This window comes from Oryzias latipes, chromosome 11, assembly GCF_002234675.1.
Source record: "Oryzias latipes chromosome 11, ASM223467v1".
NCBI classification, from domain to species: Eukaryota; Metazoa; Chordata; class Actinopteri; order Beloniformes; family Adrianichthyidae; genus Oryzias; species Oryzias latipes.
This window is the reverse complement of record NC_019869.2, coordinates 14,632,118-14,770,223: the sequence shown is the minus strand read 5'-3', so window position 1 is coordinate 14,770,223 and position 138,106 is coordinate 14,632,118. Positions and strand designations below refer to the sequence as shown.

Below are 138,106 nucleotides of genomic sequence, written 5' to 3'. Positions count from 1 at the left end.
ATTGTGGGCGAGCTGCAAGCTCCCTACTCGGCTCTGCATCCGCTTATCAGTGACTAGAACCATTTAAGTCTTTGCTTTCCATTTCTGAGCTGGAATTTGGCTCAAACCTATATGGCTGAATAGCTTTGACATTGCTCACTACTTTTGTTAAACTGGTAATGTTATGTTGGGGGTGGGAGGGACAGTAAGCTACCAGAACAGATGGCTCAAGTATGGGTGACGGGAAGGGGGAGCGGGGTTGCTTACAGCTGAATGTCTTTTAAACTACTGCTGCTTTGGAGAAACTATGTCCTAGAAAACTATCCAGTTTTTTTATTATTTTTGTTAAAAACGGAAAAATCATATTTAAAAGACCACTGAGAACACTTTGAAAATCAAAAGATGGTCTAAGTAGGACTTTAACTGTAACTGAAGAGGCATGGGCAGTTGCCGGATGCTGAAGCACATGGGCTTTGATATCTTTTAAAATAGATTTTTGAAGAATGTGTTTAAATCAAGCCCCCACATTGTGTCCAAAGTCAACCAGGAGGTAAATCTTGCAGTTCTTCAAAATGACCACTGGAGGCTGGTTTCAAATGGAAACAATATTTCAAAACATTATACAGTAAATGCTTTTAAGCCAAAACTAAACTTTTGCAGTTGCTGGTTTCAGGTATAAGAACTATTTCCAACCAATTATACTGCATTTATTAGAACTACAATGTCAGCATTGTTAGGGGTATGTTTTTCTGATTGATAGATGAGCGGACCTACATGGACTACGGTGGCCCAAAGGTGCAAGACACATTTACATTTAAGATACAACAACAACAAATCCCAGTACAGATAAACAAATCCAGAAACACAAAAGCAAATCATGAAGCACAAAAGGAAATCCGGGTGCAAATGACCAGATACCGAATCACAAAAACAATCTCTGTACAAATCAATAAATCCAGAAACACAACAACGAAAGCAGAGAAACGGCTTCTAACAGAAAGGGAACGTCCTGAATCCCTGAAGTGACGTCATACAAAAAATACAGCAGAAGATGGAGAAAAACTTAATGAAAGTGAGCAGCTGCTAACGGAAAGGGAAAAACTTCATACTAGAAGAGACACAAAAACTTTCCATTGCTAAACATTGTTGTAATTTGTATTGCAGTAATGCAATTTAAAAGATTGTTTTTGGACTGTTTCATGTATTTAAAATGTCCACATAAAGAAAACAGTAATGAATAAATTTTGAAAAATCAAACACAATTGGTTTTATATTACGTCCTTTTCTGTTAGAAGCTGTATCTCCGCTTTTGTTGCAGTGTTTCTGGATTTGGTGATTTGTAACAGGATTGCTTTTTGTGATGCGGTATTTGGTAATTTGCACCTGGATTTGCTTTTGGGTTTCAGTATTTGTTCATTTGTACTGGGATTTGTGGTTGTTGTATCCTAAATGTAAACGTGTCTTTTGCACCTCACGGCCACAGTAATGGACCAATGATAAAGCAAACTCACTTGATTACTTTTCATACATTTTTATGGGTATAAACAGTTTTTAAAGTGTTAGTGTACTGACTTTTTATATTCAGACAACAATATAACCAGCCCTAAAGATTTGTGAATTTCTTCACGAGTAAAGGAGATGAACTGCAGCACTCTAAAATTATATTACTGGAAATGGCCAAAACATTTGTACTAATGACTATTTTAAATGAATGAGCCACAATGAAAGAGCCAACCAATTTAAAAGAAAGAGAAGAAAAGTTCTATTTGTCAAGTTGTTTTTTTTTGTGGCTTTTATCTCAATGACTTGCCATGATAGAATTAACATGACCTCATTTAAAACCAGAGTTTGCTCTGTTTCTTTAGGATGATTTGACATGTTTTTTTAAAGATGTTGACAACCCCTAACTTCATTAAATATTGGAGAGTTATAAACCAAGTAGGCCACAGGGAACTGTGCTGCAGCACTTAGCAAAAGTGGGACTTTCCAGTCACCCTGTGAAATTCATGAGTGTGTCTGCTGTGGTTTTCTGAAGCAATAACATCACAACTTCTTGAAATTAGCGAAGAAGCTCAAGAAGTGGGTTTTAGCTTAGTCATTTTTAGTAACCAAAAAGTATTCATAAGCAGCAGTGGATGCAGTTTATTAATTATTTGGTTTTGAGCTGCTTACTAAAGGACAGCGTCATGAATACAATTTTAAACGAAGCAGGATTTGCCACAAAACTTTCTGAATTCAGGAAGTGTTCAAACAAATCAGGAGTCTCCTCAGTCTGGAGCAGGAGTTTGCAACCTTTAGCACTACAAGAGACATTAGGACCAGTTTCTTCCTGATTAAAAAACCCAGCGAGAGCCGCAAAGCCCCACCTCACAGTTTAGAAAACTACACTTCATTTATCTTTTTATGGCCATTAAGCCATTCATTTGTAAAATTTAGCTATTAAATATCTGCAATAATTAAATTATAACAGTGTTATATTTCTATTCCATTATTTTTGGCAGCAGCACAAATGAGTTTCTTTCAAAATAAAAGGCTTCCAGTGTCAAATAAGATCCTCCTGTTGATCTAGATTTACTTGCAAACTTATTAATAAACCAATCTGACAATAGATTTAATCTATAATTGGGGTTAGCTATGTTAGTCGGACATGTGTGCATTTTGGAGGAATGGTAAAACGGTCGATTCCCTTTTTTGATTTAGTGTAATGTCAGCAGTGGTCAAAACAAAACAATAAAAAATAAAAATAAAAATAGAGACATTTTTACTAAGATCCCCTCCATTTGAAAATCTAAGAACATTTGACAAAATATTTCTAAAAAACTATCATCTATTCAAATTTTAGAATTTTTCTCAAAGCCAAATAGCCACAAAGGAGGGAAAAAGGAGCTGCATGTGACTCGGGAGACTTAGATGGCAAAACCCATAGAGTCTGGGACCTGTGTTCAACATTGTAAGCAAAGATTTTTACCATATTTTTGGACCATCAGGCAAACTTGAAATCCTATAATTATACTTTTAGAAATGGACAGTGCACCTTGTGATCCAGTGTGTCTTATGATTTCTAGGTGTTCTCACTGATCTGGAACATATTTACTCAAAGATCTGTCCCATTGTTTTAGAACAACTTTGGTAAACTACAAGGTCACACCAGGGCCTCATTGTAAATGAGAATTTTTTTCTTAACTGATTGTCCTAGTAAAATAAAGGTTAAATAAAAAAATTAAAAAAACACTGCTTGATGAATTGTTGGAGCGTAAAAAGGTCAAAGGTCTTATGGTGTAGATACATATTGTGCTTCACAATGATGAACTGAAAAGTCAGAGTAGTGTTTTGTATTTTATGTGTTACAACAGAACAATGTTAGGAGTGATTGTCAATCAAGTTTGACTTATCTGTCATGTTGCTCTCTCTGCTAAGGATGATTATTGCAGATAAAAGAGGTGCAACTAAAGAACAACCCATCAAGCCCTCTGATCAATCACCTTCCTCTTGGCTCCTCTAGGCATCCTGGGAAGTGTAGGCATACCACACTATCGGGACGCTTTTTTTCAGTTAACACGCCCTATAATCTGGTGTGCCTTCGGTGTGAATAAAGTCAGTTCATTATCCATGTATTTATATTTATATATATATTATATTTGAATTTATGGTCCAAAAATACAGTACTTTAGTTTAGCGCTGGATGTGATCGTGAGTCGCAGTAACAAGCCATGAATATCTCTCATCATGGTCAATGAATGTGGGTACATGTGGGTACATAATAAATGGAATCTGCCCAGTTTTCAAAATGAAACACCATATGCATGTCAGGTTTGGCGCTTCTGGAACATAATAAATGGGAAAGCAGATGAAGTAAAAGTAATTCATGTATCCTCCTGATTATCAACAATGCAAATTTGCCTTCTATAGAGGATATTTCTAAACCTGAATGTCTCCCAACCACTTCATACTATCGAATTAGCACTTTTTGGTTCTTATAAAAGTACGTTTGGAGTTTTCCAATTATGCTAAATAGGAGGGCGTGGGGCTCTGAGAATTGAAGTTTTTGGTCCTGTTTTGACTGGACAACATTTTTTTACTGGTAGTCAGGAGGATATGCAGCTTAGCACGGTGTGTCTGGATCTTTAATAGGGATAAGATCAGAATCTTAATTTGCATTTAAAGTTAATTATCTTGCGTCTGAATGTATGTTGGAGATGTTGAGTTTACTTCAATGCTGCTAAAATCAAATGAATGAAAATGAGTTGGTATTTATTGTTAAAAATAAAATGTGAAACAGTTACCAGACTAATAAAGGTGTGTGAACTCTCTTCAGTGAATAAATAGGAGTTTAAAATAAGTTTAGGAGGGGGTTTGCCCACACCCCCCACCCCTGCTTGAAGCTGCTTAATGGCAGCTTGATGAATTGGAAGTGGGAGGGGGTGCAGAAGAGCCAGGCAATAATGCGGTGTCATCAGTTACCTTGACGACTGCAGTCTCTGCATCCAACATGTTAATTATGACTTTTTTTCAATGCAGGGAAATTAGCAGAGCCTTATTGGCTGTTTTGAGTCCAGCTTCTGCAGCTCTGGCCTTTCTGCCACCATCGCTCACTGCTGACTTCAACAACAAGAGCACAGATCTGATATGCAAATCTCTACAACACTGCCTCCAGCTCTGCTTATATTCCTTCACAATGAAACAGTCATCCTGATGCAAAAGCTACAGGCAGCGGGAAAGAGCAGCGCTGGCTAAAATAGCTAAGGACAAGACTAAAAAAATAAAAAAACTGAGGAGATCTTTTGTGAAAATGAGCTGATTTTTTGAATGCCATCAGCAGATTTAATACTATTTTTTGTGAGTTAAATCTCACTCACTAGATCATGAAAATCATGTAAATATGTGAGGTTTTAAGCACAGTGTTTGTTGCCCTTGCATATTTCTGTTGATTGCTGTTGTAAAGTGAATTCATCTAAATGAAATTGTTTCTGCTGTTGCCATTGTACTTTGACTGAATAAAGATTTGCTGGTATGAATATGAAAAGATTCATAGCAACAACGGGAGCAGACATTTTTTTTGGGTCTGCTCATTTACTCATAATTATTCAGTGGCCATTTCTGCCATGAGGGACAAGCTGAGAACAAAGGAGTGGAAGTAAAAAATGGCAGGCATGACAGTATTCTGAGTGGAAAAAAAGCCCAATTTGAGAAAAAGTGGAAAAGTTTATCTTTGTTTTTTACAAAAAAAATGCATTCTTACTTACAGCACCACATCCAAACCAGGCTTTCTCTGTCATGCTTTTTCAATGCCTGAATTGTCCGTGTTTGGAGAAAAAAAACAGAAGGAGATTTGTTATAATGACCTGGTATCACCAAGCAGAAGTGAAAGTAACACAACCAGAAAAAGTGAGATGTTTTTCTGCAGTCAAAACTAAGGTGAACAGTTTACTAGACTTGCATAATCAAAAATAATCCAAACTTATGAAGAGTTGGCTTCCTTCCACTCAAACAATTTACTGAACCCCTTTTGACGATCTTAGTCACGAAGAGCAAATATGTTTAATTACATTTAAGAGTTATAATTGAAATATTTGCAATCTGAACTTGTGTTTATTTTGCAATACTTTTTTTATGATTAATTAATTCTATGTTTGATAAATATATGTATAGATTCAAATTTCTGTTGTTTGTCTTGTATTTATGTTATATCTGCTGGTTGAAATAAACTATTTCTAATCTAATCTAATCTAATCTTTTGAGTCAGGAAAAGATTCTGCGAATGATCCTGTTTTTTCATCCTAAACGTTTTGACAAGCTGGATGGTTTTAAAATTAAGCTTCAACTTTAAATCCTTATTAAACAAATGCCACTTACTATTTGTGTTCACTTTGTTTTGCTGCTGGTTTCATCACTTGCTGACAAAACTCCAATTTCTTTTGTATGTGTTACGTTTTTTATCAACATCTCTAATGTAGTTATTCAATATTTAAATTATGACATTAGCTTCTAAAAATGCTAATCTGTAAAATGGGTGACCTCATTTTCCACACAGGAAGTCGTTCTTCACTTAAACAAGAAAAACTTCCAAACCTCCGATCTGCTGCCTCGTCCTCGGTTAGACTCCCGACAGCTGCCTTTGCGCACATCTTTCATTTCAGGCCGATAAATATTTCATCAGAGTCTGTAAATTTGAGTGGAGAGAACGTCTCTGACCTGAGTTCAGCAGAGAGAAGGGAAGGGCAGATGGAGAAGCTAAATGTTGGTCTCTGCAGAAATAGCCAGAGGAGTTGGCAGAGATCAGACCAACAGTTTGCCAGCTGTTCTCTGATCAAAAACAACTCTGGTGATCTTCTAAAACATCCCAAATACACATTACAGCTCACAAAAAATGAAGATGAATATGTCAAAAGACTGAGAGAACTTCTTTACTGCCTCTAGTACTATGGAAAATACATGAAATGGATCAAGAAACAGAATCTTTTACTTTTAAAACGTTTTTAAAACATCACTTAATGAACACTTTTTCTTAAATTGACTTGTTAAAAAAAATTAAAATTATAAATTTGGCTTTTGTATGAAAATTCTGATTGATGGATGGTATAAACTGTGGGCATAGCCGTTGTCAGAAATGAGGCGATGGATATTCTTGAAATTAGCCCCAATGTTTCTTTGGGGCTTATTTTCTGTGTAACATTGGACTTACTATATCGTTGAAATCACTTGAGAATTGCTCCCTTTTGAAACCATGCCTCTGGTGGTTATTTGAGGAACTGCAACATTTGGTGCTTCTGTGTTTTTTTTTAAATTCACGAACAAAATGTCTGCGACCACTTAAGATGGGCAGTAAACCAGCTTTGAATGGCGATGTAGTTTATTGTTCTCCCAATGCTTTATCATACTTGTTTTGAGCTGCTTTGAATCATTTTCCACCCACACAATAACAGGATCTTTTCTAGTAATTAAACTTATTACATTATTGTCTGTCTAGGGTCATAACTGTGCACAGAAACACAGGCAGGCTGGGGGAGATTCCTAATCAGGAAACACTTTAACTGAATTGTCCTTTAGTTTTTGGTGAAACTATTTCAATGCAACTTTGTTTACAAAATACAGTTTTTTAAATGTTTTATCTTCTTCAAGCTACACTGTTACAAACACAGATGTGACATGCAATGAATCCCTGTTATTTACATCCGATTCCTGACTTGTTCAAACACTCACCAATTTAAGAATCAGCTTTGTGGAAAATTCAGCTTCATGCTGACTTTTGTTTTAAAGCTGTCATACACCAAGAAGTAAATATACAAAAGCTCTGCAAAAAATAAACTCCATCCCTTGCTGCCTGGTACAAATGCCTCAGGGGTTCTCTTTAACATGCCAACAAATAAATACAGTGTTTTATTGCAAAGTCATTATCTCAGAGATGACAAATTTAGATAAAGATTATTGATCATTTGTAAAGTTTATTTTATTATTTTTATTATTATTTTATTATTATTATCTAAAGGAAAACACAATTTCATTTTCAAAGGTTTCCTTTAAATAATAAAAAAAAGGTCAAAGTAATCTAATGGGGTATAATAATGTTTATAATTTTTAATTTTAATGCAGACTGTATTTTGGTTTCAACCACAATCTAAAACACTGAAGCAGACAAGGAGGCACCAAAACCACCAGTTCTTTCAGTGACCACTGCAGGCTTTAGTTGGTGGAGTCAGTCTAAACAAATTGGCTTCAAAGCTAAAAACATGCCTTTGTGTCAGTTCTTTATACATAAAAATAAATATCATTTTAAATTAGAATTTATAATATTGTTTTCATCATCTGAGAAAAAAAAGAGCTATTTTTTTTCCTTTTGAAGCAAATAATCAACAAACAAAAATGTCCAAATTTAAACTCATCTGAGTTTGAAAAAAACAAAAAAAGCCTTTAACTCCTCATGTCTGCACAGGTGAGATGTGGATGAAAAATAGAAGCAAAAAAAGAGAAACACTCAACAGAGAATTTTTTTTTTCAAGAGCAAAATTAGAGCATGTGGAGGAGGATGATTTCACAAAGCAGGTTATGATTCAGAGGGGGCAGCACGATGTGAGGTACTTCTTGGAGAGATGAAGCTTAAACGGCCTCCCCGAGGATTCAGTTCAGCTGACAAAAGCACATGAGGAGCGATTCCGCCGGTCAAATTTAACGAGGGAGGTCAAGCTCTCGGGTCTGAAGCAGCCAGCAGCATGGCATCAGTAGCTGTGCGATTTGTTTTCTCTGGCTTCTCTAAACCTCAGCTGCCACCCCCACTGTGTGCTCTGGACAGGAAGTCCGTAACGCTCCTTGGAGTGCTTCTGTTCACGGCTGCTGTCGAGGAGTGTGGGAGAAAGAGCGCTGTCATCAGAGAGACACTTTTAGACATAAATGATTGTTATCTGGCTCCAACGCAAATGAGATATGTTAGAACTTTTGCTGAAATATTTATAAAAATCCATTTGATATTATTAACTGATATTAAAGTGTCTTTTTTAAACCCTGATAACTGTGTTAGGGGGACCTCACGAGTGTTGCTGGTTCTCAAAATTATTTTCATTTCTCAATTGATTTTTTCTTTATTATTTATGTTTTTTTGTGATTTTTCACTTTTCCTTTGTACAAATTGCTTCAAAGATGGCCTCCAAAACTCCCAAAGCCATAAAAACCACCATGGTAGCCGTCATAGAGCTACTGAGTGACCATGAGGTGCTTCCAGCTGAGTTTAGAAATGTCTAACTTGCTGGAAATGAAGTTTGATCAACTTTTCAATGGTCAACGCCTTAGATAAACCAATACATAAAAAGGGTTTTAGTTAGCATTCAGAATGCGATACATTAGTTGTGATACTACAGGAACAAGGAAGTACTTCAACTGCCAGTCTGGTGTGCTCCACTCATAGCGGGGTTTTCAGAAGAACATCATCTTAAATGTCATTTTTTTAAATGGAAATTGTGTCAAGCAGTGGTTGGGAGATCTTTAGATGTAGAAATGTCCTCTACAGAGGGCAGATTTACATTGCTGGTAGCGGGAGGTTAAGGCAAACACTGCAAAAGCAGTGGACAGTAAGCATTGATCCTTCATCCTTGAACCATTGAGTACAAAGCCACTCTGCACTTTCCCCCATTGCCTTGGGTGACTGGAGCCTGGTCGGTTTTGGTTTTATCACTCCGTTCTTCTGTCAGGGGACATTTGTCTTTGACTTCTGCCTTAGCCTCGCTCTGTTGGTCCCAACCTAATGAAAATGACGTTTATCGTCAATTACAAAATAGTTTCCAAAATGTCAATCTTGAGTCTGCAGGGAGTAAATGATGACAGAATCTGTGGAAGATTGAAAACTCTCTGCTTCTGGCTCTTTGCTCAGCTGCTAGAACAAAGACAGAGTGTCCTTACTGGATGAATTTGAACAAAAACCACAATTGTGAGTCGTGCATTCATGCATCTCCCATCATTTACTCATTTTTAAATACCGTATTTTCGCAACCATAGGGCGCACTGGAATATAGAGCGTAGTTACAGTTATGGGGGCTTTTTCTGTATTTAACACATTCAGAAGGCGCACCGGGTTTTCATGCGCGGGCACGTTGAAACATACAGGTAAAACATGCATGTTAGCGTGTGTTTTAAAAAGGCAGCGGGAGCAAAACTGAGTTGGTTGAGATTTTTTATTATTTTTTCCATCATCAATCAGCATCCAAAAATCCATCAAAGTCCTCATCTTCTGTATCTGAAATGAACAGCTGGGCTACATTTCTTTCGTCATTGTCAGAGTCCGTCCCGTTGCGGTGCAGCTCCTCATGAACGACGCCGGCTTTTGCGAAAGCTCCAAGAAAAGTGCAAGCAGACATGTTAGCCCAAACATCTACAATCCATTCACAAACTGTGGCGTAACTCGCCCAGCGCTGCCTGTCAGTCGTAGTAAAACTGTGTCCGCCATTCGACAGTGTGACTCACCGGGATGTCAAAATTGAGCAGCACCTAGTCCTCGTTGGAGATGTGGCTGGGCTGGATGTGTTTGTCTGCAATCTTTTCACTGCAGTAGAGGTGGAAGATGGACAGCTTTTCACTGCTGGAGGTTGCTGCGCCACCGTAATCGTTGCCCGGATGGAAAGATGACGACGTTTCATAAAAGGAAAGCACCATGACAAACCTCCTTGAAAATGTTCAATTTTCATTTCCTCTGCAAGCATTACTGCCTTCAGTTGGATGGTGACCGCAGAAACTCTTCTCCCAGCTGTTCTTTGATCAATAATCTATCGCTAAAGTCGGTCTTCCAACTAAGTCAACCTTGCCTTGTTTCCGTGGAAACTCAGCTGCATCTCTTAACTGTCAGAGTTTGTTTTCCAGCTTAGTTCCTCCACTTGCAAACCATGGATTCATTCATCTTGAATTCTTTCGCAGCTGCTCGATTCCCATGTTCCTCCGCGTAGCTAATAACTTGCATTTGAAACTGAGCTTCATAAGCGGGTCTCTTTGCAGAATTCTCAGTGTTTCCAAAATGGTGTTGTTCTGCATCATGCTCATACCTGCACCTTTGTACATTTGTACTATTCGGGGGTGTCTTCTTTCACGTCCTCACTTCCCTCCTCACCGTTCTCATGCTGTCCTCTCCTACGTCCTCTTTACAGAAGTCAAACAACAACCCATTAGGGCCGCACCATAGGGCGCACCGTACATTTTGGAGAAAATGTAGGACTTGTAAGTGCGCCTTTTGGTCGTGAAAATATGGTAGGTAGCTAGGGTCAAGAAGGCAACAGCCACAAGCCTAAAGGACATGCCACACAGACACAATGTACATTTTGCACTTATTGCACAGAATATCCGTGGATAAAGTGAGACAAGTTGTGGTTCTTCAAGTGAAAAAATCCCGGTGGAAGTACGAACAAACCATGCAAAGAACACGTAAATCAACGTAGAACGCAAACCATGCATGATTATTGCGCTGTTTACATGTAATTCATTAGTTATTCTTGCGTCACTCACGTAATTTTAACGTGAAATCTTCGCCATGTACGTGATATAAAAGTTATACATGGAACATGCATTAAAAATTATCTTCGACAGTCACGGAAAGCCTCAAATTTGCGGATTTTGCACAAGATTTGCAAAATAATTGCCTAAAAACAACATAAAATATGCAAGAACTGCATAATTCCCAACCAACCAAAACTTTTGATCAGCTCTCAACCAAATTCCCATAAAGACCCGTGGGCCAAAACCCTCGACTGACACCTGCACACAACGACAAATGACAACTGCAAGAAACACTTGGGAAGTACGTATATCAGGCGTGTAACACGTAAGACCAAAATTCCAAAATCCAACCTGTAGTGATGTCTGAACACCTTTCATTTAACTCTTTTTACAGTCATTGCAGAAAACCTCAGGGTCATGTGACGGATGCCTGGTTCAGCATTTTCACAAAAACAGATATTTGGTTTTCAGTGTTCGCCATAGCACCTCTACATTTGTTCTGCTTCATCCTTCAGCGTGGCCTCTGATGTTGTCATGAAGGTCTGGTGGCGGTGGGACAGCTCGCTGCATTCTTCCCAGCTCCGTTGTGTGATTGAGTCACAGTTTGGTTTCGCCCTGAGGGCAGTTTTCATGTCACACTCCAGTCACGGGCGGCGGGGTGACAGAATGCAGTATGGGGGGCAGACTGTCTCCTGACCCGTCCCATACGTCCCTTCTCTCTGAACTCGGCTGATGCAAACACAGGTCAGGCCACTGAATCCCTCTTGGATAATGCAGAGATTTTGTTCTGAAGCTGCGGTCGCTGAGGCAAGCATCTGCTTCAGAGCTTCCGGGGCTGCAGAGTTGGGTCGTGCCGTTTGGATCCTTTCCTGTGGCGTTTTCCCATGTCTGCTTCAGCACCTCCAACGTGCTCCTCAGAAGCAGCACATGTGAACGGATACGACAGTTGAATGTAGGTCAGGGAAAAGATGGCGTCCTGGAAGTTATACGTGCAAAGGAACCTGGGAATGCGAGTTGTGAAGGGTGGGGTGAGACTTTGACCTGTTCGGACGTCGAGGTTAAACACATCAGAAATCTGTTTCAATGCAAAGCTTTAGGTTTGAATGCTTCCATCCTCCAGCAGGATACAAGAATGCAGATCTCTCTTGTTTTTCCCCTCATTTTCATCAGCCTTCACATCACCTCCTCCAGGGCAGGAGGGAGGAAGGAGGAGGGAGGGGTGTTTGTTTGACGCTGCAGTCGTCGCAGCGCTGCTCTCAGTGGTGGACCTGCCAGACCTCAGTACAGTCAACAGACAGGGATGAGTCAAAGTGTCCTCTGGCCAGCAGAAGGGTGCGTCACTCGCACACATGGACAAACACAAAATCACTGACACGCATGCTCACACCGACACACAAAAAGTCAGATGCAAAAGTACTAAATTTATCCCAAATGTCAGATTGTCGGAAACCTAAAATGGTTTTCTGGTGAGGTCTGCACCCAATCGTAACCATTTTTTAGCATTAGAGTCAATTATGGTTGAGGGTCTTTCTACTTCATTCAAATCGTTTTCTTACATTAGAAACTACGCTACAAGCTGTTGGATGTTTTAAAATATTCCTGCTGAGCGGCTCTGTGAGCCAAAGCTTTCTGTCACTTGAGCTTTAAAGTACATTTGCTGCTGTAGCCGCATTCCCCAACTCTGTCCTGCACAGTCTTGATCTACGCCGATTTATAGCATTTAAATTGTGTGTCGTAGTTTTGTAGAACGCTCCAGGGCTGTGGAATGCTGTGGTTCCAACTGCTGCTGCGACTAAAGAGTCCAGGCCTCTGATTGGACAGAATGACATCACAAATGTATGTTAATGAACCAAAACTCTAGGTACTCTCCCAAAAATCAAAAAGTGGAATGGAACCACCCATATTTTTCATTGGCTCTGAGTAGGGGGGCTTGTGGCCCACCCACTGTGTTTTCTGCATCAAAAACATGCTCTTTTTCAAACAGCATGATTTCATCTGCTCCTAATTCACGATTGAAATGAATAAATGCTTTAACGCTTACTTTTCATTGGAGTGGGTTTTAAAGATCCTGTTTAAAATGGGCTGCACGGTGGCGCAGTGGTTAGCGCTCTTGCCTCACAGCAAGAAGGCCCCTGGTTCAAGTCCCGGCTGGGTGACATGAAAAATACATCAATGGGGGACCTTTCTGTGTGGAGTTTGCATGTTCTCCCCGTGTATGCGTGGGTTTTCTCCGGGATCTCCGGCTTCCTCCCACTGTCCAAAAACATGCTTCATAGGTTAATTGGCAACTCTAAATTGTCCGTGAGAGTGCATGGGTGCGTGATTGTGGATGTTCTACCCTGCGACAGACTGGCGACCTGTCCAGGGCATACCCTGCCTACACCCAAGTAGCCGGGATAGGCTCCGGCAACCCCGTGACCCCGAAAGGGACAAAGCGGTACAGAAAATGAATGAATGAATGTTTAAAATGCTGACATCTCGTAGTTCAAGGTCTGAACTGCAACAGAGCAGTATAAATGTTAGTGTTTGTGGCAGAAAAACGGGAATATGAGCAACTTCAAGCACTAAAATTAAATCGTAATAGTTCTCTTGTTATCTCAGTACTTGTGTATTTTTATTTTTGTGTTCAAAACGCAAAAAGATGTGCAGGGATGTTGTGTAGTTGACAATATTTCTGTCGGGCCACAGCTTTGAAAACCCAAATCCAATCATTTGCTTCAAACGTGCGTGGGACTCAACAGTTTGTGATCGACTAAATACGTAAAATAAGCCCCACATCTGCAGGCACTGACCCGGGTTAAGTCATGTTATGATGCGCCGTGCATGCAGCAAGTCATCCAAGAAACAGAGAGGCAGAGCAGTTTCACTGGCAAGCAGCAAAACACAGCCATATGGCGGCAGATCTCCATATGTCTCGCTGCAGTTTACACGAGGCAAAACTGGACGAGGAGTCAACGTGGAACATGCACATGAAAGCAGCACAAGTGTAAATAAGTGGGGCGTCGGTAGCCCAGAGGTGAAGGAGAAGATGAGGCCGCATCCTGCGTGGAAGATGCACTTCAGCAGCAGAGGCTGGGATGCTTCAGTGAGGGAGCCGCTCAGCGGGCGACGGAGGAGCTGCTGCTGTGGACGGATGGGAGAGGCGTCCATGCATCACTTCAGGACGCCCAAATAAAGGATGGAAAAGACTCTGTGTTGTGTTTTGTCTTGATATTCCAATCTGGTCCACTTTATGACCCACATTTAAATAAATAAAACTGTTTCCTATAGGAAATAAAAGAAGTTTATTGAAATGTGTCTGAATGACCGCTCTTATTTTGAAATTATCTAGATATTTTCTCAAAGTAAATTTGGCTAGTGGAAGTTTCAAGAGACTGGTAGCTTTGGGAATCTACCAAAAACGTAAACATGAAGCCATGTTGACAACCACTGAACACAATGTTCACTTTTCAGTTGCCAAAAACCCGTAGCAATGATGACGCCACTTGGATAAGTGGGTGAAGCGTTTCAAGAAATAAGATTTCAAGTCCAGAGGCCATGACTCAACTACAAGACAATATCAACCTGGAGATATGAGAACCTTTATTGACAAAAAACAGAGGAACATTTTGTTTTCTGGGTTCATTATTCAGAAAACATTTGTGAGCTTTTTTTTTCTTTTTAAATATATCTCTTTTTCATCTTAAAAAGGGCTTTAGAGTGAAAGAAGTGGGCAAAAGATTCTTTAAAAAATGTTTACAATTGATGCATTTGAATAAAAAAAAATGAAGTAAAACTTCCCAACATCCTCTTTGTTGCCCTTTCAAATGCATTACTGAAAGAACTGGTGCATAAAGGAATCAAGAAGCAGAAACAATGTTTTAGCGTTTGAAAACAAACATCTGCTGGAGAACTCTGGAGCTGTGGACTCATTTCACCCTCCACCTCTCACAATAAAAGCTTCATAAAAGCTTTATTCTTCCATGCAGCAGCTCATAATGCAGTCAGACTCATAAATGGTACATTATGATGCCCCCTCACCCCCTCTCTGCGTCACGCTGCGTGGTCGGACGTTCCGGTGCTGCCAGCTGAAGCGACAGGTGCAGCTGTGAGAGCAGTTCCAGCTCAGCCTGCTGGGTCCCAGGCGGTGCAGCTGCGGGAGCGTCGCTCCATCCTGGACGCTGAAATTCATTTCCGCCGCGTTTTCCACAGGGCTCCTCACATGCCAGCTGTCCCGCACATCTGCACCGGTGCTAAACCGGGAAAAGTTCTGCTCACGAGGTGCTTCTGATCTTCACATCACCTTTGCCGTCTTTAAATCCAAAAACAGCGATTAGGATGTTTAACTGAAAGGAAAATCTCTTCATCGCTGTGAAAAAACGGTTCCCCAATCCTCTGCTGCAGAACCCGAGGAGAAAATTCTCCATGCAGATTATCTGGCAGACGGATTTCAAGGTTGCAAACTGCCAAGCAGCCCCATACCATCACACTACTACTACACGTGTGACTACTGATCTTTCTTAGTTTGACTCCAGAAGCACTCTAACTTTCCAAAAAGTTCCTCTTTTGTCTCATCATACAGAACGTTTCTTAAAAACTCCTGGAGCGGATCCAAATGTCTTCGTGCTCATCAGTCTTTCTGGTTGAACCCTCCCATAGATCCCTTGTTGGATCCAACAGCCAGAAAGTCATGAACTTTGATGGAGTCTGGCAGGTAATGCTTATGACTTCCTGAATGAATCAATGAATGATTGGAGTCTTTTCACATATGTAGAGACAAACTCACTGTGGTTCTCTGGAAGTAGCAGAAATTTCTCGTCAACCTTTCAGACGTCAGTGATTTTGTTCTTCATCTGTGAAGCTACCTTCACATCGCCCTCGGCAACGCGCGTTCAAGCGCCCACTTCCAACGAAAAGTCTATGTAAATGCGCGTTTTGGGCTTCCGCCTTCAATACTGTTGCATTCACGCCTAGTTACACACATTTTCATGACTATTTTGGGGTTCTATGTACAAAATTGCTTTGTCAGGTCGAACTTCAGGGACTTGGATTTGGCAGTGAATGGTTGGCGTCCCTTATAATTCACGGAAGTGCCAACCATTTGAAATCATGACGGAGAAATGAATTATTGCGGTTTTCAGTTGCAGGTCCTAAACTCTGGAATGCTCTCCCCTATTCTGTGAGGTCTGCCAGAACTGTCAGTAATTTTAAGACTCTTTTAAAAACACATCTTTTAACATCAGTGAGCGTATCTAGTGGGACTTGTTCATTTTATTAATTTTATTCTTTTATTGCTTTTATTGTTCAATTGATTATATTGTTATTGTTTCTTTATTGCATCATATTGTTTGTGATTTTATTGGATTTTATGTCAAGCACTTTGGTTGCCTTGGCTTTTATAAGTGCTATACAAATAATAAATTGATTGAAATTGATTGATTTGTGTCCGGCTGGAATTCAATGACGTCAAGCCTTTCATATGTCGGAATAGAGCTGTGAAAGAAAAAGCCGGGAGCAAGATTCACCAGATTTTCACCGCTTTGACATTTCACAGCCAGACTCACCTGTTGGTGATTCATTTAAAAAGATCTTTCAACCTTTAGTAAACGCTTTCTGGAAAAGTGATTTTTATTATTCGGACATTCCGTGACAAAAAAACATAACTAATCCCAAATTTATGAATTCAATTCAATTGCCTTTCACAATAATTTCAGGTTTGTTTAGTTTTTTTAAAATAAATAATATCACAGCATTCAATAACCTTTGCTTTCTTCGCATCATGTTGAAATAGTTTGAAATAGTTTTTTTCCACAGCATTTGAACTCGATCAAAGACATAACTCAAAGATTTTTCTGAAAAGTAATTATTTTATTAATATTTTACAATCCTTTATTCACGTTATGTCTTTTTTTTTCAGCCTCACTCTTCTGTGCTGTCTGGCGACAACAAACAGGGGGGAAAAAATAAAGGAAACAAACAGGAGAGGTTTGAAGAATGACGTGTGTTCCAACACTTTTGACAAAGAGTCAGAGGTTCACTCTTTTTGGGAGTCGCTGGACGCTCTTGTCCCGGCCTCTAGTCAAAAATCTGTAAACAAACAGCTTAGAGGCAGGACTGTCAGTCAAGTGAATACAGTGTCGAGTTGTGAGTCCGTCCTGCAGTTTGGCTTTAAAAACACTCCGGATGAGATTTCACTGATCTTTAAAAAAAAAAAAAAATTGAGTTCTCTGGATCTTAAAATCATTTTCTGGAAAAAAAAAAAACAATCTAACATGACAAATACAAAATATAAAGATGGTCTCATCCAGGAGCTGCTCCAAACATTGGAGGATATTTGTAGTAATTTTTTTATTTGTCTAAAAAAAACAAAAAAATCTGTGAAATTTAAACAGCCGCTGTGGCGGAAAGAGACAAAACCTAAAACTGCTGGAAAGAAAAACAGTTAAAAACTGCTGAATCATGGTTTGGTTGTTGTGCCGCGGGACGCATTACCTCAAAAAAGACGGTCTTTGAATACTTCCTGAGAAAAAAAGGAAACATCTACCTGGCGTGAGAAGACGGGGGGGTTTCAGCTGTTTGTGTCTCACTGTGGGTTGCTGCAGAAGCAAGGAGGAGGAGGAGGAGGAGGAGGAGGGCTGGGCGGCAGTGCTGGTGTTTGTGCACAAAGGAGGAGGAGGAGGATGGATGAAGAGCACGAGTTGATAGGGTGCAGGAGCTTGTGTGGAAGTACTTCTGTGTTTGGGAGCAAAGCCAGCAGGTGTCCTTGAAGCGACTTGGAAAGTAAAAACAGCCAAGCGTCACTTCTTCTTTTCTGTTGGGCTGGAGGCTGCCTTCACACAGGACTTCACCCAGCTTCTAGAAGTTTCCACGCTGGATTCAAACTTTTTGCAGACAATGGAATTAGGAAGAAACTCTTGGCTTTGAGGAGTCTTTAGTTCTGACAGCGGTTAGCATTTAGGTGTCCTGAGAGAGCTGTGGCCGAGCTCGGTGCTCTTCGTCGGTGTGAACGCAGACGAGACGCTTCTGTTGATTCTTTGGTCCTCAAGAAGCAAAGGAAACGACGGGGTTTGAAGCAAACGATGATGATGACGAAGGAAGGGTGATACGGCAGGGTCAGAGGAAGTGGAAGGGGGGGTTCAATTGTGCCACTGTAAACCATCATCCTCCCCCCTCGCGCCCTCTAAAAAGTCCAGGAATGTCGGGAGGCGGAGTCGGCTTTCCTCGTGTCTGAACGTCCCGCTTGTGACTGCGGCTCACTGGAGGTCTCGGTCTTCCAGGTACCTGTACTCGAACGTGAATCCCTCCTTCTTCCGCTGGCCCCACTTCTCATAGTCGAAATAAATGTAGGTTCCCTGGAAAACATTAGACGTCAAGGAAGGTAAGAGACCCCCAAAGTGCTCCATTGCAGCTTCATTTTGAAGGAATCCAACCTGTTCAAACTCGTCGGTGATGGTCTTGGGCTCCTCGTGCCGCTGAAACCACATCATGTACTTGGTGTGGAACCTCCATGACTGCTTCTTCAGAGCTTTGGCTGCCAGATACTGGGCCTTGGTGCCCTGCAAACAGCTGGGGGTTAAATAAGTCTCTTAAAGAAAACGAGTTTTTAAAGCGTTTTGGGATTTTACCTCCAGGTAGTAAAAGATGAAGAAGAGTGTTTCTGTCGAGAGCCTCTGGTAAAACTCTAGAGTGTCAGAGTGTGGGGGTGGAACCTGGTGGTGGAAAGGCAGAGTGGGGCAGGGGTTCCTCATCAGGTACTGCCTGTAAACCAAACACACGGTGACATGAGGAACATTACTAACACTTCAGATCCACCATGCAATGATCCAAAACATTTGATCAGCAGGTAAAACCTTTTAGAGGCGACAGAATTTCTGTGATTCTGGAAATGGAGCGTTTTTGCTCTTCGTTTTACAATTTCTTATAAAAATTATGCATCTATTTAAGAACTAGCAGAACTCCATGTGTGATTTCAAGTGATTTAAATTAAATTAAATTAAATACTATCTTTGAGGAAAAAACCCTGCCTTGTGTTTTTGTACGTTTACAGTATGTGTCAAAGTTCAGGCCCACATCCAGCATCCGAATGCAGGGCAGTCCTATTTTGAATTAGTGTCATATTTTTATGGAGAGAAAAATCTTTTGGTATTTCTAAAATTTAGTTTTATTCTTTATATAAAATGATATAACAGTAAAGTCTTTTTTTTCTTTAAATTTTTTCTTTATCTCTAACTTGTATCATTTTGTTATTTAAGTTTTAGGTTCATTTATTCCAGAATAATATTTTTATTCTATTTTTATTCATATAGTTGTTTTAAAAAGTTAAGTTGTACTAGTTTAGTTTTAGTGTACAGTGATCCCTCGCTATAACACGGTTTACTTTTCACGGTTTCGCTACTTCACGGATTTGCATCGTGCATTGTGTTCTGCATTCTGATTGGCTAAAAAGTCACTCCGCTTTTTCTCTACCTGTGCGTCAATAACGTTCCAGTTTAATATGTACACGTACGTAAATCAGCTTGCCAAATTTACATTACGTACTAGCAAATCCTCTTGCAATTTCGAGTTTCTCCCAAACCCATAGAAAAGAGCGACAACAGCTGTCAATCACTATCTTCTTCTCCCGAACCTGACAGCCTGCACCACGGGCTTCAAAAGAAGAAAACACTGCAGAGCGGAGTCAGGATGCAGCGGCTCAGGATGACGAGCAGTGAAATACACCTGAGTCACTATTTGTCCCACTGTACTTCGTATTTTTTTCATAATCATTTTAAATTTTCTCCCGTTTAATCCAATTCTTCGGGTCGCGGTGGGCGGGGCTAATCTCCGCAATTTGAAGCCTTCTGTTCACATTAATGATTAAAATTAGTATTTGACAGTACAGTACAGAAGTTACTTGTTGAGAGAACGTTTCTAAAGTACTTTCATTTGTGAAACAAATGCTTGAGCCTGTAAAATGGTTTGTTCTCTCTTTTCAATGTATAAAAGAGTGTTTAATTGTATAATAATTGTTAAAAAAATAGAGGTTTCTACTTCACGGATTTTGCCTATCACGGGTTCTTTTTGGAACGTAACCCCCGCAAAAAACAAGGGTTTACTGTATTTAACAAAGGTTTATCCTGTTTGGACCTGGACCTTCAGTGTGTTTTGGATTTTGACCCCTGAGCGATAAAGTTTGGTCTAAATGGTAACAGCACAGAGTCACAAAGTAAGTGGTCACCGCAATGTTGGAGCACTGCTTGATTCTTAAAAAGTTTTTGAATTTAAGTCCAGACTCGCCTCAATGTGTCCGAATTCCACGGTGGGGCAAAACTACCGTGATCTCATGTACAGTATGTCATACAAAACAAACTGCAGGAAACTTGATGGCTGTTCAGGACAAAGGTAAGAGGGAGACCAGAGACAGGTGCAGGCAGCGGCAGAAAGCAGGCCAGAAAAGTCCAGAAAAACTCTGCAAGTAATGCAGCAGTAACAATAAAATAAAAAGACTAAGAGTTTCAAGACAAGTTAAGCAAAAGTTGCAGTTCTTCCCAAGATCACTGGAAGTTGTCGGCAGACTTGACCTTAGTGGGTGTGGCTTCTCCTAAAACAAGATTTGACTGTTGAACATAACCTTGAATATTTAAAGGATTAATTCAATTTCTCTAAACACTTTTAGGTCTTTTTCAGTAAATATTTGATGAACTTCGTTCTGTAACCAATGACGAATATTTGTTAGGTTACTTCAAATGGTTAAACATTAATTTTATCACCGCCTTTTAAAATATTTACATGTTTTTATTCATATTGAGTGCACTTTCATCCCTGTAATTTTTACTATTTTGTATTGTGTTCTTTGCAAGCCTTTATAGTGTGTTCGTGCTGTTTCAAAGTAAAACCCAGCAGGTTGTGAGGCACTGAAAGGTTTGGAGTGGATTTAAATGTCACTTGTAGCCGTGTGGGCCGACAACAAACCACTATAATCCACTCTGTGACTGCTGGAAGTCTGTGTGTGGGTAAGCCGCATTAATGCACATCAGTGATTTAAAAAAAAAATCCTAAATACATATTTCATGGAGCTGCAGCAGCAGCAGCAGCAGTGGGGTCTCATTTCTCTGTGACATTTTTTCATTACAGATGAAAAAAACCGTGAAAACTCACAAACACAGACATGTTCAGCTTAGTCATGTGAGATATTTGGATCATTTACAGTAAACAAGCAGAGTGTTGTGAATGCCATCAAACCTGTTAGAAGAGAAAATGATCTTTTTTTAAAACTGAAATCATTCTTAGCCGTATTTAAACTCTCTGAGACGCCTCCAGCAAACATCAAAGTTGGGTGAACCTGATTCTTTCGGAGTCGGATGGGTGGGGCATGTGCGTCCACGCCGCCTCCTGCATGGGCTGTTGGTAGAGCTGGTCTTTGGACAGGGGGGCTGGTCCCAGTGGGCACACCCCCAAGGATGGGGGGATGCTGACCTCTGACAGGGAGGACTGAGGTGCTGACGGGGCGCCGGGGGGCGCTGTAGTGCTGCTGGAGAAGATGTCTGGAAAGAGTCAGAGGAAGTGTGGATGAAATCAGGTTGGATAAGTTAGCTTTAGCATTTGAGGAGGGACAATCCTGTTCCAGATTTTTTTCATCTTCCATAAAGGTGTGGGTGCAAATCTCACCTGGAGTAAGGTGCAGGGAGGCCATGTCTCCCTCGATCCCTGAACTGTGGGCCGCTCGCTCAGCCATGGACTTCAGGCTGCTCAGAGACTCCTGGGGCTGAGGGTGAGGAGGACACCAACACTCATGAGGAGGGAATTCTCCCTTGGATGTTAGAACTCATCTTGTTCCACCTAATCTGCTCTAGAAGCATCTGGAGCTGGCCCCCAACTTAAGCTCTGCGCTGCCAAACTGTGCTCCTGCAGCGCAAAAAGCCAGCACAGAGCGAAAAGATTTCCCCTGCAAACTCCTACTACGTTTAGATTTGTAGTGTTAAGACTTCTTTTAGCAGGAATACTTTCTGCTGGAGTCAGGAGCATCATGTCAGATCGACATCAATTATTTCTGATCAAATTTCTGCACACAAGAAAAAAAAAATTGCTGCAAATTTCAGCTAAACAGTCATCTCAATGGATTTATGCTGAGCTCACAGCCTCTCATGACCTTCTTCGTGTCGGATCTCACAGCCTCACCTTGATGCTGTCAGACGACTGCGAGTACGACAGCGGTCCGTTCAGCAGGCTGCTGCTGCTGCTGCTCGATGATTTTGCCTCGTAAGACGCCGGCGACGGAGAGGTGGACGACAAACTCATCGAGCCCAGTAAACTGGGCCCAGTGTCTTTCCTGGGAGAGGGGTCAGCAATTAAAATGTGTATTCATTCAAAAAAAAAGAGAAAATCCAAAGCAAACGTTTTTATTTAGTAAATAATTTCACAAATCTTAAAACCATCATATTATTCTCTGAAAACTAGCAAGGAACAAAATTCCTGATCGACTTTTTAGCTAAAGTCAATCATCATCTCACCTACTGCTCACACAATCCTACAAAACAAGTCTACTTATGAATGAAAGTTTGGTGAAAAATGTTTTTGCTTTCAGAAAAAAAAAATCCATTCTGAGATGCAGAATCCTCCCAAATAAAAAAACATGCTGGTAAATACATAGACTTAGTGTTGTCCCGGTAGGGGGTCACCACCTGTGCCAGCTTTCACTGGATAGGCAGCAGCACGACAGCTCTAGACTAAGGACCCACACTGGATTTCTTTAAGCTCATTGGACACCCTGCAACTCAAAATCTGATGCTAATTTAGTTCGAAAAAACCTGAACGTTGCTGAAACTGTGAAATGAAGTGGAAAAGCGTCAACATGTTTTGTTATCCCTACATTAGCAAAGGAACACGTACATTTGTTGCATAATGCTATACGATATAAAAATCAGTAAAATGAAGTATAAGGCAGCAATAAAAACAAACCCAATTTGCTAAGAAACATGCTAAAAATGCTAAAATATCTGCTACATACTAGAACAACAATGTTAAATTACAATGCAAAATGCTCATTAAACCAAGAAAAGTTTTAAAAAATATGTTAGCTGATACTAGTTTAGCCTAAGGAAGGAATAATTGAGATCCAAGAAGCTTTTAATCGAAGCTAATTTATAGCTAGCATCAACAAGTGTGAGCAGATGCCAAAAAGCTAAAAGTATAGAAGCATGCTAACAATGCTAAATCAAACATTGAAAAAAGTGAGAGCTGAAAATTAACTATGTGATTCAAGAACATTTAAATTAGCTAAGAAAATTTAAACAAAAAACTAAAGACTTCATAGATTAGTATTTCTCTATGTGACAGTTAAAGACATGAATAAGTTGAATATTTTTTTTTAAAAAGTTGGTTATGGTTGCCTTTCTTTAAAGCATAAAAATTTAGTAAAAAAAAAAAAAAAAAAAAAAAAAAAAATAAGACAGATGTGAAACTAAGAATTGAGCTGAGTCATACAAAAACAGTGTAATCTGTGGGGAAATTGTAAAGGTTCCTGCTGTGGCTGTTTCTAAGACTACCACCTGCTGTTTCATACTTACGGCTGCGTCGTCGTGGAGGTCAGAGATGAGGGCTGGCTGCTTTGTGATTGGCTGGCACTGTTGAGGGCGGAGTCTGTTGTGCTGTCTGCCACCACAGCACTGTAACCTGTTGCGTAGACGACACATTGATTTATTTTAGTTGGTTTTAGTCCAAGTCTGCTCTGATCAGATCTAGTTGGGTTGTTTCTGGCTCTTTGTGTTGTTTTGTTTACAGATGACAAACACTCACTGGTGCTACCGTTCTGCTTCTGCTGGCTTGGTGGTCGGACAGCAAGCGGCGAACTTCCCCCCACGCTTCCTGTCGATCCCGAGCCGCTGTTGCTCCCGATGACTCCCACGCCACTTCCAGGAACTAGACCACCCATGGAGTTTGGTGACATCAAAGAAGAGCCCTGCGTTCCCGACTGAGCAGAACCCAAACCCAGAATCCCGGAGCCGATGCTGCCCGGTCCTGGCGATGTGCCTAGTAGCCCCCCCGAGGAGGATGTCGGCCCGCCGACTGCAATGCTCCCACTGCCAACTGCACCGACCCCGCTTTGGGTTAAGGAGGCGCTGACACCCCCCAGAGATCCCGGTAAAGAGCTGCCGGTGCCTGAGGCTGCCGCCTGAGCGTACGGGGCAGGGGTGGAGCTGGACAGGAGACCCCCAATGCTGCCAAGGGATGCCGGCATCCCTGTCAGGCCGAGGCCCCCAGCCGCCGAACCAGAGGTGACCGAGCTGCCTTTCCCCAACGAGAGCCCCAGACTGAGGCCCAGGGTGTTGGAGGTCAGCGTGGGCCCAGGTGGAGTCTGGGAGTTTGACGCGAGGGACCCCAGTGTGCACGTGCTGGGGGGGGAGGAGGCTGACGGGGCACAGTGGCTGTTGCTGGAGGTGCTGGAGTTGGAGGTGGGAGCGGAGTTTTTGGCCTGCTGCTGTGTTGACGGGTGGGGGGGCTGCTGGGTGGCGTTGCTGTAGCTGCCTGACGAAGAGTTGGAGAGGAGACCCCCTGAGCTGCTGTGGTGACCGCTGCTCCCACCTCCTCCTCCTACTCCTCCAGCGACGGACACCAATGAGGATGAAGTCGGCCCCGAGGCCGAAGAAGAGGAGGACGAAGAGGACGAGGAGGAGGAGGAAGATAACGAAGAGGAGGGGTTTCCGTTCTTTACAGGCGACTGAAAGGGAGATAAAAACAAATCCTTCAGACTGATGTGTTTGGAGCTCCTCTGCAGCCCAGATCACCCAGCAGATCACAGCAACCATTTTCACGTCTGATGCTGAGGAACATCTCTGCTGTTTTTCATGCTTCTACCTCAAAGTACCATTTCAGATTTCCCTTATCAACCTGCTTATGTCACACTCAAGCTTTTAGAGTAGGACGCTACTGAGAGGAAAGTCAAAGGCTACCACCCGATGAACACTAGCGCCTTTCTATGTATTTTCTAGGCATCCTTATTGCAGCAGATTTGAAAGCAGCAGAGGAGGATTTAGTACTTAACTTCTAGCCCCCCCCCCCACCTGTTTTCCTGAGACCGTTAATCTACGAACCAACACGCAAAACTTTTACAGACGACCTCCTAAAGGGCCACTGTTTGTAAAGTAAATTTACTTGTGACACTGTCAATGAATTGCTTAATTTTTTTATTCTATCACAAATACGTTGTTTCAATTTTCTTTAGTACAGAAGCACAACATGGTGCTGGAAAAAAGCCCCCCCTGTGCCCCCCATGAGGAGAGTTGTGTCAGTCACCTGCAGTCTGAACCAGCCGAAAATGCTGAAAGTTCCCTCCTTTCTTACATTTTTTACAGAAATAAATAAAAGTAGTTCATAAATGGTATGAACATGTTTTTAGTGTCCACAAATTTATTCTGAAAAAATCAAGGACAGATTTACTAGAGGTCTGCAGATAGACAGAAAACTCTAATTGGTGGTCCATTTTTATATGAAATCATAATGAAAAAACAGATTCAAACATAATAATGTTTTAGATTCTGGTCTTTACATCATTGATGGTAAAGATGCAGGCATCTGTAGTGGCTGTCGGACACAACCTCATGGCTTTCTTTTTTCAGCACAACAACAAATTTATTTGGCCGAATATTGTGAAGAAAGGCAGATTCAGCCGTCGGTGGGAGTGAGTTACAGTGAGACGGAACAGCGGTGCGTGGCGCAATCAACGAGCATCGACGATCACGCGCCTTCTTTAAAATGTTGGCAGGGAGGAGGTCATTTCAAGTGATTAAGAGTGACAAAACAACAGCAGTTAGCAGTCTACCTACAGTTTACATTCTTGGTCTATTAGTCCATCTACTGTTGGAATTGATTGGTGGTTTGAGGGCCTTGCCTATAAAAAAAAACACAGGCATACTGGAATAATAAGAGGATATTAAAAAATAATTATTTTACTTAAAAAACATGCCTCAAATTTATTTAAGGCTATTAATGCAATATTTTAAAATATATATTTGTATCAACGCTACAACAACATTTGATATTTGGTACCTATTTGGCATTTGGCCAAACGTTTTAATTTATATTCGACTTCGACGTGATTCACGGCGTTATTATGATGGCGCCGGTGATATCTGCAATGTTTAAGGGTTGCAAAAACCAAACACTGCCAGCATTTTGGTTCACATGAAGAAGTTATTGATCCATGACACACAGGAAAGAAAAAACGATGACCAGAAAACAAACTGACCTGACTAACTTCACTGTCTGTTGACCGTCCTCTCTTCTTGTCGTCTTCTGAGTTTTCCTGAAAAACAGACAAAAAAAAATCTAAAAAAAAAAACACTTCTACAAAGATTCCTAAAGATGTTAGTTTGTATAAAAAAAAAAAGTAAATGTATAAATACAAAGTTGATCCACTGACCACCAAAAAAAAACAACTTTAATTTAGAGGGAAACTTTTCTTCTTCTTCTTTTTTTTTTGTATTGTGAGACCGACTTTAAATTGTCTTCAAATCCAAAACAAAATTTCCTCTGAGCTCCGAACACAACCCTTCCAGCATATGAATGTGGGAGGAGAGGATGAACACACCGTCTCAGTGCGGTTCAACAGAACAAAGAGAGCAGATGGTAAAGCACCATCACAACAGTGATCAGCTGACACTTCTGTGCCGGATATGGATCCTAACGGCTCCACTCCTGTGCAAATGATTATCATTAAGGCTATGAGAGGTTCTGATGGGCACATAAAGCGCTAACCTCAGGGCGCAGGAGGAGTTTCTCTCATTTATTCTCAAACTCTTTTACTTGCAATGTCTTTGACAGACATCAGGGGAAGGGATTTTCTTCATTTTCAAAATAACATCGAAAAAAGTTTTGTTTCTTTGCTTCTTATTATTTTTGTGAACACCTAAAGTACTACCTTATAACACAAAGAAATCAAACTAAATGCAAGTTTTTGGATAAATTGATAAAAAAAAAAAAAAAGAAAATATTGCAGCAGCTTCCAACTCAATTTGAGAACTTAAGTGAAGAAAGTGAAATTGATCGAACAAAGTTTTTTTTGTTTTTTTTTACCTAAACAGGAAATGCGTTCATTTCTCGCTCCATGACAGCAGCCAAAATCAATGTAAAGAATCAGGAAGTCACAGCAACAGCATAAATAGTTCTTTTCATGCCCAAGTGTCCCTTTATGAGCAGAATATTTAAAACAGGACGTTTCTCACTGTAGTGAAAGCGGCGGGTGACGGAGGAATGGGTGAGGACGAGGTGGTGGAGGTGGGGGTGCTGCTGGAGTTCTGGAAGATCTCGTCTTCTAAGTGCGAGTGGCCCGGTGGGGATGTGGCGACCAAAGACTGAGCTGTGGAGAGCAAGCAGAAGGAGACGGGTCAGCGACATCACTGAGAGCAGGATTCAAAGAAGGGGGGGAAAAAAAGGGAGATGTTCTTCATTTTGGATGCAAATTTGAAAAAAATCCTGCAAACAGTCCCCACATAAAAATGACTGTTTTACGACGATTTACAGTGAGGACGTGTCCTCTATCATTTTTTTCCACCTTCAGGTTTTTTCTGCTTTCTCTTGTCTGTTCAATTTGCAGTTCTTGGTCACATAAACTTGGCAGATTTTATTTCATTTAACATTTTTATTTTGATGACTATTTCATTTCTTTAACCATGTTTGTATTTTTAGCTGTCATGATAATTCTGAAAATTAAGCATTTCCTATTTCTTTATAGTTGTGGCCTTTGACCTTTAATTGAGCTTTTCTTTGTGAGTATGTTGTATTATTTAAATTCTATTAACTTACTTAATAGTGTCGGCTATCTAAAGATGTACATGATTTCACAATATTGGTATTACTTTTATCATTTGTCATTTATACTTCATATTGTCTGACACGCCAATGCAGCTAATTCAGCTTTTTTTAACAAGTAATTAGGCATTTTCTGTTTTAGCATTTGTAATTTCTTTAAATTTAGCTTATTTTTCATGTTTAACAATAATTAGCATCTGAGACTACGTGTTTCAGGACGTAGTTTAAAATTGATGTAAATACTTTCTATTATTGTTTTACTACTTTAGCAGCTTCTTTAGCATTTCATTTTGTATTTTTAGAATTAAAAACTTTTTCAAAATTAATGTTTTTTAGCTAGTAGAGCATTTTATTTTAGCATCAGCTGTTTAAGAATGTTCTTCTGGTTTGTTATTTGGTGCATGTATGATTTACTTTAACATGTTTTTTTTCCCTGCACTGGGGTGCAGATGGTGCTGCAAAGGGTTTCCGGTTGACAGGTTGCAGGTTTGATCCCAACACATAAACATAATCAGATTGGGTCAGAAGGACACATAGCAGTCAAATATAAACAAGCATCCTTTGGCTTCCTTCGGTGCAGAGAATTAAGACAAAAAGTTTCAACGATACTTCTGGTACTGAATTTCTTCACTTACTAATGTCATCCAGATCCAGGTCGTCATACAGGAACTCATTCTCCTCAAAGTCTGGATCCTGCGATGAGTCTATGTAGTACTCAACATCATCCTTTTGGAGCACACAAGGAAAAATAAAAAGCTTTTTTTGCCGTACAATTGAGGAAATGTTTGAGTGTGTTTGCGAAACTGATTTTTTCCCTTCCAAACTCAGAAAAACTCAGACAAGCGAACCAACCTTGATCTTCCGGATGGCATCCACCTGGACCGAGTCGTTGTCCAGCATCCTCAGTATCGTCTCCAGCATACGGATGTGGTACCGATGCTTCTCGATGAACTTCTTCAGCTCTTCGATCCGGTCCTGCTTCTGTGCATCAATCAGGCAGCAAAGAGGAAGGAAGTTTCCCCCGTTAGTCAGAGCCAGACTCAAACATGGGATCTCTTTTGGATCGTATTTCCCTGCAGCATCGGCGTGCTCCCGGATCAGCGACGCACGCCAATGCAAATCCTCGTGAATAATTTAGCCCCAACAACCAGGAACAAAACAGTGTTTAGACTAAAAAAGTGTTTACAAAATGAGCAAAAAGGGGGTGTTTAAAGTTTTAAGCGTACAGTATGCATAAGTGAGGAGGCGCATGAGTGACACGAGGCCACAGGAGCATTAGCTGCTGTTGAGTGTGCACTTGATGGCTTAATGCATCCTATAGTGCAGGAAAAGCCACTTTTGATGTCAATATTTAATACTTCCAAGGCCTCATCGTTAGTCCACACAAATCTGAAGCTCACAGGAGCTTAAGTTAATTTAGATATTTAGCTTTAGGAAAAAATAGATTTATCCTCTCTTTATTTATAATCATAGACTCCAAAACACCCAAATAATGAGATCTATATAGGACTGACTTTTGACATCACATTCTCCATGATTTTCCTTTGAAGCTGTTTTTAGTTGTTTGTTCAAAGGAAAAAGTTTATTTTACATTTGTTTAGTGTAAGAATTTAAAAGTTATTAATCAAATTTCAAACTTAGTTTAGTTTAAACCAATACAATCATTTTTCAAAGTCAGAAAAAATAAGTTTTAGAATTAAACTTTAAAAAACAATTTGATTTTCTAGTTGAATTTAAATGAATCATTTCAATGTTAACTTGTACCTTGAAGTAGTATTTTAGCAGTAATACTTAATAATAATAATAATAATAATAATAATAATAATAATAATAATGGATTGGATTTATCTGCGCTTTTCAAGTCACTCAAAGCGCTTACAGTGTGTCCATTATTCATTCATTCCTCATTCATACTTGGTGACGGTAAGCTACTGTTGTAGCCACAGCTGCCCTGACAACCCTAGTTAGGTTTGTAGCGATGCAGGAGGTCCAAACTAAAATAATCTAAACATCAACTGTATCTGTTTGTTGGAGATCTGGAGATATCTCGTGCTTGAATGTGGGTAACAGTGGAGTCAGGAGAGAAACGGAGACAAAAAAAAACATCCAGTTAGGTGGTGCTGTAGCTTCCTGTTCATGACATACAAGGACAGAAAAACCGCAGATCTCCAAACAGTAAGACAAACGGAAAAAGTACAGGTTTTCCTGTAAATGAGCTATCCTGACAGACTTCTGGTAGAAAGTTAAAGACAAGAGAAAAGAGGCCACCATCTGACCCCTCCCATGCAGAGCAGCGAGGGCGATAAAGAGACGGAGGCAGACCGACCTCCTTGTCTCCTTTCTTTTTCCTTGTCTGGACCGACAGCGACTCCACTTCGCTTTCAAACATGTCCACTTGCATGTTCAGCGTGTCTATCGTGTTCTGAGGACAGACAGGAAAAGAAGGTTAGCATCTAAAAAAAAAATGGCAAGACTTGCTGCTGCTAGTGAACATGACCTTACATGACCTTAAGGATCTCAAGGTGCTAATTACCAAATTTTCAGGGCTACAGAGCGCACCTGAGTATAAGCCGCACCCCCCTAATTTATAAAGGATAAGCCATTTTAGACATACACAAGCCGCACCTGTCTACAAGCCGCATGTTGTAACGACTCAATAAGTAAGTCACTGATTATTCTGCCCCAAGCACTGTGCGACTACCAACAGCCTCAGAGAGGGTGAAGTACACAGCATTTTAGCCTACTTATTTGAACACACTCACTAACAGCATAGATTTCACTTCTGCTCACAGCCCCCTCAGTCATGGTGAAGAACTTTACACCCACCATTCCCCACTTCCCATCAGTCTTAGGCGTTTAAGGCGGGGCTAACCCCCAGGTCGTCACACTGTGTTGTAGATTGAGGATGTACTGTACATGTGCTTAAACCGCGCGCGTGTCTAAGAAGGAGCAGGGAGCTGCAGCGGAAGCAGGGGAGAGCTCGAGTGCAGTGCAAGAGGGAGTGAGAGCAAGAGTGTTGGGGGTGTGTGTTTATGTTTGATATACAAAGTGAAAGAGAACTCTAATAAAAGAAGGTTGCCCCCAGAAGAAGATGAATGATTCTTTATTAACCCACTCTGGGGGTCTGAACGGGGAAATGAACAACCGAAGGAAGATCCGCCTTTGGCGAAGAGGAAAGAAAGAAAAAAGTAATTGCAGGACAGGTTCAACACATGACATATTTACAAAGAAAGACGGTACACAGAAAGAGTTTTCAAAGTTGTAATAATATACTTGAGCTTTTCTTTTCAAGCAGTGCCTGTAACACGGCAGCAATATGGTAGAAACAGTACTAACAGGGCTGGTTAAAAAAACATACTGGTTAAAGTCACTGAGAGCAGCAGTGACTATAAGTGCCTCTGCGGCAGAAGTTTCCTTCCACTACAGTGACACCTTAACACATCGCTAACAGGGCTGGTTTAAAAAACATGAATGTAAAAGTCACTGAGAGCTTTCTTCATCTTCCTCCTGTGCACTGAAACCATGGAAGTCTTCCTCCTCAGTGTGGATTGGAATAGCGTCAGATATTCTTTGCCACACACTCTCTTAGTGTCTCTTTCGTTGTAGCTGTCAGTGTCACTCTGAGGTAAATTCTCTCCTGAGCTTGCGCTGTCCTCTCCGTCACGCACCAGACCGGCTTTTCCAAACCCGTTGATGGTGGATTTTATTCACTTTTAACTTGAAAGCTGCGTCATATTGTAGTGGCGGTCACGTGCACGTTGGGTCTAATGGCACCAAAGGATTGTGGGATGCAGCCAAAGTAGGGCTGAGCATGGATGTTTCTAAGAGCAGAAGTGACCTGCATGTTGTTCGGCTGCTTGTGGGTGTGTCAAATAAATTGACTCGTTGCCGGAATAGGGATTATACATTCAGTTACTTCTCTGAGACTGTTTGAGACAGCAACACGTAGATCATATTCCCCATGTCCCACACTTACCTTATCTACTGGAGCGCCCCTAGCGGCCGTCAAAAAAATGCACAAATTAGTCCCATCATTGAATAAAGCCGCAGGGTCGAAAGCTTGCGACAAAAGTAGCGCCTTATAGTCCAGGAAATACGGTATAGGTAATCGGACTGAATTTTTACATAAACATCATAAACAAAGTTTCTACTTGTTTTTGTTGTTTTAACATGTTCTTGTAGAATCTTTCTGATGATTGAGGACACCTTAAGAAGAACAACCTCAAGCTACATGTCCATGTGATTTTTTTTTCAATCAAATTGCTGTGAATCCGGAGCAAATGAGAAAATGCTGTTTAAAAAAAAAGCTTTTTTTGGAGCCAAAACCTCTCAACTCTGAGCTCTTAGCAATGGAGAGGGGAGGGGGGGGGGGGGGGGGGGGGCTTTTACAATAGATTAAAAGATCTTTGGAGAAGAAAGGACTAAATAAAACGTTATGTTCGTTTTTTTTCATTTTATTAGAATCATGAAAAAAACTTATCATTCAAGAATAAAAACCTTTAGATTTCTTTTTTAAAACTGTCCTTTTACTTTTAAATCGAATTGTATAAAAAAATGTTTTGACATGTTGAGTCAAATGAAACATAACGAACTCCCTGCAGGAATCTTTTGGTTCCATCTTCATCTTGTTTGGAAATAAAAAGCTGCTGCTGCTGCCGTTTAGGAAAGAGCCCGTTTGTTTGTCTTCGAGGCAGCAAGGTATTCAGTAATATTTATGCCACCACGTAGCACGCACAACGTTCTAAGTTTCAAATGAAAATATTAAATATTTGCTTTAATTTATTTTTTCAAAAACATTTTTTTTCTTTTTTTTTTCTTCCATTTTATATTTTTGCTTTCAAAATGTTTGTGTTTTTTCCCTTTTTTTTTCTTTAAAACTTTTTTATTTGCGTTCAAAAAATATTTTTGCGTTTGCAAAACAAACGTTTTCTCATGCGTTGTGTCTCATCTCGCTTTTTTCCCCATTTTTGTTTTTGCTCACATAGGTTTCAGTGTAGCGTGTCTTATCAGGTGAAACTGATTTTGATAGTATCTTGTCTGGGCTTGTTCCTCTGTTCTATCAGATGTTTCAGTGTTTTCGGTTTCTGTCTGACTGCTGCCTTAACAGAGCCTGGATCGGCTGAAGATGCAGCTCCAACAGTTCAGCGACAAGTACAATGTGTGGCTTTAAAAATAAGGTTGATTTTAGTGGGAACAAAAAAAAAACATTGACACGCACCGTCAGCCACGTGCCGACCTCCTCCTTCTCCTTCTGGGCTGGATCAACCTTCTGGGCGAGGCCGAGCCCTTCTTTCGAGTACGCCTTCGTCTTCGTTTCTCGTTCTACGATTTTGAACCGCTCCATTTGCTGCAAGACAAATACAAACAAGACCGGGACCTTAAGAAACGAATGATTTATGTCAGCAATCAATAACTTTTTATGAGCTTAACCCACATGAAAGGAGTCACTGTAAGCTACAGTGTTTGAAAAGTGAGGCAGTGTCTTGAACTTACTAAAACTCCCGACCACACGCTCATGTGATGCTTGGCAGAGCTTTCTTTTTTAAATCCTGTTTGATCTGTGTTTTGTTTGTGTTCACAGGTCACTCACATGTAACCCCACCTCTGCCAAAGGCATGTGTGAGGCATCAACAAGCCTTAACACCTCTATTTGCGATTATAAGCATCTCCTGGGCGCAGCTTTTTAATTTCAGTCAGTAATTATGGATGCATGAAGTGGAGCGGGGGTGCACTTCTGCAGAAGCACAGTGAGATGTGTCAGCTCAGCATGAACACATACCAGTAATGACTTTTTTGGCCACTAGGGGGCTCCTCAGACCCCAGAAAATCCTGTGAAGTTGAGCATTAAAGTCAAGTAGTTTTTGTACTAAATGATGAAACACTTGGAAAGTATTGTGTCAAATTCACCATAATCTACTGAAATCAGAGAATAAACTGTAAAAAGCTGCAACTTTTAAGAAAAGGGAGGCAGAAACTTCTCTTTTGATGCCCTCTTTAAGTATAATGATTTTGCAAAAGTTATGTAAACTGGAAACCTGGTTTCCATTTGCAGTGAGAGGATATTTATATTTACTTTCAGATACTTTACTTGTTTCTGTCAAAGACAAGTTTGTCATAAAAATGTGGTCAAAGCAAATTTTCCAGACAAAAATGTTCTCAGAAAAATCTGGTTTCCTCCAGGAGAAAAGACTTTTCCTTCCTCTTTGTGTCTGGTCTGAAATCATGGGTAACTGGAGCCGGATCCGTCCTCCAGTTAACCCCTGAGGGGCTTGTTAGACAAGCAGGAAGGTAATTGAATGTAAAACAGCTCAGATTTACAAAGAAATGGACGGAAAGTATTTATGAACTTTTTTTCTTTATTTTATATTCAAGATCAAATGACAATCAAACATACAGGGGCAGCGGCCTTTTGATTGACACACAACTGTTGAATCATGAGCTCTAAATTGAGCATCTTAAAACAAACCCTGGAGTATTATTACTTCCAAATTTTCCTTTTTTTTATTTTTGGAAGCATGAGATCAGTGATGTATGTGGTCAAGACAGGAACGAGCAGAGAACTGAACTGACCAGGAACCGGATGGAACATGTGATCACAGAGTAAATGATAAATGGTGTATACTTATATAGCACTTTTCTACCTACAAGACCCAAAGCGCTTTACAGTCACACACGCATTCACACACTGGTGGCGGCTCCGCTGCCCAACACTGGCGCCAACCTTCCACCAGTGGCAAGATGGGGTTCAGTGTCTTGCCCAAGGACGCTTCGACACATGAACCTGTAATCTTACGATCATGGGTCGACCGCCCTACCGCTGCACCTCGGCCTCCAAACGGCTGCTCATCCATCTCTTGGTTTCTCTAAAACTCTAGTCTGATTATAGAAACCAGGTTTTTATGAACATTAAATTTAAGATTTTTGCTAAATTTTGTAATTTACCATTTTAAAAATATTAATATTCAACATCTATCATTTCAAAGAATGTAATTTATTTTGTAAAAACTTAGAACTGATCGGAAACACTGAATAAAATAAAAATCTTTATTTTTTATTGACACATTTATACCAGCCTGATTTAGCATAAAATACAATTTTTTACACCGATTACCAATTCAAATAACACGGAAAAAAGAAATTATTTTTATTAGTAACTAATAAAGTTAAAATAAATATTTTTGTAAAAATACAGAACTATAAAGAGGAAATTTCAGAATACGCCGTGATCTGGAGGAACTGGTCCGTGGCTCTACTTACCGTCTCGATGAGTTTGCGGTTCTCTACTAGCTGCCTTTTGTCTTTGATCTCGTTGGATGCCACCCACGTCTTGATCTGGTCTCGAAGACGCTGAGGGACCATCAGAAGAAGAGAGGATTTAGGTAGGAGGAGGGGGACACACAGACACATGAATGAGTCAGCAAAGCGCTCCACAGAAGCCGTTGTGAATGATGAGCGTGGCGTTTGAACGCGGCAGCAATGGCGTACAGAAGAAAATCACACAGAAACATCTTTTTTGGTTGTTGAACAGGATGACATTTTACACCTAAAAACACCTCAGCAAACATCCAAGCTCAGGTCCAGACCTGCAGTTTGGGTCTCATAACATCGTATTGACAGAAGGGTCACATTGGCCAAAAAAGAAAGAGAAAAACTGGTTGGAAAGGTGTTCCACGTCTTTATGCAAGCCACAGCTGATCTCTAGGAGAAAAGGGCTAATTTACAAGAGTAGTTTCAAAACAAAAAGGTTACCATGACAACAGAGTAAAACATAATTTGGCCTGAGGAGTGCACTGAGGTCAACACATTTCTATAAAGGTTCATAAATGAGAACAGCAATTTTTACTTTAACTGAACTACATTAATGTGTATGAATGAATGAATGACATTAATGTGTACATCAAAGCCGTTTTAGATTGACTGTATTAGTGACAGAGCTTTTGCACTTTAGCAAAATACTGACAGATGTGAAAAGGTCTATGTGACATGTCTGTTTTGTATTAGGGAAGTTTTTTGTATTTAAAAAATGTAGAAAAATAAAAAGAAACATGTTTTTCGTTTCACTTTTTTTGCGTTATTTTCCTATTTTTTGTTTTTTTAGGCTATTTTTTTTAATACTTACAAAAACAAAGAACGACAAACTAACCTCATCTGCTCATAAAAACTATAACATGCAATTAAAAGTTGAAAAGCCACAATGTGCCCGTGTCTGTTTTGTTCTTCCTAATGACTTTATTCACAAACATTACAGAGCAAAATGCTGAGAAAGTATTAAATAATGACCAAAAAAACTGGTTATAAGCTAAATTGAATAAAAAAAAATTAAATTAGCAGAAAAAAATTAACACAAAAAAATGAATTTAGCAACACTTTTTTTTAATAAATACAATACACTACCATACTTTATTGACAGAGTTACCCCAATAATTAAAGCCTCAGACTCCTAACTCACTGAATGAACTGTGAGAGTTTTTACAGAGCTGTGAGTTGATACCAAGCTAAACTTGTTTTTTTTTCCCCCATTTTATTATTTTTTAAAGCATCTCAAACCAGACTAAAGAGCCATGCAGCAAACATGAGCAGACAAAACTCTGGTGTTGGTTTTATAAACCAACATTTTAAAGAAAAGTCAAATAACCTTCCTGGAACGATGGAGTTTTAGGGCCACCAAAAAAACAAAAAAAGTACAATTATGAGATTTAAAGTCATACATTTACAATTTTATTCTCGTAAATTTACTACTTTAAATCTCGTAAATTTAGAAGAAAAACAAATGTTTGTAAAATGGCCCTAAAATGGTCGTATCCTGGCTTCATAACTCATAAAAAAGCTTTACTGACTCTTTAGACTGCTGTCTTCAAAGAGTTATAAAAGTTGTATTTTTCATTAGTGAGAGTTTGAAAAACAACTACATTCATACAATTCTGATCTGTTGAATGCGATTTTCTCACCTGTAGCTTTTTAATCTCTTTTTTGAGGTCAGCTTCATATTTTTCTTTCTGGTTGGCATTAGCAGCATTGTGAAGCTGAAAGAGAAGAATAGTCAGGAAACATCCGGATCAGCACCAGAACGCTTTGTGCTACTAAAAGAACGCACAACAAAGCAACAGCCACAATAAGAATAGTAAATTTGATTTAAAAGCGTCTTTCAAGGCTGTCAAGGTCACTTCACAATAAAAACAAATAAAACAAAAAAACTAAAAACAAAGAAATGTTATGGCTACAAATGCATTTGCCTCTTCATCATTTCTCAACATTTTTTGAAGTCCTTTCAAAAAAAAACTTGGAATTGGAATCTGTATACTACAAAATAAAAAATATCTTGTTCCCACAAATTAATATCTTGTTCCTACAAACTAATCTATCGTTCCCACGTAATAATTCATTTGTGCGAACAAAATAATTCTTCACGTCATAAGTCGTTCATAAACACGGATATGCTCTCCGTCCGGCCGCAAAAGCCGCTTTCAGCGGTAACTTCCGTGTTTCTGTGACCCACATTCTTTCAAGAAAGGGAAAGCAAAAACAATAATGATCAATTTATTATTGTCTTAATGAATATAAGAAAAATATTATAAGATTTAGGATGCCCAAGCTTGCTGCTTCGCCACACCGCAGCCATTCCCTGGACAAAGCACAGAGCTGTGTTGCTTCTCATTCCGGCATTCGGGCAGCTGGCTGGCCGGTAGACATTATGGGATATTGTAGATTAGGGTCGAATAAGAATAATAATATTCAGGACTTGTCTTTTATTAACATAATCGTTAGCAGTCGCTTTACATCCCTAGGTTAGTAGCTACATGCTATCTAGCCCATCATTAACCTGTTGTATTTGAATGCATCCCCGTTACAATTATTCACATCATAAGTCATTAATAAACATATTTAATAATATTTGGATTTACAGCAGATACTTTCACATTTCTGTCTGTGTGTGTCTCATTACATTGCATGGAAGACACGGATGATGTTTAGAGATCAGATTTATTTCTTTTAAAAAGCACAAAAGCATCGGTAATCACGTTTTCATGTCTGGGTTCATTCGCATCCTGGTACGCTCTCCGTCCATCCGGCTGCAAAAGCCGCTTTCCACCGCTACTTCCGTGTCTCTGTGAGCCACATTCGTTCAAGAGGGGAAAAATAAAAACAAGAATGATCAATTTATTATTGTCTGGATGGAAATAATAAGCATATATCATAGGATTTAGGAAGCCCAAGCTTACTGCTTCGCCTGCCGGACACATAACTCCTACGAGCTCCGGCCCGCCGTGGAGCTCTTTTGCTTGTCATGCCGGCATTCGGGCAGCTGGCTGGCCGGTAGACAGACAGCCAGCTGATATTGTAGTTTAGGGTCGAATAGGAATAATAATATTAAGATTTGTCTTTTATTAAAATACTCTTTAGCAGTTGCTTTACATCCGAAGGCTAGTAGGCTACATGCTACCTAGCCCATCATTTGTCCTGTTGAATTTGAAAGCATCACAGTTAAAAGGCCACAGTGATTGGTCGAGATGCATCATCCTTCTTCTTTTTATTTTTCCCCTCTTGAGCGAATATGGGTCACACAGATACGGAGTTAGCCGCAGAAAGCAGCTTTTCCGGCCGGATGGACGGAGACCGTGCCGGGATTTGAATGAACGCAGACATGGAGACATGATTACCGAAGCTTTTGTACTTTTTAAAATAAATAAATCTGATCTCTAAACATCATCCGTGTCTTCCATGCAATGTAATGAGACACACACAGACAGAAATGTGAAAGTATCTGCTGTTAATCCAAGTATCGCTAACATCTGTGTTTATGAATGACTAATCACGTGAATAATTATTTCGAGGGAACGAAAATTTTATTTTGTGGGAACCCAATATTATTTCGTGGTAACTAGATATTTTAATTTTTATCCATGTCAGGACACGGACTCCATAGTATACATTATGTTTGGACATAAAAACAATTCTGAAAATATGACAAATATCTTTTCTTCAGTCCAGGAAAGCTTTAAAGTGTTCAGAAAGGGCATTATCTAGAGTTTAAATATTTCTCTGCATTAAAATCTTCAGCATCATCTCTATTATTTTTAGCCTTCTTTCAATTTCTCTAGCTATTTGCACCAAGATCGCATCTATTTTGTAATGTTTTTATTTTTGAGGGAACAGCACCCTGTCTTAGTGTGCAGGAAGAGTGCAATTTAAATAAAGGTAGATTTGATTTGATCTATATTTCTATCAGACTGCTGATATTTTCCAGCATGTTTTTATTCAGATAATATTTTAATAGGAGCCATTTTTAGGATACTTTAAGCAAGAAGACTAGAGGACGGACAAAGTCACGACTTCAAGGAGAACTTGTGCAAAATTACAACATTTTATATGTTTGAGTCATTTTTTGACACATTTTTCTCCCTAATAAGTTTTAATTTTAAGTGTTTTTAAAATAAGAAATGGAAAAGTATGTTTTACCTTTTTTCATGCTTTTACAGAGATGTTTAATTTATCCTTAGCACATTTATTTTTTTATCTTTTTAAATGCAGTTACCTTCTGCCAGATGTCTTCAAACTGCTCCACTCCTTCAGCTACTTTTTTTAGACATCGATCTATTTCACCTGAAAGTAAAGAAGAAGAAGAAGAAAAGAATAGAAAGTTAAAAAAAAATTTCAGAAGGAAATCTTCAAGAAAAAGAAAAAAAGAAAAATCATTTTTGATGCAACTTTAAGGGACATTAACGGACTTTACTGATCATTTCTCTGAAAGCTGCTTCACTTTTGAGCATAGATGTCGTTTTGACACATCCAGGTGACAGAGAGAAACACACACGTGTGGTGAATTACTGAAACATGAAAACCATTTAAAAAGACAATAAAACAAAAAAAAATTGGAAGCATAGCGCCGTGAAGAGCAGCCACTCAGAGAGGCGGCAGGCGCACCGACAAAATCATGGCTCACTTCCCAGAGAATATGGATTACATAAAAGGACGTTAGGCCTGTGAGCAAGCATACACACACACACACACGCACACACACACTTACACAACAACAATAACAACAAACACATGAACACATACAAACTAGACCACAAACCTCAAACTGCACTCACATAGATGATGTTCAAAGGCTGACAGAGGAGGTTAAACGGATTATGAAGTGACAAAAGAGTTTGTCATAGATAACATAAAATATATTCCCCTTCATGATGTGATAACTATTTATTTGCCCTAAATGGAAAAAAGAAACGTGCAGAGTAGGTCCGTTTATGTAACTTCTTACATGGATGACTTCATGAATGGAACAAATGACATTCATTTTTATCCTGTTAGCGTCTGTTCGGACCTTTTTCATGCCTTCAAGTGATCTGGCTACGTTCACACTGCAGAGCTTAATGCTCAATTCCCATTTTTTGAACAAATTCGATTTTTTTGCAAGGCCGTTCACATTTCCAATTAAATGCGAATTTTTGTGATCTCCTGTGATACCATGAAATGACCCAGAAGTGACCCGCATGCGCAGAAGAGTACTCAACGGTGAACGACGTCACTGTTGTTTGCGGAAGTAGCTAACGTTAGCAATGGATGTCAACAACAGTGTTGTCAACAGTGGAGCTCTTTTTGCAGTACTAAATTCATTTTCACGAATGAGCCAGGACAAATTCAAACTTTTCCTTTTAAGAAGGCATTGGAGCCGGGATCGTCTGTAAACACTGTTGTGGAATGGGGATGTGAATGTGCTGGGGCCGCGCGTGTGTAAGAGAGAGGAGAGAGCGCTGCAGTGTTGTGTGTTACAGAGGAAGGAGAACGGTAATATAAGAAGGCTTCCCCCAGAATAAATGCTATGGACTCTTTATTAACCTGCTCTGGAGAATCTAAGGGTCCAAACGGGAAAGTGAACCCCGGAGGAGGATCCGCCTTCTGACCACGCTGGAATTTTTTTCAAAAACCGCCGGGTTGCGATAAGAGCCCTGGAGTTTGATCAAATTGGTGACCTCGCATCCCTTCCACTGACTGGTCTCAGCAGCATTGTCCGCCATGGTTGATGTTTATGTTCTCGTTCCCGCCTACTTCAACGCAGAATGATGACTTTTGTAGCGTATCCACGACGTACGGGTCGGATTCATGTGGCCTGGCCGGTCAGACGGCGGTCGCATTTCAAAAGATCTGATACGTTTCGGATTCAGGACCACATACCCAAGTGGCCTGGGTCGCATTTGAAAAGATCGGATCTGTGTCGTTCAGACTGTCATGACAAGATCAGATACAGGTCGCATAGGGGCATAGCGTGTCATTACTGTTCAGCAATATGCTGGTTCTGGTCACCGGTCCTCCAGTATCATCAGTTAATTTTGCATGTACCTTTCCGCGCTTTTATAATCCAGACATTATTTTATTTTGTGTTTTAAAGTGTATTTTTCTTTTTATTCTGTTTGGTCAAAACGTAAAAATGAAAACTTAAAAAAATTGTATTGTAAATTTTAGGGAAAATGAAGCAAAGTATTATATAAATATGCACCTGATCCACATCTGTCCAAAACAGGAGTCTCTGCTGGCCAAAACACAGTTCAGCTGTTTTCTTTTTGTTTCTTTTTACAATTTATAAGAACAATCATTTTCTCTTTATCAAATTTTGGGGTGCACTGATTTGAGGATAAAAATGGAACCCAGAAAGCAGTGAGTGCAGTCAATAAAAGAAGCTAAACTAAACCTAATGAAGAATATTTTTACAGAATGGTTTAACGAATTCAACTTCTTTCACTGAATTCTGCTCTCAGGGTGGAGGACAGATATTTGCCACGTGTGGAATTTGGAGAAGATCCATGAGGATGTTTAGCTCTTCCTCCTGGTGTTTACACAGCAGAGGAGCAGAAAGCAAACAAATCATTGGGAAGGAGTGGAGTCTTTTGCCTACAGGTTAATAACAGCAGCCGCCACATCTTCTTTCTGGATCTTCTGAAGAACATGACCGACCCTCATCATCAGTGTGATGAAGCTAAGAAGCCTCCTGGTCATTTTGTCAATACACAAAAAATGACCAACATTTTAGCAGAGTGGTTGCCATAACAACAACATCCATTCATGATGGTTTACTGCAGGGTAGGGTAATTATTTTGGCTCGCGGGCCACATAGGGTTCTAAAAATGGATAGAAGGGCCAGACCAGGAGCAGATCCCTGGAGTGAGACAGAAATAACAATCTGGATCAAAACACTTGGATTAAAATTATATTTTTAAAACAGAGCATTTTAGAGTTTTTAGGTTAAAACTCATTTTAGAGCCAATTTCAACAACGGATTGATGTACCTCATGTAAAACTTAGAGAAATGCTGCATTCATGAGGTGTTTGAATGATTGTAAGAATGAAAAGCAACAAATCTTCAAACACCACACGGATGCTAGAGCGGAGTCCCCAAACTTTTTCTGGTGAGGGCCACGACAAGCCTTTTTCTCTCAAATTTAAACTTCTTTTATCTTTCTTTTCTTGTAAAGCCCTATAATACAGTTTTATTAATTCATGATCTTTTAATAAAATAAATAACACTATAGCTGAAATAAAAAATGACCAAATAACTCTCTCTGTGTTTTTTAAAGACAAAAAGTCTGGAACAAATATAGTGATATATTAAAAAACAATAAATAGTGGATCCTCTCCCGTCTTCGTCTCGCTGACACTCTGAGCGCTGCAGCTCGTCACATGTCTCACAGTGTGCACTAAAACTGAGCAGCTGCGCTGTGTCCTTCACGACTGTTTCTCATTCAGTAATAATGACGAAAAAAAAGCTAATTTCTATGTCTTCTGCTGCAGCTACGCATATATCTGCGTTACCTTTTCACCAGTACAGAGTTCCCTTGTTTATTGCAGAAGTTGCGTCCTAAAAATAACCATGATCGGTGAAATCCACGGAGTTTGATTACAGACCTTTATGGCAGTAAAACTCCTCACTGCCTAAATACACTTTTCTCACACAAACGTGAACATTTTCACCCTTTTCTCTTGTTTAAAGTCTCAACCTTCCATAGAAATTAGGTCCAGGATCTTAAAATGAAAACAAAGATCTGATCGATCAAAGATTTCTGTAGATCTGAAAAGGAGGATATTGATTGACAGGGTCTCCAGCCAGTCAGGAAACAGAACACGGTACGCGGTTTAAAAAAAAAGCAGCATAATCGCTCTTAAATAATGAGCTAAACTGCAAAAGATGAACTGCGACGTAGAAAGGGAAGACTGTCTTCTGTTCTATTTGACAGAGATTTTTAGAGGGTTTCAGGTTGGAGCACAGACTGGAGAAGGGTGGAATAAAATGTCACGTTCTATGCGTGTCTTGATCATGTGGCCAGATAAAAAACCAAAAACATGGGTCTATGATATTGTTCAGTGGGCCAGACCAAACATGGAGGCGGGCCGGATCCAGCCCGCGGGCCTTAGTTCGCCCACCCCTGGTTTACTGCAAGGTTTACCAAAAGGTTTGAAATAAGAAGGAAAAATAACAAAGATATATGCAAAAATGTGTGAAATGTATACTTTTTTAGAATTTATTTCCTCTATTTTATTTTTTCATTTTTGTATTTGTTTTTGTGTGTTGTACTTTATTTCTTTGTAATTACAGGCATGAATGTCTGTTACTTCAACAAAACCTTATCCTAATGATGTGATGGGGATTCTGGGTTAAATAGGTCAAAGATTTCTACTTTTCTAAAGTTAAAGAATCCTGAACTGAAAACAAAACCGCAGAGTGAAAGGAGAGCTCCCAGCTCATTTAATTCAAACAGAAAAGGGACTAAAAACGGCAGAGCAATTTCCCTGCTTCAGAGCTGAAGGCGTTCGAGTGATTAGTGTAAGAACAGCCGTGACAGTCCAACAAACACATGTGGATGCGAGCGCGCTGTGAAAGGTCACAAGCAGCTGGAACACGGACGCTCTGACAGGAACGGACGCCAGAACAAACTCCATCCTGACCTCCTAAAGCCTCTACGTTACCCCACTTCGGCGAGACGCTTATTATTTTTAGATCAAAGTCTGCCTCCTCTGCAATAATACATTAAAATTTGACGGTGGCGGCGTGTGCTCCGGTCGTCTTCGCAGAGATAAATGAGGGTTTTTTGTTTTTCGTACTACCAACGACAGAAGCCGCGGGAACGCCGCTGTCGGTTGGCAGCCTCTGGTAACAATCGTTAGCCGGAGACGCCATCAAAGCACCGAAGTGTGGCACTGAAAGGAGCTCCAGATCCACGCGGAGCAGCACCGCAGGATCCCATCTGATTTCCACATCAACAACGTCCACACATTTAGAAAGGAAATATAAATGAGGGATTCCTTTATAATCACAGAGAATTCATGGTCTAAGCAGATAAACTTTGAAGTAAATGACTTCCTGGCTTCATCTGTTTGTTATATTTATGCTAAAAGTGGAAAACACAAAGCTTTGCTCCATAAAAAAGCGATCCTTCCAGCAAATCCATCAAGCAGCAGGAACAGCTCCCAGTCTGTTGAGTAAACCTGTTTTTGGTTGGAACTGCTGGGTTACGAAATTCCAGGCCAACAATATGACAGTTTAGGTGTTGTGTGGTCAACTCCACTTCTGAGGAAAAGAGCGGTCTGCGTGTGGATTTCAAAACTGTCGGGGGTTAAAAAGAGCAGATCCCAAATCAAAACATCGCTGAACGCCATTCGGCAGACGTTACAAACTCCTGCTGGTGGTACGCCACTAAAACACGATCATTTGGAACAAACATGACGCAACAACGAGCCGGCGTTGCTTCATGACTCTGTCAGACATGCCTGCAGCAACAGCAGAACAAAAGGACCAGGAACTGCATCATTTATGTCATGAGAGCCAGAAAGCTGCTAAAACCAAAAGATAAGGTCAAAAAACTCCTGTCTGTCCAACTAATTTGTTGAAAATGTTAAGCTCCCTATTTATTTTATTTTTTCATTATTTGAATGACAAAAATACTTACATTTTTAAACAAACTTTCATCCAAATTCTAACAGCTAACTTCATTTTCTGTTTTTCTTTTCAGAAACTCCCTGAAATGAGCAAACTTCTTTAGCCTGGCCTTCCACATAAGTCACATATAAAAGCTTCAAAAACGTAGAGAAAACATAAACAAGATGCAATTTAAGCATTGTAGAGAGCACCATCAGAGTTCTACCTCCACCCTCCTGATGAAAGCTCACAATGTGCCCACAGGGGTGGATTATTCCTGCCCTTAATGTGCTTTTCAGAGAGACCCACCACAATAGCTTGGAACCACAAAGGTTTCCGAACCAGAGACCCCAAAGAAATCAAATGCTAAACTGCCTACAGGAGCCTCAGCATCTACATAAACCCAATTTGGACCAGAACAACTGGTCATTTCCTTAGTCTGCTTGTCAGAGGGCTTCATGGCTGCAGTCACACTGTTTGAATTTTATAAACCAAAATATTGAGACCAGAACATCAGTCAAATCCTAAACGCTCACTGACTGTATATGAGAACTGGACTGAGTGGCCCCGCCCCCCTCTTATTCCAAACAGGAAGTAGTAGTTCAAGAAGCCAAAATCCCATAGACTTCTATAGAGAAATACACAGCTGTTACTCAGTCATTCTATTGGACAGAGTCAACAATCTTGTTCTGCTACCTTTCTTTATCATGTTCCTGCTAATTCTGTTTTTATGGCATTTTTTTTATTTCTTTCAAGTTATTCAAATTATAAAACTGACCAATCAGATGCCTTAATAAAAGTATGTGGTCTTATGTCGAATGTTCGAAATGTTAAATAGACAGATCTCGTGTGGCTCGCTTTTCAGTGGTAGGGGTGTGGACTTCCGAAAAGCTCACACTTGGTTGGTGAGCGTGGTTGCCATAGAAATGCTGACTGCGAGTACCTGAAACGTCCATAATCGCGAAAAAAATGAGGACTGAATTGACTTCATTTGGTTGGAGCCAGAAGTAAGCCAATTTCTTTGAGTGACGTCACACTCACTCTCTCCAGTTGTAATATAGAGTCAATGGTAAAGCTAAAAGTTGGAACAGTCTCCCTGAGGTTGTGAGACAGGCCTCTACTGTGTTAACGTTCAAATCTAGACTCAAAACATTCCTGTTTAGCTGTGTATATAACTGAAGGGTCCTTATCTCCGCATCCAATCATGTTCTTTTCTCTTTACTGTCTTTTAAAGTACGGTAAATTTTATTACGATTATGTATGTTTTTAATCTTTGTACTGTTATGTATTGTGATTTGAATGCATTTTCCTGTTTTTTGAAGCACTTTGAATTACTTTGTGTACGAAGTGTGCTATACAAATAAACTTGCCTTGCCTTTGCCAATGGTGGACACCAGTCAGACTTAGGAGGAAGTTTTTACACAAACCTGAGTGCGCGAGGAGGCAGCAGCAACAAAATGCAAGGAATAAAACAAACTTTTCCTAATTTCAGGTTATTTTTTACAATCCTCACCTTGAAGTTTCCTTTTATCGGCCATGACTGATGACTAAGATGATGCCTTCATGCCTTCTTTCACTGCAAAGACAAAGAAAAAGGTGTTAAACACAGGACTGTTGTAGTTTTGTGTGCTCCATATTTCTGACACTAAGTGGAGCACATGTTTTAAGGAAAATATCTTTTAAAAGATCAGAAACTTTTCTGTTGGACAAACACAACATATTTGTCCAGATGTTTGAACAGAGTTTAGACCAATTTAGCAGCAAATCATTTGCATGTGTCTTTGGATTCTTCTCCCACTTCAGCTGCAGCTTCCTCCCAAAGCTGCAGATCAGCCAGAATGCTGGAGGAGTGAAAAACCTCACCGTGTTACAGGATGACACTCTGCAGCAAAGCCTCTGGGTTTTTGTCGTTCGTGTAGCTGTTAAACTGGAACACAAGATGCAACCAACACGAGCTGGGAACGACACACAAAGTGCACAGGTGCCGATCTGCGCACAACCACAGGTGCTGAAGTGGTTGAGTCAAACATTCACAGCAGGAGTGAGTGTCAGTCAGGTGTTTCTGCAGCATCATTTTACCCAGACCGCTGGTTTTGGTACAATGCTTGTTCATTAAATATGACTTTTCCTCTCACTCAGATCTTCATTTCATCTAATCCATAGATCAACTCTGCTTAGGCCGTGTCACACAGCCCCAAAGGACATTTAGCGTATAGTCCACGTTCGGCCCTTTGTGATACACGCATGATACATGTAATTCATAAGTGTTTCTTGCATTTGCATTTGGCATTCATCGATGTGTGCAGATGTCCGTTGAGGGTTTCGGCTGACGGGTCTTTCCATGAATTTGGTGTGGAACTGTTCAAAGTTTTTGGTACGTTGAGAATAATGCAGTTTATTTGTATTTTACATAGTTTGATACGAATATCACGTCGTAAATCTTACGCAATTGTGTGAGATGCAGATGCAAATTTGTGGCTTTCCACGACCGTTCCACGTATTTCTAAGAGGTTTTCACAGATGCACAACAGATGTATAACTTTTATATTGCGTATACGGCACACATATCAGGTCAAAATGATGTCATTGACGTATGAATCACTAATGAATTGTTATAATCATGCACGGTTCATGTTCTACGTTGATTTATGACCAATTTTCACCCATGCAAAATACACAAAAAGTACATGGTGGCTGTGTGACAAGGCCTTAAACCAGATATAAATATTTTTTTTGTTTTAGTTTGATACCTGAAATCCTAATATGGGACTCAATTGCTTTCTGACACCAGCCTCTAGTGTTATTTTGTGGAACTGCGACATTTTGTACATTTGAGTCTGTGTCAAATTTCAGAACTGAATATGATTGCAATACGATCTGTCTGTGGCCAAACAGATTCAGGTACAGTATGGTTTCTATTGAACTATTAATAGTCAAAGGATTTCAGCTAAAGACCCCTGCTAGGTAGTGAATAACATCTAACTGAAGATGTTTGGACGGCGACGTCCATGTCACGAAAAAACAAGGACTGAAAACTGAAAAAACAATTTCTATGAGTGACGTCACACTCACTCTCTCCAGTTGTAATATACAGTCAATAGTGGACACCAGTCGGCCTTAGGAGGAACATTTTTACATAAACCTAAGTTTGTGTGTGTGAACAATAAACACCAGGCCACCAAACCCAACCAAAACATCAGGAGAAAACACGCAGGAACCAAATGCAGCTGACAGAATTCCTGTGAAAAGGAGCCCAGAGGCTGCACCACATACAACAGCAAAGACTGAAGATGCTTGGACGTTTCAGTAAGACTCTGGAGTTGTCTTTTTTGGACACGGAAGCTTGCACTTCCATCAGTTGCTCTTTGGGGGCGGAGTTTCCCAACACAAACGGGGGGGTCTGCAGAACAGAAAATGCAGCAGAATCCCCTTCACCTAACATGTATATATGTATACAGCAACATTACAGACTGAAGCCCACTGAGACGACTGTTGTTGTGAATTTGGGCTCTATAAGTAAAATTGAATTGAACTTCTGTGTGTTTTATGATATGTTTTCATCCAAATATGCATTGATAACACCTGTGCTGACATTATTTGGCCTTAATTAATAACCATCTTCTTTTTGAAATGTGCATTGCTGCTATGGCAACATTTAAAGCTGAGTTGTTGGATGAGAGTGAAAAATTGAAGACAAACAACTGCTGACATAGTAAAATTGTTTTTACAATAATATGAAAATATATTTGTTTAAAGCATATAATATTATACAATATATTATAATATAATGTAGGAAAACTAAACCCATGGTTATAAAATGTAAAAAACTCATGAGTTATCTTAATTTTGATACAGGTTATTCAGTATTCCTGTTCACAGACTCATATATTTGATTGGATCTGCAAGTGACAGTATTCTGAGGTTTCTTCCAGCGGAAAATTGCAGGAATAGATGAGGTCCAGCAAAGTTCCAGTCAGCTGTTCTGATGGAGCATGAAGAGGAGCGTTCGGCATGTTCCTGCAGCTGCAGACAGCTGAGCCCGCTGGAGATCGTATGAAAGATTTAACAGCAGATCTGTCAGGAGATCAGGGTTTACGGTTTTTTGGAAAGCAAAAATAAAACGGGTTTTTTTTCTGTTTTCTGGAGAACTTGTATGTGTTGTGAGCTTTAAAAAAAAGCGCTTTAATACCCTTAAACTGGTGTGTAGACAAATAAGCATTAGGAATTACATGCAGTTGGAGCTTTTTTTTTTGTACAAGCTCTATTGTGTGTTGCTCATCAATGTTAGATTCTGTAACAAACTGCAACCAGTTTGATTTTGAACACTGCTAAAGTTTTATTATAAAATTTTACAGAAATTGATTTTACACACAATTATGGCTCCTGGAATGATTAGTTTTGGATATGATTGGTGGTTTGTCAAGAGGAAAACAAAATATTGAAGCTATTTTGAACCAGAAAATATATTTAAAAACATGACAGCGTCATACCTGATGGTAAGCCAGACAGTGCTTTATTGTTACGCGTCACATTTCCAGATCAATGACCTCCATAGCTGCACTCTTTTCCATCTATTAATGCACTTTTGTTGGGTTGGAGTTTTGCTGTAAAGTTACAAGGGTTTTCAGGTGGAGTCTAAGCAGCATCTCTTTAGCGTCAAACTACAGACCTCTGAGTAGAACCAGATCAGTTCAGGACAAAACCAGCAAGCACCACTTTCTAAAAGTCTGTTCCATTTTCATTTCATTCGTAACTTAGAGTTACTAAGAAGTGAAGTTAATTAACTTTAAGTAACAGGTGACAGTAAAATCCGGGGTTTGTTTCAGCATCAACAGATACTTTCTGCAAACTGCGACAACATTGAAACCTTTACTGACCGATAGTCACAGAAAATCACTTTGTACGTTGCATCATGGGAATTATTTTTCCTATTTTGTTTTAAATGCATTCAATTTTGACTAAAAGTGTAAAACCTCCCATTCAGAAATGTAAGGAAGGTTCAACGTAAAGTTGCTCCACAGTTTTCCTACAGTACTTAGTTTGATCACTCTTTTTTAGTTTTTAATGAACAATGAAATGCCATGCTGTTGCCACTATGAAATCATAATTCCTGTGTTTTTAAATGGATATTTTAGAGGATTCTATCCAACATAAAGCATTAAACTTTCTCCTCTTTGACAGTTTTCATCAAAGCTACAACTGAGACACCAACAGGTCAGTTCATGTAGCAGAAAGTCTAGTTTTAGGATAAATCTGCCTGCTCATTTCACCTTAATTGGAAAATATAAAAGTAGTTTATCTGTTTGGCCTTCATGTTTGACTTCTTTTAATACTGCTGCATAGGGATCCACAATATGAGGAAAAGTTGCGATGAGGGATATAAATATTGCGATGACGATCTGTCTTGCAATGCATGACCACATAAAACAAAAAACCAACTCATCATTTCCATTTCACTGCAACAGATGTATTTAAATAAAAGTCAGCATACCTTAAATTATACTCCAAATGACCCAAGTCTACATTGGTGGCAGGCATCTAACTTAAAAGAACTTAATTGGTCAATGACGTGGAGGGATCCATCCAATTGGTCGAAAGAATAAAAGGATTTCTTTGATTCGTTAAATATTTCAAGCTGCCGGGAGGATGTTTTAGCATGAGCACAAACATTTACAGTAAACTTAAATCAAAGTTTACGCAGTCTTTTGTGATACCCATACTGCAAAGGCTGATATCGCATCGTCAATTCATTTTTTTATTTTTTTGTGCAGCCCTAATTGCTGATTTATTTCTAAAAAAGAGAAAAATATAGTCAATTTCTATCAGCTTTTGTGCTTGGTCACATGTAAACATGTGCGATTAGCATCTGTCTTCTAAGGATCTTTGTTTTTGTAAACCACACAGTGTCTGCGCTACAACTAACTTAGCACAAAAGTAAGAAAGTTTGACTTTCTTCGATTGCCTCTACCATATTTTGGTGGAGGTGGTGTGATGGTGAGGGCTGGTATCACCCTCACCAACAAGGAAAACACAAAAAATACACGTGTTCAATTTTAATCCAGAAACATGTGGTGAGATTTTGTTGTAAGAAGCAATCTCACGCCCCCACAGTCTGGGACTGACCTTTAACCTTGAAGATGTCAATGTTAACCCCAAAGAGGAGGAGATTACCTCCACAACTTGGTAGTAGAGGATGGGGGGTCTTGTTAACTGTTCTTACAACTACTCTGTTGCACATCCCACATAAAAACAAACGTAGCAGCAAAAAATGCTATTAAAAATCTTTGCATGGAGTCAGATTTATTTCAGGAACCATTCTTCCAAAAAGAAATGATCTGCCAAATTTTTATGTCACTTTGTTCTTTAAGGAAGTGAAATAGAGTAGTGACAAACTCACGGCGGCTTTCTAACAACTGTGTGGTTCGAGCCCTACTTTTCCAAACAGGTGTTCACATCTGTCCGCCTGCCTCATCGGTCTCTGACACGGACTGGTCAGCTAAGTTTGGACCAACCGAGTTTCCATACAACTCTCCTGCATCTAAAAGTCGGAACTTTTCCACCCCGCGAGCTTCGTTTGGGAACTCGAATGCTAGCTTTAAACCCTCCGCGCGAAAAATAAAAAAAATGCGTGCTACATAGATTGTTTACAAACAGAGCAGCAGAAATAACATCCGAGCAGCAAACGGACTTCCAAAGAAACTCCGCTCCCAAGTTTAACCGCAGTCCCGCAGAGCTAGTGCAACCTTTTTTATCTAACGTGCAAAAACGCGGACTTGTACAAGTTGTCAGAGACGACAGCTGCAGCTTCCAACCGGCAGTGCTGTTTGATGCGGGAGACACAGTTTAAGGGGACAGACCAGAGACAGAGGGGGAGCAACACAAATACATCACCTCTCACACTGCAGCTCGTTTACCTGGATTTTTCTCGGTTAAGAATGATTTCCTCAGTCCAAACGCTCCGATGAACCTCTGATAATCTGATGTGAAGACTAGTTTTTCTGAATTAAAAAAAACTCAATTCTTCTCCTTAAACAATCAGTCCGCACATCCAAGATGGCTACCAGGAACACCTCCTCCTCCGATGCTGGTTGAACAGTAGCCCCGCCCATTTTGCCTGTGATTGGTCCGTGGGGGTAAATTACGACGTTCTATTGGTCAACAAAGATGTTTGTCAAAAAATACATTTTTTCTACTTCCTTTGCAAATGCCGCTGTGATTGGACTACTTGGAAAGGTTAAAGTGTAAGCCAGTTCCGTGTCTGTCAAGCTTGATGGGAAACGGAGTTTCTTATAATTAATTACATTGAAAAAAAATCGAACATTGAATTTTTTGTTTTGTTTGGCCTCAAACTGTGTAGATTATATTGCCACAACATTAAATTAACTAACTAATAAAAAAAAAATGTTTGCATATTATCTTTGATTACTTTCCTTGGAGATCTCAAATGTAACATCTATACCCTGGTGTATTATTTTTCCTTTTTGTTGTTATAAACTGCAATTAAAAATAACATTTCATAAAATGTAAAAAAACAAACAACAATTGTGTGCTTAACAAGCTTTCAGTAAAATACTTCTGGAAAAATTTATGATCTAAAACGTTTAGCAATTTCTGATTGTGTAATATGACAGAAATTATTACAAAAAATATCAAACACACATTTAGTGGTAAATTAGAATTACCCTCAAAATGTATGCAGAGCAAAAAGTTGTTTTTTTCCTACAGAAGCCTACAAATAGAATATACATACACATTCATAATAGTATATATATATATATATATATATATATATATATATATATATATATATATATATATATATATATATATACACATATAAAATACCATTATATACATTTCTAAATGTAAAAATACAAATGTGGAAAGAAATCAGAAAATACTTTTTTTAACAAAGAGAATTGAATTGATAATTCATAATATAAAAAATATAAAACTAAAAAAGGTAAAAAGAAAGATATAGAGGTTGATTAAAACTGATTTAGGGAATGGTTTTGACTGTTTCTAGTACTAGACAGGAACTGTTTTATTGCAGTATCACCTTCATCCTCTGGAGTGCACTGCAGACTGTCAGCTGTAATAACATATTCCAGACTGTGAAATTGCACTTTAATGTTTTTTTATTCCTTCTGGAGGCAAAAACAAACAAAATGATCAGCAGTTTTTTTTTTTTTTACATAACGTACAATTATTTATGTCGTCATCATTATATCAGCAACACTTTGACTTTAGGACTCCAAACCTTTAAACACTGTTGGCATCTTTCTGCTCTTTAAAGCAATAAAAATCCACCAGGAAAATGTTTTATATTTGAAAATATATATATATTTGAAAATGCAAGAAAAATAGGCTACAAGTCTAACAAATCACTCTTATACACTGGATTTCAGTGTAAAATAAATAAATACAAAGAAAGTAAAGTATATCAACATCATCATCTGGGAGTGTTCGCTCTCTCAAAACATTGGCAAAAAATCTGATTATTCCTGAGTGAAAAAAAGATCAACTTCAAATTAAAAAAAAAACAAGAGGGATTTGCATTCATGGGAAAAAAATAAAGAACCACAAAAAAGCTATTAGCAGTGTTTTAAATTATTCAACCACTTTTTAATAAGGAGAGCCACTTAAAGAGGAAAAAACAAAGTTGTACTTCATGTGTGGAAAGGCAAAACCTCAAAAGTGGAGTTTTCTCCAGGTTCAGTTTCTGAACCTGTAAGAGATGGGGAGCAGCTTGTGGGTCTTCTTCATGCTCTGGACCTTGGCGTGCGTCTCTTCGTCCATGGTCTTGTAACATCTCCGGGCGTAATCCAAAAGCTTTTCCTTTGACGCCTCAAACTCCCCAACCTCAGACACCTGCAGAACAGGAGAGCTGCTGATGAATCCTTCCTCCAGCTGTGGAGGCAGAAGAGCCTGGAGACACTCGAGAACAATGTTTTGTTCACTGAACTCACAAGGATGTCCCTACATTCAAAAGCAGGTTAAACTACGTACACACCGGGCATGTGTGGCCTGCTGAGCGTGGGGTTTAACCACACGGTAACGGATTGTGAATAAAAGGCTAACAGTGCTGCATGTTAGACAAATATTACAATATTCATCTGCATGAACCTTTTCTGGAGCCACCAGCAGCAGCTCTGCTATCGGGGAGGTGGAGGCCATGGTGTTCCGGTCGACTCCGTGGATCTGAAAGGCCCGAGACATGCTCCTCACTCGCTGGTAGGTGGTCAGGATCTTCTTATAACGAATCAAAACTCCGTCTGGGTCTTTAACTGGGAGGATAAAGAAAATGGAGACATCTGTTCAGTCAACCACAGGACAAAAGCAGAGTTTATGGGATTTTTTTCATAAGATCAGAAGGTTCATGGAGATTCCATAGGTTCAGTTTAGTTTATTTCGAACACAAAACAAATGAAAAAGTCAACACACAGTGGTTTAAAAGACATAAAACAGTGTGCTTGAAAAGGAGTGGGTTGAAGAGAAATCTTGTCTGCTCCCACGCCTTTTTACAAAACCTGATGATGTACGCGTTTAAACACGCGTATTGCTATTTACAGATGGGTACAAAACATTCACGGTACAATTCTGCATTGCAACTGTGCTAAAGTGACATTTTTTTGTTTAATTAATCGTTTCTGGCCTTGTACAGTACTATTAGTGACTTCTTGTAGGTTTTTTGAATGCATGTAAACTTTTGCTTTGTTTTATATCCTTCATCCAATCCATTCCATAAATCCACACCACAATTGGATAAAGACATTTTCTTTTTTGTTGTTCGAATGCACCGCTTTTTGAAATTCAGTTTTTTTCTTAGATTGTAACTCCCGTCACTGTCTTTGAACATTTGCTGTAAGTTTATTGGAAGTAAGTCGTATCTGGCTTTGTACATGACAAGAGCTGTTTTCAGTTTCACTAGATCCCATAGTTTTAATAAACCCGACTTTAAAAACAGAGCGTTTGTGTGTGACCCATAGTCACTCCATGAACAATTCGAACATCTTTTTTTTGTAAGATATATAAACACTGTAGGTTTGTTTTATAAGTATTTCCCCAAACGTTTACACTGTACTGTAAATATGGTAGTATTATGGATGAATAAGTAAATAAATAAGTGAATAAGTAAACGTGCTTTGTGAGTGAGAGTATGGTGCGTTTTTCCCAACACTGCTAGGCTTTTAGCAATTTCAGCTAAAAGTAATAGTAATGGGGTTGAACATTCACTTCAACCACAACTAAATATAAATAACACAACTAAATAAAGAAATCTATCAAATCAAAATAATGCCTGAAATGGGAGAATGTTTTCTATGTCATAGAAAACAACACAGGTTTTATGAATTTGACTAAAAAGGCATAATCATAATTAAAGGACCACTGGGAACACTTTAAAAATAATTATTAGTTAGGAGTCGGATTTTAAGAAAACATTTCTGGAGGAAGTTGATGGTAAAAGACCATTTACGATCTCAGCCTCCTGAACCAAACCCTCACACCGTCATCTGAGCGACGTTCAGTTGTGCAGCAAGCTTCTTCTGGAGCACAGAAGCTTTGTGGCAGAGAAACCATCTGAACCCACATTAGCAGAGCCTGTTCTCACTCATGGAGGAGACTATTTGCTGGGGGGGTTGAAGGATACTTCCAAGAATGATTAGTGTCACATGACGCCTTCACCTCTTTGTCTCTCCCGGCCGTGTGTGATCCTAAAGATCCTCCTCATCTTCATCCTGGGCTCTCCTGCGTTCCGTGCTCGGCCCTTCTTCTTTGAGCCCTTCTCCACTGATGAGTCCTCCTCCTCCTCCTCTGCTTCCTCCTCCTCCTCTTCCTCCACATACTCATCTTCAGTGTAATATTTGTCTTCTTTGATGTGAAACTCTTGTTTGACTAAAGCAGAAAGAGAGCAGGTGAAGCCCTCCTCAGATGTGAACATGTTCATCCATGCGGATTCTTCCTCACCAGGAACGGAGATGTTGCGGCGGGTTCGAGGTCCTGAGTCCTGCAGGCGTTTCAGGGTCATTCCAGACCGGGTGGTCATGGGGGAGGGAGGGCTTGGCGAGCAGTTGGGCTGGACCTTCACAGCACGCTGAGCGTCACCACACCACTCAGTGGCTGCAAGCAGACAGACCATCGCATTGGATCAAACTTTAACAGCAGAACTAGAAACTCACAACTGCCAGTGTAGATCAAGAAATTCGGTCAAAATCAGGGAGGACTAGGAGTGAAAAACATGACATTTCCTCCATCTATCCTTAAAACGTCGGAATTTTTATCTTCACAATGTCTTTGTAAATGTATTTTATATCAAGGCAGCAGCTCATAATGGAGGAGAATTCAGGAGCAGAGCAGCACCAACCTTCTGGACTCATGCTGACGATGAAGCGGTTCAGCTGACAGCGCAGGAAGTTTCGCTCCTCCTCCAGCTCCTCAATGCGCTTCTGCAGCCAAGAGTTCTTCTCCAGGGAGACGTACAGGTGAGCCCGCAAGTTGGAGACCAGGATGAAGGGGCTGTACTGAGGGTGAGGAAGCTCCTGCACTCCAGGCTCTGCAGGAGGACAAAAAGGAGCAACGTTGAGAATCAAACAGGACGGTGGAGAATCTGGAAAGCTGTACATCGTGCACTGACGCACCGTCCATCATCTGCTGGCCGTGATTCAGGTGGTAGGTGGGGGGCCGTTCGGCATTATCCTCCAGGGGAAAAGACACTTCATAGGCATTCAGATACATACCCCCACCTTCTCCTCCTCCTCCTGCAGCAGCTGAGGATGTCGACAACTGTGGCTCATAATGCTCTGAGACAAAAACATAAAAAAAATAACCTCAACGTGAAATCATTCAATGAATAATACATGTTCTAATGATTATCAATAAGACCAAATAGATTTTCTTTACAGGCAGGAAGAATTTAGTGAAGTAGAGGTTTTAAAAGTACACCGGAATTGATAAATGCAACAGAAAAGGATTAAATACAAAAATATATTTAACGTAATATGATCAATTTAAAGGCAATTTAATGAAAAAAGACAAGTTGTAAAACATGTATTAATCAAATTTAGCTTTTTTTCATTAACCAATAGAAATATGTCCATTTACAATCAAAGAGGAGATCAACGAAAAGAATTTGATAAAAATGGGTTTTTAAAAAAAGAGCTCTAAATGTGCTTCCATCTGCAGTTCTCTTGTCTCTAATATTATTACCTCACAAAATGGGGACATATTTTGTAAAAAAAAAAAAAATAAAAGTAATTGTGTAAAAACGCAAATCAAAAGGAGGTAAATGTGTTCAAAATGTTTGCATATACTACATTAATGGGTCGTATTGTATAGCGATCCAAAACTTAAATATCTGACGACACAAAAAGCCAAAATCTCTTCAAATGAAAGCAGAGATGACGATGGGGGATGTGGGCGTGGTTTCAGTTTATATCTAATTTTTCCTAAACTAAACGTACATTTTAGTAGTTGCAAATGACAAAAGAGATCTTTGCGTGTTTATCATTTAAACATTCACACTTTGCTATTGCTTTAATCCACATTTCTTAAAATTTAGAGTCAAATTACTGTGTAAATTGACAAAAACACAGAGACCACCAGACAGATTAGGAATGAAAAAAATGGGTCTTTATTAATCACGTGACAATTAAAATAATATCTTACAAATGCAAGATATTGCATATTAATTACGGTTTATCATATATATATGGAATACTGTGAACAGTCACAGTGAAACACAATATAATTACACACTATAAATAAAACATTTAGCATGATGTTGACATATAGACTAACGCAGAAATGAAAAATCAGTTTTCTCTTTTGTTTCAGACTAAATCGTCTTTTGTGTCAAAAGTTTCTCAGCAAACAAAGTGAGCTCAGGTGTGGGATGCGTTACATTCCAAAGCTGCTGTTACCTGGCGGGGTTGCCTCGTGCCTGCAGTTTGGAGGGTTCATGGCTGTTCCGCAGGTGTACTGATGGGTAATAAACCCGCGAGGCGCCGTCACGGGTGCCCGGCCGTCCAGAAAGCGGCTATACTTCTGTAATACAGGCTGAAGCACAACGCTGCCCGCACCAACCTTCAGGCGCTCGCTGCAGCAATTACCTGATTATAAGTGGCCCCAACAGGTGTACCGCGGGCAGATTTGTCTGCATCACACATGCGCAGAATCACCCCCTTCAGCAACTTAGATTACCTCTTTACAACATTCTACAGAAAAAGGCAAAAAGTGTCAGTTCTTTTTCAAACCTAATGTATTTTTTGAAAGAAAAAATCTGAAGATGAGTGAAAATGGTCGGAATCCTACGAATAAATATATTCGTAATATATTTTTTTCTTTAGATTTATATAAATTTATATATTTATATTTTTTCTTTATAAAATATTTCGAGCTTATGAGTAAATTGAAATGCCTCCTGAAGTGAGAGAGAAAAAAAGAAAGAAAAAAGGACGAAGAAAAACTACCGGAAATGTGTCACCTGAGGGGGCGGGGCTAAGTAGGGTGGCTGCGATAAGCAGGTAAAAACGGAGAAAAGGGAAAAAAAGCACCGGGAGCTAAAATCCGTTTATCGCCAAGAAACACAAAAAACAGGTAAGGAAACCGTAAAGCTTCAAAAACTCGACAGGCTTTAACGATTTAGGGTAAAGATTTTACCAAAGTCTACCTGAATGTTGATCTCATCTGGGCTGGGATCCATTATTTTCTTTAAAAAACTAATGATCTACACTTTTTTTTGTAACCCTCAGGTCTGATTGTAAACCACAGTTGTGTGTTTTCTTACTGTAAATCGTGATTTTTTAAAAGCATCACACTATTGATCTATTTTACTACTGCTGCAAAGTTAATCAGAGTCTCATTTCTTCTTTGATTTACCTATTTTTGAGGTCTGAAACCACAGCTCCACGGCAACAACACCAAGCTGCTTTTAGCTATGATCTGTTTTTTTTAAATAACAATATTCATATTTTTATTTATTCCATGTGTACTCGCAGAAAATGTATGTATTTGAACCGTTTTCTTACTAGATGCTTTTGTCAGTTGTAAGAAGTTTGAAAGAAAATCCCACATTTTTATTATAAACTTTATTAAAAATTTAAGATTGATACATGTTACAGTTTTGAAATCCAGAACCCATACAAAGTAATGTCTCATCTACTTCTAACAATTTTATCCATTATTAATTACTTTATTGTTGAAACACAAAAACTTAGCACATATATTAATCAGCTCCAGACCTGACGAGGGTGAAATTTAAATCATGAAAATCATCACATTTATGTGTTGTGTGTGTTGTATGTATAGGTGCAAATATGGGTTATAATTATGAGGAATCGTAATATCAAGATAGCATATTTACAATAATGTATTTTCTGATCAGTTTATGAATAATATCCTAAATAGATTTGGATATGAGTTTTAATGACTTTTAATTTGTTTTTATTGCTTGAAATAACCCAATTTAATAAAAATGAGCAATTCTATGGATTACTTTCTGTTATCCTACCAACATTTTTATATAAATATAATATTGTGGCAGTTTGGGTGTAAATTCCCTGATAGAAAAGGGGGAGAAAAATGCTCTGACTTAGAGGAAAATAGACACAAATGCTGGTTTATCAAATGCAAAAGCAGCTAAACAATGGTGTGGAAATAATTCTGTATAATATTATAATTCTTGCTTTGGAAAAAACCCCTTATTGAAACTGCACTTGTTCGCCACTAAAGATCCACTCTGATGAAAATCGTGTCTTTAATTTGTTCTGTTTGCATTTTTTGATGATGGAGGGCATATATAATGAGAATTAAGCTTGAAATAACATTTTAGAGTCTTTTTAAATTCAAAATATTGTGAATCAGGAAGAGACAAAAGTTTGAAAAAGAGCATTTTTGTGAAATGGAAAACATATGAAGGACGGGTCACAAGCTCCCGGCATAATCATAATGAAAAGTCCACTGGGGACGCTTTGAAAATAGACCAAAAGATGATGGAAGCGGGACTTTAGATATATGAGGTCATGCACAGCTTCAGACTGATTGTTTTTGGTTCCTCATTAGCTCCTCCCTCTCAGCTGCAGCATGACGCCCAATGAGGGGCTGTCCCACTGCAAACTGGCGCTGGCCTTTGCTGTCATCATGGACCTGCTGGGGGGGGCCGCTCTGCTGGTGGGAGTCTTTGCCCGCCTGCAGATTAAAGGACAGGATTACGGAGATTTGCTGGTCTACAGTGGTACGTTTTGAAAAACTTGCAGAACTTAAAGGCAGGTTTTCTTTTTCCTGCCTCTAACATGGATGTGACGGCGTGCCCACAGGTGCTCTGCTCGTCGTGGTCTCCCTTGCCGGCTGGGTGCTGTGGTACAGTGGGAACATTGAGGGCCTGACCACAAAGAAGGAGCTCGGACATATCGGCAGCGCGGTGGACAGGCTCGCCCGCACCCTCAGCCGGAAGATGCGCACGCGCAGAGAACGCCACTGAGCGCATCTGCTCCACTGCAACCACCGTGGCTGACAGTGTTTTGTCTAAAAACTGACGCCATGAGCATTCCAACGGTTTTGTTACAAAAGTGTTTTCTTTTTTACAAGTGTCAGATGTCAAATAAACTTTTGGATAAAATCACATTTGATTTATGTTTTTCTTCCACTTTGATCATAAAGAAATGAACACAAAATTTAAAAGATCAAACATAAAACATGTTTGATTTTGGTGACTATATTTTTAGAAAGACATAAGCTTTGGACACAATACTAGAAACATCACTGGAAATCCATCCGTCCATTTTCTTAACTCACCATATCCCTTTCGGGGTCAGGGGGCTTCCTAACTATCCGAATGTCGGACCTCACAACTGGAACAATGATTGGATGAGTCTTTGAAAATTAGTTGCCGAGCTTGTTTAATCAGGACTCCATAAACCATCCACAGCAGGGCCCCTGGTCCTCAAGATGTACCAGCAAAAGGTGCAAGCACAGCTGGAGAACAAGCAGAGTGGGAGATCTTAAGGACCAGGATGATCTCTGATTTTTGTGGAGGGCGCCATCTTTAAACAAGATGGATTTTTACAAACATCCTGAAGGATACATCTCTACACTTGTGCTCTTCTAAAAAAACAGCAAATATGAAACTTAAATATTAGTTGAAAACATTTCCAACAACGTGATGGTCCACACCTGTCTAAGAAGCTTAAAAAGCACAGAAGTTCCTCAATAAGGTGACATTTTGTGCTATATTTTAAAGGGAAACCTAAACAAGCTATACATGCAAAGAGTTGTGCTAAACTCTTCAAGACCTTTTATGAAACTGTCGTTGCATCAGCAGCTTTCTATGCAGTGGTCTGCTGGTGTGGAGGAATTACTGGCAGCGACAAAAAGAAAATGGACAAGCTGGTCAAGAGAGTTGTTTTGGGCTGTCCCCTGGACTCAGTGGACTCTGTAGGTGAGAGGAGGATGCTGACCAAGCTATCCAGCATCCCGAACCACCCCTCTCACCCCCCACAGCAGTCAGACTATACAATAACACGCTCTAGGATTGCAGAGACTTCTGCTGTATCTACCTTGTTATTTATGATGTGTACTTTTACTTCCATTTTTTATTATTACAATTTTTACTCTTCCTCACGCTACTTTGTTTTTCTAACTGCCATATATTTATTGTTTGGCTGCTGTGACAAATGAATTTCCCTCCGGGATCAATAAAGTCCTCTCTTATCTTAACTATATATTGAATAGAAATGTTGCTTTTTTTCAATATAAACCAAAGTTGCAAAAGTTTTTTAGATTTATGATGAATGACAATTTAGCTAAAGGAAGTTAAAAAAAAACATTGACAGATTTCGAAAAAATATTAAAAAGAAACGGAGTCTGCATGAATACAAAAGTTAAAGAGTTAGAGAATGATTAAATGAAACATTAAAAAAAGAAAATGTTGCATTTGCTTTGAGAGTTTTGGGTTGATTGACGTTTTTTGTAAGACCTGGAAAAATAGCCAACGACCTGAAACTTTGCCTGTTTTTTTGTAAGAATTAGAAATGTTTTGAACGCTTTGTAGTTTTTGAAGTCCGTTTGCCAATCACAAAAGCCGTTTTTATACAATGACGTCGGAATGACACATTCAAAATGTAACATGAAGGTTTCAAAAAGGTTTTTAGCTTTGAATGGTTGATTTAAAACAGTCATAGTCATAGTCATACAGTTTATGCCCTTTGGAGTAAATACTTGAAGTGTTGTAGTTGAGTGGAGCTTGGCCAGGGTCATGTAGTTTGACTTTTTTCTGCACTTTGTTTTGGGATTTATATATTTTAAAGTTTGTCTCTACATGTTTTATATTTGTTGTAAACCATAAAACTGTTTGATCTAATTTTTTTTACGAGTTTACAATAAACAAAAGAAAGACAAAAAGTACCACTGAAATTTGTGCTTTTGTACATTTTCAGGTTTACTGTGGAAATATTGTTTAATATAAGGAATTATAGCTGTTAAAACAAAGCTGGGGTTAAAAAAGCAGAGCTCTTTATAAATCATCACCTGATAGGAATTCTAATAATTCCATAAACAAAAAAGTATCAGAGACAAATAATAAACCTGCTGTTTGGCAGTGAAGAAAATAACTTTTATCCAATACCAAAAATTCTACTTTACACCACAAATAGGGGAAACTTTGTGTTGTAGCTTCAATAAAGAAAAACAAACGCTTGAAATTGGACATTAGTTCTGAATTTTAGACACCTGCGTAAATTCCCGAAACACTCTTCATATTCTTCATAAAATCAATGTAATCCTAAAAATAATCTTAAAATAAGAGGATTTTCGTTTGTTCATTTTATTTAAAGATTCATTTTATTATCTGGAAATATATACAAATTGCATATTACTTTTTATTTTTTGCTAGTATGAAACAATACTTTTAAGACTATAAAGCTAAGATGAAGAAACATTTATTTATAAACTGTGTAATTTTTTTACACAGAGCTTTATTATTTTTGCTTAAATACATATTTTTATTATTACTTTTTACTTTTACTTTAGTAATAAGATGCTTTTTTAAATGCCATTGCTGCTTAATTTAAATGTGATTTATGTTCTGAAATTATGGTATTTGGGGGAATAGGGTCCTGCTGCCCTCTGCTGGTCAAGTATGGGTGTTACATGACTATGGTATGGGTGTTACATGACTTAAAATTGAACATCTCAGGATAAGAAGAGGAAAAGAACAAAAACCTAAATACATTGAGTTGCAATGAAAAAAAATGACAGAAAAAAACAACCACAGAAACCACAAAAAATAAAATCTAGTTTGGATCTGATCAGACAAAAATGTTCTGCTCTAAATAGGAGATTATAACAATCACCATTGATTGAAATCTGCTTAAAAGTCTGCTTTACTTTACCTGAAGCTGAGGGATTTATGGAGCAGAGAACCAACGTTATTTATTTAGAAACCAATTGCACAAGTCTGGTCAAAGACCTGGGAAAGGACTTCTCAGCTCTGTTATGGACCTTGCCAGTTTTCCATGACTCTTTCTGTTTTGTGTGGCGGCCAAATCCTCCTTACGCGGCCCAACATCACCTCTTTTACCTCCCCGTCTCCCTTCTGCTCCTCCATTTTAATCCCCGTGCTCCTTATAGTCTAAGGATTCCCTTCCCCAAAGCTCACTCTAAACCAAGGTTCTGGGTTAAAGGTGAGGTTGTGGATTGTGAGAGAAGACTTGTTTACAGGGCCAAGCAATGCAAGACTGTTAATCCACCAAAGCCAGATATCTTATCGTCTGAAGGGAAAGTCTTTTTATCTAAAAGAGGAAAGGTAATGTAGTTAAACTGAGGGTCACTCAGATCACTGAGATCGTGGATTGAACTGCTTTTATCAGCAGAGCTAACTCTGCCCAATGACTGTTTTTTTTATCAGACATTAAGGTGCTCCAGGACTTGATATTAGTTTTTACCCTAAATTAATACTTTTACATTTGTTTTTTTTTTGTTTTTTAATTCCATTGCCCTAAAGGAAACAGAATGCTCAAAATCCCCCATAAAACTCCACTACTGAAAAGTTTTTATTCAGAGTTTATTACATTTGTAGTAACTCTTAGCAGATATTGTTATAAATCTATGACTTCCCTGCTTTCATTTTGCACAAAGTACTACTTTATATTTTATTACATTGCTCAGTAAAACCGAGGATCACGATTATCAACCAGTCTGAAACCAAAAAACTTTAAAGACAACATTTCACGCTTTTTTTTGACAATTTCGGAAGATAATTTAGTAAAAAGTGTTAAACCTAAATAAATCTCAATGTATATTGTGCTTATTTGTCATTTAGTGTTTTGGCAAATAAATGTTAACTGTGGATTTGAGCAATGATTCTCCTAACAAAAGTTTTAATGTCTTTTGATCAAATTTTCCATTTTGTTTGGACATTTTTACCATTCATTTTCCCCTGATATTCCATCATTATTCAGCTCATTTGTCCAAATTACAGACTTTTTCATTTAGTTTAGCTCAAAATATAACCTGTTTTGGTTCAAAGTAATTGCATTGCCTTCTACTATTTAATTTGGTTCAATAAATTGTTTTTACAAATTTGTTTAGCTTTTTCATTGTTCTACTCTTTCTTCAGCTCATGTCAAACAACCGTTTCAGCATTTTTTTGGAACGTTAAATTAGAGCAGTCTTAAATTCAAATTTTGTTAGATTTTATGCCCCCATCCCTTTTTTTAAAAAGATAATTAATCAATAGAAGCTGCATTGTTTTGGTGTGAAGGATTCATATTTTTCCATTAAACATTTCCCTGAGCTGATTTAATGTTTTCTACATTTTTCAAAAACCTTTTTGTGTAATAAATTTGAGCTGACTTACATGTGATGTCATTTTTTGTTGCTCTAACAATGCTTCTTCTGAGCTGCCTTACACTTTCTCAGCTAACTTTGAACTAAATGCAGTTAAAATCTTGCTGATTTTGGCTGGATTTTTGTTGCTGTTCTGTCCTTTGTCATCCCAATTAATGCTATTTTTGCAGTTATTTCTATTTTTCTAACTCTTTATCTTTTAAAGTATCCGTCTTTTTGAAAACCATTGAGGGTTTTACACTTTTGTTTTCCATTAATCTGCTTTTCTTTTCTTTTCCTTGAGCAAACTTGAAAAAAATTTCATCATGAAATTAATTTATTGAAAAATAAAAAAGGAATTTAGAGTCAATAACAAAACGGAATGAAAATCATAAATGGAATCTCTTCTCTCAGATGGTTGTCTGACATGGTAAAGCAGAAACAATTATATATTGCATTTTGTTGGAAGAAACCACTTTAAAACTTTTTAATTAGGGGATTTTTTGCATGCAATCTAAAAGATAATGTTGTCACGATAATGCTAAACTTTCTGAGTTTTATTTTATTTTAGTACAAAAGCAAGACAGTTCCAATGAATAGTAAAGTAGAGCATGTGTCAGAATCATCTGTTTTTCCTGAAGTTTTCTGATGAACAGATGTCCTGAAATGTTGACTCAAAGCTCAGCGACGATGTGTTTGGGCTTCAGCACAGTCCTGTTTCCCACAGCTCTGGACCATTTTTAATGAGTAAATACTGCCGACTGTAGCGAGGCATTACACCCAGTTGGTCAAGACGTGTAAAAATGGGTTGATCCCTGAGGTCAGCAGAGTTCAGACAGCTGGTTTCCCACCTACTCAAAGGAAGGTGCTGCAGTCCCTGTGTACAGATGCAGAGTGACAGAGAAGCAGATGGTGAGGTCAGCAGTCAACACTCCATTAAGTACGTTCAAATCCTGTACTGACTGAAGTACCGACACCCTCCACCCACCAAGCTCTAGATTTAACCGTTAAGTCTCAAGGACCAAAGTAGTCCAGGAAATCTTTTACTTTGTCGCGTCATCTGATCAGGTTTGGAGCAGATAGGCAACGCTGTGTCGACGCAGTAGTTGGCATGTCCATTTCCAGTGCTCATCTAACTTTTTTCTGAAGATTTCAGCTACATTCTCCCCCTTTTTCATTTGTTGTTTCACCCAAAGTGGCAGAAACTTTCAACAAAATATGACTTTTCAACTGTCATATTCTGTTGGACAAATGAAGCGCATGGCACTTAAAATAGGTTAAATTTACCAAAACATACCTGGTATACATTATGTTTTTTAAACCCCTTTAGCTCATTAAACTAGCATTCTTGTGTCTTTTTCCATTTTTTCCCTTTGAGCTTACATTTGGGTAATTTAATATCTTTCATAAAGTTCTCCGTGTAACGTCAGCAGCTACTGTTTTTCTGCTTCGTTCCAATTTTTAACTGTAACACACACTAGTCAGCTAAATTATTAGGATTTCTTGTAACATTATAAGCATTGCTTTCAATCATCCGGCCTCTTTTCAGCTGTCGTTACAGCCAAATTTGCTTTTCAGTACTAAGTTCAACAAAGGCATGCATTGTTTTTCTTTTTGAGAGACACATTTTCAGCAATTTTAGCATCTTACTTAACATTTATAACTAAAGTTTGAATTTTATTCATTTGATTAAGTTGACGCCAACCTAGAATTACCATATGTTGCAGTTCCTCCAAAGACCACTGGAGGCAGGTGGAAAAGAGCAATTCTCTATTGAATTACAAGTCAAAAACCTCACATGAAACAAAGCAAAACATTCTGTGCATTCTGATCTCAGAAGCATTACCAATTTTTATTTCTCAATTTGTTAGTCTTGACAATTCTGAAGGAGTTTAAATAAAGAATGCCCCTAAATCAAAATTGCATATATCTAAGGGGCGTGCTTTTTGATAGGCAGTTGGGTGTTTAATGGATGAATCCAACAGAGCTTCAAGTCTTATTTTGTCTAGCAGCTGAGTAAACTTTGGTCAATATGCTCCTCCCACTTTTGGTTTCATTTGCCTTATAGAAGTTTATTAAGTGAAATTTGCAGATGTAGTCAAAGGCAATTAAGTCATTTGATCAAAGTGTTAAGAAAATGTTGAGACTAGCATGTACATGACACAGGAACATCTTTTGGGGGAGGCAGTGTGGTCATGAGGGACGACATTTCCTTCACTAAAAAAACAAAACAAACAAGGCTTGACATACTTTTAAGCAATTAGAAGGAGAGAAACTTTAAGATTTTGGAAATAGGGATGATTCCAAATCACCACAGTCTGGAACCAAATCTAGTGTCCGTGGCAACACCGTCTCCCCAAAGAAGGTTCTGGAGAGTTTCCCTCAGAATTGAGGGGCGGATACTAAATCAAATCAAATCAAACTTTATTTATGTAAACACTCCATGATAAAAAGAGTGATAAAATGATGCGATGTAGAAACCTGGTGGGGAAACGATCTTTTGGGGACATGTCCACATCAGTGACCCCCCACTCAAGATCACGGAGTATAGTACCACAGGACTACCCAGAACCGAGTTTAAGAGCCAGAACCAGGAGATCCCACTGCAATGACCCGTCCACTGAGAAGGGTCTGTCACTGATGTGGAGGATCCCTATGAGGAAAACACGGGAGTTACAACTAAAAGGTAAAAGGAATACAATGAAAATGAAAATTAAAATATGTTTAAAAAAACAACAAATAAGTACATAAATAAACCTTAATAGACATATAAAATGGTAAGTGTGAATAAAAAAATTAAAAAAGAAAAAAAAAGTAAACAAATAAGTAAAAAATAAATAAATGTATATACATACACATAAATCAAATTGATAAAAAGAGAACATAAATAATTAAAATATCAAATAAATTCCTAAATTTCAACTTAAAGCTAGATTAAATGGGTCTTAAGCCTTCCTTTAAAAACAAACAACAGTCTCTGCGGCCCTGAGGTTCTTTGGGAGGCTTTTCCACAAGATTCCTAAATGGTAAAATCCCAGCATCCCTCTTTTTGATGGTTTGAGGGAGCCGTTTTGTGTAGTGATCAACACATCTACACAGTCTGACTTCAGACAAAAGTAATATTATTATTATTGTGTTTAGTTGTTTCAAACACTACAGAGTTTCCTGCTTCTTACATCAGTAAATAGGCAAATTTCCAAATGGTCTGACTTCTTTAAACTTCATCAAACATCAGACAACAGTTTCATGCATTTGCTGAGAAGATCTATTCAGTTTTCATGGGTGCAACCCAGGCACTCTTCAGCAGAAGATTCTTGTTACAATCCTTTAGGTTTTCCATCTTGTCAAGATGTTTTATCACAAGAAATTATCAGCTAAATCCAAAGTCTCCTACTTTTTGTGCCATTTATATGATTATTAGGATTATTGTTTGAAATTCAAAGGTTTCAAATAATATCCTGTAGGAACTGTAGCATTATTATTATGATTCTTTACATCTGTATATCTTGTTTCTTTTGATTTTAGACTAAAATTAAAACAAATATGTCAAATAATCTATATTACTAGGTTTGAATTTACAAACATAATTTATGAATGAGAGCTAGAACTTACCACGATCAATCAGTCAACATGTGTATATGTGATTGGCTAAAGGTGTGATTTCCGCACAAACCTCAGCTTGGTTTCCTAAAATATATTGAAACGTGTATTTCTATGCTATAAATTCACGTTCTCTGGAAATAAAAAAATATTTGATATTGTACACACAAAGTTATTCCAATTTTCAACAGACTGTGATGACTTATAAAAAACAAGTCAGAATTAATTCTGTTTTAACTTCCACTCACGTCCAAAAACTTGTATTTTCATGACGGACTCGTTAAAATAAGTTCTGTGTTCATCTTTAGATCGCTAATGTCGCACTTCTGCACAACAATAATCTTTTCAATCAAGCTAACACAAGGAAATATGTGCCATGTGACTAATTTATCAGGTTCATGTAGCTGCTGCTGAGGCTCCACCTCTGACAGACACATATGTGGTTGGTGGCAGCAGGTGGCGGCTGATTTCTGTTGCTGCTGCTGCTGTCAGACACAGCATCTCTGCTCCTAGCCTTCTGCTGATCGCACAGGTAAGACCCACACCACGGTGCAAGTTGAGTTTAGGCCGTCTGTTTATGTCACACTTCAAGATGAAGCAGCTGGAGATTTTGATTTAAAATGAATCTGATGGACAAATCCTGGTCATAATTCTGTTTTTTTTTATTGAATAATTGAAAATTTTAAGTAATAATTGGCATGCAAGAGTTTTTTTCCTGAGGATTTGTATGTTTCTCGACTCACCTGATACCTGCGATTACCAACTCTTTATTTGCAAAAAGTGTGAAAATGTGTTTTTTAAGTGTAATACTGAACCACCCAACTCTGAAAACATGCAAGACAGCTGAGATATCTCTAATAAATAAGAAAAAACTATAGCAGTTGGTCTAAATTTCCCATCCTTACTAATAGAATGGAGCATTTCATGAACAATGTGCAACAAAATAGATTTTTTATTTAATTTATGGCTATATCCTGTAACAATTCCCCACCAAAAAGCAGGTCTGAAGGTTGTTTATTTTATATTTCCATTATGTCCAGATTTAGTTCCTGTTTGGCTAATTTCCTTACAGAGACGAGCCCTTTCGTATCATGTAACAGTATTTCCTCTCCTTTAACTTTCATAAGCTGCCTTGAATCTAAAATAGCAAGGGGGAGATGCCAGAACTTTCTGACGCACAACATGTTACTCAAAGATAAACAACCCTTAAGATCTGAACTAAGTTGCCAGTGTTACTCCTGCTTGATTGGCTTAATAAGCTTTTAAAGCGGCTTCTGTTCTTTTCACAGCATTTGTGTCTCAGAGCTTGAAGTGCAGGCAGAGACAAGGATCAACCACGGACTGTCATCTGTTTACTACGACCACAAAATAAAACTCATTAAGTTGGAATTGTCTCACGATAACCCTAGAAAATCTGCCCGAATTCACAACTGTAGTGTGTAAAAGCTAGTCGCAGCAATGGGGAACAGCAAGAGCGGTGCCGTGTCCAAAGAGATCCTGGAGGACCTGAAGCTCAGTACCAAGTTCTCAGAGACTGAGATCGTCCACTGGTACGAAAACTTCAAGAAGCAGTGTCCGTCGGGGCGCATTACCAAAGAGGAGTTTCAGAACATCTACAGCAAGTTCTTCCCGGAAAGCGACGCCAACACGTACGCCCAGCATGTCTTTCGCTCCTTTGACACCAACGATGATGGCACTTTGGATTTCAAGGAGTACATCATTGCCCTCCACATGACGTCAACAGGGAAGACCACAAGAAAACTGGAGTGGGCCTTTTCGCTGTTTGACGTAGACAAAAATGGATACATCACCAAGTCTGAGGTCAAAGAAATCTGTGCGGTGAGTTTGAGGCACTCCTGCTGAGTCATTCTACTCAAAGAAACTGCAAATTCTTTACAGAGCTATAGAAAATCATGTCATCGGCATAGAGCTTAATAACTGATTTAAGCAAACGACAATTCAAATCCTTTGGAATGAGCATAAAGTTACAGTAAACAAAAATTGGTTGAAATTTGCAATGCTAGTTATTTAAAACCTGGAACACTGGATTGGAGTAATAAATATTTAATTTGCAGATGTTTATAAAAAGTTTCAGCTGCTGGTTTTATGAATTTTGATTTTTACTATCTGGTTTTGAGGAAACAAAGACTGTTGTTTTCACTTTCTAGACCTTTACTAACAAGGTCTTATTCACTTGGTGGCACACTCACTAAACCATGACACTCACATAAGTTAAGCAATTTGAGAGAAATTGAATTCAGATTTTCAAAGACATTTAATTTAAGGCACTAAGAAAGCAAATAAGAAGTAATTCAAGTAATCAAATTGAATAATTTTGGTCGATAGAGCCAGAGAGATTTTTGCTTTTAAATGTAGACTCACCAATTGAAAATGTGTTCATCACACCACAATATAGTACTAATGAGGGCTTCTATAGTTGCAAGACGCAATTCATCTGACCTGTAACTTTCGCAAACTTATTCTTGAGGATTACACTTGCGGATTGATCATTTAGGCAGATTAATCCCAGGACAGCGCTTGACGGTAACACCCAGGTAACCCACATGCCTTAGTAAAATCCTGTCTTTAGTCAATGTTAACAAAGTGACATTTAGTTTCAATATATCACCAAAAAAATTAAAATAGCAGAATCTACTGTAAGGTAGAGCCATGAAATGTTATGAACAGACTCATCAGTCTCAGACATAATAAGGTATAGCGTTGCTATTGACATGTTGTCTTTGTCAAGGGCCATGTTTTGAATCCGTGCTGTGACTTTCTTGTGCTGCTAAGAATGTTAAGATGTAGGTAAAAGGTTTAAGACATATATTAAAAAAGGAATGTAAATGTAAATAATATAAATATGTAAATAATGTAATGCAGAGAGGTTGTTCATTGATTTGTAAAAAAAGTTGCTTTATACCAATGATATTTGTACACAGAATGACACCAAACTGAAATGATTCCACTCTTTTCTCTTCACATTCATTCAAAACAGACTTTTATGCAGAAAAAAGATTTCAATTTGATAGATTAAAGCTCATCTCATCACAGAACAAAGTCAGAGTCAGAGAGGGAAGTGGGTTAATCCCACATGTTGCTGGTTTTGTCAAGAGACTGCTGGTCAGTTTGTGACTTGGACAAAATCCTTGAAAATAAAAGATGAATCGGTTCAGTAGTTCCAGTAATTACGTAGATTAAGTAGATCTAAAGGAAGCGACAGTGAAATCTGACTAAAGTGTCCTTACTTTGTTTAACAGTCTATTTTCAAGCTGATTCCCAAAGATGAGGTGGATGACCTGCCCGACGACGAAAACACTCCTGAAAAGAGGGCGGAGAAGCTCTGGAAAACCTTCAACAAAGAAGATAACGGTGAGAGGAGAGGGTTTAGATTGAGACACACAGAACAAGTTAGCAACAAAAGTCCAGAATGACGAAAAATGCAAACATTAACATTCAAATTTCATAAAATAAACACTAAAAGGAGTTAAATAGGAGTTACAACTATTCGATATACTTTTAAATTTTATTAGAAAATAACACAGATAGAAAAAATGGCATAAATATTCACTTGGGGACTACTTGTTGCAAAATGAAGCTGCCAAATAAAGAAGTGACAAAAAACACCTTTGGAAACTGATTTCACAATCCTAAACAGAGCCAAATTTAGTCAAAGTTTGATATGATCAACATTTATTGCTCGTGTATGTCTTAGAATAAAATAAATTAAAAAGCTGACTTAGTTACATTCAAATTAGTTACACTCATCTTTTTCAAACTAAAAAAAAAGTATGTTTGACCTTATTGGATCATATCATGGAAAACCCCTTTGTATTTGGTGGGGATGCTACTTTAAGTTAAAATACCCATTTTCTGACAAGTTTTAGAACTTTATCCTATAGGGTACAGTTCTTCTTGGGTTTTCTTAATCCAAAATACGTTCTACAATAAAAGTTCCCATCTGCATTTCTACCTGTGACCTCCTTGCCAAGAACAGCATTGTTGTGTTTTATATGTTTAACCACCGTAAAACTAGAAAGCTTAACTACTTCACATTAGTTTGAAATATTCATTCAATTCATATACAGTATATAATATTTTCATAATAGTCATTTATTTTCCTTATCTGGCTGGAACAGTTGTGCGTATTTGAAAAAAGTTAATGTTACTTTGTCCTTTTTGCTCCATTTCAGACCGAATCGCAGAGGGAGAGTTTGTCCACGGACTGTTGAACAACGAGGAAGCCCTTTCTCTGATTCAGTATGAACCACTGAAATAAAAGTCCGATGAAGAGGACTCACCTCCCATCCGCTCCAGCCACTTTCAGCACCATCCTTCATTCTGTTAATGCAGTGACGCCTGAACGCACCCTTACACACAGGAGGCGCGCCTATAATGCGCCATTGCCCCACATCAATCAGCCGTGCATAATCTCCAGCTTGGTTTTGTAACGTTTGTTTGTATCAGTGTCCTCTTTAAAGATGTGCTGCAGATGAAACATGAAGCTAAAAAATTGTCATTGTGGTGACAGAAGCAAAAGTTTTTACTGCTCTAAAGCAAACCCTCATAGCTACACTTTTTTTTTTGCTGAAGCTCACTTATGAATGGAGACTACAATGTGTAAGGGTAAGGTTATTTCTTTTAGAAGAATATGTGTTGATTTTAGAATGCAAACAGACTAATTATAACCATGTGTTTCCTGCATTTCCTGAGCATTAGTTTCATTATTTTAACCTTTCTAAAAACTCCCATATATGTTTTATGATTTTCAATTTTGTCTTTTTTGGTCTTTCATGTATATTTACCAGTGTTGTCTGATGGTTGTTCGCTAGAAAAGTTGGAGAGTAGTCTCAGTTGAAGATTTTCCTTTGTAATAACAACAAGTGAAGATTGTAATAAAAATGAAAATTTTACAAACTGTTTTTTCCTCTTCTGATTTTGTCAACCAAAATGCTTTTTATGGGACAAATTCACAGAAATGTAGAGTGGGTTTAAATTAAGAAGATTTTGACTTAAAAAAACAATTCTTTAATTTAGTTGCTACAACTGTAATCTGAACTGAGTCTATAGTACGATCTTCATCTTTTGATCTATTTTCAAAGCGTTCCCAGTGGTTTTTTAATTATGATTTTGGCATTTTAAGGCAAAATGATATAATGTCAAGAAACCAAACTGAAAAAAATTGCAGTCTTCTGTAGTTGTCGTCTCTCAAGATGTGTGGACCAATATTTAGTTTTTTTTAAGTATCACCAGTAATGGTTAAGATTTTGTAAATAATTTTTTTTAATTAGCGTAAATTTTGTGAAATTTTACTGTGGATTTGATATTTATAGTTTGGAGTTTTTTACGTCTTGTTAAATTTCTACTCTTAGATTTTTCAAGTTATAGTCTGCAGGGACTTAGCATGTGGAAAACTTTACAGCATCAAGACATGAGACAGAAAAAAGAAGATAGATAAAAAAAAGATCAACACCTTTGAGTTATTTCACTTTGTTTTGTTTTTACCAAATCAAATAATAATAGAAATAATTGAATAATTGAATAAAATGAGAAAGGCTTTAATTGAAATTAAAGCCTTTCTCATTTTATTTTTATTTATCATTACATTGTACACCTTACTGACCAAATAAAATGCACGAGAGTGCCATTTAGTAAATGATGAAGAAAGCAAAGTTTACCATGAACTCTCTGACTTCATCAGAAACTTGTGTGTTACAGGGATTGGGTCCTCTTCCATATGGTGTCTGTTGCATAACTGCCGCTCTCCAACTATGTAAATGACATTTTTTTAATTACTATTTCTGACATTACAGTTCTCCTGCAGTGTCTCTGCTTGACTGCAAGCATTCTCACAGCATTCCTCGCTTTCTCATTCTGATGACTGGGGAGATTACTGACATAATCTTCTGTCCAGCATCTGAAAACATCTGTGTAACATCCAAATCTGTCTGTCGCTGTAATTTCTGCTCCTCACGCATTTATTTTATTCTGCTATCAGATTCCTAAGCTGCAGTTCAAACCAGGTAAAGCCAGACTACAGCTGCTGATACTTAGAGACATAAATCCAGGTTTCAAGAAATAATGAAAAACAGATTTGTAAGAAGATGATTTATCAAAAACGGTCCAAATTAAAGTTGTCTTTGCCTTCAATCTGTTTCACAATTTGTCACAATAGTTTAACAAATTTTACCCAAAGTTTCTAAAGTTTCACTGACAAGTGGTTGAATAAAGACGGGAGCATTGCAGGTAACTTTTTTTTTTACTTTCATTAAAATTGTTAAACTCCTGCTTTCATAACATACCAAACAGGAATGGCTTGAATTGTAATTACTGTTTTGATTCTGTGTTTTGGGGGGGAAAAAGAAATAAAGTGTTGCAGCTTTTGATTAAAAGGTCAACAAATCAAGTCTAATAAAATGCAAAAATTCCCTGAGGAAAGAAATATGACACCAAACATCAGACCTCTTTGATTAGTTAGAATCCCAAGGCCTTGGTTAATATACATGAGGACTGCAGATACATTTTACATCCTTGGTTTGCTTTAATTTGCCTATTTTTACATCAAGTTCTTAGGAGAGAACCAAAGACTAAAGTGCACTAAACCACCAGGAATACTAAATTCTAAAACCTGCTTATTTAGGGGGTTTACTCCCCAAAACAAGCTCTGACTTAGATGGGATATGGTCATGTGGAAGAAAATGGTAAGTACTGTTCTGACCATCACATATTTACATGCGCTGCTCCTTACCATCGATATATCCACAAGACACTATACTGTACAAAATTTATACATTTCTTTTGGATTTTAACAAGGGTCCAATTCCAGTCCGCTCTTGTTCACATTCATGTTGTCTCTGGAGTGGAATTTTAAGGGATTAGTTATCAATTTTTTGCTGATGACAATCAAATTCCTCTTAAAGGATCTAAAATTTAAAATTTTCCCCTGAAAAGAAATCGTCTTTTTTGAAGCCTGAGCTGTTATCAGTCCACTGAGTTCTCTAAAGCCTTGTTTCCTCTGAGTGGACAGTATGAAATGGTCCAGTTCAGTTCGGTTTAGCATGATCCAGGCAATTCAGGTGAGCATTTCCATTCAAAGTTGAAAGGTGTAGACTGAGCTGTTGCAGCCCCATGCTCCAGGCACTTTGGACAGGTTGGGAAAGTTGTTTTAAAAATCTGCTAAATATATAAAATTGACATTTATGACCACAATGAACACTGCTTACATCATTTCTGCATTCAAACTGAAGCAAACTATACCAGGTTTTCTGGAAATTGAACACTTGACCATTCTACTGCTTTTGAACTCTCAATGGGACTTAGGTTTTCTTGTATGATCCATATCTGAGTTCAGTTGAGGTTTCACATGGGCCCATTGGGGATGACTAGTTCAGGATGTTCTACAGAAACTACACTCCTTTGGTTCGGATGCGGTCATTGTTTTCCTGCTTAGTTCAGTTTGAGTTCTAATCACACTTTTTGCATATGGACTAAAATTTAATCAAATGTGTTACAACCTTTGAGTCCATTGGTCAGAAATCATGAGAGGAAGGCAGCACTTTTTTTCAAAGACGGCTATGGAGGTTTTAACATTCTACACTCAAGTTTTGTTTTTTAACTTTGATGCAGCACTTTTCAGGAGATCACTGGAAATTCAATGCAATGCTGCTGTCTTGTGTTTTCACTGATGTCTGCCTGCATGAACAAACCTCCTCGCTCCAGGTTGGGCCACATCTTAGGGCGTGACTATGGTAACTCCTTAGTTCCAATAAAGTAGATGACGTTTTAAATTGGGGGGGTATCCGGGCAGGTTTGTATTCACACTGTAAGCCAACCGTACCATAGTCCATTTCAAAGCAGTCCAAGCCCCTCTTCTGACAGGTTTTGGTTTGCTTGTTTGATGTGGACCAAGGTTTGCATGAGTGTATTCACACCTTGGATGGCACTAACATAAGAAACCAATTCTTCAGTTTTAACCAAACCAAACAAGACAGGTGTGAAAACAACTTGAAAAAACAAACTTAATTTATGGAAGTGCTCAAATATACACTTTCCAAAGCTATGGGTGGCCCAAAAATTCTTTAAGCCTTCAAAATGTTATAATTTGACTTACAACATTACAACAATGCATATATTTCACCATCAATGCTGAGACATCACCATTCTGAAATGTTGTTGTAAGACTACACTATCTCAATTCAGTTCATGTATTTTAGAAAATAAATCACTTAAACACAATTTTATTTCAGCAAAAGTTATTTGTAGAGACATTAAATGTAATTAGATTTCCCTAACACTCAATAAAGACGAGTAGAGTATTTTACCAAAACATTTTTACTTAATGAAACTAGATGTGATCTTCCAAAACTTTGGGATCGTCAACAGAGCTGAGTCCTATGATTACTTTTTGTCTTTGTGAATGTGAGACTAAATGGGAAAACTGACTTTGACAAAATGGAAAACATTTAAATAGCTTCACTTGAATTGGATATAAATGTGTTTACAAAAACAAGCACAGTTTCAAAGGGTTTGTTCAAGTTTTTAAAAATAGATTTTGCTTTCCGAAGTCTCAGCAGAGTGAGTCTCGTCTCCCATCTTGTCGAGCGTAATCGATCACATCCATCTCCCGTTCACACTCCTCACATCCTTCAGCGCCACATCCCTCTACAACCACCATTCCATGAGGCTCTATCAGTCGTCCTCTACCACCTCCTGGTTCTCCAACTCCTCCCAATCCCATCATGACGCTGTTTCCTTCAACGCTCATTCCTCCAACTCCTGGCATAGCTGTCATTCCTCCCATTCCAGGTCCTCCTTTTCCCATTCCAACATTACCAACTCCAATTCCTCCCCCTCCAACCAGAAAAGCTCCCCCAGCACCGCACGCCACAGGTCCAGCAGCTGATCCCACTCCTTTTGCCCAAAGTGGATCCATTAGTCCTCCTTGTTGGCCGAGCTGAATAAGATGGCTGACAGAGTAGATACTTCCTCCTCCGGCTCGAACAACTTCCTCATAGGAGGGAGCGATGGAGGCGGCTCGGGCCTCTTCCAGCCTTATCCTGGCGCGATGCTTCATCTCAATGATTGTCTTGGTGTATGAGTTGAGTGTTGCCACGGCAGCTGCCATGCAACAGCTGAATGAAAGCCATGCCAAGCTAGGAAGGGCAACATGAAAAAAAAAAAAACATTTAGGTATTTTAGTTCCACATTCAAGCATCCACTGTTATTGCTGTCAGTAACACATAATGTTATCATTCCATCTACCTGAAGCATGGTTTGGTATGTGTAGGTGGAAAAAAAATGGTCAGGGTTATGGGCCAAAAGGTGTCAGTCAACACCCCTGGAGCTTTAATTTTGATTCAAACTGTCAAAATGATTTTGTTTTTTATATTCATATCTGTGAGACTGAGGGCATTATTTTAGGCCAGTAAACACTAACTTACGCAAAAGACCATCCATAATCCCAGGATTGCGGCCTCCAGTCTTTGGGGCCGATACTGACAGTCATTTGAAACACTGTAGTGTACATCATATGAGCAACCATCCCCATTAACCCTGCCAAAGAACGGCAAAGCAGGAAAAAACAGACAAAGAGGTCAGAATTAGTCCAAAATTTAAAAAATAAAACGTTCTTTTTTACCAGTATATTGATGTTCATACATTTGATGTGTTATATTAGCTTGATGCAGAACCATCAGCCAAACCATAAACTGGCATTTCATATTGCTAGTCCATGGAGGTTACAGTTTGAAAGTCAACGGGACTTCTTGCAGAGATGAAATGTTTTGTTTCTTACCCATTTTCTGTTTAAAATTTATGGAGACAAGTTTAGTTCTGCTCAGACTGCTGCCTCCACGACCTGGTTCCGGATGTGTAATGTGTCCAACAACTGCGTGACATGGTCTCACTTAACTAGGGAGGAACAGGCTTCATCACACTGAGTGGAATAGATCTTCAATCATCTTGTGTTTGGGAATTTTAACATTAAGGTGGACTTGGTTTGTGGATATCCACTGGTTTAAAGTTGTGTTTTTTTTTTTTTTTGTCAGCAGATCTTCCCTCTGTTTGGTTTCCGTGGGAGTTAGATGTTTTCTGCCTGGTGGTGTGGTGTCCTCATGACTCCCACTTTGGGTTGTGGGGGATGGGGCTTAAAGAGCATATCCTGGTTTGTGTGTTGGTTTTTTGCTTATTTCAAATCCTTGGTCGTCAATTATTCCCAGATGCATCATATGAAATGCCACCTTATCAACTTTAATTCAAGTGTTTCAACTCAACAAGAAGTCCAGTGATATTGCTGAGATTTTGCCGGAACAGTTTGCATTTTTGGACATAGACATTTGGAAAGAGACTATACCAAACACATTTTACACCCCCACCTGAGAGAACAGTGCACATGGCAGCAAAGGCGTTGATCTTGAGGGAGCTCATCTCTCTTTTGGCACATAGGCACAGGGCTTCAACACACATCAGCAGGAATCCCATTGCCAAAAGACCGATGTACATGAACTCACTGACAACCGACAGCCAGAGGACACCTTCAAGCAACAAGAGAAAAGTTTAAGGATTAAAGAACATGAGACGAAGAACGAATTGACTTGCACTGCACCAACCTTGTGTCTCTCCTGGTGTCAGTTCAATGAAACTACGACACTTCTCTTCCTGATCATCACCTGAGAAAAGATTGTGTCCAAGAAAACATCTCAGTTGGATCCTCAGACTGAAAATTGCCTTAAAGATGCTAGTAACAAGAATGTCTCTTGTGCGAACAAGATCCGCTTTCAAACAATTGATTAACTCTTTACATATTGAACTGTTCAGCTCTTTTAGGAGCTCTTTTACTTTGAATTAATGGTAAAATAAATGTAAATTGTTTTTAATCCCTTGTTAATTAGTATGTAGTTCTTTAAGCAGCCGTCTTAATTGATGGCATGGTTTTCTAGCATTTTTTATTCAAGTTTTTTTTACAGTAATAACAAACATTGTTCTCTGCTCATTACAACAGTACTTCATGTTGTAATTGTACTTCTATTACAACAGTAATAGGTATTTGTTTTTTTTTATTGCTGCTTATAGAAATTAAGTTCCGTAAAAGTTTCTTTTGTTAATTTTTAAGGTTAGTATTATTTTTAGCTATTTTTCCTGGGTTTTACAGATGCTTTTGCGTTTCCAGATATTTCTTTGAGTTGCCTTTTCGAACATTAAGCGGTGTATAAATAACAATTCCCTGCCTGTGTTTCTGCGTGTACTTTTACCATCGCGTAATAGATTGGAACGTTTTTGAATTTATTTTAAGCTTTTTATTTGGCTGTATACTTTTTTTTTTTAAGTGTACAAAATAAATGTATTGCATGTTTGGGAAATGGTGTTTCTGTGCATTTGTTAGTTTATATAATATGTACAGCACCTTGAGCTGCTTTCCTAACATGGAAGAGGCTTTAGAAATACAAATGATTAGAATTAATTGAATGAAAGTGCATCGTCAGGTCTTCCTGTCAGAACTGATGCGTATTTTTCACGGTGTATGACACTAGACATATCCTTGCTGGGTGGAAAATATATGTTGTTAAACAATACTTACTGGTTTTTCTTTTACTATTAAATGTCATTTTTTCCACTTAAAATGTCCTTGAATGAAAAATGCATTTGTAATTTATGTTTCAGGTTTTGGCTCTTCTTTTCATTGATGCAAGAACTTTACACATACTTCTGCTTCTAAACGTTAATTTGTGTCCTGTCACACACTTTTTTAATCAGCATCCAGCTCCATAGTTGACTAAGTCTATCAATATTGCTAGAATTAAATCTAAATATTAGTAGCCTTTTGAGAGGAGGGGATCACCTTCATTGTGTTTCTCACAGGAGAGCCAGAAGCCAGTGTGGAAGTATCTGAGCATGAACTTGTCTTCTCCCGTCTCCCAAATGTACTGGACAGCGTTAGCTAGTTCCTTTTTCCTTATCAGGGCCAGTTCCTCCTTCTGTCGGGGGGACAGCGTCACGTTGGACATGGGGTTCTTGGGATCTGGGGTGGGGGCCACTGGACAAATGAAATAAAATAAAACAAACTAAAACAAAAATAGGTAATTCAAAAGTGTGGTTGAACTAAATAGAGAAGTTGTGAAGAAAATAGGTTTGCAAAATTCCCAAAAAGTCGGATTTTTGGCACAATAATAATAATTTTGAAAGAAGAAAAAATCTGAATTGAGTCTCCAACAGACTGAATGCTCCTCAATAGGTTTTCTGCTTAAGTCCACTGTGATCTTTTGACTACATGGAAAATAATAACAACTGCATCCACACTGCAGGTTGAAAAGTCCAAATGAAATGCAACTGCAGCCGCACACAGCTGAGATTAAAACAAAGCTGGGATTATATAAATCTCACAAGAAAAATGTATGGAAATCAAAGCTTTGTGCGCGATGATTGCAGGGTAGATGTCCTGACGCTCACACTCTTATCAGATTAAGAGTCTGCCCACATAAAGCAGGACTGATTATTCTTCATGTGATAGAGCTGATAAATGAAATGATTTCTGTATTGAAGCACTGATTTTAGATGGTGTCAGCAGACAGGGGAAGCAGGGACCTTTCATGCCGTGACGGTTCAGTCATGATGCTCATGAACCTCGTCTGAGGTTTGGAACATCGAGACTACATTCAATCTAAAGTTTGGTGCAACTATAACACCTGCACAGTGTAATATAGGTACACATGTGTTTTCCATCCTAAAACAGTTTTAAAAAATAAGAAAACATTGTAAATAAAATGATAATTCTGTTCCGTAATTACACTTAAGGAACAGTTCAATTGGTTCTTTTTGTAATAGTAACTTTTTTACATTTTTTGCTGTTTATTATTGAACATAAAAACTTTTAAAATCTTTAAAAAAAAAAAAAACTAACTTCACCCGTTTTACCTAAATATGATTCAATCTTTAAAAGATTTTCAATAATTTTTGTTTTAAATGTTTGATTTAAGTGTTTTATTTTTAATTGCTAGAAAACATGTAACTAATTTCTTTAATGAGAGACATTCTGAGGCAGCCTCACCTGTGGTGTATGGTTGGCTGTTGTTCCTCCCACAGTTTTTCATCTTCACAGGCGACAGGCAGACCGGCTTCACCACCTTGTGCGTCCCTTCACACCAGTAGGAGGTGCAGAAAGCCGACACGGACAGCGTGAGGGCCAAGGACGTGAGGCCCAGGGACAGGAGGGAACGGTTGCGTCTGGACATTTTCTCCAGCATTGCTGCGCTCTGACTGAAAAATATTTTAGTTTTCCTGTGATGAATTGTCCAACAGTTCTCAGCTGTGTTTAGGCTGCAGAATGACAGGACCTGTTGGTTTTTTCTTTTGCTCAACAGTAACTGGGTTTGCTCCAGCAACTCGTGACCCAAAATGGATTTAGTAGGATATGAAAATGGATGGATAGATGGCTGTTAGATGTGTAGCTCAGGTTTAGAAACACAGGTATAGAGCAACCTGTAAAAACATGTGAGCGGACAATGGATTTGAGGTTTTCATCCTAAAGTTCATTGACTTTTTGTCCGCCTCTCAACTCCACAGGATGATGTTTGTGACGACTTTCTTTACTCACATGACATTAAATAAAAAAAGAAATCCATGTGAAGGGGTACCAATTGGTTGGAAAGAATCAGTTATCGCCTCGGAAAAATAAAATTGGCACCTGACTGGTTCCAACTGAGAGAAATGAAGAGTTTTTAGTGACACTACAGGGGAAATGGGGCAAGTTGCTCAGCAGTTGCTGGGCAATTGAGATTGATTTATGGAGGAATGTGAAAATGAGAGAAAAACTGAAGAGATTAAGGATGTTGGACAAGTGGAACAAAGGTCAGAGGTGAAGATGACGAGTGGGGAGATTGTAGGAGGGCGGAGAATCTGCAGTGAGTTGAAAAAGATGAAGTGCTGGGATTTAATCACTGTTAGCGGGGGAGAAAGTGGAGACAGATGTGCGGGCCAAAGGCTGCGCAAAGAACCTCGCCTGAGCTGCGCTGTAGTGTCAGTCACAGAAAACCGGGATTACACAGACGAGTCAGGCAGGTCAGCAGATTTGGATGCAAAACCTTTGTTTCTTCTTGTGGTACGACACAATCCAGTCGAGACGTGATCCCCGCGCCACGCTACCGCCTCCTCTCACTTTTCATAGATTTTCACTGACGGCTCCTGCCTCCCCCTGGGAGGATGATGACGATGATGAAGGCTTAATTCTTATCCTGCGGATTTCGCCACTAATCAGTCCCAACCTCACGGTGAATCCTGTTCTTCAACCTGTCCCCTCTCATCCTGGGGAGGGATTGAGTTTACGAAGAAACAATAAATCCAAAATCTCAGGTCTCTCTCAGGATTTGGTAATGTGGTTTAATCTGGGTGATTAATTTGTCCAGAGATTGTTTCATTATGCCTTTGTCAGAACCATTACCTGTAAAAAAAAAGAAAGCAAACATCTGGATGTGGTCATCGTAAAAGGTTAAAACATTAATGAGAAGTCACTGTAATTCTTAGATTTTAGCCAGAACGGGATTTAATCTGTGATTCCTAAAGACTCATGTTTTATCCTAGAAGCTTCTTCAGTAGTTCTTCAGTTTATTTTTTATCTTTTTATGCTTCATTAAAAAGAAGAAATTTTCAAGATGTGGATTTAAAACATAGATTTAATTACTATTAAGGCAATAGAAAAATCTAAATATGCCAGTCCCACACCATTACACTACCACCCCCATGTTGACTCTTGCTTCTTATGTATTTTTCTCCTATTAGCCTGACTTCAGTCAGAAAAAAACAGAAAGTCCCTCTTTTGTCCCATCAATCCACTAAATATTTATTCTGAAATCTTGGACTTAATCTAGATGTTTCCATCAAACTTGAGATGAGTCTTTAAGATTTATTTTTTTGCTTGTTTGATGTGGACCAACGTCTTAATGAGTGTATTCACACCTTGGATGGCACTAACATAAGAAACCAGCCTTTCTATTTTAACCAAACCAAACAAGGCAGGTTTAAATAAATCCTCTAAAAAAGGGCTCCAATTTACAATTGCCAAAGCTTTGGGCAGACCAAAAATTCTTTAACCATTCAAAATGTTGTAAATGTATTTAAAAATGTGCATATTTCAATACATTTTAAAGAAGCATAGTTGGTTTGCCCATCAGTGCTGAAATATCACCATTCTGAATTGTCAACTTGTGTTCAGTTAAAAAACAGCCTCTTTGGAGAAGGACTACCCTATCTTAATACTGCCTTCCTTTAAGGCCCCCATGGATTCATTATTTTGTTCAAAAGTCTCTTTCTTCTTGTTTAATCCTGAACTCTCATTTTAACGGAGTCACTGGGTTCTGCTGTTTTCTTTCTAATTGCTGAGCTTCTTTTATCAACTTTTATGTGTCCTTGTTGTGTTCTTGGAGTTGTTTTGGTTGATTGGTTTCCTGAAGGTTCTCTAGTCAGGATCTTGGCAGGATAAATTAATGCTTGGGTAGCAAATACTTTTTCAAACAGGGTCTGATGGTTTGTTCAATTTTTTACTCTTAATGTTTAAAATTATAACAGAAAACAGCCTTATATTATATTAAAAAAAGTTATGCCTTCCTTTCGTGACTTTTTTTTGTATCAAGGTGCCAAATCTGTCAGTATTCAGTTCTTTCACTGAACACTCGCTGTAGAAAACTTAAGGGTCATGCATTTCATGCTCTTGCTTTAGCAATTTAGCTTGTTTTTAGCACAAAACCTCAAACTTACATAGAAACAAAATTTGTAAATGACAAATCCAAACTTTTTATTACAATTTTTATAGTAGACTGTATTCGATGGATTTTGTCCTCTATTTCCAATCATTTTTGACCTTCCATTATCTTTTATTGACATGATAAAGCTAGGTGAATGGAAATTTGAGCGTCTAATGACACGTAATGACACTCCTCAAAAATGAATTTGGATTACTTGCCTTTTGCAGGAAACTTCAGGCATCTAGCTTTGTTTGATCAACAGAGCGACGGTGGTTTATTGTCGTGGATAAACCCACATAAAAAAACTGATTTGACATGATTCTTAGTTAGAAAGTAAAAGTTGTGTTAAAATAAAAATCATCAGTGCAATCTATTGGTCACTTATACAGGCTGTTATTGAAATATGGATTAAATAATCCAGTTTAATTGGCCCAATCTAAAGTGTAATAATATCAATATTTCTTCCAGTTTGATGTTTTTGTTGACTTTTGATCTTTAGGTGTTACTTTGGTTGTTGATTTGAGCCTAAAAATATTTTGAACTGAATTGAATTACATCTCTAAGTGTAAAAGCCATTTTTCTTTAAATTCAGCCTTCACACTATCTAAGGTTTTGGTTTTAAAACAAACAAAACAAAACTCTTAATCCAGACCTTCTTACTTTTGTTGTTTACAAAATTGTCATTTATTCCAGAGATTTATTGATCAAAAAGGAGACGCTGAGGACAAAGTCTTATTCACATTTTGTCCAGATTTTAGATTTTTAAAATGTTTGTAAAATAAGTGTATGATAGAAAGAAATGACAGGAAACCAGAAGTAAACACGCAGCTTTTCTATGAAAAAATGACAGCCACAGCTGTTTTTTTGGCACAACTTCCAGCTAATCTTGTCTGCTAGATAGCTGACAAAAACAAAAACAAGTAAAAGGTTAACCTACCGCCAGTGAGGCTCTGTCAGTCTCGTGTAGTGTGAATATTCTGCCCTTCATCTTCTCTGCTGTCTCTCATCACCCTTCCTTTAGTCTTGGTTGGGTTTTCCATCAGAAACTCGCCCAGATTTTCCTCTAATCCTCCAAAGTCCATCTGTTACTTTCGCTCTCATTCGCTTTTCAAAGTGTGGCTGTTCCTTCAGTCTGGCAGCTTTCTGGCCCTCTCCCTTGTCTTCATTTGTCTTTTCTTTAACCCACAAAGTCTTCCTGACCTCCACTGACACCAGCTTGGGTTCAGATGCACAATCCACTCGTGCTGAACGCTTGTGGCCTGACGTTTACACACATTTGTCATGGAGATAAAAGTCAAGGCAGTGTTAAGCTTTCCATGATCTCTTTTAACTAGTTTTTAACTGGGGCAGAGCGATTGTGCAACATTTATTTACTAAACAAGCAGGCTTGGAGTGAAGTTTTGTCAAATCTTGTAAATCACAATTCCTCTTCTGGTGACAAGCATCTTTTACTCTTAAAAGCCAACAGAACTGGTCAAAATCCTCTTCTACAAAGGTTTCAAAAAGTTTATTACTTAGTCCATGCATCAGCTGCATTCTTCAGGTCGGTGACGTCTATTTAAGAAGCATTAAAGCTTTCAATTGAAACCTTAGGATTCACTTTAAAGACCTGGAGAGACTTTAAAGCGCAAAATGTAAAGAAAATGAAAGAAAAGCCACAATTTAAGTGTCATTTACCAGAATGTGGAGATACAACTTTAGCATTTCAATATTTGTGTCACCACTTCTATTTCATTCTAAAGGAAATCTTTATGGTTTGTCTTAGATGAACCAAAAATTGAGTACAAAGAAGAAAAATGCCAATAAAATATTTTTACACCTTTAGAAATGCTTGTTGCAAAACTAACAGCTACAGAGAGCTGGATTTACGAAGGCTTGCAAGAGCAAGATTCTAATCAAAAACTGAGTTGTTTCCAATTGTACACGCACTAGTGTACGTTCTAGGAACAAAAATGATTGAAACGTTGATGATTTGCCATAAGCTAAAATCAGAGCTGCAGAAAATGACCTTTCTTCAGCTGTGTGGCTTGTGCTTCAGGATGTGGGAGGGGTTAAGTTACTGGCTGCAGCCCACACTAATGCTAAATAATATCGTTTGCCCTACCTTCCTGGCTTCTGAGCTTTCTTTTTGTGAACAAGTGGCCATATTCTATATTTGACTTCTTCAGTACTTTGGTTGCTCCTCCTTTTTTATAAGTGTTATATGTAAATTAACTGATACATAGATAAAGATGTACAATAACATTAGATAAGGAGACAACAAACTGACTTGTTTGTTACAATCGTGAAGGATAACTGCAAATAGGTAGCCTATATGTGTTATAAAATGTAAGTGATGGCTTAAGTGTAATTCCACTTTAGTATTGTTTGAACACTTGATGTTAATGCCAGCTCTTAGCAAGCTGATTAAACAATGGTGAAAAGGGAAAACTTGTCACACAAGTGTGAAACAAACAGCCCTGGAACATCTTCTGAAACACGTTCAACGGAATCTCAACATTGAAAAACATTTGTCAAGGAAGCAGTTTTACTATGTTTTGGTTTGATAACAATAGTAAAAGTTGCAGATTTTTATGTATATCATTAGTTTAAAGTGTTATTGACTTTATTAAATAAAGATGGGTACATTTTCTTAATGTATTAACATATAAAACTAACCATAAAAAAATAGTAAATAACAATAATAAAAAATATTTTGCATTAAGATACAAGAAATGTCAAATTTTATCACTTTAAAATGAAATGTGCCCTTTTTGAGTTTAAGATTGGAGGTGATGAACAAGCTGTAGAGGTCAGATTACCTGAATTCATGTCACTCACGGTTGGTCCAGTAATTTGGCAACCTATGAAAACGAAGTTTCTCGCAGCCGTAGGTCGGTGAAGGTTTTCATTCATCCAGGTGGTGTTGTCTTAAAACATTTCGCCAGAAGATTTCAAGTCCCGTTACTATGACTCAGCTTTAAGTCCCAGCTGTTGGTCAGGGATCTTTTCTTCCCACTTCAGGGTTGTGTCCTTTATCAAAGAATTGTGTTTGTCAGTTGCCTCAAACAAGTTATGAACCATAATTAGTATTTTTGAGTCGAAAAGTTCCAGAATTGTTCGTCAACTTTGTGAAAGCAGAAAAACAATGCAACCAAGATGTGATTTATTGTATTAAACTCAAATTGAACCACGTTTTGCACAAAACAGACTCAATTAAATGTTTTTTTTTAAATCTTGTCAAATGGTCAATTTAAATGTTTCCATTTAAAATAGTTATCAATCACAACCTGCAGAAGCGCAGTGAGTCATAAACACTATTAGGACATGGGGATCTCGAGACAGACTAGATAAAGTTTTATCGTCACGGTTTGCTTCCAAACAAAGGAAAGAGCACAACGCTCAGAATAAAGATGTAAAAAAATCGACCTTTGATCATAATAAACCTCAAATGCGTCTTTGTCCCCACTGTAGAGTTTCCGGGCCTCAACTGAGGCCTTTGTGCTTACAAAACTTTAATCATTAAAATGGAGTGTGATCGGCAGGAAAAATCATCAAGTGCTCATAACCGCAATTATTTGGACACGGGATTGCTCCAAATAAAAAGCTTATGGTTTAGATAACGCGATCTGCTTTTGGCCGTGTGGAAAAATAAATATATAAAAAGGGGGCAACACGAGGACTCAGCTCACCAAGGTGTCCTAATGTAACTAATACATGCTGAGCCAAACTGTCAGACTCCCCATCTGCCCCACCATATCCGTTTTTAGACTCTAAGCTGCTCTCTGGCAGATCCGGCTCAACTATATATCCTGTATTTGCCTACTTAATGAATACATTTCTCCTCAACCAATTTTATAATGGCCTCCGCTCACAATGCACTGCTAAATTAAATTGAGGGCCGTACTATATCAGGAAACTGTAGTCTTGCGCATTTTTACAAAATATTAATGAAACAGAATTTTTTAAACAATCAAAAAAAAAAAAGGTGCAAAAAATTCCAAAACTTTAACAGAAAGTTTTAACAGCATAACCCAAATTGGCTTTGATATGAAACATGGCAGATGAGAAATTATAAGTCATTTTTGAATATTTATGGCCCTCTAGTGGTGACTGTGTGTATGACACTAGAAAAACAGGCAGAAAAAAACATTATCATAATTTTAATGTTTAACTGTACTGAACGCTTTCACAGAATACAACACAGCCTCAAACTGAAATATACAGCAAAAGACCCATTTAGTAGAAAATTAACCTGAAAAATTATAGTAATGTGGACTTAATCTTGAGTAAAACACCTTGGAACTGAACGTCTGTGTCTTCTCGTCCCTTCAGCAGGACTTTAAACAGAAATCCTCCCTGCTGTTTCACTCCAAAATCAGTTTGCAGGAATGCAGCATTGTAGTCGGTCACATGAAAATCACTGAAAGGCAGATACACGATTACAGGAGCAGCTCGGACCGCATGCACAAGCTGTCTTCAAGTTTGAATTCAGCCAACAGTGAGGCTCATTTTCCACTGATGGAGGGGAAAACACACACAAACGCACAATGAGTTTAGAACTAGAACCAATCACGCGTTCTCCAGAAACCTCTGCCTTTTTGAAAGGCCTCTGCTACATCGAAAAGCCAACAATAAATAGATCATTGTAACACTCTGATATACATACTTTAAGGTTTTATCTGTTTTCATTATTTACAAAACATCAGCACAATATATACTGAATGTGTACTGCATACACACTCACACAGACACACACAAGTCTAACACTCATGGAAAAATTTCAAATAGACGTATTTTTGAAACACTTATATGCATTTTGTTGGTCTGTGCGATTGTCCAGAAAAATGGTTATTCAGTAATAGGATTTGTTCATGAGTGTTTAAAACTTTATTGTTTGACCATTTAAAGCCCCACTTCGATGAAAATGGTGTTTTTGGTGTTTTTAACATGTTCTTGTGGCCTTTTTTGAATGATGGAGGACATAAATAAGGTGGATTTAGCTCAAAATTACATTTCGGGCTTCTAGTTAAACCATTTTGAATCAGAAACAGAAAAAATACTGTATAAATAAAAAGTGTATTTGTGATGTCGAAACAACAAAAACAACAATGGGTGGGCAACAAGCTCCCTGCTCTGCTCCATTCTGATGGATCTACTTGTAGACGATTAAATCCTTTGCTTTTCTCATCTGAGCTGCAATTTGGCTCTAAACTGTACGACTGGATAGCTGTTTTGCTCGCCATTTCTGCTGCCCGAGAAATGTTCGGTTGTGGGTGTGAGGGGCTGTAAGGTAGTAAGAGAGCATGTAAACAAAGAGCTCTCAACAACAGGTATGGTAAGGGGCACGGGGTTGCTCAAGGTCAACGGTACCGCCCACAACCCAGAGTTGAATTTTGTATGAACAGCTGGTCTGCGGCAATTATGTCCTATAAAAAAACGAAAACGTTTTTTTTTTTTACCTAGGTTAAAAACGGCAAAATCCTAATTAAAAGAAAACTGTGAACGCTTTGAAAAAAAGGTCAAAAGATGATTGGGGTGGGTCTTCAAGTATTTTCATTTATATTTTAATGTAAATTAAATTATTTTACACTCCATAGGTAAACAATCTTTAAGCCGTCACCATGGAAACGGGAGGTTTTATCTGAACTCCAATTGCTTTCTTCTGCTGCATTCACACCGGATGCCACGTGTGTCTGGGGCGTCGAGTTTCAATGTTAAGTCAATGTGCACACGCGATCTGAGGTTCTGCACATCGGGCGCACAACCAATCAGGGACGCGTGACATTTTCAGCGACTCGATCATAGGGTAGAAAAATAAATCCAATATGGCTGTTGGATGAGAGGATTTCCATCCTGAATTCCCATCCATTTTCTTAACCCGTTGGGACACCAGGGCTACCGAAGGATGTCCCAGTTACTGTCCCGGTTAGTGAACAGGTCGCGGCCTGTCCAGGGTGTATACCAGGGTGCCCAACAGAAACAGTAACTGTGTCCGGCGACGTAGCATGATGAACGAGCAGAAGAGGAGGATCGAGCGAGCGGCGCTGTTGGAGCCTGAGCAGCGGTACTCGCTATGCTGGCCCGCAAGCAGTTGGCTGTCCGGCAGACAGAGCGTGTGCCGTCATAGCAGCCGCAATTGTTCCAGCTCCATGGGCTTATGATGCTTCTTATCAAGACAATAATGACGGCTTATTTTTCCCCCCAGCAGGTTAATGCTCAAACTGGGCCACAGCCAGACGGAAGTAACGTTTCAAACAGCCAAAAACCAAGGCGCAGCTCCTGCTGCAGGAGTGAAGAGCACCAGGAGAGACTCTGAAGGATCTGGTGAACCCAGATACAGCAACGTGCATGCCGGCACCTCCGTAGGGCTCTCCAAAACATAAAGCCCTGAGCTACTCGCTCAACATCATCCATGTTCTCCATAATGTGGCAACAAATGAAGTCCAGAAAAACCTTGGTGGTTGTTCTGCGTCAAAAGAGAGGTGGCAGACGAGTCTGGTGTGAAAGCAGCATAACTGGCCTTTGATTACCTTACACCTTTAGGCCTTTTTCTACAACATTTTTGCAAAGATAGCATCCTCACAGATAAGAAAGCAAACATTTACGGTGTAACTCGTAGGATTAACACAAAACGTTCAGATTTCTGATGGAAGAAGAGCTCGTTTCCACAGTGGTGGAGTAGGAAAGGGTGGCTGCCAAGAAAAAACAGAAGTAAAGAGTCGCACCAACCACCCCCAGGAAGAAAACGATTTTCAGTCCAATTATCTGAACACCACTGGAAATGGATCTATTGATGGTGGATCGAACTAAAAGTCTGGATTGAAAAATCTTTTATTGCTTTCTTCCAAAATGTGCTTTTTTTTCCTGTGAATGAAGTGACTTGCTGTTAGTGTGGTGAAGGCGCCGCGCGTGATGACATGTCAGAACAAAAATGGATTGTTGTTCTTGTTGGTTGTGGTGGAACCGCAGAGGTGAGGCACACCTGCCAGGTGGTTTCCTCCGAGCAAAGCCGTCCCAGACTGCACCATTCCTTCTGTGGTCCCTCTCACAGACCCAAGCTGCACCTTCGCTGCTTCAGGAACCCCCCAAGCTGTGGACTGAGACCCCCCCAAAATATATGGTGGGGGCGGAAATGTGGGCGGTTCACCCGCAGCTCTAAAAGAGGTGCGCACTGCACCATATGGAGCGGGTGTGAGATTGGAGCCAAATGGGTTGTGGCAAGGGGTGGAGCTTTCAGGAAAAGCTGACGGAACCATAAGACCAGATGAGCTGTCTGTGGAAGTGCCTGGGAAAACAGGAGGAGGGACAGGAGCTCGAAGGGAGGAGGGGAGGGAGCAAGGGATGGGGGCAGAGCCTGAAGTAATCCAGTACAGAGAAGATGCACCAATGGCAGAGCAGAGAGGGCGAGAGCATTGAAAGGGTTAATGAACTCCAACCTGTATGCACAGTACCTTCACAGATGGTCACTGAATCTCATCCACACACAACTGAAACAACAACACAGCACTGGGGGAGTGTGAACGTGTTTGTGGAGGGGGTCAATAAACTCTTCCACACAAATCGACTGATCTGCCGTCTCGTTTGGTGGACTAAAGTCAGAGCGAGCCAAAGGTGATCCCACTTAAAGTCAAGCTCCTTTCTGTCCTTACCCATGGCTTGTGTTGGGGGGCCAGGCATGTCTGTTAGGGGGTGTGGTCTGGGTTTGGAGGAAAACAGATCATCCAAATCAACCAGCGACGCCCCCACCGGGCCCAGGAAGGACACGGCCTTTCTGGTCATCTCCTTCCCTGTAATGAAATAAAGGTCCAACTCTACTCTAAAAGGTGTTTTCTTTTGGGAGGGGGGGCACAGGCCAGAGGGGAAGAGAGAAAGCAAAGCGGAGGAGAGGGTTAATTGATTAAGACGGTTAGCTGCCTGAAGACTGAAGAGGATGGATGTGAAATGCAGCAGAGATGAAGAGAAAAGTTTGGTTTTATGCATTAAGGCTTTGATTAGAAACAGGTTCACAGTTTAGCCGCTAAACCTCAGACGATTTGAGCAAAGCTTTGAGGGATGCATGATGATGAACAGAAAAAAAGCTGAGTTGGATGAGACTTACCTGTAGGGTCATTGCTTGGGGAGCCCCAGGGGTCGCTGGATTTAGATGCCACATCTCCAAAGGGGTCATCAGACGGGGAGGACTCTGATGGAGGAGCAGGAGCTCCCCACGCATCATCTGCAGCAACGGGGGCAGACCCTAAGGAGGAACAAGCACAGACAGAAAATAAAGATCCTGCAACCCTTTATTTGGATCTGAACTTCTGTGAATTTCTTTTATGCTTTATATTTTATTAAGGTAAATGACTCTTCTGAGCAAAAATAACTTATTTCCCATTAGACAAAGAAATCGGAATGATCTCAAAGACCTTTGGACAGGTATTTTGTGGTCTAAATACAACAATTAAACACAGCAGTGAAGGTATGATGGTGTGGTGCTCTGCAGCTTTAATGCCTGAGTGACTGGTTATAATTTTAGGACTCGTGCCTTTTCTGAAAGAAAATGCCTTTCATTGGTTCATGGTTTTATCTAGGATGCTCTACTCAAAATCTGGACCTGACATTCATGACCATAAAAATTCATAATAGAACATGCCTCTGAATAAAGACAGTTATGTGAAGAAGAAAGGAACTAAATTTATCCACAGACATGAGAAACAATCACCAACAGTTATTACAAACACTGAATTCAAATCATTTCTGACTACGATGTAAAATAATTAAACATCCAGTTCTGTTTGGAGGCAAATGCTTTTTACATGGACAGTTTTAGAAAACTCTTTTCTCTCAATAAAAAAATAAAAGAATATTATCAAAATGTCAAAAGTTGCTTAAAATGTACATCATGAGATGAAAGTTCATTCATTTTTTTATCATTTAATCACACATGGGTCAAATGAAGATCAAGTCAAATTCACAAACTAAGCCAATTATTCTGAGTATGTAGGAAGTATTTATTAATGTTTCTCACCAGGGGCACCCCATGGGTCATTTTCTGGTTTAGATGCATCTCCAAATGGGTCAGAATCCTTAACAGGTGAAGAAGCTCCTTCTCCCCAGGGATCTTTCCCATGTGTTTGAGTTGGAGCAGAGGGTGCCAACCAAGTGTCTGTGGTAACTTGTGGTGACCCCTCCACTGGGGCTCCGAAGGGATCTGAGGTCTTCCCTTGTGGTGGACTGGATGGCACTGTAAATTGATCTTCCATAGATGGTGATGATTGCATGGCAAACGGGTCCTCCTTTATGGATTTAAAAGGCTCAGAGAAAGGATCCTCTTTAGGGGGTGATGTTGGTGTAGAGAAAGGGTCTACTTCAATGGCTTTTGTTGGAGATGACAATAGATCTTTGAACTGTGCTTTGGGAGCAACAAAGGAGTCGTCTTTAGGAGTAAGTTCTTGTGTAGGAGATGTTGTTGGAGCTGTGAAAGGATCGTCCTTGGGAGTGCCAAACGGGTCATCATAATTTGGTGTTTTAAGGGGAACGTCTTTTTGAGTAGTAATTGGATCACTGGGTGAAGTTTTGAAGGGATCATCCTTGGGGGCGCTGAAGGGATCGTCCTTGGGGGCGCTGAAGGGATCGTCCTTGGGGGCGCTGAAGGGATCGTCCTTGGGGGCGCTGAAGGGATCGTCCTTGGGGGCGTTGAAGGGATCGTCCTTGGGGGCGCTGAAGGGATCGTCCTTGGGGGCGTTGAAGGGATCGTCCTTGGGGGCGTTGAAGGGATCGTCCTTGGGGGCGTTGAAGGGATCGTCCTTGGGGGCGTTGAAGGGATCGTCCTTGGGGGCGTTGAAGGGATCGTCCTTGGGGGCGTTGAAGGGATCGTCCTTGGGGGCGTTGAAGGGATCGTCCTTGGGGGCGTTGAAGGGATCGTCCTTGGGGGCGTTGAAGGGATCGTCCTTGGGGGCGTTGAAGGGATCGTCCTTGGGGGCGTTGAAGGGATCGTCCTTGGGGGCGTTGAAGGGATCATTGTTAGAAGACGTGAAGGGATCAGGTTTATCTTTTTTTGCACCAAAATGATCTTCTCCATTCTTTGGGGCACTAAAGGGATCAGGTTCAACTTTCTGCGCTACAAATGGATCTTCTCCATTCTTTGGTGCGGCAAATGGATCTTCATCGGTTTTTGCTGCCTCTGCAAATGGATCTCTCGTTTTGGCTGCACCTGACCACGGATCGCTGCTGGTTTCTTTAGGGGCTCCCCATGGGTCTTTATTCACTACTTCCTCTTCCTCTGATTTGTCTCCTCCCCAAGCACTTCCCTTTGAGTCTGCAGTTTTGCCTGCATCTTCCCATTGCAACTCCTCTTCGCTCATCTTTGCCTAAAAACACAAGAAGTACAAACAGTTGACTACAAATCCATCTATTAATTGAACTGGAGCTTTAAGATTGACATGAAGATCAAATCTGTGTGTGCTCATGCTATTCAGTAAAAGTGCTTGCACTTAAGATCCTTACTCTCCTCTCTGCTTCTTTCTTCTCAGCCTCAAGTCGAAGGCGCTCCTCTTTGCGGGCAGCGAAGGAAGCGGTTAGATCAGCTACGGAAGGTATATTGTCTAGAGACGGAAGGCCTGTAGAACCAGGATCGTAGCGTGGCTTGTAAGTAGGATCCTTAAGGGGTTCTGCTGATGAGGCTAGGCAGAATAAATAAATAAATAAATTCATAGATATCACATATCATATTCTATAGCTATAAGCACAGTTTTCAATTGAAATTCCAACAGTACTCTTCAAATACAGAGATTTGACTGCAGCAGTCATCCACAGACCTAAATAAATAAAGACAAAAAGTCTTACCAGCAGCACTTTTTGATGTCTTTTCTCTGGTCTTTAGGGCAAAGTCTCTTTCTTCCTTCAGTTTATCATCATCCTCCATTAGAACTAGTACAACCTTGGCCTTCTCTCTTACATTAGCACCCTGAAATAAACATTTCTACTTTAACCTCAAAACAGTTCAGGTGGTACAACCAAATATCTCGTCATCAAATCAATTCTAAAACAACAAAAACTAATGTCACATCAGAGAAAAGAGTCACTAAAACAATACAAATAAGGCCCAAACTTTGGCCCTTAGGAGGCATAAGTAAAGTTAAAAGGACCAAAATGATGTTAATGTTTCAATATAAATAATTAATGCCCTAATAAAGCAGCATGAAATTCTGTAAGTGGAACCTAAAAGAATTTTCTCACAAAACAAGTGTCACCTGATCTTTGCCATCCTTTTCAACAAAGCGGTACTCTGTGAGAGCCTTCACAATGTAAATGTTGTCTTTCATTTTCAGGAGCACACGTTCATCCCCAGTTTTCAACAGGTACTCAAGTAACGTCAAAGACTGTAAAAAAGAAAACAGAAAACAAAAAAAAAGAATAAAAAAGATAGACCAGTAAAATAGACAATAGAAAAGTGGATGACATCTACTTTCAATCTCACAGAAATTTTTCTTTTAGTGTTTCTTACGAAAAGAGATTTTTGAAATCTTTGAGAAGTTTGAGAGCAGTTTTGGTGTTTTCTGTTTTGGGGCATTATGAATACCAAAACTATGGTTTGTCCATGTTTTTCCAGCATTAGATTTCTTTCTTTGATTTTCAATTAACAAGTATTCATTTTAATTGTACCAGTTTGACTTTCATATAATGGTATCTGCTTATTCTAGTTGCTTTCACAATGAGCAGAGCTGCCACACAAGTGATTTTGCACTACAGAAGAACCCTAGCGTTTAGGTTTATTATCAAAGACAATGAATAAAAAAAAAATCAAAACACTGTCCCCCACCTTGTGTATGTGCCTCCAGTTCTTGTCATCTTTAAGCCGCTTCCAAAGCATAGTCATGATCTCGTTGCAGGCCACCACATTATAAGTGAGATCAGAGATGTCTGCCATCTGAGAGCTGGATGGACCCCATGGATCATTGGAAGTAGCTTCTCTCACCTGCAGGAGATGCAGGAAATGGGGGCTCACTCTCACTCTGAAGGGTATCATTTAACCCTTGTGTGGTGTTCATATTGTTGTTACTCAGCCAGTGTTCGTGGGTCTGGTGGACCCGTTGCATGTTGTGGTTTTTAATGCCTCACAATCAAACACTTTGATGTTAAAATACTCGACAGATGTTTACCTCATCCAATTACAATCAGTATATTTGGTTGATATTTGCCCTTAACCTTTGTTAGATCACATTCATAACTCATTATCTAAAACGTGATAAAGAAAATCAATTAATATCAATATATGAGTGGAAACAAATTTTCAAGTGAAGCAAGGGGTTTTCAAAACTACTGACATTTATTTATTTGAACACAGAAACTGAACCCATTCAGCTGCACAACACAAGCTGAACACATAGAGTAAACCTATTAGTCAAGACAACACATCAGCCCCATTGAACACATGGCCTTCTAGCCACTAGCCTATACAACACATGGTCCTGGCTGCTGACGGCCTGGTCCTGTGGCTGGGTGCTGATGGCTTCGTTTTGGAACTGGCTGATGCTCAATCTGAATGGTAAATTGTAAATGGCGTATACTTATATAGTGCCTTTCTTCCTACAAGGACAAAACACTTTACAGTCACAGACCCATTCACCCAGTGACACACACATTCACTCACACATTCAGACACTGGTGGCGGCTACGCTGCCAAACACAGGCGCCCGCCTACCACCAGAGGCAAGGTGGGGTTCAGTGTCTTGCCCAAGGACACTTCGACTCATGGGCGTGCAAGGCGGGAATCGAACCTGCAATATTACTATTGTAGTAATACTACAATATTACTCTGAATTTTCAGAAATGTGATCCTCTAATTCTGAAACCTCCTCTTCTGAATCGTCTCCCACTACATCATCATCAAAAACGTCACTCTCTTCTAAAATCAATTCCAGGGCCCTCTGCGCAGAAAGTCTTTTGGCCATTTTGATCAGTTGTGATAAGAAACCACACTGGCAAAGCTATATTTATAGTGTCCCGCCTCCAATTTGTAGCTGATAAAGAGCGAGATATTAAAGATTCCCGTAAGAAAGTCAAATGGTCAAATGTGCGGGAGAACGAGAGCAAACAGAGTTGATGCTTGAATTATTCTAACAATGTTGCAACCATGTGCGGGAACCGCAGGTGCAGAAACAGAACTCACATTTACAGTGAATCTTTCTCTCTCTGCCACTCTCTCTCTCTCTTTCTCAGTGGTCACACACACACACATACACACCTACACACACCCACACACACATAGCAGGCCCAGACAGGTGGAGGACAGAGTGTAGGTACATAAAACATCAATTTCCACACTTCTATTAGCCCGGGTCCAGTGGACCCGAACATCTTATATGTAATAGAAATGTGTTGGGGGGGTATACGGTGTGTGGTCATTAAAAATGTATTCTGATATATGTTCTTCACAGAAAATGAGCCAAGGCCAGTGAGTCTGAGTTTAAAAAATTAATTAATTGTATCATTTTTCTTTTGATAAAAAATGAAAACGGGTCCCACAGACCCGAACACCACATAAGGGTTAAAGAAGGATAGATCTTTCTGCAAACAGCTGCAAGAATGTACCAATACCCACCTTAACCTCAGCCTCAGAGTAATTCTGGACCAAGTTCTTCAGCTGTCGGCGGAGCATGGAGGAAGTCATGATGTCAAGAAGGGGGAAATGGGGAATTAAACCACCACAATCTGACCAAGAAAGAAGAAGAGCAATGAATTAAGACGTGCATCTCAGATAGTTAGAAATATCACACAAAATATTAACACAAAAAAAACATACCTTCAAATTAAAACTGCCTTTGTTCAGGAATAATTAGATTTCAGAGAGCATTCATCTGCTCCTCTTCTTCCCGTCTGCATTAGGTTTTATCCAAATGCCAGGAGCAGTTGACACTCCTCTATATAGTCCTAGAATTAATGGCAGAACATATCAACTGTGTGGGAAGAAAATGCCCAGCTGATATTTAAAGAAAAGGCTTTAGTAATTATGATATACAAATATATAAAATTCAAGAAATAAGTCATATTACAATCTGTATTCAAATCAGCTGCTGTGTCCAATAAACCCTGAATTTTCCATTCTATGGCATCACTTAAGTGTCAAATTATTTTAAACCTATTTTTGCTGAAAACACTTGCAGTGTGCATGTGAGCACAATTTTATCTAGAGAAAAACAACAAAAAGCAAACAAAGACACTGCTGGTTTAAATCCAATAAACTGTGAAAGATTTATAAGAGACAAAAGGATTGAAATTAAAAAAATATGCACAAGTACAAATATTTACTGGGACTTTAGAACTGTAAGAACTTAACTGTTGAAAAAAATACAGGTCTATTTAATACTTTTTTTCAGTACATTTAGACAGTAAACTGTAAGCGCACTATAATATAGTTATGATTAATCAGAAATCGTCACATGGTTGTTAAATGGGAAACTGTTCCAAAATATAAACACATTTATTTCAGAATAACTATTAAAGACTTTGGGATCATAAGTCATGCAAATTCATCAGTTTTAACAAACATGAAACATGAAAACCAAAACCTGAGGATAATGTTTAATGTTAAATCTCTTAGTTTATGTTCACAGTTAGGCCTTCAAATGTTTAAATTAGGTGTAAAAACATAGAAATAAAAAAACAGTTATAATTTGAGAGTCAAGAATGTACATAGACAATAGAAAAAAAAGATTGTTGAAGTGCAAAATGTTGTAATATCGACTCATTTTAAAATCCATAGCCATATATTTTTTAATAAATTGGATAAAATATGTTATGAATCATCTAGAGAAGCAGCACCATCATAGTTTGTCTTTTTTTTATAATTATCTTTGTTTGTTTTTCTTTGACCATGACACAAAGATGATTTCATCTGTTATAATAAACATTAAATGCTGATAATTTGGGGATTATTAAGAAGAGAAAGTAGAATATAGATCATGCGTCTTTCTGCCATTGTTAGACACTTATATTCACACAAGAATGCATTACTTGCTTTTCTGAATCTGGTAATATTTAAACACATATATAGGGGGGAAAAACAGAACAGCAGAGGGACTGTACAAAACATGAAGTTAAAATCAGGAACACCTAATCATCACTGCGTGGCTGCAAAGCTGAACAATAACACTTGAAGGTATCAGATGATAAGCATTTTTGCCTGCGATTATAACAAAAACATAACTGAAGGGCTAAGCTAGCAGCTAGCTGATGAGCATTCTGGAGTCCAAGCTAAAAGACAGACAGAGACGTAGAGAAAGCTAAATGCGAACCACAGTAACTGTATGCCGTCGAGCAGAAAACTATCGCGTCGATTTGAAGTCAGAGACCGTCTTTCAGCACCACGGAGAGCGACAGAAGACGGGTAGCTCTACTAGCTGCTGGCTAACGGCCAAGACAGGCTGTCAAGTCATCAAGAATTGGCCTAATAGCTAAATATGACTAACCAAACAAAGTAGTATTATTCAAGGAACGTGGCGTGTTATTAACAGAAATTCCATGAAGCGCTTTTAAATGGAGAAAGTACGTATTAAGAGCTAAAACAACACGAACCGAGGGTTGCTTTGCAGGAATCTTCGAGGACACGACGCAGGGCAGCTGTTTCCGCTTCCGCAAATTTCAGCACCTGCTAGACCACGCCCCTTAAAAAATAAAATTCTTAAATATGAAACATAAAATTTTGTTTTAAACCTCTAATGGAAATATTAGTCAACTGGGAAAAAATGCGTTTTAAAATGATTTTTATTACATTTTTGTCTCCCCCCCCCCCCCCCTTGTTTTTTTTCTTTTCTTGTTTATGCTTATGTTTTGCGAGGTACATACAGTTTCTTCTTCTTCTTTTTTAAAATTTTCACCGCCGTCTGGTGGTTTGGACGCAGTGAACCCAAACTGCATCGTCGTCAGAGATGACTTACGACCATCTATCAGTGACAGTTGGTGCAAGATGGCGGCCGAGGGGGAGTACGAGTCGATCCTGTGCGTGAAACCAGATGTCAACGTTTACCGCATTCCACCTCGAGCTTCGAACCGTGCGTACAGGTAAGGAGACACTTGTGGCTTCTAACGGAACCGAGCAAGGTGCGTCGAGAGGGCTCGGTTCGGGTGACGTTTTACATTGGGAAGAGTGACTCTGCAGTTGTAGTTGTTCATGAGCCCAATAAAGGTTTGTTGGGATGTCGGGAGTTCGGGGACACAGATCATTGTTGGACCTGTGTGTGTTTAGGCTGCATTGCTGTCACAGTTCTTAACGCGTCGGGTTTTGCTAGATCATCATCATCGCTGTCTTCTGACATGTGTTAGCATTTTTTGTTTTCTTTTTTTAAACATTTTAATTTATGTTTACTTAACCTGGATTATGAGTTCCAAAATTCAATGTTTTCTATCTGCCTTTATTTTGTATAAAACACTGCATGGCCGGAATCTCTTTGTGGGTGGTCAGTGGGCAGATTTAGATTGATGGGCCCCTTGTACCCACCTTGTACTAAAACTCACAGCCCAAACTACCCACACTAGGGTTGAGCGATGTCCCTTAAATTGGCAGTTGACGATGTTTGCAGGAAACCATCAGGATGGTCGATGATATCGTCGGGGGGTTATTTTTAATTTTTTGTTATTATATAATTATTATAAGTTATTTTACTTATTACCTTCTTTTATTTTATTTCCTAAGTTATAAATAATGATTCATCCGTGATGATCCAGTATAAACTGAGGGAAGTGACTTTAACAAGCAAAATAACAAACAAAATAGAAAAGAAGTAGTCTGCTCCTGCACTTGATTAGTCAAGTGGACCAGTGTACTGAACGACCGTGTCTCTGAGTAGAGAAGCCGGACTTTGTGTTTGAGGGGAAGGGAGGAGGCTTTGTTACGTGTGCGCGTAACAAATACAAATAAATAAATGTATATACATACACATATAAAACTACTAAAAAGAGAAAATGAATGATTAACATTTAAAATAAATTCATGAAATTCAACTAAAAGCTAGATTAAAAAGGAAGGTCTTAAGCCTTTCTTTACAAACCCTGTACAATCTCTGCGGCCCTGCGGCATGCTGGGAGGCTGTTCCAGAGGTGAGGTCCGTAGTAACTGAATGAGGCCTCGCTGTATGTTTTAGTTCTAACTTTTGGGATAACCAAAAGGTTTGTATCAGAGGATCTCAGGGTCTGCAAGCGCTCATACTTCAAAATCATATCAGATAAATATGAAGGCCCGAGACCATGAAAACATTTATAAACCAATGAAAGAACTTTAAAATCAATCCTGAAGCGCACAGGGAGCCAATGCAGCGATTTTAAAATCTTTGTAATGTGTCCCCCTTCCCCTGGTCCTTGTCAACATGCGAGCTGCTGAAGTTTGCAGAAGTTTGCAGAAGTTGCATCCTGAGGTCTTTGTGTTTGTTCGGGAGAAGAACATAGTGATAGGCAGTTGTTGTCGCTCTTTTTCAATGGGTTTTAGAGAAACTCGAAATTGAAAGAGAATTTGCAAGTATGTAATGTAAATTTGGCAAGCTGTTTTACGTACGTGTACATATTAAACTGCAACGTTATTGATGCACAGGTAGAGAAGAAGCGGAGTGACTTTTTAGCCAATCAGAATGCAGAACACAATGCACGATGCAAATCCGTGAAGTAGCGAAACCGTGAAAAGTAAACCGTGTCATAGCAAGGGATCACTGTATTGATTAAAAAGTAGTGGGCCTAAAATTGAACCTTGGGGGACCCCACAGTTGATGTCAAAGACCTTTGAGGAGCATGTATCCATACTTACGTAAAACCTTGGATCTGTGAGATAGGAGTAAATCTACTTTAGTATGGTACCAGAGATGCCCAAACCTCTTAGCCTGTTGAGTAAAATACTGTGATCTACTGTGTCGAATACAGCACTGAGATCCAGTAATACCAGGACTGAAAGTTTCTGAGAGTCCAGATTACATCTAATATAATTTACTATTTTAACAAGGGCTCATTTGCATGAGCATCACTATCTTTATCAACATGTAGGTCAAAATCACCAGTTATTAAAACTCTACTGTATTTGGAGTGTGTGAATGATAAAAATTCAGAAAATTCTTGAAGAAAACAGGAGGGAGGCTGTGGTGGTCTGTAAACAGTAACACATAAAATAGACGGGCTGTTAAAAGAAAATGCATGATGCTCAAACGAGGAGTAGCTATTTAGCATGTTTCTTTAGGTTGCAAAGTGCCACCACCTTTTTTATCTCCCCTGATAGAATATAAAAAGTTAAAATTTAATGGGGAAGCTTCAGTGAGAACAACAGGAGCATCAGTACCCAGCCAGGTCTCAGTTAAAAAAAGGCAATCTATGTTGTTATCTAAAATGAGCTCATTCACAATAAAACATTTGTTTAAAAGGGAGTGAATATTTAAAACGGCAAACTTTAAGGCCGTGTGTGAGTGCAGATGGATTGATTCATCTTTTTTGTCCGGTAATGTGTGAATGTGATGGAGATATCTAACTGTGGAGTTGGTGGATCTGAGCTGGGGGTGCTTGTGAGATCTGCTTGTTATGTGAACTGGGATGTGTTGTGTGATAACTGTGGTTTTAACTGAGGATGGTTGCCGGTGGTCCAGTCAGCCAGTGAGCAGTTTAGCAGAGCAGAGTGTGATTTCAATGTTCATGGATAGAAGTTGAGATCCTGTTTGGTTTGGGTGGATGCCGTCTGGTTTAAAGAGATTTGGTCTATTGAAGAAGGTGGTGAAATTATCAACATATGGAATATTATTAGATATGCAGTGTCCTTTATGTCAGATGTGAAGTTATCGTAGACGGCTGAATTTAATGTCTCCAAACCGGGGAGATGGAAGCGGACCGGAGATGATGCGCTGTTTGTCCAGCTGCTTGATGGAGTGGATGAGAGTGATGAAGTCCTTCTTGAGGGTCTCAGATTGCTGAAACTTTAGGTCATTCACTCCTGCATGGACTATTATTGTGTGTGTGGAGGGGTGCGAAGGGAGAGCTGGTGGACAGAGTTGGTGATGTCGCAGACGAGGGCGCCTGGGTGGCAGAAGGTGCGGCTCCCGTTAACGCGGACATACCTGACCATTGAAATTCTCACAACAAAGGAGCCAGGGGGATCCCCACCGCCGCGAGTTCTGGCCGCCGAAGTGAACGGGCCCATCCCAGCAGGAGGACAAGCGGGAGTTGGCGTTACACCCAATGCGAGAGGCGAAGCAGCCGCTGAAGCAGGCGAGACACCAGGAATGATGACCCTTTGCATCTTTCTCTCTTTTATGGTGGTGTTACCAAACCAGCCTGTTGTTCCGCTGGTGAGGATGCTTTCTATAAGTCCCCTGTAGGCTTGGGTGAGGGTCCTGCGCTTGAGTCCGGCCTTCTTCAGCAGCCTGATGAAGTACAGCCTGTCTGTGATCTGCAGACCCAGAAACTGGTGGTAGTCGGTCCGCTCCACCACAGTCCCGTTGAAGAGTGCTAGACCACGCCCCTTTAATCATCCAACTCATTCTGAATTCTTTAAAAATGTTTCATATAAGTGACAGATTGCATGACATAATTATGGGTTTGACCTCCTTTTACTGCGGAAACTGAATGAATTTAATTTGATGGCTGTGTATAAATGTATAAATAGAAAGAATAAGCCTTTTTCTGCTGTTTGACTCAACGAGACTCGTGTGTTTCTTGTTAAAAAATCATTATAAAGTTACTGGTTTCTATTTAGACTGGGGGTCAGATGATCAAATGGAAGCTTTTTAAGTACTCACTCTGATGAAAGTAGTGTTTTTAGCGTGTTCTTTTGGCATTTTTCTGATGATGGAGGACATATGTAATAAAATAAAGACTCAAATTATGTTGCTGAGAAGATCTTTATTTAAATAATTGTGAATCAAGAGCAAACAAAAATAAGATTGTGGTTGTGATGTCGCAAATACATTGGGCAAACCATAAGCTCGGTACTCTGAGGTATCATCAACAGGACAGGAAAAGGGGCGGGGTTACTCCACACCAATGGGTCCGCCCACAACTCAGAGGCAGATTTCTGCTGCTACTCTGCTGAAACTATGTCCTAGAAAAAGTCACAGGTTTTTAATTTTGGCACAAAAAAAACGGCATAATCATATTGAAAATATTAATGGGAACACTGTTAGCAGTTGGTTTTGACAGAATTATCCAACCAATGTTTTCTGCTCATTATTTATGTATACGAGGATGAGGCCCTATGGTTAAAAACCCAATGAATCTTTTTGTGGCATTTTGGAAGAAACAAGTCCTAGTGAGATAAAAGTGTTTTACACCAATAAACTAGTTTTCTCATGTCTGCAGGGCAGCAGACTGGAAGCTGGACAGTCCGGACTGGTCTGGCCGCATGAGGATCACAGCCAAGGGCAAAGTGGCATTCATCAAGCTGGAGGACAAAGTCTCAGGTTTCATGTCTGCTGTTACTCCTATTTAATGTTACTTTTGTATCACATGCAGACTTTTGTGAGCTGAGCATTTTTTTTTTTAAGTATTTCTGGTCGGTTCTTGCAGGAGAGCTGTTTGCACAGGCTCCAGTGAATGAGTATCCCGGCATTGCAGTGGAAACGGTTAGCGACTCCAGCCGTTACTTTGTTCTGAGGATACAGGACGACAGTGGTGAGTTTTCAGGGTCAACGCTTGGTGGTTTGTAGGCGCCGGATCAGAGGTTTTTTTCCCTCTGTTGTGTCTAGGTCGCAGCGCTTTCATCGGAGTCGGCTTCGGAGACAGAGGAGACTCCTTTGACTTCAACGTGACCTTGCAGGATCACTTCAAGTAAGCAGGTTGTTTTTGAGGTGACTACAAATAAAAACAGACATAATTTTAGTCAGTGTTGCTGTTTACAATTACAGTAGGTATCTGGGGTCCTTAAAACTCACGACTTTTTTTGAAAGAAAGTTTGAGGGGTTTTGTTATGGAAAATGCTTATGTGTATTGTTTATTTCTGTATGTGTGCTGATAATGTGTGTTTTTTGACTTCTCTGCAGGTGGGTGAAACAAGAGATAGAAATCAGTAAAAATGCACATCTAGGAGATTCTGGACCCAAACTGGACTTGGGTTTTAAGGACGGACAGACCATCACTCTCAACATTGGAGTGAGAACACAAATGTTTTACTCAAACAGCGTTGAAGGTCGCTGTTGGTCACACATGTTTGTGTGACCACAAATAGTAACTAGTGTCAATAAGAAGTCATATTCTGTTACTTTTACATAAAAATATGAAGAAGAAAAAGTATAAAAGAAAAACCTTTGACTACAACCTCTAAGAGTCACCAATGACTTTTCCTATTTAAACTTTTTTAAATTTTTTATTTTGTTGTTGTTATTTTCAAATTGCGCTTATATTTTTTGGATTAAAAATATGAGCTACCACATGTTATAACCCTTGTGCTATCTTAGATGACTTGCATTGACGTGTTATTCCTACCATGACAAAGATGGATAAAGGTGGAAAGATTTCATGTAATCCATGGACACCAGTGAAGATCACAAATCATTGAAGAAAAAAGGTTTAACGCACTATCTAGTGGGTCTAGATGACCCAACTCCCAATGTTAAAGTGCCTAGGATAGCACAAGGGTTAAATGAGACTTCTCTGGATTTCGTTTTATACTGCAATCAGTTGTCCACCAGAGGGCGCTGTTCTTCATTCGGTTTAGCAGCAATGTTGTTTGCTACTATAATGGGTGTGTGCTGACCCTAATTGCACACAGTCCTTAATATTTGTTTTCTGACAACTATTTTAGACATTCATATATAAATTTTCATTGAATAAAAAATATGAGCTCTAAAAACACACTTTAAAGAGTTCAAGTTCAAAAATCATATTTATTAGGATTTATTTTCTGAATTTAAAAGCTGAAATTAGGTGTAGAAATTAACATTTTTGATTAAACCAAAAAAAGTAATATGTTGCAGCATTTTTGGCCTGAGAAGTTTTCATTCCTAGACTCAAATGCATTTTAATATGAAAGGATCTGTTGTCAGAAAAGAAAAAATATTGAATAGGGATGGATGGAAACTTATTAAGTAGGGTTGTGCCGATGGACGATACTATCGTCCATCGTGATGGGTGACTGATATCCCGATGGAGAGACACCATCGTGATGCCACTCCCCCGCCACGTTGCGAGTCGACACCATAAGCCGCGGTTACATGTACAAAATATCTTGATGGGATCAATGGACGGATTAGAATCCAACCGTGTACATGGGCCCAGAGAAATGTTTTCAGAATATAACAAACATGGGTCACACTTTCGGTCGGAATAAATCATTCACACATGCGCAGTAGGGTTTGAAAAACCGGAAGCGGATATAATTTCCGCCGAGCAGCTATTTTTTTCCCCAAACAATTGAATGTAAGAATTCAATACAAAACAATGTTAAACAGCGCCGAGCGGCTTTATACATTGACATGTCAGCTTAGTAATATACGAGACGATCTTCTAAACGTGCCTTTAATAATGTTACGGTTATTATGAAACACCTGTTCGCTCATCATTTGAATTTTAATCCGTGTGGTCAGTGCTTTTTCTGAACGGAACCGGAAAGAAGCCAGGATCATTAGCAGTATGCTAACAACATTAGCTTTGGGTGGTGCTGTAATCTGCATCCTGGCTGCACGTAAACATGTGGGAATAACGTCAGCCTTTATTTAGTCAGGACACGACTGGAAACACAAATCCACGTGATTGAACGGTTTCCAAGGACTGAGCGACATTTCTGCTTTGAAGCTCAAACCCCTGTGTGTCTGCTGACGATCCGAGCTGTGCTCAGACACACACTTTTAGACCCGGTTCTGAGTTCGGTAGCTCGTACCCCTAGAGCTGCGGGACGGATCGCAGTCTTAAATTTCCCACACATACCGCTCATGTAACAAAGCACCCCCTTCCCATCAAACACAAAGCTGTAAGTCCGCGCTCCGCCGGTCCACTTGACTAGTGAAGTGCGGGAGCGGACCACTTCTTTCTTGTCTATTTTGTTTGTTACTTTTTTTGTTAAAGTCACTTCCCTCAGTTTATATTGGATCATCGCGGATGAGTCATTAGTTGGAAAATAAAGTAATAAAGTAAAATAACGAATAGCAATTATGAGAACGAAAAATTTAAAAATACCCCCCCCCCCGACGATATCATCGTCCATCCCGATGGTTGACAGCAAACATCGTCAACGGCCAATTTAGGGGACATCGCCCAACCCTATTATTAAGCTATATTTTGGTGTTTATAGATGTCTTGAATTCAACAATCGTCATTTATTGATCAAATATTTCAATTAATAAGGAAAAATAAAATAATGGTAAAATTTGAAATATAAACAAAAAAACAGTATAATGTTCCACCAAAAATGTTTTCATAGGCATCACCTCTGATCATGGCTACTTCTGCCACAGTTTGGGGTATTTTATCTCTATATTTTATTTTATTCAATTGTTAAATTTATATCTTTTTGCCTTTAAACAAAACTGTGTGTCTTTTAGCTTCCAGAGTTTAGTGCCTAAAGATGATTGTTTAGTTAACATGTATTTATAGAGCAAAGTTCTGGGAGTAAATGTCATTTAGGAATGTTCTGAAAAAATATATATTTTTTGCTCTAAAAAATCTCACTGCTGTCAAAACTGCAAAAAATAAAGGCATTTAAATGTGAAACCAATATTTTTTTCTCACAATTGTAAAGGTTAGTTCATGTCTCATGTGTTCCAGCAAGGTAAAAAGAGGGATAAGCCCCGCCCCCAGATCTCGGGTGGGATGGGACTCCTCCCACCACCACCTGGAGGCAAGATAGCCCCTCCTCCTTCGTCAGGGACATGCAACCTCAACACAGTCCCACAGACTGGAGGCACAGAGACAGGTAGTCAAACCACCAGCAGCAGAACGAATGTCATTTCTCTGGTACATTCAAAAAGTGAAACTCTTGTTTTACATAAAACTACTTTATTTGTAGTTTTATGTTTTATTTTTTGTTTTATGAAAACCTCCAATTCTGTGTCTTAGAAAAGTAAAAATTCTACATCCTTACACAGAAAAGGATGTTTTTTTGTACAAATGTACAAACTAACAGCCTTCTTTTGCACAAATGACTGCATCAATGCGCCCTGGTATGGAGGCGGTCCGCCTGCTTTTCGTACCTTTAGGTGTGTGGGAAGGTGCCAAGTCACCATCTCCATACAGCAGCTTGACATGACGTGCTCTTTTTTGGTAGATAGATGCCCGATTGCTCAATGAGACATCACAAGTTTCCAACATTTTATTTTTTCACAATGAATTTCCAAAGACATTTTCCAACTGAATTTTAAGTTTTTATTACCTTTAAGCCACGAGAATCAGAACTAAATGGAATAAAGTATTTTTTCTGAAAAAAATATTGATTTCTTTTGGGGTTTTTTCTCCTGTTTATTGTGTGTGTGTGTGTGTGTGTGATTTATTTGGGCACACAGTAACGTTTGAATAAAGATTTCTTCCCTCCTTCTGTCAGAATGCCTGCTGGATCTGGACTGCAGTAACTCGAACACAATGGTTCAGTCCAACGCCAATGCAGATCTTCTCTGGGGAGACTTCTCAGCTCCTGCAAGGTTTGTCGTTTTTTTCTTGTAGTTTTTAATTTACGTGTTCAAAAATGCTGAACAAATCAGATTTTAACTGTGGAAGAGCTAAGTTTTAACCCACAAAGCCTCTTTGCATTTCTTTTTAGCATATAAGAAGTTAAAGTGTTCAAAACTAATCTGGATTGTTTCCTTCCTTGTAAATATTTTTCTATGAAAAAAATAAACTCTTTTATCATTGTTTAGCAGGTACATATTCCATATATATATATATATATATATATATATATATATATATATATATATATATATATTTCTTTTTATCGGATTTATTCGATTATTTTCAAATTGAATTTACGTTTCTAGCTGCCCTGCTAGATCTTTGTTTGTTTTAGATGTTTCTACTTTATTTTACTTCCTTTTTTATATATTCAAGAACAAATATTCTATAGCTTACAAATATTAACGTATACTTACGATAGAAATAACTTTTTTTCCGGTATGTAGCATTTACTGTGGATTTTGTTGTATGTGTTTAGATTATTTTAATTATTTTTAGTAACATCAATTTTTGCCTTTTCAAAAAAACAATATAATTCAGGAAATGTGCTTTCTGTGGATTTAAACTTTGTTTTACATTATTTTTAACTTTATTCAGCTTTGCATCTTCTATATGGCATTGTTTATGTTTGAACTTTTTAAATGTTTTGTTTCTCCGCTAACAAATTATTTCACAAATTCTTATTCATTCTGTCAACTATACTTTTTAAATGTTGTTGTTGTTTTAGCTTTTTTACACCTATTTCAGAAAATGAAACACAACAAGGTCCCTTTAGCTTTGAAGGACATTTGGCATATTTTACCTTCTTTAAAAGTTGTTAATCAAATAACATAAAATAATGTTAATAAACTATTTTAAACTTCTTTTAAGTTTTTTTTTTTTTTTACTTTTACCATATATTTTTGCATTTTTTTTCTATTAAAGTATAGTTTATCTATTGAGTTTTATTGCACTTATATCTATCAAGTGTACTGGTAGTTGCTTATTTTTAGCTATTTTTTTCAATTTCTAAATTATTATTATTATGTTTCATTTCGATGTATTAGAATACTTCGTATTGAAGCCACACTTGATTGTTATGGAACTTTTTACCGGTCATTTATTTTACTGAGCCTATACAAAAATATGTACAGTAAGAATATTTTTGAAGGAAATGCAGATTTTTGCAGATACTGATGACTGCTGGACTTCACAGCTCTGTTCCTGCTGCGGCCGAGCCTCAGAGCACCACAAACTGGATCCAGTTTTGATTGGCCCTGGCCGTGACCTGAACCCCACAGGTGCATCATGCTGAGATTGGACCCACATCCTGTTTGTAGCTCTCTCAAGTCCTCTTAAACAGAAAAGCAATGTGTTGAAGCTATCAAACATGAGCCATCTTCAACAAATGTTTAAGGGCTACGCGCGCTTTGTGTTTGTCTGAGCAGAGCTTTGTGTGTTCACACCATGCCACCACCTCTGCAGCCACGGTGGTGCTTCATGTGAAAACAGACGCCATTGTTTCATGCAGCCTGTTGCTGTGCTGTGAAAAAGGAAAAGCACTTTTCAAGCCAGAAATGTTGTTTACAATCATTTTTTTTATACAGGGTATGCTTTGTTGCATAAGAAAAGAAAAAGAAAAACTCATATAAATGTCTTTATTTTGCATAAAGCTTAAAGCATTCCTGAATAAGAAAGTTGAGCTGAATGTTGCATCTTATTTACTGAAAGAATTTTACTGAAAACTTTTAGATCTTTTCAGAGATTTTGAATGTTAATGTCAGTGAATGAATTCTTCACCTTTTTGCTGATTATATGAAATTATTCCATGTAATTTTGCTGTGATCAGATAACATGGACTGTGTTTATCTATTAGGTTTTAAGATGATTGACTGTTTTGCTTTAAAAAAGTATTTTGTCTCATTTCTCATTTAGCTTCGACTGTAAAGTCCAAGGACTAACAGCAAGAATAATTGACTGAAAAAGGCAATAAAACCTTCAGTGACTCCATCGAGTCTTTCCTCTTATTTTACTTTTAATGGTTTATTCTTTACCTTGTGTGTTGGATTTGCTAATAGACAATTTTTGTTTAAATATAGATAACTTGAAGTTATTTAGCTCTACTTAAATATAAAATGATGACAGTTTTTGTTTGTTTTTGTTCTCAATCCTGGAGAATCTAAGAGCAAATTTCTGTTGGCGTTTTAAAGTCATTTTCACAAGTTGTTTTTTTTTTCAGCAGCAGCCACATTTGACCCCATGGATTCTCCAAGGTTTTTGGGGAAAAAACAACAAAATTATTGTTTTTTTATGCACTCTCAGACTTGATAAACTAAAAATAAGCTGTGCTTATCTGAACTGTTGGTCCATCACATCCCTTCAAGAACTTTCATGTCAACTTTTAATGTCATGAAATACTAAACAAACAAAACAAAAAAAACCTTTAAATTATACATAAGTCGAGATTTATTTTTTTATATTTTAAAGGTAAGATTCATTTGAAAGGTGCTTATTCTTTATTTCCTTTTGTTTTTGTGTTTGTTTCACATTTTTGATTGCCAAATAGACTGTTTGCTGTTTTTTTATGTGAAATAATGATTTAATTTCACTAAAATAATATCTTAAGCAAAAGAAGAAGAAAGCGTTGGTTTCAGTTCAAGATTCAAGAACATATATTTGTCATTGTCAGTGAAACAACGAAAATACGTTTGGAACGTCAACAAAAGCCACTCAGTTAAATTCACCAAATAAATACCAAATAAAAATAAACAATTCAGTTTTGTTTAAGGGCTGTTAAGCTTTTCTGTCAAGGTTACATTTCATTTTTTTTTTCAAAATTACTTTATTATTAATATAAAAACTCAAAGTTTATATCTGTATGTCTTTTTCTTTTTCAAATCAAGCAATCAAACTTTATTCATAAAGCACTTTTCATATAAAAGAATAACACAAAGTGCTTTACATTAAAACAAAACAAAATAAATATTAAAGCCGCAAGCGGCGTTGTATGGCCCGCAGACGCAACCCGCCTTCCACGCCCAACTCTACGCACTACCGCGGCCCTCTCCGCCCTCACCGCCCACAAATTAAAAGCTAATCAAGGCTGGATTTGCTCATAATGCTAACTATGCTAACTATGCTAATGTGACTAAAAGTCCTAGCATAGCGATCAGCATAATCAACTCTCTCAGAAAAACACATTTCCTAAAATGCTAATTATGCTAACCATGCTAGCTATGCTAATGTGCCTAAATGAGCTAGCATTGCGATTAGCATCATCAACTGACTCAAAAAAACACATTTCCTAAAATGCTAATTATGCTAACTATGCTAGCTATGCTAATGTGGCTAAAAGTGCTAGCATAGCGATCAGCATCATCAACTGACTCAGAAAAACATATTACCTAAAATGCTAATTATGCTAACTATGCTAACTATGCTAATGTGGCTAAAAGTGCTAGCATAGCAATCAGCATCTTCAACTGACTCAGAAAAACACATTACCTAAAATGCTAATTATGCTAACTATGCTAGCTATGCTAACATAGCTAAAAGTGCTAGCATAGCGATCAGCATCATCAACTGACTCAAAAAAACACATTTCCTAAAATGCTAATTATGCTAACTATGCTAGCTATGCTAATGTGGCTAAAATTGCTAGCATAGCGATCAGCATCATCAACTGACTCAGAAAAACACATTCCTCCATTGGTGAGAGTTATATGTCATAAGTTGCTAAAAAGCCCACTTTTTCCAAAATGGCGGCTTTTCTGTTGATTTTATCTCCATAGCAACCATTTTATGTTTTGGTCCCCTCGGGAGGACGAACAGATTGACGTCAGTTTCGGACAAATCGGTAAAAGTAAACTTTTTGTCGTCCTTAGCAACAGTGGTTTTATGCTAACCACGCCCACATTCCTTATATGTCCATATCCAGTGTTTTTCAATGTATTCAGTTTCAGGCATGAATGCATGCATTCAATTTTCACTGTATTGTATTGAAATGCATGGGAGTTATAACAGTGCGCCACTTTGCTAGCTTGCCACGCGCACGCCGTTCAAAATCTACAACTTCTAATTCCAACATTTTTTACACAGTAGCTTGCCATTGATGCCCAAAAAGTTTTGAGACGATCGAAGAAAATTCCAACGACAAGTTTACGTTTGAATCTGGTGGTTAAGGTGTTTTTTATAGAAAATTCAAGATGGCCGCCTTTTCCCGAGGTCAAAGGTCGACGAAACTCCAAAGGTGATTGTAGACTTACGCTAGGGACATGCGAGTCAAATTTCGTGAAAATCGCTCAAAAAAAAGTTCATTTTTCCATATCGTGTAAAAACGCGAAAAACTCAAAATGGCAGATTTTGGCACAAAATGGCCGCCAAACCGTAGGTCGTGTGGCCATCACGTAATGATTTCAAAACTTTCTTTGGATATACCCGACAAAGTTATCTGGGTTTTGTTAGCCGATTCTTAAAAATAAAATCCGAAAAAATTTTTTTTTGCCGAGTCAGCACTTTTTTTTGCGACGGTTTGTTGCTTACCACGGCCACATTCCTTTATCGATTTTGTCGTATGTGACATCGTTTTGTTCAGTGTGGGCCAGGGTATCGCATATTTCAGTTTCAGGCTATTCCGATAAAATATGTGCGAGCTAGCTAAAATGGCGACGGTTGCGAATTCGCCACGCGCACGCGTTTCAAATTCTACAACTTCTAATTCCAACATTTTGTCCACAGTAGCTTGCCATTGATGCCTGAGAAGTTTCAAAAAGATCGATAAAAATCCCTAGGACGAGTTTTCGTTTGTATACGTTACTAAAGGTGCTTTTTTATGAAAATTCAAGATGGCCGCCCCTTCCCAAGGTCAAAGGTCAACAAAACTTCTTTGGTAGTTGTAGAATCGTGTTTTTGGCATGTGTATGAAATTTCGTGAAAATCGCTTTAACAAAAGTGTAGTTTTCCCATATTGTCAAAAAACACGAAAATCGCCATTTCTCTGAGTTCGCCACAAAATGGCCGCCAAGCCGTAGGTCGTGTGGGCATCCCATAATGATTTCATAACTTCTTTGGGATATCTCCAACACGCGTGTTTTGGTTTCGTAACTGTATTTCAAAATATTTTTTTTTGGCCCCATAAGCGATTTTCGGCCCATTCATTTTTTTTACGGGATCGCTCGCCGTGATGTCATCGACTTCGGGGGGGTGGCGTTCTCTTTGCCAAAAATTCATTTTCAATTTATCCCAGGTGTGTGCCAATTTTGGTGAGTTTTCGGGTATGTGGCGGGGGTCAAAATTAAGCTCAAAGACGCCGTTATAGGACAAGAATAATAATAATAATAATAATAATAATAATGAAACGAAGCAGAAACAATATAGAAGTTTTTGCAGTCAGGTGGCCTATGTATTTCAATGCGGCCTGTCTTTTACTATAGGCTGGGCATGTCTTTTGGGCTTTATACCTGTCTTTTGAGGGCTTTTTGGGGCTTTTTTGTGCTTTTGTCGTCATTTTTGCGACTACAATTTTTACGTTTTTGCGTTGGTGTTGTGCGTGTGTGTGTGTATTTTTGTTGCGTTACACAATTGTCGTGTCGTTGTGTGCTTTGGGCGACTTTTGACCCCATTTTTTGGCGTTTTGACGCGTTTTTTTGACGTTTTGGACCTTTTTGAGTGTTCGACCCTTGTACCAGTTACAATATGGTCCTTGCAGTCTATGACTGCTGCGGGCCATAAATATAAAAGCAAGCATGAAGATTAAAATAAACGAGCACAAAAAATAAATAAAAATAAAAATAGGGCCCCCCTCCCCATACCTACACAACCCCCCATTTCTTACACATCTCCCACCCCCTAAGAGCATCCAAGAGCCATAAAAAAGTATGTGGCCTTCACTAAATTTAGAAAAAATAAAAGAATATGACTGGCATGAAGCTCATGCTTCACTATGTTTTTGCTTTATTGTTAGACCTAAAGCAGGTAAAGTTAATCAATGGTCTTTATGGTCTTTTTAGTTCTGTAAATTTGAATGAAAGACTTTAATTTTATTTCAAAATGTTGAACATTTGTTGTTTTTAAAACAGTTTTCAAAATATAATGAGAAGTTTCAGCAACTCATCTACTGAAGAAAGTTTAATTTTATCTTTCTTAGTGTATTTTAGTCTTTTTTTAATTTAATTTTCACAGCTTCACAAATGATTTGAGCAAAGAGAAGGAAAATAAATGAAAATAAAAATCACCATTTTTTTAAACTCCTTACATGTTATTGAGTAATTTGAATATTTAATTAAAAAAGACACTTTTAAGTCCTTAATCTTTTTTTGAAGACAAATTTCAAATATCTTGTTTTTCAATAATTTCTCTGTTTATTTGAGGACATTTTGTTCTTGCAGTTACTTTACAAAGCAAAATTTGTTTTAAATTAAAAATAACTTTGATGATGCTGCAGCTTCATGCCTATATAATAGGATTTAACAGGTAAAACGGCAAAATAAGACGAAAAAGATCTTTCTAATTCAAATTTTACGATGTAAAAATAATTTTAAATGTCTACTTAGAGCAGTTATGTAGCAGACATTATTCAAAAGATTAAATTAAGTGTTTATTTTAAATATTTCTTTAAAATATGAGTGAGTTACACGGACAGTTACTGTTACCTCTGTGGGTCAATGACAGATAAATGAGCGCCTGAATTAAGTTTTGGCGGTTAAAGTGATCCACAAGCCTTCCAGGAATGTCAGAGTGATAGTAAACACTTGTTAATGAGGAAGGAGATCTGGTCATCTGAGAAGCGAGAAACACCCAGGAAGGTCTGGACATGACTTCAGTGCAGCTTTTAGCTCTGCTGATCATCAGAAACAGAGACACGGGCAGCTGAGTTCTCTCAGGCCTAATCAGGAACACGATTCATCTTCCTCTCGGGCTGTTATCACCTCGCCACACTGACGCGGAGCCTCAGATTCAACTCGTCCTCCCAGCCTGCGTGGGAGAGTGTGACCTCTCAGATCTGGGTTACCTTCCTTCAGCGCATCCTCTAGACACACCGACACGTGTCCTCTATGAATTCAGAGAGATTCAGCAATTCTGATCTCAGATCTCTGCTAATCCCTCTTAAAACACAAACTCACAAGACCATAAAATATAGAAATTAAAAGAAGATTTTATGATACAATATTAAATTTATATGAATTTTCTCTTTAGATAACCTAAATTTGTATATTACACATATTGCCGAAACTCTTGGTTAAACTTGGGGGAAATATCAGCTGGAGTTTACACCCTGATCACAAGACAATCAGCCAATTGGAGTGAAAACAAGTTATTTCTGAATATTTAACACGTTTTCTGACTGAATCTAAAAGAGTTGGAGAAACACAAAACGACTGTTGATGCTTTGAGAAAAAGCTGCAAACTTGAACCCTTATGTTGGTTAAAATGGACCAACTGCCATGTTTATTTGTAGAATATACCTACCCATTTCCAAACAGAAATGTTACACCTTTTTCTAAATGGATTGCATAATTAGAAGTTATACTTGTCATTGTTTATGTTTGCATGTGGGCTGTACACTACTAGGGTACAAAGATTTTTTTATGGGTCATTTTTGACCCGTGAGTTATAAAGGTGTGATCACCAGAAAAAGGTTCTAAGATCACTCACAAACTTTCTAATCCTCACAAGTGCACACAGGGAAGCTGCCATGGAGTGGTTTTATACATTGTCCCACAAACTCTACTATACTTTTACACAAGTATTACTGTAGTACTCTTAAGCTGCGTTTACACTGAACATGATTTGCACGTCCAATTTGCGGCAGACGTTTCTCTTTTGACATGTGTCAAATTTACTGCTTGATGCCCAAAATGTGCTGACAAACTTGATTATTGAGCTGGTTCCATAACATGATGTTTCATCCTGTTCAATAGATTTCAGTTGAACTGCTTTATTTTGATACTTTGGTAGAGCGGGTCATTTTTGACCCGTAGGACAAGAGGAGTAAACAGAATGTTAATACCGCACAAGGGTGAAACACCATTTAAAACATTTTCAACAAGAAAATGTTAAGTGTCACGTGAAGAAATCAAACTTCAGTGACAGTTTGAAGCATTTTGGAGACAGCTGGACAACTGAGATGGAGTCTTTAAATTTCAGGGTGGAAAACCTAAAATCTCTCTCTCTTTCCTTGGTTTTTGTTTGACACAGTAAAGCAAACTAGTAAAAAAGGAATTTAGAGGTCACTTTATAGAAAATGTAAACGTCTCACAAATCTAAAATTAGCATAAAAAACAAGTCATTCCTCAGTTGAACTTATTTTAGTGATGACAAGAGACTGAGCTGCAGCCAAAGGATGGTCTGGTGGTCAGACATGCGATCACTACAGATCTGCTTTCCCTCTTTTATGGGGTTCCAGATCTGATCACAGGCAAAACCCTGGATTTAGTGCCAAAACTATCTGTATGACACTATGAAACTTTTGGTACTTAAATCAAATCAAATCAAATTTTATTTACCGGTATATAGTACTTTTCATACAACAGTAACACAAAGTGTTTCACAGTATGGGGTAAGATTACTGTCAACAAGAAACCTATTCATAAAGACATTGTGCGCAAATTAATAATGTATAACATTCTAAAAAAACATTCTTAAATGTCAATGACATTTTAAAAAGTATACTTCTATTGTAGTTTAATAAATGAGGCTCAAAGTGCATGCTCAATCAGTTGAATCGATGTTTTGGGGCTTATTGTACATGTATGTGACCCTTAGACATTACAAAATACATAGAGTACCCTCAAGTCAACCCCTAATGAAACGTCAACAGTTTTACTCCTCACTTGGGCACCTTGGCAACCTCAAAAAGCTTGGGCCGAACTTTTAGTTGGCTCTAACCCTCTTCATGTCAAACTGACAAATAAATAAACTGCTGGAATGATATTGGAAGCAAAATGAGAGAGTTTGAATGAGTTTGACCAACCTTTTATTTGGTCAGGGGACTGAGTTTGGAAAACCAAATTCAAAGAGCAAGATCCCCCCTAATGCAACGTTCTCACCAGGAATGTGATGCACATTTAAGGAAAGCGCTAAATGCAGGTTCCTGAACTCCCTTCATGGTGTTCATACTACACAAGCAGGGACAGGCTTCTTCTTTTGTTTTTCTACTGTTTCCTAGCACGCTTATTGTAGGAAGAGGCTTAATGCAAAGTGTTGAGGTGGTGCAAATCTGGTCAATTTTGCTCCAGGCTTTTTCTTTCACTTCTCTATTCTGATATATGAAGACTTGGTGTCATAAAATTCCAGCCGGGCACAAACCGCAATTATTAATTTCTCCTCCATGATCAATGTATAAATGTTTGGCACTTCCGTGAATTAAAAGCCAACCATCCGTTAATACCAAATCCAAATCCCTGATTGAGGTTTCATTTTAAACATATGTTCAATGTCTGCCAATTTTGTATGTAGATCCTGAAAATGGTAATAGAAGCCTGTGTAGCGTCATGTGAACGCAAGATTTTTAAACGTGGAAGCCCGAAATGTATGTGTACTCACGTTTACATAGACTTTTTATTGAATGTGGTCGCTTAAACGCCAATCGCCAAGGATGATGTGAACGTAACTTGATGGAAACAGATGAGGCAAATACAGAAGTCCAGAGGCAGCCTCAAAAAACAGAGTTCACATGACAAACTATCAAGAAGCAAAGAGGTGACAAATATCTGGACGTTACAGAATTCAGTTATCATGCAAAGTGACCTTGACGAGTTTAAATAATGACTCTTAAGGGAAACTGGAACATTTACTTCAGATTATTGTATGTGGTTGCTGCAGAGCAGACCTGCACCTTTATTAATGTTTGATCAAAAGTGCAGCTTCAAAAAGGTGTCTGTACGCTTTACAACTGAACTTGAATGGCACCATAATACAGCTTGCGTGCTAAACTGCAATCTGCACCTCTGATGAATCAAAACGTTCATTTTTTTATGGTTTCACAACTGCAAATGGAGCAGCTGTAGCCAGGCTAATGCTTCAAGATGTGGAGCGGTCATCCACCTAGTTTTTCCTTATCCGTATTTCCATCTTTGGGAATTCTAAAGTTACTCATCCGAGCAACAGATGCAGATATTTTCACCAAATTCACAGCTCAAACATCTATGTTCTTTGTTTATTCCACTTGTATGATAACTGAATTGAGCTAATTTATCATTTCATTTCACAATAATATCCCACTTGCTGTCACGGTCCAAGTATATTCCAGTCACGTAGCAAATACTGCAGAGATATCGGGTGAAATGTCAGGAGGGGAGTTTGGATCAGATTAGTTCTCAGACGCTGGGCCACAGTCCACCTCCAGTCCCCAACCGTTTTGTACTCGGGGCTTGTGAGTCTGATGAAGCATCAAACTGTCTTCCTATAACGAGCCTGTTAATTCATGACTTCTGGCTCCTTGTAGTTTGTGAAGTATCTAGAAGGTGTTCATCCTTGAAGATGATATCTCAATTCCTTTTAGGTCAAGTCTCTCGCTGTTGGGTCAGAAACGTCATAAAGCTGTCAGTTTGGAGGAGCAGCAAGAGCAATGAGGACATAAACTAGAAAGGTCAAAGGTTAGAGTCATTCATGATCACATTTTATTTTGAAGGGCAACTTGAGCCTGTGCCTTAATGGGGATGATTTTATGTTTCTCAGTGGGGGGTGTGTGTGTGTGTGTGTATGTGGAGTCGGTGTAAAAATCATGGATGTTGGTTGATGTGTGAAGGTTACAGTTGTATCTCTACACAGGCAGACCAAGAGGTTGGTGGAACCTAAATCTGCCCAAAATCCCTCAGCTTACTTAGCGTAGTCCACGTCAGATTTAATGTTGCAAAATCAGCATTTTAGTTGTTATTTTCAGTGCAGCCCTGTACAAAAATGAGCAACAAAAGAAACATCTAAATTAAATCAATATTCATATTTTGACTTTTAAACTTGAAAAATTAAAGGACTTTTTTAGGGTTACAGTTAGAGGTTTGATTAACCAAATATACCAAACGGGTGCTGATGATCATGTATGTCACGCAGGTGGAAACCCAGTCATGAACTGAAAGAGAAATAGCTGTGGAAAAGGCTTAAAACTAAGTAGGAAACCAAAGTCTTACTCTACTCACTGTCTATGAAAGACAGGGTTTCTCCAAGACAAACATTTTTCAAAGCAGTCCAGACAAGTCAGGTTCCTTCATGGAAGGGTTGCAGCCAAAAATATAATGTGGAAACAAGGTCAAGTGACTCAAGTATGCAGAAAAACAAAGGAACTGAGGTGCAGAAAAGTGGCACCTGCCTATTTTTGTTTAAGTAATGATTGCACAGTTTCTTTAAATCCAATAAACTTCATTTCACTTCTCAAATATCACTGTGTTCATCTGCTATTTGATATATTTAACTGAAATTGATGATCCAAAAAACCAAGGATTTATGAAGAAAAATCCTGAAAAATTATCAGGGGTGCCCAAACTTTCTCATACCACTGTACGTCTTAATTTTCGGCATTTTAGAAACAAGACTTAAATAAATAACCTTAACATCAAAGCTACACAAAAGCCCCAATCATCAATATATGCCATAAATTCCTCCACACAGATTTTCAATCTGAATTCAATTCAATTTTATTTTATGTAGCCCAATATTTCAACACAGTTGTCTCTACAAGCTTCACACCAGTAATTGTACATTAAAATCAGTCATAACATACAATAGCTGATTGCTAAACTAAACTAAACAAACTAAACATAACTTGGCATCCGCGCCCTTAGTCCCTCCTTCTCGAACTTTTATGCAAAGTTTGGTCAAATAGTGATCTCCATAGAAGAATTAGCATTTAAATAACTTAGTAACCAAATAGGACCCAAAAAAAAAACATCTTAATACATGAACATGTGCTAATTCCAAATCTCAGGGTAAACCTTCAGGTATTGATCCAATATTTATTCTTCAAAAAAGAGCAATCAGAAGAATTAACAAAGTTGCTTTTTCTGAATCTACAAATAAACTATTAAAAAAATGCATTAAACTATGTAGAGTTTGCACATGTAATATTGTTGGAAATTGTGTTTAGTGCCTTTAAAAGTAGTTTGCCCTGGAGAGTGCAGTCATTTAGAAAAAAAAAAGAAACACATTATAATTTGAGAGTTATATTTATGCTTAATTCATGCAGAACAAGAACAAATGTAATGTGGAGCTATATTTCTGTTTTTGGAACAAAACTTTGAAATTATTGACTTAAAGATATTCAATTATTTCATATTGTAAAAAAATAATTACCTTTAAAATGTCAACTAACTGGTCAGTGCTGGAGAAATGTATACAAGTATTACTGAACATGTACTGTATATACTTGTGTATATGCACATTATTAGTATGTAAACAAAACATATTTGTGAAATGTTTAGTTTTGATTCTGTGTGAATAGTATCCTTGGATAGGTTTAAATAAATATGGTGTTTCAGCCCAGTCCTTTTTGGTTAAAGTTTTCTGTTTAAAAGTAGTAAAAATGTTAAGTTTAAGATCCAAATAAACTTTAACTTCATTACTTTTTAACTCAGTTGGTAATTGTTTGAATGTACAGTAAAGACCAAAAGTCCTGTCCAAACTTTTGTTCTGTACTGTAAGTCATTTTGAGAAAAATAGTGCAATTTAGCAGTTTTACATAAACAAACATCAAACTAATTAGGAAGAATCACGTAAAAAATTTAGGCGACAAAAGGCTGCAAATAATTTCAGAGGCTTATAATATCCTCCTGTATGATGGAAATGAAATAATCTCAATAGTGGTTTGCAGCAAACATGCTGCAGTGCTACAAAAATATGAATGAACAACAACTGCCTTACTTTGGTCCCAATTCTTTGTCAGATTATAAAAATGGTTTGGACGCCTCTGCTATGAGGCCTGAGCAGCTGTTCTTGTTTTTGTGTTGACCTCACCGCGAGCATCAGTTCAGCATTCTGTGGTCTGGCCCGGCTCCTGTTCTCCCTCCAACTGCACTGAATTTTCTGCTGACTCCTTCCCACACAAGAAAAGACTGTTTGTGGCTAAAATGTCTCTGATACTGAAAGTTGGTGCCAATGGAAAATTAAGTATAGTATAGAAAACATACTCTACATTCAAATTTCCTCTTTACTTCAGTGACTGCAGTGTTTTAGTGCTTTATAGCAGCAGAGATGAGCTGGACTGGACCTCAGACGTGTTTGCTGCTGTGAACACTTATGACCTAACGTGACCCTCTCAAGTCTTTTCCCAAATATTGCTGCAGTGGGATGACCACAGCAGCAAAGATGACGACACAGCAGAATTGCAGTCTTAACAGAACTTATTTCCAAATCAAACTTTAAAATGTAACCATTACAAGTATTATTTTGATTTAAAGAAAATGTAGGTGAAATCACTCTAAATCCACAGTTTTAAAAATACGCTTTTTGTAGATGTGTCTGTTTTTAATGGTAGTATGGTTACAAATATCAGCTAACCATAAAAAACTCCCAAAATCTTTTTCTTGTGAAGATTTTTCTCCAGATTTTTTTGCTTCACAACTGTGATTGTTGGTGATTGGCTGGGATGGACTGTTAACCAGTAAAGCGTTAAAATAACTCACCAAACCTTTTTTTTTGAAAGACCAACATGCTTTAAGAAGTACTTTTTGTTTTCTGTTTTGTGTTCAGCTATCAGACAAATCTGTGTTAAAAATGACCTGGATGTGTTTTGAAAAGCTTCGACTGCCTCTGGTCAGTCCAAAAATGGTTAAACAGGTGTAACCAGCTCACCTGGCAGTTGTTAAAACACGCCCAGCGTCTGTTTTTTTATACCAAGAGTCAAACACTGTGACTTCCTGTTTGAAGCAGGTTAAAAAAAAAAATTCTAACTGGAGCCAGGTCAGTTCAACAAGTGGCCACTAGAGGGTTTATAACACAATAAATCTTTTAAATTTACAACAAAAAGGAAAGATAAAAAAAGAACAATAAAAAAACAATAAATATTAATTAATTAATTTAAAATAATTCTTGATCTGGTTTCTAAAACCTTTTCTTTTTCATTTTTATACCTGCTAACAACACTATTGAGGGTAAAATCTTGTGACTGTCTAAATGTCAACTTGTCAACAGTTAGCTTTCTCTGGATGTTTTTATGCCTATTTTCAGAACGTCCAGGATTTGGAAACCATTTTGTTTTTGTGTGTGTTTGCTTGGCCCATGCTGATGTACAATGCTAAGCACCATTTTCTGAGAGTAAAATGTGATTAAATCTGTTAATTTGCCCTAATTGTGTCCTGTGTCTAATGTCTGGTCTCCAACATTCCTGCTTGGAAGTTAAAATATTACATGTAACCCCAGAAAACCCACTGGGTCAAATTTGGCCACTGTTTCATGTATTTATTTAGTTTTAATTGTTTTATTCTATTGTTGTTTTTTGTCTGATTTCATTTCATTTTTGTATGTTAATTGCTGTTGCCATAAATAAAGAGAGATAAAAAAGTAAATTGAACTTTAAAAACCCAGAAGAAAATTGTTCTTGGGTTTTTCAGGATTTCTTAAACCAATCAAGAATCTGAAAGTTCAATAATTGATGTTACTTGATCCCCACCAGGCGGTTCAGGTTAGATTATTTATTTCTTGCTTGCTTCCAAAATTCAGCTAAAAGTGTTAAGGGCAAGATCAAGGCTTACTGATAAAGAGGGTCTGGAATTGTAAACCTTACTGTAAAAATCAATTAAAAAAAAAACAATTAAAAAAATCTCTAAAAACTAAACTTTGTGAAATACCAAAAATATTAATACCAAAAATATGTTTTATTAATAATCAGCACAAAGTTCATAGGGAGTCAGAAGTCTTTTTTGGTTTTATTGTTTCTTTTCTTTATTCTAACGTTCTCCTCTAACTTCCTCCTCTTTCACAGAACTGATTGCTCCCTTTTTAGTACTCCTCTTCCTCTCCTCCTCCAACCTCATCTTCTCTTTTGCCTTCATCCAATCTCCTCCAAGGAACCTCAGAGCTTCCTCTGGACGCCCGCGAAGCTGCGGCCTCGGATCGAGGAGCGACTGGAAGAAGGAGCAGGCCAACTGGGTGAAACATGCGAACTGAGGCGCCAAAGCCGGGCAGTCTTTTGACTCCTGATTGTCCGGTTCTGTTTGAGGTTCTGCCCTCACATCCTCTTCATCCCTGGAGTCTTTTGCTTGTTCAAACCACTCACGATACTTCTGGTATGAGTGACAGTGATTTGCGGTTTCTTCCCAGGGGTGGCTGCCAGTGAGCATGGCATAGGTCAGAATCCCCAGCGCCCAGCTGTCTGTGCTGGGCTCCACAGAGACCCAAACTCTCTTTCTGTTTTCATTTTTCTCCATCAAACCATCATTCCCGTTGTTTATGCTTTCCCAGCTGTCCTTGTTTCCTCGAGCAACTTCAGCCTCAGGTGTGCAGTAAGGAGAGCTGTACCAAACCTCCGGGACTCTGGTTCCTTTGGCTTTGACCTGCGGTTAAAACTATTCAGTCACTTCATTCTATTAAGGATGTGTTTTTTTTACTTTTTATTTAAACACTGATTAACTTTTTTGTTTGGAAGTCACATGGTAGTAATGTATAGTATTTCGCTCCAACATTACACATTATTTTTGGAAACTCTGAATACTTTAAAAATATATATATATTTACCATTTTTAGCCCTCTGCACTAAAAATAATTCAAATTCAAAACCTTGAAGCTAAATTGGCTGAAAAGGCTAAAACAGCAAAACACCTTAAGCTAAAAGCTGTAAAGCTGTTTTCTGTTAAAGAATTTATGACTGCACACTAATTAAATGGTAGATGGATCAGGATCAGGATCAGGATCAGGATCAGGAAACTTTATTGTCATTTTATCATGATAAAACAAAATTAGGCTCTCTGGTCCCGGGCCAGCCGTTTACATTCAGACATAATAAATATAGTATCAATAATGATATCAGACTGTTACGGAGTATTGCGGTAGACGTTAGAGCTTTAACTTGCTAGTTTCGCTGAAAAAATATACAACAGAAGCTATATTGTGCTGATAAAAGCTGAAGTGGTCAATTAATGGCTAAATATACAGTGGTGCCACCATTAAAGAAAAAGAAAAAAACTATATGAGAAAAAACCTGTAAATTATGGCAAAAAGGTCAACATTTTAAAAAGAAATAGTCTTGCTTTTTTAAATAAAGTTGTAATTTGAATGGAGGAACAAAATTGAGTTTTAAGCGAGATCCTTATGCAGTGCGATGTCCATCTGATTTCTCTAAATTGTCAACATCAATTAAACTCTTCAAATGTTTTTGTTGAAACATTATAAAAGCTAGATGCAAAATCATGACTTTTTTTTTATAAAAGTTGTATGACTTTGGTCTCGTAAGATTTTGACTTTTTTCTAAGAGTTTTAATTAAATTCATTCAATTGTATTTATATAGCCCAATATTACAACATTGGTCGTCTCAGTGAGCTTCATACTTTTACAACTTTATTCTCATATATATTTTTATTTTCCTTCTTTTATGGTGTCCTTAATGGTTGGTCTAAAAAGCAACAGAAACAGACTATTTTGAAAAGATTTGAAAAGTTTCATGACACAAAACAATGAGTCAATGCCAAGTTAAAGGCAGAATCTCCAACTGTACGCATTCAAATGTTCATTTATACTAAATGAGCTAAAAACAAACAAAATGTGAATGTTTTTTTAAATATTATGTAAAGAATGTTTTTGTTCTGACCATGCCAAAGTCTCCCAACTTGACCCATCGGCAGGCGGAGTCACAGAGGAAGACATTCTCCGGTTTGAGATCTCTGTGGACGAAACCAAGGGAGTGGAGGTGGGAGAGACCCCCACACAGCTGGGACACCACCCGCTGACAGCAGTCCTCCTCCATGCCAAGCTGAAGAACTCACAACGTTCATGTCATGAAAAATTCCTCTGTCCATGTCACCTTTGAGCTAAAATGCGTTTGTACCTCAGGCAGGATGACGTCATAGAGGTCTCCAAAGAGGCTGGCCTGTTGAGCAAACACGTAGTGTGAAGGGGTGAAGTAAACGATTCCCAGAGCTCTGGTCAGGGAGGGATGAGTGCAGAACGACAGAGAGACGTTGTACTCCCTCAGAAATGAGAAAAGCGACGTGGACTTACGAGGGAAGAACTTCAACGCCATTGGCGTACCTGCAGAAAAAGATCGCCATTCATCCTTTTCTCTGTTTTGAGGGTTTAAAAGCATCTGAACTTCTGTACCTCTTTTCCTGTGTACAGCCAGAGTAACTTTCCCGTAGGAGCCCTCTCCCAGCGGCTTCAGGAGCTGGAAGTGTTCAGACGTGTCCATCGCTGTTAGAGACTGAGCCGTCAGGTGGCACATCTCCTCTAGGAGCTCTGCAGCAGCCTGGACATGCAGGCAAACATGAGTTAGGCACATAAGCTATTAAAATGAAATGTAAAGAGTTGAACATTTTCTTTCCAGCTGTTGTTGATGTATCCATAAAAAAAATATCAAAAAATGACTATCCAGGCTGGCAAGGGTCATGCTTTAATTCAGACTATGACTGGAAATTGGAATTTATATAAAGACCGACTCTAATGGAAGACATATATTTAGAAAATTAAACAGAAAATTGCATTTCTGAGTATTTCTTCATTCAAAGAATTGTGAATCAGGAGCAGACAATAAAATGCAGTCTGAAAAAGAGCTCATTTGTGACTTTGAAAATACACTGGCCAGGCCACAAGCTCCCTGCTCCGCTCCATTCTGATGCATCCACAAATAGATCCATGGACGTTTTCCTTTTTCTCAGCTGAGCTCGTATCAACACACTGCGGCTGGGCAGCTCCATTATTAATCGCCTTTTTTGTACCAGTAATGATAAATTAGTGGTGTGAGGGGCTTTTTGGTTTGATGAAAATGTGATGTAAATGAGCACCTTCATCCAAGACAGCACTGAAAATACGCCAAATGACACTCAATAAAACATTGAAGATTCAAGTTTTCTTTAGAATTGAACATGAATTTGAAGACTTTTATTTGCTCTGAATGCTTTAATGATAGTCTCCGGAGGGATGGCATAGTAATCAGATTATTAATCTCTGTTTTTCCTCGTTGAAGCAAATCCAACCGTTGTGGCAACGATGGCTGCCATGGTAACACTGACAACACTAATCCAGGAGTACAAACAAGTCTGTTAATAGCTTGGTGAAATCCTTTCAAGCTCATCCCCGGGTTTTGTCTGTTGATGCTTCCACTACAGCTGGCACCCTTGGGAGCTTCTTAGGATTAGGTTTCAGGGTGTCCAGCCAAAACAGAGGATGGTGGGGTGTTGAGGTATTGAGGAGGAGGGTTCACAGCTCATCAATGAACTTAAGTGCAGGTCTACAGTAAAGTCTAGTTCACACAAACAGCATAGAAAACAATGAGTCACACGTATTTGGACTGAGTTTGCACCACCTGTCCACTGAATTAATATTTAGTACACATTAAATGACTTTTTCTCTGAGCATTTCTATATCAGTGGAACATTTATTACAAATAAAACTAACTTTTTTACGCTGAAAGTGTCGAGAACAGGACACCTTTTTCATTATGCAGCAATAATTAAATAGCATTGATTGAAATTTCTGAATTTTATTTTTTTTGTTGTTATAGTTTTTGGTTTTTAAGTAAAATACTACCTGCACTGTATTGTACAGTTGATTTTAACTTCAAACAACAAGCTTTTTTTTTAATATAAGAACATTTATGCAACAATATTCCAGCTGAGGCAGAACTATCCTGTTTGGTTTCACTCAGCAAGAAAATACATAGTCCTCTGTTTCTTTTTTCACTCTAAATGTATTGCTTCCATACCGTTTGTTAGTCTATAGAACTCTACTAAATAAAATTTCCTGTTGCATTGTATAATTTTTTGCTCTAAATTATGATCCTAGCCTGCAGAATGAAGGAACAATTGAAGAAGGATAATATTAGTGTATCTGATTATTTGATTACTTCCCCATATTTTAAGTCACCAAAGTCATTCATACAATCTCATTACTGTGGGCTCAATAGAGCTGTAAAAAGGAAAAAATGTGTATGACAATCACAACATGTTTACCTCTCAGAGTGTGAACATGTTTTCTGCTACACAGAGACCACTTCACAGAGTCAAAGTGGGACTTAGATGTACTATTAGTGTCCTTAAACTTCTGAAAGCTCAGCATATGGGATTACAGCCACAGTCTTGTCCTGTGGTCATCTTACTTTAGTAACACGGGGCATCAACACTTGTAAAATATGCTTTGCAAAGATAGTCATATAATAGTAAGGAAATTGCCATTTTTTTGTATAATGGGGTGTTCAGAATGTTGTCGGATAGAAACGATTTACAGTATGTGGAACGAGGTCATTTTGGGGGGTTGGTGTCCACTAATAGTTTTTATTCTGACACTGGATTATGTTGTGCACAAATGGTTTGATTAGTTTCAAAAGAGCATAAAGAGAAGTTTCCCTGCATGCCTTAGAAAGTACTAATGTTTTTGATTATGTTAAAGGACTCAAATTACAAATATGTAATTAAAAATGTCATTTGTTGTTACAAAAAAAAGTTTCACTATTTTTAAAAGTGTCATGTCCCAAATGTGATGTAAGAAATGTGAATTTTGACATATCAGCGAGTCAAAATCATGCCAGTTTTGCAGCAGTGAGGGAATCCCTGCCTCTGCTTGAACTTACAGTCATCTTGCTGCTGTGGCTGAGCTCAGTGGCGTTGCTCCTCAGTCAGGAATCTGTCCGACATAAATCAGCATTCTGCAGCAGTGCAAACGCCCAAGGTGTCCTCTAAGTGCTCTAGTCACCCTGCAGCTGGGAGCGTGTCACGCTGCTGCTGCTGCTGCTGTCAGGGCTCAGTTATACCCCTCAACGCTTCCACACCGTCTGACGCTAGGGTGTCTGCTGCAGAAGCGACTTTTGTCCCAGAGTGGTCTGTCCTCACCTCCACCCCCAGGCTGAAGCAGAGGGAGGATCCAAACTCGTACGTGTTTTTTGGTCACCAAAAGTGTGACCTTTTTTTAGACAAAACAAGCGTCTTGAGTATCTATTTGATCCCGTGTTTAATTTAATAGGAATTATTCAAATTCAAAATTCAAAAGCTTTAGAAAAACAGCACAATGACAGCATCAACTTGCAAATTATTGAAGCTTTACAGAAAACTCAAAGCTCTTCTTGTGGGTCTAAAAATAATACATGTGTTAGTTGTTTTGTTTACAAAAGCTTTTTCTTGGCTTTAAATTACAACATTGTAATTAATGTGCTTGATAAAATGGACGATCAAACACAACTAAGTTGATTCCCTAATTTTCACATGCAAACAAAATGTAAAAAACAAAATGTCTTTTTCTGTTTTTATCAGGCAGCAGTGGATGAAGTTTATTTTAAAAAAATCATTATGGAGAAAAGTCTCTTGAAATAAAAGTGTGCTAAAACAGAGGTTTACCAACTTATAGTGAGCTATTTTTATAACTTTTAAAAATCTACAGAATTTCTTCCCCAAGAGACTTTAGAGATTTATATTTTATCTTTAAAGTCTACACGTTTTTGTTGTTACTTTTAAGTAATATTGGTCATATAATTATTTTTTGTTTAGCTTAGACCAGAGTTAGCATGAGTGTGTTCACACCTGCACTCTTGGTCCGGACCAATGTGGGACACTAGCATTTAGCTCTGAATTGGTCAGACCGGGTGCCTGGAACGATCCTTCAGGGAAAGCAAACTGGAGCAAAGGCAGAACAAGTCATTCTGCCGTGACATAAACTCCACACTTAAAAAGACATTAAAGTTCCCTCGATCGGTTTTCCTATTTGTATGTTTATGAGCATATTCTGAAAAAGTTAGCACTCTTAATCTCTCTAACAACATTTAAAGATACATTATATTACATTGTGTTCTTATATGTAATACTTGTTTATTTTTACCAACAAATGTAGTTTAGTTATTCCACAAATGAAATCATGAGACGTATTAGTCCATATTTTATGTCTGGAGAGCAGAGAAGAGTTTGGAGTAATTAACTGGATATTTTTCACATCTGGCTTTGATCATTTTTTAATCTGGGTGTTTTCTGGAACATCTTTACAGGAACATAAAGTAATTTTCAATAGTATATCCCCTTGAAATTTCCATTTTCCATTCCATCCTCAAAGGAAAAACACACTAACTTTCCAGGTTGGGACATTGTCTCACTCTAAACACACAATCCTGCCTTTCTCTCATTCCGGTTGTTTGAATTATGATCCTGTAGAGGGATTTTCCTCAAACACTCCTGTTTCTGCATTCCTCGACTGTGACCACAGTCCACACAAACTCGACATGTATTCCAGAGGAGGCCTGCATCAATTAAAACTGAAGTCTGTCCTCGAGTTAGGTCATGTCTCATGCCACATGTCAACAATATGCAAGTCACTTTAGGTTAGCTCAGTTCATCCTGGAGTTCACAGCTGAACGGTTCACCCCCCCTCACACAGTTCTCATGCTATGTGGAACCAAAGGAGGAACTCTGACATTTTTCAGTGGAAGTGCTGCTTGGCCGTGATCACTCCGTGTCATTAGTTCTGCATAAAGATGGTGACCTCACTAACTAAATGTTATTAGGGTTCATATTTTCCCTTCGGGTTCACAGAGGCAACGTTGTAATCCTGTTATGTTTGAAATAAGCATGGAAACTTAATGTATGTTTGAATGAGTGCTCAGGAAAACCAAAGGACATCTAAATTGACTCTGCTCTTTAAAGTGAAGTCTCACTGGGCAGCAAGAACTAAAGACTTGTGGGGAAAATCACAGCTCAGTAAATGTTTTCCATATTGTTGTCGCCGAACTGTACATTAATCATATAAGATTTTCGGTTCTCTAATGTTGGCTATACATGTGGGTCACTCAGTCCAGATGAATAGATTTTTCTGATTCAACAACCCCTGATGGTTCAGAGCACACATTTCTATTGAACTAATATCACTCTACAGAAACTATGTCCTAGAAAACAACAGGTTTTTTTTGTTAAAAAGGGCATAATCATAATAAAAAAGACTACTAGGAATGGCTTTGTTTACCAATGCATATTAAAATGGGAACCATATTAATTTTTAAGTGTTTTTAAAATGTGCAATCTTAATTACTTTAATAATTTTGCTTATGTTTTATAAAATTATTTTTATTCTTTTTGTAATTTTGTATATTGTCAAGCACTTTGAATTGCCCTGGGTATGAATTGTGCTTTATAAATACACTTGCTTTCTAGCTTTCTTGCTAAAAAGATCAAAAGGTGATTGGATCATTGTCATCCAAGTTGTATTTTTTATCCAATATGGTGACATAAACAAAGTCACTTGATTGCTTGCAGCCAAAATTGACAAAAAATTTAATCAATTATCAATTTAATAGCAGCATCATGTTACAGGAAGAGCATACTCAATGATTAAAGCACAGTGTTAAAAAATGAACAATTTTATATTTAATGTCTTCGAGTAACAATATGCATGACATATTTTCAGTTATTGGAAGAGTACAAATTAAATAAAAAGTCATGTTTAATGAAAGAAATTCTAAACAAATCGAAATGTATAAAAAATACAAACCTTATAAATAGTATTCAGTAAGTGATTACATGACCATACTTCAATATCCATATTAAATACTGTATAAAAGAATAAACATAAAGGTGAGATGCCTGCATCTCCAAATAAACACTAATAAATGACATGAATACAATACATAAATAAGATGCTAAATAAACAGTTAAAAAAATAATTGTTTTTCTATTTTTTGTCATTTAGCTCATCAAACAGATAAACACTTATCAGGCACGGTGAATGTAAACAGTCTCAGGGAGAACAAAAGTAACAGGTACCTCTGCACAGTGCGTTTTTTGTAAACCGTTGGCTAATCATTATGGTCCTTATTGTTCCTCAAATGTAGATGTTTGAGCAAATTACTTGTTCAGAACTGCATTTCTTAAGAGTCAGCTGTTGCAAACTTGGCTTGTATATTTTCTGCCATATGAAGCTTCACTTTTACTGTCCGGGTATAATTCTGGTTTTACCCCAGTATGCAGCACTCAACTTTATTTTCAGCTTAATGTAATAATTTTCCAATAAATACTGTGAAGGTTTAATCAAGCTATCGCTTGCTAATATAGGTCTAATTTTAATTATTTTCAACCTAAACTTCACTTTAGACACTAAGAACTGGTCAAGTGGTTCAGCGGCCTCCTTTAGGCCTCTGATTGAGATTTCTGTTGGGTCAGGTGGGCTCGTGTTAGGGCTTATCGTGAACATGTGGCTTATTTCAAGAAGCAATATTCAGCCAAGGTCATAAAAAGCCAGATAGCGGCCAAGTAAACCTGCATATGTAAGCTGTATACGGGTCAAACATTCTTAGTAAAATGGAAACTGTGCTCAAGAGGAATTTTAAATCAGTATTATAGAAATGAGCTCCAGCTAAAATTGTTACAACAAAGAAATTCCCTAATATTAAAAGCACATAATAATCCTTATACCAATATTTTTCCAGTATTGTCAGTATTTTCAGTATTTCCATTCATCTTTGAATCCATTTTATCCCTTTCAGGGTCACGGGGCTGCTGGAGTCTATCCCGGCCACTGTGTAGACTGGCCACCTGTCCAGAGTCCCCTGCCTGTCACAGGGCCACAATCACACCCCTCTGGCTCCTCCCTATTGCTCCAGTTGTAGGGGTATTTGAAGCTATAGTGATGTCCAAAAGTGTTTTTTAAACTGGAGCCGTAGCGATTTAGGCCGAATCCGGATTGCCTCCCTGCTCCTCTGGCTCCTCCCTATTGCTCCAATTGTAGGGGCATTTGAAGCTGTAGCAGTGTCTGTCAGTGTTTTTTCAAGGAGGAGCCATAGCGACTCAGGGATGGCTGTACACTATACACTAACATAGATGACGACAGATGATGTCATCAAGCGGTACCAACATTTGAATTTGAAGACACTATTTTTGCCATATCTCTCTGCTTGGAGGGATAAATGTAGGGATAGGGAGAAGCTGTAGGGGTAGGGGAAAGTATCTGGATTCGGCTACAGTCTTACAAACTAACATCCGATCATACATTGTTGGATAAAATTATTCATACCCCTTGTTTATGAATCATTTTTGTTGTACACTGTTAAGTGTCATAATTGCCCCACAGTAGCATGTAAACATTCTAGTACGGCACCATGGGATGTGGAACCAGAACTCATTGGGAATCTAAAGTTATTATTATTTTTATCATTATTAAAGTTGTGAAATTTTGCTCAATATATGATGCTTAAAAGAGCAATGTGACAGCTGCAGTTTCATGACCTTCAGGCCATCAGTTGGGTTCCTGTGTTAGCATTATTGCATTCCAGCAATAAGCCGCTTTACAGTGGTTACAGCGGAAAAGCACTGGCCAAACATTTAACTCAAATCCTTTATGCTGCAGCCAGATCTTCTTCTGATCAACAATAAAACCCTTTTGGACCAACGACAAAATACTTTTAGCTGCTCAGAAATTTCCACGGAAAGCCGGGTTGCATCAAAGGCAGTGGGGACAACAGGAAATGATGGCGATGAGGGCAACAAAGGAACTTCTTCTTTGATCTAAAAAGGAGAGAGATGGCAAACATGATGACACATTCAGTTGTTTTATTCTGTAGCTTGTTAAAAGCTAAGACTTGAACTTTTATAGCTAAAATAGTTTAAATCATAACTGCTTCTAGTTTCTAGAACAAACAAAAATTATTGCAGAAATACATAAAAGAAAAATGACAGGTATAAGTTTTTGATATAAATTACATGAGAACCTCATTTCGAGTTCTTCAACTTTATTATGCAGTCTTTTTTTTATTTTAGATTTTTGCATATCATAATTTGGTTTTCAATAAAACCTGTTTGCATAAATTGTAACACAGTTTTTTTAAACATTATTTGAAAGCTTATTCTACTATTTAATGTTTCTCCAAATTTGGTTTTGAAAGATTCACATAAATGTAAAATGTAAGTGATGCTATCACTTGAAATTGTTTAGAAAAGTGCATGATATTCAAGAATTCTGCTGCATAGTAATCACACATAAAATCCAATGCAGTCTGAGAATGTAAATTTAATAGTTTTGTTAGTTATGATCTCATATAATTATAGCAGCACGTTGGGTTTCAAAATCAGATGAAGGTATTGTAAAATTCTCACAAGCAAAACGCATTAAAAGTAAATGCGCTAATACAAACTGCTGATACTGTAAATTCTGCATTTTGTTTAATTCAACATTTATTTTATTTTATTAATGTTTAGGGCATGTTTAATGCCTCACTCACCTGATGCAAAGAGGCAACGATTAGGTTGGACAGGTGTGCAAGGTGATTGATGGCGCCCTCATCTGACTGAAAAGGCAAACTGAAATTTTCTTTCACCGTTTTTAGCCAGCTCTCATGCAGCTTGAAGGATTCAGTATATCCATACAGTAAAGAGAGTGACTCATTGACCTGCAGAGCCAAGAAGAGTTTGTCTCTCAGTTGACAAGATATCCACATCATTTTTCAACAAAAAGAAAATTGTGACGATGTGATTACCTTCAATGAGGAGAAGTGGACAGCTGTGTGGCGTATATGAGGTAGACTCTCCAGCCTGTGATCCACAACCTCAAAATGTTTCAGTCCATCATCTGTCTGTTACAAACACAAAGGTACAGGCATGAAGCATACATTTTTTGACATTTTCATTACTTTAATAATATTTTATTATATTTTAAATGATGATTGGTTGAAAGAAAGCATCATTTTTAATGCGTGTGTTCTGCAAAAAAATAGAAATATGTTTTTTTACTTAAGTTCCCATGATGCACAATGTGGAAACTTTTGATGTAAGGCTATTTATATTTCAGCAACGTGTTGCAGATTGCTATGTATGCTGGTAGAAATATGACTATAATGAAACAAAGATTTGCTGTTGTACATTACAGTTGCATTGTGGGAGCTAGTTGCAAATATAGATTTTTTTGATTAACCAAAAGACATTTTTTTTTATTTTTAATATTGTTTACAATATCTGACTGAGAAAAAGGGTTGCTTGCAATAGTGTGATGAGATCCGACGTTACCAAGCCATGAAGTTTTTTTGATGAGTTGATCAATTTGTCCACTTGATGAATCATCGACCCAAACACGCCACAGAGGGAGAAGTTCTGGGTGGGACGAGCCGAGGAACGGGCGAACAGCTCCACCAGAAGCAGCAGGCGCAGCAGACACAAGGCTGACTCATGGATCACTGCACACATGAGACCAATGGACAAGTTGGCCCACGAGGTCTGGTTCAAAGAGTAAACAAAGCGATCCAGTAAAGGAGTTAATGTGCACTGACATTCCTAAGACAGGTGCCTGATGGCTGCGGTCAGCAGCTGAGATTTCCTCCATTTTTCTCCAAACCACAAAGCATTTTTTTTCAATTTCTTGACCTAAAAGCAGCTGCTGCAAATTTTTCAGTCTGCTTGTCACAACACCATTAAAGAAGTCAAACAAAACATGCGACCTAATTAAGATGTTCACATTTACAGTTAACTGTGACATCAGATAAATGTAAGTGACTTGTGGTCTAGACGAATAGTCATTCTCAGAGCCTGATAAGAGCTGGAACTGACAGATTAAAGCTCTGCAGCGTGGGCGAGCGCTAAGACACCAAACAGGTCAGATGCTGCTGTTTTGTGGAGCAGTGGGATGGGTGTGGGTGTGTGCGCGGAGGAAACGCAAACATCGGAGCTCCTGCTTCTGGGAAATATCAATTCTGCACCATCAGATTTCACCAATCCCACCTCCAGTCCACAGCTCTCTTTAGCAAGTCTAGTCAAAGGCCAAATAAGAGCATTAAAGTACAAATTGGACAGAAACTGTAGTTTTTCAACTCTCTCTGGTAAAGTTTCCAAAAATTCCTTTTGTTCTTGATGGCTATAATACTACAATACTACAGCCTGAAGAGTCAAATAATGATCATTAGTATTCCTCATTTCTCAGCCTTTAAGTTTTGAAACTCTGTCCCAAAGCCAACTCAACTATGCTATTGTTAAACCCTGGTTGCCATAGAAACCTGTGGTTCAGCACATGTGCTCATCAGATGTAGTAGCAGCTAATCTGGTAGAGCTGTGTTTCTTTGGTTTTTCTTTTTTTAATCATTAAAAATCTGTTCAAATCGAGGTGAGTTCAGCAAAGACTAGAGTTGCCTGTCAGATACGTTTAACCTCACAACAGTAAACGGGTCTTTTCAAGCTCCCTGGTCAGGAATGAAGACGAGTGTCTGCCATCCAGTCTGACTCAGATTTATCTCCACTGTGACCTCAGAAAGATGACACCTCGCGCTGCACTCTTCATTGAGAAAGCAGCCGCTTTGTCAAAAGCCTCAGGCCAGGCAGACACTTTTACTTTTGCTAATTGCAGCATGGAGGTCAGAGGGGAACAGTGAGCAAACCCCTCTGTGTTTAGGAAATAACGTTTGTGTCTCTATTAAAATACTGTTTCGGATTTTTAACCTCAGTTTATCTGAACTTCAGGGTCAGAGCTTCTTCATGTTTTTGTTTTTCTGAACTCAGACACTTTCATTTCAGAATTTGCCCAACTTTTTCCCACAACCTGAAGTGAGACAGCGTTCCCAAAGTGTCTGTTTTCATGGCAGGACTTTGGCAGGAAGACAGAACAGAACTGTGTCAGCCAGATGCACTGTAAGGTTTGTGACTGCCAAAATATTTTGTTCAACTTAAGACTGTCCCTTTGCTAGTTGTTGTTAACTGATTTTTTTATCTGTTAAACTGATTTTGAACCTTTTTTGGGGGGAATTTTCCAAGTTTTCTCATTTCCAGTCCATTTTCTGCATCAGAACATCATCATCTGATTTTAAATTTGTTCATTCTGAGCCTTGAGCTTGATAATGATGTGATTTATTTATTTGTTTGTTTGTTTTATATATTTGGTTTGTTTTTTACTTATTTGTTTAAAACAAAAGACAAAACAATAAAACGAACCAACCAAATTTCTGTGACAACGAAAATAGAACAGAAAGAAGACCTATTATACTTTTTTGTTTATACTTTATTGTAATTCTTAGTTTGGACACTAGGGGGAACTTGTGTGTTTAAACGATAGCTGAGTGTGGAAAAACAGTTTGGAGAGTACCTGCTTTTATCTGTTTTGCTTTTAAATATAAATGTTCATTCACTGTACTAAAAAGACTTGCAAGAAATTTTGCAAATAAAATTCTGCATACGGTGTTTAAGTAAAACAAAAAGGGACAGCCAAAAACATTGCCAGAACATAATAAAAAGTCACCTCAAAATCAATCAAAGCCGCAATTTAACGTTTTTAGGTTTAACGGCCAACCAGGAACTGCTGCAGTTTCTTAGAGGGCCACTGAGGGATGATTTAATTTCTCCCCCCAAACTTTTGTGATGGTCACAAAACCTTAAAACACAATGTCAGCAACAGCATTTTAAACTGTAAGATCAATATTTCTGTTTAGCTTGGAAGGAAATGCTGCAGTGATTCACGAGTACAAAGTACAAATACACCACATACCAAACATTAGATGTACTAAACTGATACCAAACCTGCAAATAAAGTTAAAGATTTACCACTTTGCATGTGGTCCTTCAGTAAACAAACCTTTGTGGCCCTTTCTGAGACTGTAAGACTTTACTTCTTAAATTCTCATTTGGGAAATGGGTAATGATCATTATTGTCATGAATCTTCTGAGTGTAGTAAGTTTCTTTTTAACTTTAGAAGATTGCCTCTTTTGTTATCCTTTTGACATTTGGGGGGGGGGGGGGGGACTGTGCGAAATACACACACTGATCATCCTTTTGTCTATTTTCAAAGCATGCCCTGTGGTCTTTTCATTATATATATGCCATTCTTAGACAAAATGATAAAAAAAAATATGCTGTGACTTTTTATTGGACATAGTACCTGCAGAGCGCCAGGAGTTCGTTAGAAATTTGCCCCCAGAGTTGTGGGTGGAACTGTTGGAATGGAGCAACCCCCCCCCCCCCCCCCCCCCCTTCCTGTCATATATTTGTTTACGTGCTATTCCATTAGTTTACAACCCCTCACACCCCCAACCTCAGATTATCAGTGCAACAACAAAAATGCCGAGCAATATTGGAATATTGGCCAAATTGGAATACATCAGCGGAGCAGGGAGCTTGTGGCCCGCCCATTGTATTTTCTGCGTCACAAATAAGCTCTTTTTTGAATGGCGATTTTTGTCAGCCCCTGATTCACAATGATTTGAAAAATGTAATTTGAGTTTAATTTTCTCTAATATGTCCTCCATCATGAGAAATAGTCCACAAAACTGGATTTTTGCTTTAAAAAAAACCCTCAAACCTTAATTCTCCATGTTAATAAATGATCAATCCTTCCAGCTGAAGCATTAAAGGCGGTGAAGGTCCCTCATCAATGGTCAGACTGTGATAGACCTCGCTCAGTTGAGTTGACTCAAACTCAACTTCATTTGGCTGTCGGAAAACTACTGAGGAAAAAAAAATCAGCAAAAACACTTACGGTAGTCTAAGCACACACACACACAGAGCGGAGCAATGTACAGTCATGTATCTGGCAAAGTATACAGCTGTGACAGCATTACTGCTCAAAGCGAAGCTGCCTCAGAGGCACAGTCAATGGGCCTCCTTTGATGTATTTAACAGGCCGTTTCATCGGAGCGCATTCACTCCAACATGACACGCAGACAAATGCGTGCAGTGTCTCACATAATCAGCCACTTCCAC

At 38.5% G+C, this 138,106-nt stretch overlaps 9 protein-coding genes across 13 annotated transcripts; 3 read left to right on the top strand and 6 right to left on the bottom strand.

Annotated features, from left to right (window-relative positions):
* Positions 1-16,773: 16,773 nt before the first annotated feature.
* LOC101168303 (CCR4-NOT transcription complex subunit 3) lies at positions 16,774-51,707 on the bottom strand. The gene is made up of 19 exons (XM_004073885.4): positions 51,535-51,707; positions 46,134-46,196; positions 39,245-39,312; positions 36,660-36,734; positions 34,969-35,058; positions 32,930-33,058; positions 30,038-30,133; positions 28,564-28,692; positions 28,347-28,437; positions 27,126-27,259; positions 26,150-26,206; positions 23,701-24,622; positions 23,472-23,577; positions 22,084-22,234; positions 21,574-21,670; positions 21,248-21,449; positions 18,552-18,684; positions 18,357-18,482; positions 16,774-18,278 (listed from the first exon to the last, which is right to left on the bottom strand). Exons 2-19 carry the CDS (start codon positions 46,156-46,158, stop codon positions 18,180-18,182), a joined length of 2,730 nt encoding a protein of 909 aa, XP_004073933.1. The 5' UTR covers positions 46,159-46,196; positions 51,535-51,707; the 3' UTR covers positions 16,774-18,179.
* Positions 51,708-52,768: 1,061 nt separating this feature from the next.
* LOC101159203 (coiled-coil domain-containing protein 106) lies at positions 52,769-57,766 on the bottom strand. Its single transcript, XM_011480908.3, has 7 exons — positions 57,541-57,766; positions 56,260-56,421; positions 55,986-56,174; positions 55,589-55,741; positions 55,307-55,516; positions 53,747-53,907; positions 52,769-53,491 (listed from the first exon to the last, which is right to left on the bottom strand). The coding sequence occupies exons 1-7, from the start codon at positions 57,578-57,580 to the stop codon at positions 53,336-53,338; spliced, it is 1,071 nt and encodes a 356-aa protein (XP_011479210.1). The 5' UTR covers positions 57,581-57,766; the 3' UTR covers positions 52,769-53,335.
* A 321-nt stretch (positions 57,767-58,087) lies between these two features.
* On the top strand, positions 58,088-60,239 carry LOC101168554 (transmembrane protein 238). Of its 2 annotated transcripts, none has more exons than XM_020707153.2 (3): positions 58,088-58,216; positions 59,695-59,852; positions 59,935-60,239. In XM_020707153.2, the coding sequence occupies exons 2-3, from the start codon at positions 59,702-59,704 to the stop codon at positions 60,096-60,098; spliced, it is 315 nt and encodes a 104-aa protein (XP_020562812.1). In that variant the 5' UTR covers positions 58,088-58,216; positions 59,695-59,701; the 3' UTR covers positions 60,099-60,239. The 2 variants fall into 2 exon arrangements, with proteins under 2 accessions (XP_020562812.1, XP_011479209.1); XM_011480907.3 differs by having other exon boundaries at positions 58,097-58,216; positions 59,681-59,852.
* Positions 60,240-68,465: 8,226 nt separating this feature from the next.
* LOC101168054 (recoverin-like) lies at positions 68,466-72,961 on the top strand. The gene is made up of 4 exons (XM_004073884.3): positions 68,466-68,573; positions 69,331-69,880; positions 71,302-71,413; positions 72,235-72,961. The coding sequence occupies exons 2-4, from the start codon at positions 69,500-69,502 to the stop codon at positions 72,318-72,320; spliced, it is 579 nt and encodes a 192-aa protein (XP_004073932.1). The 5' UTR covers positions 68,466-68,573; positions 69,331-69,499; the 3' UTR covers positions 72,321-72,961.
* Positions 72,962-76,118: 3,157 nt separating this feature from the next.
* LOC101158955 (germ cell-specific gene 1-like protein) lies at positions 76,119-85,201 on the bottom strand. 2 transcript variants are annotated; one of them, XM_011480906.3, is made up of 7 exons: positions 84,710-85,201; positions 81,084-82,472; positions 79,878-80,072; positions 78,649-78,708; positions 78,415-78,573; positions 77,482-77,593; positions 76,119-77,193 (listed from the first exon to the last, which is right to left on the bottom strand). In XM_011480906.3, the coding sequence occupies exons 2-7, from the start codon at positions 81,277-81,279 to the stop codon at positions 76,608-76,610; spliced, it is 1,308 nt and encodes a 435-aa protein (XP_011479208.1). In that variant the 5' UTR covers positions 81,280-82,472; positions 84,710-85,201; the 3' UTR covers positions 76,119-76,607. The 2 variants fall into 2 exon arrangements, with proteins under 2 accessions (XP_011479208.1, XP_020562811.1); XM_020707152.1 differs by lacking the exon at positions 84,710-85,201 and having other exon boundaries at positions 81,084-83,463.
* A 2,697-nt stretch (positions 85,202-87,898) lies between these two features.
* On the bottom strand, positions 87,899-99,396 carry LOC101158708 (epsin-1). Of its 3 annotated transcripts, none has more exons than XM_004074039.4 (11): positions 99,310-99,396; positions 97,538-97,665; positions 97,337-97,446; positions 95,555-95,710; positions 94,986-95,114; positions 94,579-94,699; positions 94,240-94,415; positions 92,762-94,103; positions 91,853-91,990; positions 91,404-91,541; positions 87,899-91,108 (listed from the first exon to the last, which is right to left on the bottom strand). In XM_004074039.4, exons 3-11 carry the CDS (start codon positions 97,403-97,405, stop codon positions 90,675-90,677), a joined length of 2,703 nt encoding a protein of 900 aa, XP_004074087.2. In that variant the 5' UTR covers positions 97,406-97,446; positions 97,538-97,665; positions 99,310-99,396; the 3' UTR covers positions 87,899-90,674. The 3 variants fall into 3 exon arrangements, with proteins under 3 accessions (XP_004074087.2, XP_020562809.2, XP_020562810.2); XM_020707150.2 differs by lacking the exon at positions 99,310-99,396 and adding an exon at positions 99,204-99,226; XM_020707151.2 differs by lacking the exon at positions 97,538-97,665 and having other exon boundaries at positions 99,310-99,374.
* A 216-nt stretch (positions 99,397-99,612) lies between these two features.
* Positions 99,613-110,343, top strand: LOC101167805 (adaptin ear-binding coat-associated protein 1). Its single transcript, XM_004073883.4, has 8 exons — positions 99,613-99,795; positions 104,056-104,156; positions 104,263-104,367; positions 104,442-104,523; positions 104,736-104,844; positions 107,455-107,602; positions 108,227-108,323; positions 109,550-110,343. The coding sequence occupies exons 1-8, from the start codon at positions 99,701-99,703 to the stop codon at positions 109,602-109,604; spliced, it is 792 nt and encodes a 263-aa protein (XP_004073931.1). The 5' UTR covers positions 99,613-99,700; the 3' UTR covers positions 109,605-110,343.
* Positions 110,344-123,158: 12,815 nt separating this feature from the next.
* On the bottom strand, positions 123,159-128,290 carry LOC101167552 (serine/threonine-protein kinase SBK1). The gene is made up of 5 exons (XM_004073882.4): positions 128,040-128,290; positions 125,576-125,720; positions 125,304-125,506; positions 125,067-125,228; positions 123,159-123,815 (listed from the first exon to the last, which is right to left on the bottom strand). The coding sequence occupies exons 1-5, from the start codon at positions 128,043-128,045 to the stop codon at positions 123,210-123,212; spliced, it is 1,122 nt and encodes a 373-aa protein (XP_004073930.1). The 5' UTR covers positions 128,046-128,290; the 3' UTR covers positions 123,159-123,209.
* Positions 128,291-130,731: 2,441 nt separating this feature from the next.
* LOC101158459 lies at positions 130,732-135,137 on the bottom strand. The gene is made up of 4 exons (XM_023960336.1): positions 134,437-135,137; positions 133,911-134,006; positions 133,656-133,823; positions 130,732-132,942 (listed from the first exon to the last, which is right to left on the bottom strand). The coding sequence occupies exons 1-4, from the start codon at positions 134,611-134,613 to the stop codon at positions 132,760-132,762; spliced, it is 624 nt and encodes a 207-aa protein (XP_023816104.1). The 5' UTR covers positions 134,614-135,137; the 3' UTR covers positions 130,732-132,759.
* Between the last annotated feature and the right edge of the window lie 2,969 nt (positions 135,138-138,106).

What these genes read in the sequence shown, in the direction of transcription:
- LOC101168303 (XM_004073885.4), bottom strand. Translation starts at nt 46,158, where the DNA reads ATGGCCGATAAAAGGAAACTTCAAG. An exon ending in ATGCCATCCGGAAGATCAAG is followed by an intron (nt 28,438 to 28,563) that starts GTTGGTTCGCTT and finishes GTGCTCCAAAAG; the next exon opens with GATGATGTTGAGTACTACAT. An exon ending in CACCCGCCGCTTTCACTACA is followed by an intron (nt 26,207 to 27,125) that starts GTGAGAAACGTC and finishes TCTGTTTTTCAG; the next exon opens with GAAAACTCAGAAGACGACAA.
- LOC101159203 (XM_011480908.3), bottom strand. Translation starts at nt 57,580, where the DNA reads ATGAACCCTCCAAACTGCAGGCACGAGGCAACCCCGCCAG. An exon ending in CGGCCGGGAGAGACAAAGAG is followed by an intron (nt 53,908 to 55,306) that starts GTGAAGGCGTCA and finishes TTATCCTCCCAG; the next exon opens with TTAAAGACCCAGACGGAGTT. An exon ending in TGCTGGTGGCTCCAGAAAAG is followed by an intron (nt 53,492 to 53,746) that starts GTTCATGCAGAT and finishes CCTGTTCTGCAG; the next exon opens with GTGTCTGAGGTTGGGGAGTT.
- LOC101168554 (XM_020707153.2), top strand. Translation starts at nt 59,702, where the DNA reads ATGACGCCCAATGAGGGGCTGTCCCACTGCAAACTGGCGCTGGCCTTT. An exon ending in AGATTTGCTGGTCTACAGTG is followed by an intron (nt 59,853 to 59,934) that starts GTACGTTTTGAA and finishes GCGTGCCCACAG; the next exon opens with GTGCTCTGCTCGTCGTGGTC.
- LOC101168054 (XM_004073884.3), top strand. Translation starts at nt 69,500, where the DNA reads ATGGGGAACAGCAAGAGCGGTGCCGTGTCCAAAGAGATCCTGGAGGAC. An exon ending in AGGTCAAAGAAATCTGTGCG is followed by an intron (nt 69,881 to 71,301) that starts GTGAGTTTGAGG and finishes TTTGTTTAACAG; the next exon opens with TCTATTTTCAAGCTGATTCC. An exon ending in CTTCAACAAAGAAGATAACG is followed by an intron (nt 71,414 to 72,234) that starts GTGAGAGGAGAG and finishes GCTCCATTTCAG; the next exon opens with ACCGAATCGCAGAGGGAGAG.
- LOC101158955 (XM_011480906.3), bottom strand. Translation starts at nt 81,279, where the DNA reads ATGCTGGAGAAAATGTCCAGACGCAACCGTTCCCTCCTGTCCCTGGGC. An exon ending in GACACCAGGAGAGACACAAG is followed by an intron (nt 78,574 to 78,648) that starts GTTGGTGCAGTG and finishes TGTTGCTTGAAG; the next exon opens with GTGTCCTCTGGCTGTCGGTT. An exon ending in CATGTGCACTGTTCTCTCAG is followed by an intron (nt 77,594 to 78,414) that starts GTGGGGGTGTAA and finishes GTTCTTTGGCAG; the next exon opens with GGTTAATGGGGATGGTTGCT.
- LOC101158708 (XM_004074039.4), bottom strand. Translation starts at nt 97,405, where the DNA reads ATGACTTCCTCCATGCTCCGCCGACAGCTGAAGAACTTGGTCCAGAAT. An exon ending in ACTCTGAGGCTGAGGTTAAG is followed by an intron (nt 95,711 to 97,336) that starts GTGGGTATTGGT and finishes CATCTCCTGCAG; the next exon opens with GTGAGAGAAGCTACTTCCAA. An exon ending in CCCCCCAACACAAGCCATGG is followed by an intron (nt 91,109 to 91,403) that starts GTAAGGACAGAA and finishes GGATTACTTCAG; the next exon opens with GCTCTGCCCCCATCCCTTGC.
- LOC101167805 (XM_004073883.4), top strand. Translation starts at nt 99,701, where the DNA reads ATGGCGGCCGAGGGGGAGTACGAGTCGATCCTGTGCGTGAAACCAGAT. An exon ending in GCTGGAGGACAAAGTCTCAG is followed by an intron (nt 104,157 to 104,262) that starts GTTTCATGTCTG and finishes CGGTTCTTGCAG; the next exon opens with GAGAGCTGTTTGCACAGGCT. An exon ending in GACTTCTCAGCTCCTGCAAG is followed by an intron (nt 108,324 to 109,549) that starts GTTTGTCGTTTT and finishes TGGACTTCACAG; the next exon opens with CTCTGTTCCTGCTGCGGCCG.
- LOC101167552 (XM_004073882.4), bottom strand. An exon ending in GGCTGTACACAGGAAAAGAG is followed by an intron (nt 125,507 to 125,575) that starts GTACAGAAGTTC and finishes CTTTTTCTGCAG; the next exon opens with GTACGCCAATGGCGTTGAAG. An exon ending in ATGACGTCATCCTGCCTGAG is followed by an intron (nt 125,229 to 125,303) that starts GTACAAACGCAT and finishes TGAGTTCTTCAG; the next exon opens with CTTGGCATGGAGGAGGACTG.
- LOC101158459 (XM_023960336.1), bottom strand. Translation starts at nt 134,613, where the DNA reads ATGTGTGCAGTGATCCATGAGTCAGCCTTGTGTCTGCTGCGCCTGCTG. An exon ending in CAAAAAAACTTCATGGCTTG is followed by an intron (nt 134,007 to 134,436) that starts GTAACGTCGGAT and finishes TGTTTGTAACAG; the next exon opens with ACAGATGATGGACTGAAACA. An exon ending in TCGTTGCCTCTTTGCATCAG is followed by an intron (nt 132,943 to 133,655) that starts GTGAGTGAGGCA and finishes TCTCCTTTTTAG; the next exon opens with ATCAAAGAAGAAGTTCCTTT.